Below are 144,179 nucleotides of genomic sequence, written 5' to 3' on the forward strand. Positions count from 1 at the left end.
ACTAGTCAAGCTTAAACTATTTGACTATTCATGAATTGTGGCATAGGTGACAAGCTGCACACAATTTTTTATTATACAAAAGTAAAAAAGTAGTGGCATTTACGCTTACACACTTTCTTGGTCTTTTCTTCTTGTTGGGGTTCATTTTCTTTCATTTTTTTTGACCTCTTTTTATTCTTTTCACCCTTTTATTCTTTTTTTAGGGTATACCATCTTTACATCTTTTAATTTTTATATATATATATATATATATATATATATATAGATAGATATAGATATATATATATTTATATAGATATATATATATTTACAAATATGGAAAACCTTTGGAACAAGTAAAGGTATGAACATATGTCAAAGTTAAACCAAGTCAATCATGATATAGATGCGTATTGGTATAGGGGCATAACAGAATGCAATCAAGACTATTGACCCATCCTTAGCTTATAAAACCTCATCCCTCATGCATTGAAAACAAATTTCTAACTCTAATATTCTCAAGAGAAGAGGTGAAGAATATTCCATACATGTACCTACCCGATGGTTGTTAGAGAGAGATGCATGTTGTTGCTGAGTTGATGATCGATCTATCATCCTCTAGAGGTGATAATTTCCTTTTTTTTCTTTTGCACAGGTCTTCATAACTTTCTGATTCTAAACCTTTGTCTTCTAGTTACCAGGAACAAGCTATCTTAGTCAAATCTGGCCTTCTTGGACTATTGGGCTTGTCCATGGGTGATTTTCAAATTCCCTATACCTTATTCCACCATTAGAAATCATTCCCACACTTTATTTCAACTTTCGTACCTTCCTATATTTTTGAGCCTGTTTCCTATAGTAAACTAAGATATCCTGTAGTACTACAGGAAACCCTATGGCAGTTTGTTTAAACCCATATCTCCCAAATGATATACAAGATTGACCTAAAATCATCTGAGCATGTTTCCATCATCCTGATGCACCTTCCCATAAAAAAAATTGGGCAATGGATGCATGAATGTCAAGAAAAATAAAAAATGGTTGAAGTGGATGGAGGTTGATTTATTGGAAACCATGCACTAGAATTTGCTGAAATTGCTTGGGATTGTTACCATCCTCCATATTCATCTCCCCATAAAATAACTTTGTAAATGGATGCATGAATATCAAGCATACTAAAAAATGGTTGTACGTGATGGAGGTCAATTTCTCGAAAATTGTGCACTGGAATTTGCTGAAATTGCTTGGGCGTGTTACTATCATCCATATGCATCTCCACCTGGAATAACTTGGAAAATTGATGCAAGGTTTTAAAGATATGAAAAAAATAAATTTATGTTTTGTGTATTTTTGTTTCTTGTAGTACAAGAGAGCCTTCTTGTAGTATTTTAGGACAACAAAGAAAATGAATGGGAAAAGCTTGAGAATGATGGGTGGATGGTGGAAATAGATGAGGGTGATGGTGTTACCGGGAAAAGTGTCTATTTAGAACTGCTCCATCCCACTAAGGTGTGACAGCTGCCTTAGAAAAAAACAGAGAAAACTACTTTTGTATTTCCTTTATGAACTATAGATAGAAGGGGATAGAAAGAACCGACCTGTGTCTTGAGCTAGTCCTTTGATGCAATCCCTCTCTTCTTTGACAGCTTCCTGCTACTTGCTCCCTTACTTTCCCAGCTTCACCAAGTACCTGTAAGATCACAGAATAAGAAAACTATACAAAGACATGGATCTATATTCATAAACAGCTTAGGATCAGATTTAAGCTAACCATACAAATGTAACAAGCATCAATGATACAAAAACATGGAGGAAAAACTCAAATAGTTTTTATTGATATACAAGAAGATCCAGGAGGAGTTACAACCAATGATTCCTGACCCAACATCAACCTCCCAGCAAAGAAGCCCCTCTTCACCTCCAACAAAGCATAAATCACCCAATACTCTGATCTCTGTCTCAAAACCAACAGCAATTCCTTACAATGTGCAAAATTCCAGCCTCTGGATCTCTGGGATGAGGGATCCATATATAGATGTATGCAAGGAGGATGAATCAGCTTATGATTTGATTAGTGCCTTCTCTCTGTTAGTTCTTGCTTCCACTTGGAGACTGAAGGCCTCTTACTCATCCTTGGTCAAATTCAGTGAGGCAAGTGTCATAGGAGAAGATTCTGGAAGCTTCCATTGTCTCTCCACCTCGCGGAATGGCACTTCCATTTGTCATTTCCCGCTCAACGCACCCTGATAGTGCATTTAGGTGTGTTGCAACGCACCTAGCCAGTGGATTTAGGTGCTATGCAACGCACTTAGCTAGTGGAGCAGCTGAAATGATCCTGTTTTGACTTATTCTGAGCAGTTTCTGGTGGAGAACTTTCTGGGAGAAGCTGTAATTTGTTGACCTTGTTCCTTTAGGGGTTAGAACAACACTTTTAGGGACTTAGGAGCCCTTGGTTTATGGACATTTCATTCTTGGAGCTGCAAGGCACAAAAATGTCTATAACAGTTGCCCCCCTAAAGTATGAGGTCGTTAATCGGGTGAAATGCTTTACTATGAGGATTCGAAGTTCTTTCAATGTTGGGAGGAGACCTGTAATAAGATACAATACAATACATTATCTTCATACTATTTTCATGATCTAGCTGAGGCGGGCATTCCCATGCTCAGCTTTATAAATTCATTTTCATGTACATAGGACAGACAATCGTCTGATGGTAGACTGATGATTCTGATAGAGCCATCATCCTTTTGGTAGGATGATTATCTGTGCTGCAATGCTGTACATTTGAATGTCTTTATTTCCCTGAATATATATCACAGCCCGGATGGATGAAACTAGATCCGGGGTCTTCAATCTCATCCGATCTTCACTCGAAGTAGAAGTCGATCCATGTGAGAAATGTTTTGAAGTCGAACATAGAAAGACATCGCTTGATTACCAGTCAATGATGTAAACTGTTAACAAGCGCGAGAGGAATCACCGATAATGATAATGATCCTCAAGGTACTGCAGTACAATTCACGTGGTGTGAATAAAGGACTTGGCGTTGAACACCACGCAAAATCTTTCGGTCGAAGGTCATTGATGTGAACCTGTCGCCGGAAGTGAGAAACTTGCCATTGAGGCATGCAAGCTTCAAAGTACTGAATGGGGTGTTCCTAGACCAACTTCTTGGATAATGAGCTGATGTCGACAAGAAGTGATCCGTCATAGGAGGGCCTTAATGAATCCCACATCAATGACATGGAACGGAGCAAATGATTTTGATGGAGGTGAAAACGATCTGATGATATACGGTTTAGGGTGGCGGTCATGAAAGAATGGAGTATAATGTATGGTAGTGGGTGGGACACAAGTGGCCTTTCTGGATGACTTCTCTTGAACATGTCGGCGACACTGATGTGATAGATTGGTAGCATTAACCCCAAATGTGGATGGTATGGTGTGACCATGGCGATGTGACCGGTCAATGAAACAACCCAACCAGACTCGGGCACGGAGTGGAAGTGTCATGTTCAAGAGCGACTTGCTACCAATAAAGATTCTTTGAGTTTTCTTCCCAAATTTTCCCCAGTCATTGCTGACCAGTACCTCTTTATTTTTGTCAAGCTTGAGGAGGATAACATATGCTTGTTCTATAATTTGCCCTTCGGGGAAACCCATCGCTATGTTTTAACGAGCCTAGCGATAGTGAAACTCGTTCTCGTCTAAAGACAAGTTTGTCGCTATTAATCTTTTTAACGAGTTTAACGACAAAGATAACTCGGTCCTTTTCATTTTTAGAGAGTCTGAAAAGGTACTTAAAGGTAACTCCAAAATTCCTTTTTCGTCATCTAATCCCTTAAGTCTGAAAAAGTATAAAACAATACAGAAGGGATGAATTTTCGATAGTTTTAACGAGCCGAACAAAACAAGCGCTCGATCTTTTTGTGCAATAATCCCTCAGGTCCAAAAAGATTAAAATCTAGATGAAGGATAGCACTTCCTGTCCCTTTAACGAGCTGGAAGGCCAAGGACTCGGCAATCTTTTCATATTTTACGAGTCAGTTGAAAAGAGCTTAAAGAAGACTCGTCTTTTGAGGAACGAGTGATAAAAAGGGTAGCAGCTGATTCCAGGTAAGGTTTGGAATTGTTAAACACACATGGACAGCACAAGGGATATGAAAGATAAATCATGCAGTACAATTTTATTAACAAGAGATTTACATTTATAGTACATTATGTGACTCTTGGGTTTCAGATCCCAAGGTCTCTTGGACTGCTTTGGTCTATTCGGCTTCCACACTAACCCATTTAGGATTAGGTGTCCAACATTCCCCCCCTTAATCCGAAGGGTTATGTATGAGTCCAAGAAGAGAGTTGTAATACAAAATGTGCAAAAAATGCATGGCAGCACTAGGCTGAATGTGCTCTATGAAATGTTGGTATAAAGGGCAGTGGTTTAAGGATGACCACCAACACTGGAACGCTTAGTGCAGTTCCCGGAACTCTTCCAAAACTGGCAAGAAACTGAAGTTTTCTGCTAGAGGAAGTGATCCTATTGTTTTAAAGAGGGAAACCTTCAACCATAAAAGGGAGGTCTCACCCCACATAAAAGGTAAAACTTCAACCTAAAAAGGGAAGTCTCAACCTGTGATGGTTTAAGGATGACCAACAACTCTGGAATGCGTAATGCAATTCCTGAACTCTTCCAAAACTAGCAAGAAGCTGGTGTCTTCTGCTAGAGGAAGTGTTCTCAATTTTGTTCCAGGAATGCTTCCAAAACTGGCAAGAAGTTGAAGTCTTCTGCTAGAGGAAGTGTCCCAGATTGCCAACTTAAGGCATGTTCACGGGCATCTTTGTCTTTGGCTACAACTCTGAAACTGGTGTGGCAGGTTGTGGCTCAGGCTCGCTTGATGTGGCTTTGAAGCTTGTAGATGACCATCATTTCCCCCCCTGTTAGGTACAAGGTGAGAAGATGGAGAGAACTCAACTGCAAGACTGTTCAATATTCTGGAACAAGTTCTGACATGTGTTTGGAATATCTTCTTGGCTGTTGATGCCCATTGCCAAGAAGCGATCCATCCAAGATGAATCTTTGTTCTTGCAGGACGTTTGTTTCTGAAGCATCTGTGTGAAGAATGGCTGGTTTTATGACAGTGCTTACATGGATGAAGATCAAAACAGTGATCTTTCAAATGGCCAACTCGGTCACGGTGTTGGCATTTCACGATCTGTTGTTTTTGTTGTTGTTGTTGCTGTGGAAGAGGGGCAGAATCTGGAACAGCTGAAGCTAAACTGTCATGAGGAGTAGGTGAACTATCATGAATGAATCCGGCACTCTGAAATTGAATGGGCTTGGCATAGTCTGGAATATGAAAGGACAAGTCCTTGTCATATCCAAGACCAGTTCTGTGCTTGTTGTGGACAAGCTGTTCCCAAGGTCTGATGATGGGCTTGGGAAGTGCAGACTGAGTTTCTGCGTCTGCATGTACAATTGCTGCTTTATTGGATTCTGGATCTGATTCAACCTCAGTCTTACTAATTTCACCACTTGCTGGTTTAACCTTGAACAACATATTGTTTTGAGCAGAAAACAATTTGGAATGACAAATCTGTTGAAGCTCATCTTGCTGGAACTGAGATTCTAGTTGCAAAAAATCAATCTTTTCTTATGCATCATGCAGGCAGGTCTAAATGTCACAAAGAGTGTCTTTACTAACATTTACCTTCCCACCAATAGTGGAGTGTATTAGTGTATTCAGTAACTCTAATACATCATCAAATCTAGCCATTATCTCAACAAAGAAATGAACACTCAACAATCCTAGTGGAGACTATAGCAAGTCTAGACAAACCCCAGCTATTGAGGATTTCAAAAATTAAGAATATCAGTTTGAAAATTACATTGTCCAATACCAGACTTTCAGAGATTCTGTTCTTTAAATTCTGTAGAAATTTCACATCTGACTAGACTTTTTTTTTTTTTTTTAAATTAAGTTACGTAGCTGATTTCTTCAAACTTTATAGAACTTGCCTCTATATCCATTCTAGAAGCTCAGGAATGCAAAAGAATAAAAAAATCCACGAATACCAGCAATGGAGACACGACTCAAACTCCATGAATATACACAAGGGTAGCTCGACCTCTTCCTTCAATAATAAACCCAAGAATCTCAACCTCTTTTTTTATTGGAAATGACCCCAATGATGTAAAAAACTTCACCGAAGGTATTCAAAAGGCACTCAACTAATACCATATGCATCCGTTGCATTCCACTAAGAGGAATATCAGCTTGGGAAGTATACTGCCTAGGCACGAAATCTCAGTCCAGACTTCCAGATTGTAGCAGCTTGTTCAACCAGCAATTGATAGAGGGTGCAATCAGCTTAAGGCAACTCAAATAAGGATCGTGGCTCTTCCAACATTACCAGCAACAACTCGAAACTTTATGCAGTCAACAGTAAACCCCAAATCAAGCCTCTTTGTGATGACAAGCAGCCCCAATGCACAGTTAACTACAGCAACTTGGCCCAGATTTTATTAGTGGCTCATTCAGCTATAAAAGACAGTGACCACGGTTCTGGAATGGTGTAAATGCTTCCCTCTTCACACACAGAAGAATAACTTGACCATTATAAGCTTCCAGCAATTTATTAACAGGTGTTTCAACCTCCTACTAAAGTAGCTCAATCCCACTGTAAAGGAGAACTCGTCCAGTCACAGGATAAGAAACTCGTCCCTTCTATTCTCCATGGAACTCGTACTAATGGTGGTTGGTTTTCGTTACTGCGTTTGCTTCTTCAACCCAACTTCTACTTCAGAGATTTCGACCAACAGAGTGAGGGAGAATGGTTCCTATTTTATTGGCAGTGCCTTGGCTCTTGATATGACTGGAAAAATCGACTCCCAACTCTGTCTTCAACCTTTACGGTGAAATCTGAGTGATTTCACTTTCGAATACCATATGCAATGTGTTAAAAACTTCAGCAGGGCTTTATTATGTATTCTGCCCTCAAAATACAGAGATTCCAGCTAGGAATTTAGCCAATCACTAAAAGATTTGTGTCCAGCAAGAATGAGAGGCTCATAGTCCTTCCAACACAGATACAATAGATATGTTTCACCCTTAAAATGCTCAGGTATACCAAGATACGCTTTGTATGGATGCACAACTAAATGACTTCTTCCTTCTTTGAAATTCTAACTTCAACTACAGGAATGGATTACATATACCTCTGATATATCAACTCTAATAATAACATAGATTGATGCGCAAATCAAGCTACAGCGCAAGCTGGATGTCTTTGACACTTGGTTTCTCTCCCAGGAATTATGAATCCCAGCAAATGCTCGACTCCAGTGCGTAATCCAATGGGGTATTTACCTTTCTTCTCTGACGTTATAATCACTCTTAGATTGGAAGACAATGCAATGGTAATGTCGATTCAATTGCTGTTGTAGTGGTCTCACATCCACTATCCACCAGAGTGGTTGGGACTACAATACAATCCAACAAGCCATATGCAAGGCCATCCCTGCAGTGACTTATGTTTAAACAAGAAGCGTATCTACAATATAGTTCAACAAATAATGAGTGCATAAACAATAAAAGAACGCTTCCTCTTCATCGTTTCAAAAACAAAGGTGCTCATGTTGATCTCTAGTCATTTCTCTTGAAACAATAACTACAAAGTATCTACAAGATTATTCCCACAGATGACAAGTAAATCTGCTTGAGAGCACGAGACAAAAGAAACAATAACTAAGAGTATCTGCAATTGAACCCTTTAACAGTTATTCTACAGACTTTCAGTACGCACTTAATCTCCATTAACGATTCCAGCACTTTGCTTCACGAAAAACATATGCAATAACCCAAGCGCACAAGCTCAGAGCCGCCGGTACCAACACCCGCCGAGCGAATGTCGGTCGACTGGACTCAACACTATCCTCGCCCTCGCCCTCGCTGGCTTCCTTCCTGTGCTCTGTTTCTTTTTCTTCTTGAGGAGGTAATGGATGTAGTGCTATCGGCTCCTCATTTACCGGAGGAGGAGAAGGAGGACGAGCGGGGGTTAGTTGCACTGGACCCGGCTCCTCAGGCTTGTCAATTTCTTCAATAGGCGGGGCTTCCACTGTTTCTTCAACAGGAGGTTCAGGCGTGCTTGGGGTCGGCTCCTCAGGCTTTTCAATTTCTTCAACAGTCGGGCTTTTCACTGATTCTTCAACAGGAGGTTCAGGCGTGATTGGAGACGGATCCTCGGACTTTTCAACATCTTCAACAGTCGGAGCTTCCACTGTTTTTTTTTGACAGGAGGTTCAGGCGTTCTTGGAGCCGGTTCCTTGGGCTTTTCAATTTCTTCAACAGTCGGGGATTCGACTATCACTATGCGCAGGAATTCAAAAGAAAGCACAGAAAAGACATCAGCGGGAATGCCAGAGCTCTTCGCAGGCTGAGAACAACATGTGAGAGGGCAAAAAGAACGTTGTCTTCTACTACACAGACAACGATTGAGATTGATTCTCTATATGAAGGAATTGATTTTTACGCCATAATTACTCGAACTCGCTTCGAGGAACTCAACATGGATCTTTTCAGGAGAAGTATGGAGCCTGTGGAGAAATGTATGTGATCGATGCACATTCGATTGTTGGCTGGAATTCTAACAGTCTTTATGGAAATAACACAGGCGCAGGTAGGATAGTGCGTTACATAGAATATTGCAGAGTATGGGAGCCAAAAGCAGTGCAGGTCACACATTCATTACACTGCAACCAACGCTCCAATTTCTGGCAGAGGGACAGGGAATAATGAGGACAATGACAGAAAACTTGCGGGAGTTACAACACAAAAAACTAATTTGGGAACCTGGACCTGTGGCAGCATCAACGCATAGTAACATGAGCGTTGTAATGAGCAGCATCAACGCATACTAATCTAAGACCATGTCAGACCAGTGTATAGCACACAGTAAAACTGGCAATTCTGATAAACTCTGATTAGGAGAAAGACAGAACTGACATGTATACAAAACAAGTGGCTCAAAATGAAGCAGGGCCAGAATTCGCCTGCTCTGATACCATGTTAAACACACATGGACAACACAAGGGATATGAAAGATAAATCATGCAGTACAATTTTATTAACAAGATATTTACATTTATAGTACATTATGTGACTCTTGGGTTTCAGATCCCAGGGTCTCTTGGACTGCTTTGGTCTATTCGGCATCCACACTAACCCATTTAGGATTAGGTGTCCAACAGGAATTTTCCAATCACGGCAGTGTCACAAGGATGGCTAGTGAAATCACTCTTCGCAGCTGTTCCTCAAAGTGGGTAAACAATCAAATGGAGGTGAATGATCGGCCAATGAAAAAGTGGAGGTGACGGTGCAAACAAGACCAAGGCTTTAATGGCTGAAGTACTTCATTCACGGTGGTTATTTACCGGGGAATAGTTCATTTTTTAACGAGCTTAAACGTGGGTGGAAACATTTGCTCGGTCCGAGTTTATTTTTTAATGAGCTTGAACCTCGCGATAACACTGCTCGATTAATCCAGTCATATGATAAGAATGTCCCATATAAAAACGGCAATTTTTAGAGTTTTGCCCCACATCCTTTCTTTATGCAAGTTAGGTAACGACCAATCCAAAAAACAGATAAATGATCGCTCTTTGCTTGCACTCCAAAAGGTTTGCATGCCCCCAGGTATAAAACAGAGTTTCAAGGTTACCTCTACTTCTATCCGCCAAAACATTTGTTTTACCGAGAGAGGCGTACCTCTTACAGGTCACCCAATGATTGTTCTATTCGCGGCGCAAACAAAACACTTCTTCGGCGATGTCTACCGAGATAAACAAAGGTGAGTGGCGATGCCCGCCAACTCACATAACTTTGACAAGAGAATCCTGTACTAGAATAACCCCCTCTTCCAATCACGAATGGGGGTACAGACTAGGCATATTCTCCCGCGGAAACCTACCCTATACCCGAAGTTTTCCTGCCGAAGCAGACCAGGATGCATGCCCCCTGGGTTTCAGTCATATCCCTCCGAATTACTCGCGCTCTTCGGGAGGACGGACTGGAGATTGAGACATTTCTTGCGTGAAAAGACCATTTAGGGATGGTATATGACTATTTGCTATGCGTGATCCGGGAAATGAAAGCTGGTCCACGAGCTTGACCACTCTTCCTTTGTGCGGAAAACACATTACTCTAAAGAGTGAGGAGACAATTGCTCCCATGCAATAAATATAGTCTCGTCCAAGGAGTAGATTGTAATCTAGGGGCCCTTGAACTACCATTACGTTCATGCGAACTATTTTCCTTCTCAATGTTATGGGCACATCGGGAAGGATCCCTAAAGGTCAACTGGTTCCTTTATCAAAGCCCGTCAGATTTCTCATCTCAGGCAAAAGCGATGGCGAACCAAGCACTTTCCAAGCAGTTGAGGAAAGGATACTCACAGAAGCCCCCTCATCTATGATGGTACTAGCCATAACCATTCTATATATTTGAACGATAATTCAGAATGGTATGCTAGCTGGTAAACAGGGTCTGCCTAGTTGATTCCAGTCGAAGGAGACAACTAGGTTGCTTGGAGGTGGGACCGAATAGACGGCCAGGTATGGCTCTGACGAACTTCCTTCCTGCGGTAAAGGAATGGGTAAATTGCCCCCATGTTCGTCGGAGTCTGTGTTTATGAAGAGAAGTTGGACGGTGTCATCCTCGTTCTCTTCAGTGACTGTATCATCTGAAGATGAAACCTCTGAAGGCAAGACCGGGTCAACTGCCGCCTCGACCTTTTGAATTTCATCTGGTACGGATCCAGATGGTTTATCTTCAATGATAGGTGCTTCGGCCTACCATCTGAGTGGGCCAGCTGGATTTTCAACTAGTGACGGACTTGGCAAGAGTTTTTTATATCCAGGAGGAAGTCGTACCGGTGAAACCGGACGATCATCCAAAACTCTTTTAGCTTCGTCTAAGAAGGGACAATGGTGAACGGCATGATCGCCTTCACACAGTTTACAAGGAAATCTATATTTTCCTTTTTGTCCTAGGGCTTCACTTTCACTAGTCGACGGTGTGTTTTCAACATGATCATCAGAGGTTGAGGACACCGGGTTGTGCAAAGGAGGAGACTAGTCCCTTAATATCCGAGGGATGCAAGGACAATCTCTGTGAAAGTGGTCTCCTTTGCAAATGACACATGGCGATTTAGGCCTGGTCGGTGCAGTGTGTGGATTTTCGTTAGACGACACTTGTTTTCCCCCATTCGCCTTTGGCTCCTTCTTCTTCTTCTTCTCTTTCTTCTTCTTTTCCTTCTCTTCCTTAGGAACTTGACTTTTGGCTTTACCAGCCGCATCAAGCAAAGAGGAAGGAGGAGAGGAAGAATTAGAGGAAGTAGAAGGCTGGTGGGCAACTCTGGACTCGTCTAATTGCTGATTCGATTGTTCAGGAATAGTGGTGTTCTGAACGACAGAGGTTGAGAAGAGCCATACTGGCAAACCAATTGTCAGCCCTCGAAGCGACAATGTGGCCATATGGGGTGCACCAACATCTCCCCAAGAGGAGAAGGGACTAGGATTTCCACCAAGGGGAATTCCTTGGTTGGTAGACTCCATTTTCTCAACCCAAGATCAACATAGGAAAGGGGTATGAATATTCCGTTTAAAATAAATTTTTATACACTTTGACACAACTTGTGTTTTCAGTTTTTAAGAGTTGAGAAAAAACAAAAGATGACTCTAGTCTCCTTCGATTTTTAATGAGCCTAAAGCGACAAGTGCTCAGATGGACCTTTTCTGTTAAAGAGTCTGAAAAGGAACAAAAGGGACTGCTCTGGAGGTCTAGGTAGAGGGAGTACCAAACCAATCGCAAAACTGCATAATACTTTTTACGGTACGACAGTCAATCTTCCCGAATGCTGTGTTCAGTGCATTGCGATCAGTAGGGTGGCCAACACGGCTTCCTATGGATAAAGGATTCAAGCCTACAGGGGTCTCCCAAAATATACTCAACGGTATGTGGGAGCACAAGTCCGTACTGGCACTTATCATCTCAAAGTGGAGGAATCACCCAACCATCAGTGAGGACAACAGTTACCAGGCTTTACGACGCTGGAATACGTCTCTAGCCTAGACCTCTAAATGTTGTGCGTTAAGTTCCAAAGCGTTGTTAGATTCATTGAATTTATTTTAAGTTGATCTTTCTTACGAATTTTTCCTTTTGGGTTCACCACGAGATGTAGATGTAATTCCTAAAATGCAATCTAAATATGATAAAAAAACTTTTATCTGTTTTCAGCAATGAAAATCCTAGCTACTAGGGGAAAAGAAAGACACAATATTTTCACAAAGAGCACACTGTAAATGCACTTTCCTAAATCAAGCCAAACAGACTGTCTATATGCAAATGCACATGCATGTATTTTTTTTTCACTTTCTTAGTATTGATGCTAAAAAGAAAGTTGATGTACAAATCTGAATTTGCTTTCAAGCGACAAACACAAACAAGCTTCTTTTCGAAATCAAAAGGTAGAGATGATTACGACACTTTATGATTTTGAAATAAATACTCGTTTTGACACTAGAAAGTCACAAATTCAAACCAAAGGCAATAGTAAAAGCATAATCGACCATCAACAACAAATAAACTTTCTCCTATGATCGAAATCGACACTTGCGACAGCTCTAAATCAAAGGACGACAGTACGATTATTATACTTTTGCAATGGAAAACTGTAAACGACTCGACAAACACACAAAAACATCTATAGTTCTTTTGTACAAATGAGGTGGAATATCAGTAAGGAAAAGGGGTTTGAAACAGTCATATACTGATCACATGCTGCAAAATTCAGAGACAAAACTGGAAAGAGTGAAGCACAAGAACCTCAGCTGCACAGGGCTAGGCTGATCAGCGCACCTGTAACACAGAGAAACTGCATTGCAGTGTAGGTTTCCCTTTCGGGAAGTGCGTTGAAATGCAGGATCTCTTCACAGTACCTGCGCTGGGGTAGAAACGAGAATTCTATCTGGGTTCTGGGTCACGGTTTGCAGTTTAATCTTTGGTTTTTGGCCGAGTAAAAGAAATCAGTAATGCACAATCAGGGGTAGATCTAAGGAGGGTCTAAGAGTTATCAGAAGGGCAATCAGATAGTCTATGAATCAGCTGTTCAAATCATAAACAAATCCAGTGAATGGATTGAAGCAGCAAATGTCTACTTTGCATTTGTTATGGCAAATGCAGTTCGAATGCTACTTATAAGTTTATGAAACAAACAACAAGAGATACACAAACAAACTAATTAGACAATCATCCCCAGTGGAGTCGCCATTTTGTTACTGGGAAAAGTGTCTATTTAGAACTGCTCTATCCCACTAAGGTGTGACAGCTGCCTTAGAAACAAACAGAGAAAACTACTTTTGTATTTCCTTTATGAACTATAGATAGAAGGGGATAGAAAGAACCGACCTGTGTCTTGAGCTAGTCCTTTGATCCAATCACCAAGTACCTGTAAGATCACAGAAGAAGAAAACTATACAAAGACATGGATCTATATTCATAAACAGCTTAGGATCAGATTTAAGCTAACCATACAAATGTAACAAGCATCAATGATACAAAAACATGGAGGAAAAACTCAAATAGTTCTTATTGATATACAAGAAGATCTAGGAGGAGTTACAATCGATGATTCCTGACCCAGCATCAACCTCCCAGCAAAGAAGCCCCTCTTCACCTCCAACAAAGCATAAATCACCCAATACTCTGATCTCTATCTCAAAACCAACAGCAATTCCTTACAATGTGCAAAATTCCAGCCTCTGGATCTTTGGGATGAGGGATCCATATATAGATGTATGCAAGGAGGATGAATCAGCTTATGATTTGATTAGTGGCTTCTCTCTGTCAGTTCTTGCTTCCACTTGGAGACTGAAGGCCTCTTACTCATCCTTGGTCGAATTCAGTGAGGCAAATGTCATAGGAGAAGATTCTGGAAGCTTCCATTGTCTCTCCACCTCGCGGAATGGCACTACCATTTGTCATTTCCCGCTCAATGCACCCTGATAGTGAATTTAGGTTCGTTGCAATGCACCTAGCCAGTGGATTTAGGTGCTATGCAATGCACTTAGCTAGTGGAGCAGCTGAAAAGATCATGTTTTGACTTATTCTGAGCAGTTTCTGGTGGAGAACTTTCTGGGAGAAGCTGTAATTTGTTGACCTTGTTCCTTTAGGGGTTAGAACAACACTTTTAGGGACTTAGGAGCCCTTGGTTTATGGACATTTCATGCTTGGAGCTGCAAGGCACAAAAATGTCTATAACAGATGGATTTCAGTGGCCTTGGTCCTTCTGGAGAATCTGAGAAAAGGAGGAGGAAGTCCTAGTTTAACTTCCTTTGACTAGAATTTTGACGATTTTTTCTCTTTTTTATTGCCAACATGTTTTTGTTGCTTGCAGATGTTGGAGAGAACCTGCATTCATCAGAGAGATATATGGAGCAAATATTTTTTAATTTTTCTTACTTTTTTTCTTCTAGGCCTACTAGCCGCCTCAATGAGGTTTTCTACTAGTAGGTTTGCCTAGGTGCCTCAAAGGATGTTTTCACCTAGGATCTTTTCTTTTTCTCTTTTTTCTCTTTTTTCCATCCCATTGAATTCCTCATAGAGGTTTTCAATCAATGATCCAATCTCAGGTGCCTCAAAGGAGGTTTTCACCTGAGATTTTATTTTTTTCTCTTATTTTTCATTTTTTATTTCTTTTCCTATCCTACTCCACCTGAAAATATAAAATCATTTTCAAGTGTAGGAATACTTTCAATGAAGCCAAGTGCACATCAATATGACATATAAAATGATGTGTACGCTTGAAATATATGCTTTGACAGGTACTTGAACATGAAAGACGAACTTCTTTGATTGAGATGAAATCAGAAATTGTTGAAGAAGAGTGGGTTGTTGCAACTTGACAATTTCCTGGAACCATATGTCAAAATAGTTGTGATGCTCCTAGTCCACTTGATGATTTGGATCATCTTTGATGTATTCTTCTTCCATGAAATTCAAATTTTCTTCTTTTTGCTGATTATTCTCTTGAACACTTAGAGGATTTGATGGTAAACATGAGGGCACTTTCCCAATCTCTTATTCTGATGTCTACTCTTCGTCAAGTGAAGCCCATAATTCTTTGGTCTCCTCATTTGATTCTTCTTTTTCTTCATGTTGTCCTTCAATGATATAAATAGATTCTCTTTTTTTTTATACTCTTCCTGAGCTAAGATGAATACCATTTAGATCAAGAAGAGATATTTGGAAGGGTTGTACCTTAGCATTGTAAGTGGGCTGAGCTATTTCATTGTGTGGGTTTGGAAACAGTGATATATTTAGTTGAGTGGGAGTGGATATTTGAGATGGATGTGGTTGGGGTTGTGGTTGTGGCGGAGGTGGATGGTAGGGATAACATGGAGTTGGGTATGAAGGATATTGAGGAAAATGTTGAGGATATTGTGGATGGCTCCCATAAATTCCTTGGCAACCTTGTTTCCAAGATTGGTTTTGGTGTTGAAATGACCAAGGTTTCCAAGGAAACGGTGTGTTCCAATTACTTTGAGATGGATGTGCATAAGCTTGAAATTGAGAATTATGTTGTTTCCTTATATTAGGTTGAACAGGCTACCATGGTCCTCTTGGAGCCACGTAACATAGTTGCATTGGCAATTGACTTGCTCCATTGTCCTCTTGGTAAACTTCCTTCAACCTTCGTAAGGAGGGGAAATATTTAACATAATGTGATTCTGCATGGACAACACAAATATCAATATATCATTTTTTATCATTTTGTTTTCTTAACATTTCTATTTGTTCACTTAGATTTCTAAGAATTTTTGTTTTAGTCATCAAGCAAATTTCCAATTTTAACTTGACTTACCAAACTTTATGCTAATTGATTTACTCTTGCGCTTCCTATTGATATGTGTTTCATGTTTCACAAATTTCTTCAAATGATAATTGATATACATCACCTTTACTCATGAGATCAAGAATATCAATCCACTCATCCCTAATTGTTCTAAGTAAGAGGGTTTTTAGTGTGTTAGATCCTAAATGATGTAATTTTTCCCTCTTAACATTTTATATGAACCTCTCTATTAAATCCTCAAGGCTCTCATTTCCTTTTTGATTCATTATAAATATTTCTTCTTTAAGATCATGATCTTCATATTTTTCTAGAAATATCTTTTTCCTATCATTTAGTGATCTTATTGAATTATTCCCTAAACTCATGATCCATTTAAGAGCTCTATCCTTCAATGTTTCCGAACAATCTCAATTTTTGAGTGTTTAACAAGTAACCATAAGATATACAAATAATATAAAATTCAAAGAGAAAGGTTTATGAACCCTCTCACCTTAGACCATGAAAGTTTGGAAGAAAATATGGAGGGATGTTCTTCATATGCACACTGACATTGGTATCTTGAATGGGAAATCCAAGAGGATGTTCTTCATTGTCATCATCTCCATTAATTTATTCTAAATTTTCTATCACCTCTTCTTCTTCTACCTTCAAAAGTGGATGGTGGTGTGGCTTTTACTGCACCACGTGATCAACAGGGGGGGGTTGGTGTTGGAGAAGTATTTTTAATTATTTATTTTTTTGGATAAGAATGCTAATGCAACGAATTTTTCTTTTTTTTAAATGAAATATTCCTAATGCAAATTTTCTGTTTATGAAGAAAGTAAAAGAAATGAATCAACTAGGGAAGAAAACAATGCATAATTTGACACATCCCCGACAATGACGCCAAAAAGTGATAAGCTTCAATATTGCAACAAGAATGTTGCAACTCCAAAGGCTACCAAATTTAATTATCGACTCGAGGTTCATACAAAATTAAGAGGCATCGATACTATATGTGCAACATACAATGTGTCCTTCGTTCATTGTCATGATGTAATGGAGTACATGTAATGAAATCAAATCCTAAACTAATTGCAAAAAATGAAATGCTCGAAATGGAAACCTTAACCTCTTGCAAGAAAGAAAATACAAGGAAAGAAATCTATTCTAATTGAATAAATTAAAGATCATGAAATAAATTTCAACCATTACATTTCAAAGAGTTTAAATCCATTAACAATGTTCGTTGAATGTCGCAATCATCATTGTATTATCTATTTCATAAATCTCTCTATTCACCCAAATCACTAAAATGTTTTGCATGGGTAAAGAGGGAAGCCCTATGTGGTCTTTAGTCTTCCCTAATCATTGATTTAGAGCATATGGGTCTTGATTCAACCATAAGGAACAATAAACCAGCTTCTTGAGCAAATCTAGGAAAGTATATACATGTTGGAAGGTTGTTATAGGAAATCCTATAGTAACTATAAGAAACTGCAGATTTACTACAAGAGACTATAATTCACTGAATGACCAAGAAAATCAATTCCAAATTGGATGGAACAAATTTTTTTATTGACTAGTATGTCTTAGGTCTCAATTCCAAGTGGAATCACTCAAAAACATTTTTGTTAACACATGTTAAAAAATAGTGAGAATTACTAGTCTAAAATCTAGAAATTGAAGGAGTAGTGAGCTAGTAAATCTATCAAATGCCTAACCTAATCAAGTGCAAATGAAATGGGGTACTTTTTGTTATTAACTAGATTTTTTTTTATATCTAACTTATGTGGAATAAACTTGATTGAAGCTCGTTAGGATGATCTAAAAATAACATAAATTTATTGTTATTTGCCACAAAGGACTTCGAGAAATCTAGATTTTGGAATAAGAAAAATAATCCAAGTAACTCGATGATTACCTTGACTTTCCAAAGCTATTCCAAGGATGAAATGATACTTTTGATCCTATAAAAGAACTGGATTAAGCCATTTAACACAATCCTACAACAAGAAATCATCATTAGTAAATGCAGAAATAGGCAAAAGGCATAACAAGAGATACATGTGAATAAGAAGTGAAAGGAAGAAAAGTAAATAGTACAAAAGGGCTCTAAGGTTCCTAGGATGGCCAAGCCCAAGGAAACTCAGAGTCCTATGGAGGAGCCCAATATTTAGAAGTTGAAGATGGCACCAATGTTCACTAGTTCCATTAAAACAATTACATCTCTAGAGAAAATGAAAGTGGAGCTACAAAAATATGAGTTACTCATAACAAGACTAAGAAAAATCAACCCTTAGAGGAAAATTCGACTTGGTACTTATAAAAAAATGATTAGGAAGCATTTCCCATGAAAGGAGGAAGCTTTCCCCACAAAAATCCCTTGATTAGTGGATGTAGTTCCCAATACTAGCAATCTACATTAAATGGCAGGGAACACATTCCTAGATTTTCTCAATCATTGGAGCTCCAAAATCTATGGCATAATTCCATAATATCTTGTTGATTTATTATTTAATATTTATCTTCCTATAGTAGGGAGAAGGTCCCTAGATTATCTCCTCCAAATCTCCATAATCTGCCCAATATTCTCATAATATTCCACAAAAATAAATAATATTAGGCACAAATATATATAATTATCCATAAAATAAATTATCTATTGAAAAAGAAAAGGTTTAATGTGTTGAAGGATGGTGATATGGGCCTTAATTTATGTCTAATTTAGATGCCCATCAACTCCCACTAGTGCGAGAGCCAAGATCTACCAGTTACATGTGACATCTAGCGGACATATGTGATCTTTGTTTGAGTGTGACCAAGTGTTGTTAATCCCCTATGACTCCTCCAGCTTACCGATAGGACCTCGATGGTGAAGGTTTTGAATCCAAAACAAATATGAAAGTGTATGAGATAATCATGACAATGACATCTGATGAGGATGATGGTGGTGGTGATGATCCTAATTGTAGACTTCCTAGAAGAAAATTTATTTTGAAAATAAAAGAAGTTATAGATTAACAATATATTTCTCTTCAAAATAGAATCATTACAGATTACCTAATCAAGTTAAAGAATATGCATTTACAACATGTTACATTGTAATATGAATAATTCATGGAAGGTGCCCTCAATTATAAAATTTGAGGATCAACCAATTTTTTTTGGGTGGGGGGACTATGTTAAGGTCTCAACCCATATTCATCATTATTATATTAGTTATAATTAGGTTACTCTAATGTGTATAGTACATCATGTCCCCTTTATCTCCTCTTTATAAATCAAGGAGATACATTTGAATAATCATTTCATATTATGGATTTGAATGTCTTGTAATTGCTTGTTACATCATGAAAGTGGTTAATTATTCACTCATTGATTTGTCATAAGTGTGGCATCATAAAAAAAAAAATCTAATTGATGTTCATAGGATTACATGGTATATGAAGAGACAATGACACCATAAAAAATCAGAGACACTATCCTATACCGAATATAACAAAATTACAAAGAAGCATAGCCTTTCTTGCTATATGATAAAAAACAACTCGCACTTCCTCATTACATAGTTAACAAACTACCTCCACTAGCTATCTTGAAACTTACAACTTGAACCATTACAACAACATATAACCATCACCTATAAATATACCGAACAAGAACGAAGACCATCACAATCCCTAGCAGAAATAGATCAAGAACCACAACTACGAGAACATAAGAATAAATAATATCTTCCATCCATAAATGCTTGCTTCAACATAACATATGAGATAGGACAGGAGTGTGAGTGATTAAGACAATTATAAGTAGACTACTAATTGAGCACCCTTAAAGCACCATAACATAGGACAACGTAAAAAATTTTTGCAATCTTCATAATTAATATTTTTGAGAGGGAGAAAATCCCTTCTCTTGTAAGGAATCTCATGCCAACTCAACTCATGAACAATTCGAATCACACTATTGTCCAAAGAAGATTGTCTTTTTTTTTTGTGTGCCATTCCAAATAAGACTTCACATAAATTTCCTTCTATTCTTTTGGTAATTCTGTCATGTATTGCAAAACCCATTCATTTAAAAGCCCCACCAAGGATTGTTCTTCAATGAAAATGAAAAAGGACTCAGAATTCAACTTTTTTAATTGAAAAACATTTGCAACTCAAGTTAAATCAAAGCAAATTTAAAGCAAATTTAGTATTATTGCCATCTCCAACTATGCCTTCTGGGATCTTCGTGTTTTGGGGTTGTTCTCCATGGTAGAAGGAGGGGGTTTTCAACCATAAGAGTGTCATTTGGCACATTTTGCTCAAAATCTTCCTTCACTTATTCAAACACAACAAAAGAGTTTTTTTCCTCAAGTTTGCGCATGGGATGTACATTCGTGTATGTGGAAGTCCTTTGAGACAAAAATTTGGTAAACCCTCATTATATGGAAAACCATTTTTAATTGAACAAGCACAAAATAGCTCGTCATGTTCAAGGAAATTTCTAAAAAGAAACAAAACATGTTCATAGTTTAGGGTTTGAGTCTAGATTTGGCCCTCGTAACCAAGGTCAATCAATTATGACAGTGGTTGGGATACATTCATATATACACATAATATAGCATAAGAGATATTACGACGCTTCTTAGTTACTTCTGAAACCTTAACAAAGAACCCATAACATTTCCAATACCTTCCAAAATCTCACCAATCTAAAAATCAAGAGGAAGGGCATAAAGTCTCACCCAAACAAGAGCTCCTAGAAACTATTCCTTATCTGAATTGAAACACTCCTCTCAATGACACATATACAAATCCGTATTGTTAAGCAAAAGGCTAGGACCCTCTAAAAAATACTTTTCTTATCTCGGAAATCAACAAAAATTACAATAAAAAACCCTTAGGGCCAAGTTTAAGGTTGACCTCACCTCGTGGCTAGGAGTGTTTCTAGATCCACCTTTCTATCTCTTTTTCCATAGGTCAACTACCCATAAATTTATAGATGAATTCATGGTGGTCCTTGAGTTGTCATAGATGTTCATCCAAACATTCAAGAGGAATAACGAATTTGGGATTTTGAGGAGCCTTTGGAATGCATTTACCTTTTAACCAAGTTTCCCACTATGCACAAATGATCGACATGTCATGTTTAAAACCACTCCCACTCGCTTGGGTGATTTAAACTTCCTAGAGACCACAACATTCTAAAAAGAGGGGGGTCTACCCCCCAATTGGGACGCTCATCCCAGAACTCTCACCACATAGAATGCACCAACAACGAACACAATAGTTGAAGAAAAGAATGTTGATCGAAACCCTAACTACTCCAAAAGGAGTCAAGCAAATTCGGTCATCAATGTTCTATGAGTTTCTATTACTAATCAAAATAACAAATATTAATGATAAGTTGAATGTTATTGATAAGATTAACAATAATAATAATATTGTAGTTATTAATAACATTAACAAGAAAAATAAAAAGATATTTAAAACGGATCTAGACTGGTGGTAATATAATCAAGGTTAAGATAAGACTTCCTTAGGAGACTGGTGTAGCTCCGGATTTTTTGGGCATCCTCCGTTCGAGACTTCGTAGAATGGCGTTGAGGGTTTTGGTGACCGGAGGAGCAGCATGTGCCGCTCCTGGAGCCCCTTCGTCCTCTTCTAACCCTCTTGGGGCTCTCGCAGACTCTATCTTCGGATCCTCCTCGAAAACTCAGACTCTTTTCTTCGGTCGATTAACAGCAGGTAGCCTGTGGGATCCAAGGGACCGCAGCATCGTTCCCGTGTCTCGAATCTGGGACGCTTGTGATTTTGGCAGAGCGCTGAACACACCGGCCTTTATTTTTTCACGGGATGCGCAGGCCATCGCCAACACGAGGCCTAACTGGAAGGAAACCCTCGAAGCTCATTCTTTCACCGCAGATGTGCCCGGAATCCATCTGGATCATAACCAGAGCGCGCAGAGCAATGGCATGGGGAGAAGAAGAGAAGAAATCTGGGACGCGGCAGGGTTGAGATCTGCAGGTCCTCACACTGTTTTGGTGGTCGCAATCAAAGAAGGGGGACTGCATGTTGCAGATCTGCTCCCGCTCTCATTGGATTGGCCCAAACAATGCAGATCCAGCCTGGATCTAACCGATCTGGCCAATATTCGAGAACAGCCAGAACCCAGGCAGCAGACCGGCGGCAAAGAGCATAAATCGAGTAGAGGGTTTGAAGAACTAGACATGCAAATGGAAGAACGAACCAATACGAGGTCAGATCTGGAAGATTGCCTACAGCCAGAGCACACGAAAATTAGCTGCGACACTGGTTTAGGCGGGTCAGGAACTCAGTCAAAACTCAGGCTACAGGTAACAATATTTCGTTTTCAGATTTTTATTAAAACCCCTGAGGGGAGATCCTGTTTAGTGTGGGTACATGCAGAAAGCACCATCATGCAGCTGAAACAACAAATTTGGGCTTTGACGGGCTATCCTGTTCAGATCCAACATTTGATCAGTGGTAGGCGGTCCCTCCAGGATAGTAGAACCCTGAAAAGCTACGAGATTAGTCCAGATACAACCATTGTGTTAAACCTTAGGCTGAGAGGAGGGGCTCTGCCTCAGGGACAGCCAAGCTCCTCAGGAGGAGACAAGGGGAAAAAGACAGCACCTCAGCATCAACCCAAGGGAGGCTCCTCCTACAAAAACATATTACAGGGCAACAGAGATTCAGGGTCCTCTCCAGATCAAGGCGGATATACACCGAGGCCATACATAGTAGATCAGCTAGGGCAAACTCCAGCCCTCAATTTTGATTCTACAGGGCTTGATGATTTCGTTAAGTCCTATGAAACGCAGGCCCTAATTTGCCGCTTTAACAGTTTTTGGCCAAAACCAATGGATCTATTTCACTGGATTTTCACCACTTGGACCATGGAATGTGATATACATTTATGCTCCAAGGGGTTTTTTATAGTTAGATTTGCATCCACGGAAGTCAGAGATACAATCATCAGTGCTGGGCCGTGGTTTTGGGGAACATCGGGGCTGTTTATGACCCCATGGTTTCCAGATTTCGATCCAAACAAAATGACTGTATCCAAAGTGCCGGTCTGGGTCCGCCTATATAACCTTCCCCTTCACTTTTGGAGTGAAAGAGTATTGGAAGGAATTGGGAACAACATTGGGAAATATATCAAAACAGATCTGGAAAGGATTGATGAAAGGGTCTACACTTTTGCACGCATTTGTGTGGAAGTAGATCTAAGTAAAGGGCTCCCGGACAACATAAGGCTGATCTACAAACAACAAAACTGGCTACAAGCACTAGACTATGAAAATACTGCTTTCAGATGTAGGCTCTGCAGAATGACAGGACACTTGCAAAGCACATGTCCAGAAGCCAAGAAAGCAAACAGTAAAAAGAAACAGAAAGGGAAGCAGAGGAAAGGATGGCAATTCCCCCCCCCTAACTCAGAGGACGAAGAATCAGAAGCAGAAGAGGAAGATATTCCAGCAGAGAATACTGAGGTATCCCAAGGAATGGAGACTCAGAAGGAAACCACATCAAACAACAAGGCTACACAGCTCCACTCAAATCAGGCAGAGAAGGCAAGCGAGGATCTGAGTATGGGAGGGACCAAACGGCAGCACCACTCAGATACCTCAGACTCAGACAAGGAAACAGCCTCACAGAAAGCAGAAAAACAGTTAGTCATAGCTTCGATCGAGCCCACTCAAGGAGAGTGGCGCAAGGTCGAAAAGAAAAAGGGGAGAAAAACTTGAAGAGTGAGTTTTTTACTCACTTCTCCTTCCGACTCTTTCTCCCTTCTTCTCTCTTTTCTTTATTTTTCTTCCTTGGGGTGCGAAAGCACTCGAGCCCAATGGGCAGCTTATGGAAATGCTTCAGTGCATCTGCTTGTGTAACTTTTCATTTTTTAAATAAAAGGTTACCGATTTTTCCTTTGGAAAAAAACATTAATAAGAAAAATATTATAGTATAATAACATCATAAGATGAATTGGATTGTTATATGTAATAATATTATTATATTTAAATATTACACTAATACAATTAATGCCATTAATGCTATGCAGCTATAAAATGTATCAATTTATGTAATATTATTAATATTATGAACAATTTCATTAATAATATTGTTTTTAATACTAATATTATGTTTTCTATATTACTATTATTATTAAACTATAATTTCATATTGAAATTTACTAATAAAATATTAATTTAATATAAGCATTAAATATAATTTACTACTAATACAATAATTTTAATATATTGTTTAATATTATTCATTAAATAAATTTATAATTTCCATCACAAGAAAAATGGAGGAGCACACATATTCACAGATTGTTCAAAAAACAATTAGTATTCTTGAATTACAATACCTAGATAGGTGCTACATAAATAGTGTTCATGAGATCTATCTAATTCCAATCAAAGAGAATATTGTTGAGAAAATATCTCAACAAAGCTCCAGCAATCCACAACCCAATCCTTCCTATTTACCAATGTAAGAATTATTTCCAAATTCCCCTTTAATTCTTACATTTACATCATTATAAAGATTAATACAAAACATAACAAATTAGAATTCACATGTTTCTTACTAGTCTTCCTCGACACTAGTCTCTTAGACAATGCTCTTTTCACCACCACAATATTTCAGCTTCTCATTCAACTCATTTAAGACATAACTATCTTTAATTAACTTCTCAATCTACCAAAAACACATCAGAATCCATGAAATTAACACAATTAACTTATTGATACATTCTCTCCCCAAAAACAAAAAAACACTAATTTAAATTTTGCTAATCTTTTAATAATTAGTTCTACACTTTTTATTACGAATATCATGAAAAGCTACACAAATCTGATGAAAATAAAATTCATGAAATATTCTTCATATACAAAGCAACAACAAACCAAAAAAACACTAATTTAAATTTTGCTAATCTTTTAATAATTAGTTCTACACTTTTTATTACGAATATCATGAAAAGCTACACAAATCTGATGAAAATAAAATTCATGAAATATTCTTCATATACAAAGCAACAACAAACCTATAGCTAAAATTCTAGTACCCAGTATAAATTCTCACATAATATCCTCCATAGGCAGGCAACACAGTTGCATGATACAACATTAATTGGATTTTTTTTTCTGCAGCGTTAATCTTGGGGGCGAATATTTGCCTTTCATGTGGCCGTTTTTTAAAGCCTGTTATATGAGTGCCCCTCCACTAGATTATTAAAAAAAAATAAAAACTCTTTTTTAATTGTCTTGATGCCCACAACAGGTATCGTTCCGTGCTTACGAATGAGAGAAAGAGGTGGACCTGGCAATACGATATATATGCTTGACCACCACCAACGAATTCATTAGAGAAAATAGTGCAACATTTCTCTCCGAGTTCATCATTAAATTTACTTTTGTCTGCAGCACCATGTACATTAACGTTCGTTAAATGGTGGATTGATGAGCATGTATTCTGTAAATAGTGGAGGGTGCCTGTACGATGAATCGCTGCAATGCCACATTTAAATCACTGCAACATTTTTCTCGGCTACCTCTGCGCACACAGCCACTTGGCTAGTTTTCTTCTCTTTCCGTGGCCTGTCTTCCTCAAACACAATCGAATTTTCATATAAAGAATGCGCCAAAATCACTATCTATCACAGGAATTGAGTTGCCATGTTGGAAGCATAATTTTCACCTTCCAAGTCCAATGCTGCGGTCGCTCGAGAAATAAAAATGAATTACCTCCATTAGTTGAGTGAGAACTAAGACTTAAACCGCTATGAGAGTTCCCCATTGTTTCGCATCGCTGAGATTCCCTGCCCGACTAATTGGATCCCGACAACTATATATTCACGCCAACATACTCCACACTCAATCAAACAAATCTCACTACAGGGATCTCTGGTGGGTATTACAATAAAATTCACAGGAAAACAAAATTCAGTGAAAAACAAATCTGATCTCACACATTTACATATTTATAAGGAATCAACTATCACTCCACTCACATTTTTCTGGGCTCTCTTTTGACGGAGTCAATCCCAAATAGGCTCTCATACTAACGATAAAAATAGATGAGCAGACATAGTGCACACATGGTTCAAAAAACAACTTGTATTTTTCAATTATAACATTAGATATATGTGGCATAAATAGTATTAATTAGATCTAATATATTTTAAACATAAAGAATGTTGTTAAGAAAATATCTCAACAAAATTCTAACCACCAATAATCTAATTTTACTTATTTACTAATACATAAGTTTGTATTAACATTTTTTTGAATTTAATACTAATACTATAATTTTATTAAACTTACTTATGTATTAACGTTTTTTTGAATTTAATACTAATACTATAATTTTATTAAACTTAGTCTACCAGATTTTAGATAGAATTTATCTAGTGTTCTAAAACACTCTTTAATATGAATTCACAAGTTCAATGCCGCGCAGCAATGAGAGTAATTTATTAAACACCATAAAAATATAATGCTACCAAACTTACAATTTATTTTATTTTTACTAAATTACTTATTTTTATTCAATAATATGACTATTATTATCAAATTTGAATGGTCACCTCCAACTCATGTGATGCATAATTTCGCTTCCTTTTTGTTTCATTTTTGTGAAAATGAACTGCAGGTTTAATAGTGTCTCACCTGTAAAACATAGACACTGGCGTCACACCAATAGCGAAAAAACTTTCAATCGGTAACATTATAGAGAAAACATCGAGATAATAAAGACCAACCATTCATCAGTGCACCCTAAAGGCAGAATATTTGAACAAACAAACACCTTAACGAGTTAGCTTGATAGGTACGTAAAGCATTTCACAATTACTACCAAAAACTAGATTCCATGGCCTCAACGTACTCATGCCCTCTCCCATTTTTTTTTAATGCTCTCTCCCATTTTTCTTCTTTAAACATAGAAAGCCACGTGGAAAATAGAAAACCATTCGAATCAGATGAATAAAAGAAAATGTTTTCAGTACAACATTGCTAGGTCGCTTGTACATTACAATTAACATATATTAGTGTGGCAAGTCCCCAAACAGAATTCTCAGTGAGGAAAACGCCACCCGTTGTGACGGCTATAGAGATACTTTTTGCCATTTCAATTTGGAGTTTGTTCGTTATTTTTCTGCCATCATAGCTACCATCCAAGATAAAAATAACCATCATAAAATACAATAATCTCTTTGGCGAAATATAATAGCTGGCAAATCATACTAAACCATTAACAAGGTAAATGATTACCCTTGATAACGAGTGACGTGACATTTACTTACAGAGTGCCTTAACAGAAAGCTTAACGAGTGACGTGACATTTACTTACAGAGTGCCTTAACAGAAAGCTGAACAAGGTAAGCCATTACCAAGCTGAACAAGGTAAATCATTACTCTTTAGTAGGTCACTCACAGAGTTGAGCTGAACAAGGTAAATCATTATTTTTTAGTAGTAGGTCACTTGGTTTGAACTAATGACTTTTATTTTAAAAAGTGTTTTAATAGAGAGTAAAGCTTAATCACTAATAGATCTTTGTGTGTAGTGTGTAGAATTTGGAGTTCTTTGTGTTGGGAATTAGATAATCCAATGCTTTTGTTAATGGCAGTGTAGAAGGATAACGCTCCAAGTGTGTTTAGTGGCATATGCTTAACACTAGCTATGTGTCTGTTTACTAACACTTGTGGGTTTTGGTGTAAGGGCAATGGTGACTCCAACAAGTGGATGGGAGCTAAAGGTCTAGAGTTAGAAACACACCTAGCTCACTTTGGGGGGTAGATTGTTGAGAATTAGGTAATCCACATGGACCCAACAAATACATTTGTGATGTAGAGAAAACCAAAATGTGCAAGGGGTAAATTGTTAAGAATTGGATAATCCACATGGACCCAAGAAACACATTTGTGATGTAGAGAAAACTAAAATGTGCAAAGTTCTTCAATTGAAATTGCCAACATTTTGAAGATCAATATACACTGAATTACAGTTTTCGTTTTCTTAAAGGCCATCCAATTTGGATAGCACAACATAGATTCACCACAGATATAATTAAAATGTGCAAAGTTCTTCAATTGAAATTGCCAACATTTTGAAGATCAAGATACACTGAATTACAGTTTTCCTTTTCTTAAAAGCCATCCAATTTGGATGGCACAACATAGATTCACCACAGATATAATTATTTCAGAGTTCCAATTAGGCCCAACATTGATTCACCACGCAGATAATTATTTCAGAATTCCAATTGAAATTCACTCCAGCAAATAAACGTGTCTATATTGAAAGGATGCCTCCAGGTTTTCAAGGTAATATTGGTGATCTTGCATAATGCAAGCCTCACCTAGCTGTCAGAACTTAATTTCCTTTTCTTCGCCATCCAGACTACTGGTTTTTTTGTTCCTCAATCATCTAATTAGACAACGAAATAGTGGGTTCCGCCCCATATTGGTTAGAATACTAGAAAAAGCCTTCCAGTTCGCAGATCATGAAATTTTTTAATGTGTATAACTTATACATGGCTAATTCGAGCAAACAATCTACTACTTTCTATCATTACTAGTTTTCCTTGGGTTATAAGCTCCTTTATCGTAACATATTTTAACATGAGAAGGAAATATTATGACTGCAATATGTTGCACAAGGCAGTTTTAATTGAACAGCAAAAGCATAATATTGGCAGTTAGGCAGGACAATGTAGAGCCAAATCACTACAAACTCTAAAAATTACAATAACATTGAAATTTTTTTATAGAAAGCTTTGGAATCAAATGGTGGATTAAATCATATTTTGTTGGCTAGACTACCCATTGACAAAGAAAGTTTAACCAACCAACAAAAGAACAATAATGAACGCATAATTTATTTGGATTGCACCTAGACCATATATAGCACAATTATTATAAACCCTAGAGGAGCACAATAAAGCCCATGTTTTCTCTAATGTCACTAAACCACTTACAAAAATTGAAAATCATTGGAATTGGATGGATTAAATTATCAAATATTGTTGTCAATTTATTGCTCTCAAATGTTACATTTATTGATATAAAAATAAATATAACATGGATGGCTACCAAAGAAAGTGAGATGAAATATTTGCTTAAAATTCTAATATTAGAGTATTTAAGATGATTCCACCACATTTTTTGAAATTCATAGAATGTTTCATTACCTTATTTTCCTTGAGACAACCTAAACAATAAAAAATAATTGATTGAGTGAAGAAAAGGAAGGGTAAATCAAGTTCCAGTGCTTGTTTGTTTGGTTTGGATGATAAACACATAAAAATTTGGAGAGCAAGCATAGGGGACATGTTTCACACACAAAAATATTGGTATATTATATTCAAAACCAAATTACATGCCACATATATAGTGTTTATGAGATCCAACATATTTCAAACAAGGAGATTGGCTGTTGAGAAAATATCTCAACGACTCAACCAATCAACAAAACAAATCTCCCTACGTACTATTGTAAACATTATTTCCACCTCCCTCCCATAAAAGTTTTTCTTCACCACAATTTTCAAGCTTCCCACTTGACTCATTTAAGGTACAGTTGTGTGCGATTATAGTTGAACAACTTGTAGGATCAATAATATTGAAAGGCTCATCTCTTGGGGTTTTGGTGATAAGAGTTGTCAAGTAATGAACCACTCTATGGACTTACCACCATCTATGAGATATTTAACTTTGGAATATCTCTCAATTGCTATGAAGGTGGTTTGGATAATGAATGTGTTAAAAATTTGATCATACAACTTGATGAGTCTCACACAATGATGTTGAAGGGTTTCTAAAGGCCAATAACATCAAGCCCTAACAGTATATAAGCACAATCAAACTAGTAACGTGTTTAATGGTTTCCAAGCCCTAAGAACCATTAATTTGAATTAGACAACACTATTCAATAATTAGTTCTGCACCTTTTACCTAACAAAAATATACATAACTGAAACCTACATGACTGAAAATATACATAACTGAAACCTACATGACTGATAGTTATTTTAGAAGAGCATGAGAGTCCTTGTATTCAACTCATCATCCTTGTAACACGCTATCGTTGGAGCAAATTCAATAGAAAACTAATCACGCACATTTTCAATAGAGACCTGTACATCTCAATAGAGCATAATGAGACTCTCTTTCAGCTTACAATATCTGTCAGAAAATTTGAAATCATTTTCATATAATCGCGTGTGAGAATTATGAAGAATTAGAATTAGCAACGTTAGAACGCAATACATAGAAAGCATAACGCTCACAACAAGAAGTCCTATTAATCGAGAATAATGCCACATTGCTGCAGGCTGCCATTCCTAGTAGGTAGCTAGTCACTTCTAAGTGCTATTCCAACAGTTTATGACTTCCCTATAATCACCAAGGCTAAGGCCAAAGCTACCAGAAATATATTCGAACCAATTGCGCTTTTTAGCAATAAACGCCTTCGTCCTACCTTGTCTATTAGAATCACTGCACCCCACAAAACCAGCTTGCACACACTACTACCATCATTACACCTACAATCCCTGCTCTAAGCAATAGCGTTTATAGATTTGTGAACAGGTAGGATTTATGGTCAAGGAATTTGCGGAAGATGGTCAGTCACACCAAATAGGTTGATTACACCAAACTCCCTCTCATGGCTCTCAAGCTACAACTCTCAAGAAATGTCTTTCTCCTCCCGGTCAGCGGCTAGCAATTCTTGTTCCAGAAACACTCACCAAAGACAAGCTCTCCCATAGTCCATACGATCAGGTTGTCAGAGATAAGTCTGTGTACAATGAATCAAAGGGCTTGAACAATAGTAGACAACACAGATCTCGATGCGGGGTGAATGGATCTCTCCTCCAGTGTGCTGCTCTCAGCAACTGCTAAAGAATGCGAGCCAATGATAAGGACAGACCGCCCTCAATTCCAGAGTAGTGGCCACATACAACAACCACCTCCAAGCGGCCTATCCACCAGCAGAACTCACTGCAATAGCTCCTTCACCTTAAATATGTAGACTCACTCGAACGAATTCTTCACCTCGCGAGTCTGTGGCTCTCCAACGGTAATGGTGTCATGAAAATACACGCTCTCCTCCTGCTATACGCATGTTATACACTCATAGGTCATAATTCTGTGAAAGAAAGTTATACACTCATATGTCATAATTCTCTGAAAGAAAATGTAATTTCAGAAATCAATCAGAAACTAATCTCTCTCACACACCCACTAAAACGTATAGAATAGATATTTAATCTTCAAATTTCTTCCATATGGTCATTCAAATCCATACAATCCATACAGGCTCTCAAACCAACATAAAAAGTTGAAGAATATAAGAGACAAATTTCACACATAAAAATATTTCTATATTACATTCAAATCCAAATTACATGTCATAGTGGTTACGAAATTCAACAAATTCTAAACAAAAAAAATTATTAGTTAAAAAAATAACCCAACCATTGGACAAACCAAGTGTTTGTACATACTATTGTAAGTGTTATTTTCAAGTGAAATGTACGGTGAACCAAGTGTTTCTGCATACTATCGTATGTGTTATTTTCAAGTGAAATGTTGGGTAGCTAGATGCACGAGAGGTGTTTCCGATAATGCTATTTCACCTTCGCAGAGAACATGGGGCAGTGAGGATGCATGGGAGATGTTCCATAATGCTGTTTTACAACATTTTCCAAGGTAAACATGGGCAGTTTGGGACATGTTTCATAATGTCGTTAGTAGCCAAGAGGACGCGATGCTTGGGAGATGTTTCACAATGTAGTATACATTTCACAACACATTTCAAGGTAGGTTTTACTTTCATTAATCCTTATATGTGGTGATTTTCAAGTGGAACAACAAATTTATAATTATTTTTAATTATATATGGTAAATATTTAATTTTAAACATAGTTTAAATATATATTTAGATATGAAAGGAAGTTATTATTTAAAATTCTATTTCTTGATTTAGAGTAGACCATGAGAGTAAGCACGCATTCTTGATTCTCAACCAATCAATATGAATTTATATTTAGAAAAAAGATTAATGTGCCAACTTCCAATAAGGGGACTCCCTATGCCCAAGATAAAAAAGTTGATCACTTGTGGTTGTGGATTGTAAGAGGCTTTAGTGTCATGTTAATTTGTTATAGACATCTAATAATATAAAAATGGTGTATTTTCAAGAGTTTCATTGATCTGATTTGGATGATTATATTGTTTATTATCCATCTCCATGTATTTGGAGTGGAAAAAGTGGAGGAAAAAAGTTACATGATCATTTTTACCATTTGGTGAAACAAGGTCTATCTCTTTTGCATCACACCTTTTTATGCTATTCTACAAACATAGATCTTCCCAACAACTCAATAAGTGCATGAATCAGAGTCTTTATGCAAACCTTGTGCCACTGAGAAGTTGATCTTCATGTTTTCACACCTATAGTTTGGGAGGATGCCACCTCAACCCCATTATTCATGGAAAAGGGGCTAGCCACGTGTTTGTGATGTAAAAGACTCTATAAGAGTCTATTTTCTAACTCTAGTTAAGAGTTGATATAGTCAAACTTAACTGCTAGTAGGCTATGAGGCTGTGTTTTAATCGAGCCACTAGGAAGAAGAGACATTCCATTCTTTCGAGATAATTTTTTTCCATAGGTGAGCAAAGATAGCTAGGAGAGATAGGAGGTAGAGTACACAGATAGGATTTGTGCATTGTAGCACCCCACATGCCACAAGAATTACTTCCTTGTAGGTGGAGTCATATTTCTAGAAAGAGAGTGAAGGAGCCTCACCTTCCCTTCCAGCTCATTTTTCTCCCAAAAGGGTTTCTGAGAACATATATTTTGTCTTGTGTGTGCTTATTTTATCATTCTCTATTTTTCTTCATTAATTTCCATTCGCATGCATGCACTAATTACAATTAAATGTACAAATCTTAAAGTTTAGTAAAGTGTAACAGTGTAGAATTTTTAGAGGTTTAATATAATGATATTAGATCTCTTGTGACGAACTTTCCTTTCCACTGGAATATCCACTACACTTTATGGATCATTCATGAAATTGAAAGCACAAATATGTCATTTTCAAGGTTAAGATTATGTTGAAGCTTTTACAATAATTTTTTTCTTAATCTTATAATGCTCTTACAAAATATTGGGATTTCTACATTTTCAAAATAGGGTTATGTTAATGGTTTTACAATATTATCTAGTACTTTTGTATTTGTATTATTTGATGTGACTTTTATTTTAGGTTTTTGTTTTTTAATGAATTTTTGTGCTTGATATGCTATTTTCCTTTTTTTGTAAAGCTTGGTAGGGCCTTTTGTTTTCTATTTATAAAAGACAAGTTTACACCACATAGATGAGATAGGTGGCCTCGACTTGCGTAGTGGGAAACCAAGTCTCTCGGCCACCTATCCTTGTTATATGCCATCCAAAACTAATATAGTTTAAGCCGATTTACCCAAGCTATATATACATCTATATCATGATAAGAGTCTCAGTTTTTGTCTATCATAAACATACATTAATAAAAGTAAATTTTATCCACTAAAAACCAAAAAACATTCGGGAACCTCACTATTCCTTTTGATCCTCTGAGGTTGAGTCAACCGGGGCCGGGTCTTCAGCTAAGTCTCCTAGTGCTTTTTCCAACTCGATAATACAAGGGATATGCCTTTGGATACAATCTACGCAAATGTCCTATTTGCACAACTGGAACTAGATGGCCTACAGGTATTTCTTGTAGTTTGGCATGTCCTTGAGGGTCATTGCCATCCCCATTGATAGTTGCTCCATTTCCTTCCCCTTGAGGCTCTTCATGAGCTAATACAAGTATAGAGTCTGCTTGAATTGTGTGAGTCTCCCCGTAGTGTTCCCTGGGTCCGAGATTACCTCACGCGAGGCCTCCATTTCCACTTCCGAATCCGCCTCCTATTTTATCTGTGCCTCCCAATCTTCTAAGATCTTCTTGATGCCTGCATCCATCCCTATCCTCTACGCTATTGCCACTTCATTGATAAGCCTTTCTGTTGGCTTTCTTCCACATCTCGGATCCGAGGTTCCTAGGTTAGCTGGACAAGGCAGCTCCCTTCCCCTTCTGCCTCGTCCTCTTCCATGGTCTTGTCTTCCCATTTCTCCTGTTCCACGAACCTAGTCACATACATTTCGGATTAGGTCACACACATTAAGTTCCAAACTTTCCACAATGCTGCTACTTCGTCTCTCCTCTCCTTTCGTGCGACACTCCTCTCTGCCCCAGTGCCCCTTTGCTCACAACTACAATGCCTCTCCTTTTCCAGGATTATCAACGCCTCTCCCTTGCCAAGCAATAACCTCTCTGCCTTTTTAGTGTTTTCCTCTCTATGCTCTGCGCCCGGGGGTAGTGGCCTCGTGCCTACTTCGAGTGAAACTTTTGGCACTCACTGCCCTCCCCTTGAACCAGATAGGCACTACAACCATCCCCTCCTCTCTATCACTCCCAATTACCCTCCCTCGCACCTTCTTATCTACCTGCTCACCTTCCTCATTGGTTATCAAGTAGGCCAACTTAATTGCAGGTGATTCCTCATGGTCTCGTCCCTGATGGTCTCTCTTTTTGCCACTTACAGGTTTGACCCCTATCCCCTTCCTTTCAAGCATGCCCAAGTCTCTCCCACCTATTTCCCGACACCCATCTCTCGTCATATCCCTCATTCTCCCTCCATGGAAACTCACAGATAACATTGCAAAAGACTAGTGGAGCCAGATAACATACAGGGTGTCACTTCGAAGGTGTCATTGCAGGTCTCTAGGTTGATATTCCTCATCGTTTCTATGTCTCTCCTCCACATGTAGTCTCTCCTCATCACCCTTCATTCCTTCATAACCCCCTTCCTTCCCTCTCTATCCCATCCATCCTCCTGTCTTTTCCTTGCCACCTCCGTCACTACCCTAGCACTAGTTGCCACTTCTCCATGCCCTTCAGGAGGCCATCGCACCCATCGCCATGAACATGTGGGCTGCAATGGGTTGTATCCAACATTCAGTTATCCTGACAACCATATATGTCTTGCCTCCTCAGGCACTCACCCCGATCAAGGGTGTGCTTGATATGTTACTTTTGAGTATGTGTTTGTATATCTATATATATATATATATATATATATATATATATATATATATATTAAAATTCATGATTCATTTTATAGTCCATTTATCCATGATCCACAAACAATTTATTTAAATATCATTATTTATCTATACTGCCGATTCTAGTCAATTAGATATGGGAAAATATTTTATAAGTACTTCACGAGAATCCTAGATATCCAAATTCCAAATCTCAAGATCATTCTTCATTACTACATAATCATTTGGACATAAAATTTCCATATTTTTATTTTATATTAAAAAGATGGTGTATAATTGGAATTCAAAGGTTGATTTTATGTCATTTAACAAAAATAATTCTATCAAAGATTGGGTTTTCATATAGTATTTTTATGTAAACACATTTATAAGTTTTGTAAACATAACAAAAATCTCAATTGTATTACCATGTTACCTTAAATATTATTAATTTGTAATGGAATATTAATGGGTGAATCCCTAAAGATGAGCTACACTTTTGAGCCAAATGTGGTGATGAAATTTCAAAATTTTACTCTACCGAATTGAAGCCCTCAAAATTCATATAAGATTTGTGAATTTTAATTTGGAGTAAAAATACGATTTGTGCATAATTATGTTTTTGTCCTATTGATATTTTTTTTTCAAAAAATATGAGTGTCATATAATCTATCAAATTTCCATTAAATTAAAAGGTTATGCTTGCAATTTTTTGCACATATTAAAAATTATGAATGTGTTTGTGTGACATAACATAACTTAGTTTAGAATGTGTGTGTGTGTGTATATATATATATATATATATATATATATATATATAACATGATTTACACAAAAAGCACTAATCAATGCATATTGAAACTTTATTTTTTTTATGTAAAATTATATTTTTTATTATTTTTTGAATTTGGAAAATTAATATTTGAATTGCACTTTTCACACACGTGTTTGTGCATGATTTTTTTCTACTATTTAAAGTAATTAAAAAACAAAATGTACCCATTTTAAGAGGAGTTGTAAATAAAGTGAATACAATTTTTTGAATTTTTTTCATTTTGTATATTTTTATGTTATTGATTTTTCATTTAACCCCTTCCAAAGTGTCCAAAATAATTTCAAACATAAGGTTTAAAAGAAATTAGATGAAAGATATCATATAAATTTGAAAACGTCAAACTCATATGCCATTGGATAAATAATTCCTTCACGAATGGAAAAGTGGTCAACTATTCCATCTAAGGGAAAATATTGCCTTAAGTTTGTCATGCTACAAGGTGGTGTTGTAGATAAATCTATAGAAGGGGAGCTAAACTCTATTTTGATGCCCCTTAACAACTTGATTGAGCACTTACAAAGATCGATCGAGAGATTTATGTAAAATTATAAATAACTAGGTAAGGGTTTAGTGAACCCTTGATCGAACTACTAGCGAGTTAATAAAAACAATATCTTAGTCCAGGAATGTAGCTCGATTAAGAAAATGTCACAATCGAGTTATTGTTTTACACTGTACTCCTGCCAAAAGCGATTAAACGTGACGTCAATTAAGAAGGCTCTCGATCGAGCCCCATTTTCTCTTGAGCACCACTTCGAGTACAATTTCACGAAACATATGGCACATAGGAGCTAGATTGAGGTATACCTCAAGGAAGCTTATGCATAAGTAGGAGATTGATCGAGCTTGTTTAATCATGAATTCCCACTAACCACACATTAATTGACATTGTTACTGTACCACCATGATAGAGTTTTTGTCGGCATAGCTAGGAGCTTAATTGAGCATTGTTACTCATAAATTTCCACCAACCAAGTATTCAATGATGTTGTTACCATAACATGGTGCCAAACTTTTTGTCTATATAACTATGAGCTCGATCACTATCCGTTTACAACATGATTAATTAATATGGTTAGTTTGGAATTAATGTATTAAATATCTTGATTGGTCTATAGGTCGATGAGCTCCTTCTTCCACCCAACCAAAAATAAATCAAAAATAACAAGACGTAACATATATATATATATATACATAAAAAAATTACAAAGGTAATGATGAATATTGAAGGAAATAACAACAAAATTTGCAACATTTTCCTCAATTTTTATAAGGTGAATTAAAATGCATGTGGTTGACAACACAATTGAGCTATATGTAATTGAAATTGAATTATAATTGTGAATAATTGAACTTCTATTTCATATTAGCTCTATTACAATTCAAATATTGACAACAAACAACATGTGAAATTGGAGGATTCATTCTCGAAAAGGGGTTCAAGAGCAAAACTAAGAGGAAGCCTGAAAAATTAGTAGAGAAAGGATGTTGCATGGGTAAGAAAGATTGAAAGAACAACAAAAATAAAAATACAATCTAATTCAACCAATTGATGCAAATATAGGTAATTCTTGTTCATTTTTCATAGGATTGTATAATTTACAATTACTTCTTATGATTTCTTAAGTTAATCTCTTCTTGCATTCACATTCAACACAAAGAAACTACAGAGAATATCTCATCAATAGAAACAAAATTATAGTAGGATCATAAAGAGACAACAATACAAAAAACACAAGAATTTTACCTTGGAAAAACCCACTTGGGGGGAAATCCCAACAACCTTTTCCTTAGAGAAATTATGCAATTCAACAAGAGATACAATTTGAATGTTGTAGTCAACAATCAAACTTACCAATAAAAAATCCCATGTCAAACTTAGTCAAACTTCTATTGAGAGATAGGTCTACTTAAATTTTGATTTGATCCAAAGTTTGGCTTCCTAACCAAAATTCAATCTCCTGCTAAGAATTCAACCTTCTTCCTAGAATGTATCTTCCTTAGATAATTCATCCTTCTACCCAAAATGGATTTACCATAGATAATTTGACTCTCTACTTAGAATGGATGTGCCTTAGAGGAACTCAACCTCCCTTCTTCTCCTTTCGTTGTATATATAGAATATCTGAGTTGGTTTTTCAAAAGAAGTACAAAATGACCTTTATATAGTTATATAGTGAACCAAATAAATGTAACTATAGGGGTAATCCCTGGTGTACTCTTGGAAGGATGACTTTACTATTTTGTACCAAGAAAATCAAATTTAGAAAATTAAAAATTTCTCTTTTGAAATAGACATGAGGAACATGTTTTATATCTATTATTACATATACATCAAGGGCTAACATATTATTATGAAGAGTGACCATAGCTATAAAAATTCAACACTCCCTCTTATCTAAGGAGGTATTCATAATGACTATATAGATATTCTATTTTTGAAAAAATTCTCTAGGAAATGGATATAACAATTCGTCATCAACATCAACATCATTCAATTACCATAATCTTGGTCAACATATTTGACCTATGGTAAAAATCTACAACATCAACTAGGTAACATAATTTTGATAACCATATTTGACCCATTGTATATCATTAATATCAACTAGTCACCATGATTATGGTCAGTGCCTCTGACCCATGTTTATAGAGTAGTCCTGGTTCACCATCATCCTCTCCAATCTCTTTCACTTGTTGTGAAATCCTAGGGACACATTCGGTCACAAATACAAAGGCCTCACTCTATGCCATAATGCTAAATGGGCTCACTCAACCTATCTAGAGAGTAATCTTAAGCTTGATGCTGAAAGGAACCTACTTAAATCTATTGTTGAGTAATTTTGGGTCTTTAGGAACATTTTTCCTGATCCTTGTCAACATACTTGACTCAAGAAGAATGTTTGTCCTCTGTCGTACCATTCTCCCTAATCATAGTCAACATAATTAACCTAGAGACAATGACTTTCCCTGATGCTATGACATCAATACTCCCTCTTTCTAAGAGAGGAACTCCACACTTCTCCTCAAAGTATACAAACTTCATCATGGGATAAAGGATTTACCAACAAATTTCTTCTTTATAGAATAGTAATGGGGTGACATTGCTCTATTTTATACCATGTCTTGGTACTAGATATCATTGTGATTTAGCTTGTCATCATGGTCATTTCCTATACTTGATTAAGAAAAATTTCAACTAAAGCCATACGACTTCACAATTCACCAATCAAGATACAATATGCTCAGCCTCTACAGTACTGAGTGAGATAGATGTCTTCTTTCTCACGATCCAAGAAATCATAATGAATCCCAAACTAAAGAATTATCCATATGAAATCTTTTTATATTCAACACTCTCTATCCAATCTAAATTAGTATCCCTGTAACTATTCGTCATTATTTAAGTCATATCTCAAACCATAACTAGTTATTTATTACATAACTATTTGTACCATGTTGGTACTTCTACACATGTTGAGCCATATGCCTTCTCTCAACCATAATGTGATGGGTTACTTTTCAATTACCTTCACTCAGTGATCTTTCTAAAACATATTATGATGTGGAAATCCTGGCTACTCCCTTTGCCACTGCTTCTTTTAGTTACTATAGCATATCATATATTTAGCCTAAAAATTCTTATGACAATCCATCATCCCAAATATATCTAAAGGATCTCAATAGTAATATTTAAAGAGGCAATGTAAAGTCTTAATAGTGAGTATTGCATGGAGGGAATCGAGAGCGCTCTGCAACTCAAACCCTAATGGCGGTAAAGCGATGAAAACCTAAGGAGGTCGAGATGAAAGTGTGGACAACCAACGCAGTCCACTCCAGTAAAACGGTCAGTGGCCAAAGCAGAAAAGGAATGATAGAAAATGTTAGGAGGGGAGAGATCCCCTCCTACCAAGAAGTGGCGGCAGGAGACAGACAAAGCAACCAGGAGTCAGAGGAACAGAAGAGCACGGGGCCGGTGCTAGGAGCGGCCTGGCAATCAGGCCGCAGAGGAAAGTGCCTGCCATGTACAACAGAGAAACCCAGATATGTGATCCCAGCAAACAAGCTGGAAAAGTACCGAAGTTACATGAGGGACCATGCCCTTATCTGCAAGTTTGTCGGAGTCTGGCCGTCGGAAAGGGACCTCACCAAGTGGATACAGCAGAAATGGCAGCCTCAAGGCCACATCGAGCTCAAGCTGGGAGCGAAAGGCTTCTTTACGGTAATCTTCTTTAACCTGAAAGATAGAGAACAGGTTTTTGATAATGGCCCGTATTTTTATAATAATGCCGGTCTGTTCTTGCGTTTCTGGGAAGACTGCTATAACCCTGACAAAGAAACCTTTCTGGCTGCTCCTGTCTGGGTCCATCTATTTGGGCTCCCCACAGACTTCTGGGACCCGGATATCCTGGAAGGAATAGGCAACTCAATAGGAAGCTTCATGAAAATAGCAGATACTACAAAGAAAGGCAGATACACCTCGTATGCCAAGATTTGTGTCTACATGAACCTAGAAAACCCCATCCCCGACACTATAGAGCTTGAATACCATGAAGAGATCTGGCAGCAGAGCATAGACTATGAACATATCCCGTTTAGGTGTCGTAGATGCCATACCCATGGCCATCTAGCAAAGGAATGCCCAATAACCCGGGAGGAAGAAGAAAACAGAGGGCCCCAAAGAAACAAGAGAGAGTCGGATCAGGAGGAATTCCAAGAGGTGAGAAACAAAAAGAAAGCCAACAAGGAACCCCCCCAAAGAGATAGGAAAGGCAAACAACCTGACACAACGAAACCAAACAGTTTCACTATACTACAGGTAGAAGAGGATGAGGAAGATCAGCACATGGAAAATCAGGAGGATAAAGGCTCAGACTGCAGTGAAACTAGTGAAAGGATCCTAGCTAAAAGAAAAGCCCCGAGTGAGACACAAGAATAGGAGAAGGAAACAGAGGAACAAACGGATTAGATGGAGATAGACCCGGAGTCCAGTCGGGAGGACCTAACCCAGGAAGAGGAAGTGTTGGAAAATCTGCTGCATGAATGGAAGAACCTGGATGAGAGGTTTATCCCCGAAGATCAAAAGAAGTTGTATACTGAAACCTTCCAACAATACAAAACCAAATTAGAAAAAGGCAAAGCCCCAACAGCAGAAAACCAAGAGACTCAAAAAGAAACCAGATCAGACCAGACTGGTCAAAATAAAGGGGGAAAAAAGAGGAAGAAGAAACATCAAGGACACCATACAACTCATGGGAGAAACCCTAGTCAACACTGGAAAAGTAGTCCCGCTATCAACGGTGTTCCAAACCCTCTCTCAAGTTAATCAATGATTTTGACCTCATGGAATATCAGAGGCTTAAATAGTAAAGGAAAACAGAGACATCTGGTAGCATGACTCAAACAAGACAAACCTCAAATCATGCTTCTCCAAGAAACCAAAATCCCAGGACAGAAAATGGAGGAAATCCTCAATAAAATAAAACCAAGATACGAACATGTCACTATAGATCCCAAAGGCAGTGCAGGAGGGATAGCTATTCTCTGGAACCCAGCTGAAGTCCTCGCTGACTGGTGGATAGGAATGCCAAGAATCCTCACTGGGCGATTCAGACTAATAGGACAAAGTGAATGGGTTGTAATCTCAGCTGTCTATGGGCCCCACACCCGAGCAGACAGAGACCTGTTCCTCACTCAGCTGACTAAGCTCTGAAGTTTACACCAGGAACAGAGATGGATCCTGGCTAGAGACTTCAACTTAATTGCTTCTTGAGAAGAGAAAAAAGGTGGAATAAGCAGGGAAGACACAGAAATGGTAAGATTCAAAGAAGTGTAGACAGAATTAAGAGTAGTGGATATCCCAACCATCAACGAGAAATTCACATGGAATAATAGAAGAGGCGGTTCCAAACAGATTGCTTCAAGACTGGACAGATTCCTCATCTCAGAACACATAATCGAGCTGGATATCTTCTATACTCTCAGAAGGGTCGGATCACTGGCCAATAAAGTTGGAAATAGCCTTAAATAATCAGAGCAAAAGGAGACCCTTCCGGTTCGAGTCCTTTTGGCTCCGAGCCCCTGACTTCCTAGACAAAGTAAGAGGCTGGTGGCAGGACAACAAAAGTGGAAAGGAGGGCCTCAGCAAAATGCACTCATTTCAGCAAAGGCTCAAAGAAATTAAAAGCAAAATTAAAAAGTGGAACAAGGAAGAATTTGGCAATATCCAGCAGGAGCAGGGCAAACTCCAATCCAGAATGGAAAGAATCCAGCAGCAAATCATCTTGGAAGGCCGAAGTCAGGCTCTGGCAGAGGAGGAAGGTAGAGTAATCACCCAATTAGAGGAAAGGCGAAAACAGGAGGAAATCCTATGGAAACAAAAATCCTGAATCCAATGGCTCAAAGAAGGTGACAAAAACTCCAAATTCTTCCACAAAGCCATGATAAATCATCGCCAACACAACAGAATTTTCTCCTTGAAAGACAAGGAAGGAAACAGAGTGACTCAGCAAGATGAAATTGAACATCTATTGGTGGAGCATTTCAAAGGTATTCTCTCTGAACCAAATATCAACAGAGCCGAGGACATAGACAAAATCAGCCACCATATTCCTATGAAAGTCCCTAGAGATCAAAACCTGGCCCTTCTTTGGATAATCTCCAAGGATGAACTCGAGGAAGTAATAAACAAAATGGCTAAAAATAAGGCCCCACGACTTGATGGCTTCACCATAGAATTTTATCAGGCGACTTGGAGCTTCATGGGAAATGATCTACTTGATCTAGTGGAGGAATCCAGGTGCTCCAAACGCATGCACCAAGGTTTGAACGCCACCTTCCTGGCGTTAATTCCAAAGTCTGGCTGCTCAGATGAACCGCAGGGTTTCAGGCCCATCTCCCTATGTAATGTTGTTTACAAAATCCTTGCAACTATCATAGTCAACAGGCTTAAGCCGATCCTGCCGGATCTCATTGCCCCGGAGCAAACTGGCTTTGTCAAAGGAAGGCAGATCACAGATGGCATCATAGTAGCCCAGGAAGTGATCCATTCCCTAAAAAGCTCCCGAGCCCCAGGCATGCTTATCAAACTGGACCTGGCCAAGGCGTTTGACAGGCTTAGCTGGATCTATCTGGAAGGTATCCTAAAAGCCTATGGATTTGATCAACGATGGATAAAATGGATCCTGTCTATGGTTAGCTCCCCCATCCTGTCAATTCTCCTAAACGGCTCCCCCTCTGAAGCTTTCACTCCTTCCCGTGGGCTAAGGCAGGGTGACCCCCTGTCTCCTTTCCTCTTCATCCTGGCTGCAGATGGCCTAGGAAGATTGGTTAAGGCTCAGGTTTCCAAGGAACAGATAAAAGGCCTCCGCATCTGCGGAGAAGATATTCTGGTCTCCCACCAAAAATTTGTGGATGACGTAATGCTTTACGGTTAGGCCACCCTAAAGGAGGCCCAAAGAATTATCAAATCCCTATCTCAATTTAGCAGAGCCTCTGGGATGGAAATCAATAAAGATAAGTCGGAAGTGTTCTTCTTTAACACCTCCTTGGCAGTCCAAAGGTTCCTGGCTCGTACTCTAGGCTTCAACAGAGGATCCTTCCCTTCCAAATACCTGGGTATCATGTTACATGAGCACCAATTCCGGTCGGCCAACTGGAATCTGCTTATCAAGAAAATCTGAAATAAAATGGAGAACTGGACCCACCGCTCGCTAAATGCCCCAAGTCGGGTAACCTTATTGAAATCTATTCTGCAGGCCATCCCAAATTACCAGCTCTCATGCCAAGCAATTCCTAAGGCTGCGAGCCAAAAGCTGGTCTCCCTGTTCAAAAATTTCCTCTGGCAAGGGACTAGAAAAACTAGAAAGTGGGCCCTTATCTCATGGGAGTGGCTCTGCCGGCACCCTAAAGATGGCGGTCTTGGACTTCGCGACCCCTTCATCCTCAATCAAGTAATGGGCGCGAAGCTCTGGTGGTGGTGGCTTCAGGGGGGCCCTGACCTGTGGAAGATACTTTGGGAAAGAAAATACAACGAGACAGGGGAAATTGAAGACAAACTGAGAAGCACGACAGAGACCAGAGGTTCTGCAATATGGAACCTGGCTAGAGGCAACAAGGATCTGATAAGGGAGCACAGTTTCTGGGAAATCCGGGAAGGAGACAAAGCCAAATTCTGGGAGGAATCCTGGCAGCAAAGAGACCGTCTCATTCAAAAAGACAACCTCCATGTCATCCTTACCTTTTCGTCCCAGGCAGGGGCTTCAACTGTCGGCAACTTCTGGAAGCCCGACGAGGCAGGATACTGGCGAAATTGGAAATTTAAAGAAGACTGGGTAGGAGCACCAGAAACCGACAGATGGCAGGATTACTATACAGAGATGGCTTCTCGAAAAATAGCAAAGAAAATAGGGTCTGACATTCTCAGGTGGGGCAAACGCATACAAGGAAATTTCACTATAGCAGAAGCCTACCACCTTCATAGCAACATCAACCATCATCCGGAAAATAATCAATGGAAAAATCTCTGGGAAATTAAGCATTGGCCTAAAATTTCTTTTTTCATTTGGACCATTCTACACGGTAGAGTGCTCACCTGGGACCAAATTCTGCGGAAAGGAAGCCAAGGCCCGTCCCGCTGCGCCCTATGCCTCTCCCAAGAGGAAACCATGGAGCATTTGATGAACCGCTGCTCCGTCAGCTCCTCCCTGTGGAACAACCACTGCAATTTGTTTGAGCGGCAGCACCGAAACCAGCAAAATATCGTAAGCACAATCATCAATTGGCCAAAAAAACCTTACCTGAACCCGGTCGTTAACCGTGCCTGGCTCCTCTCCGCCAGATTCCTCCTCTGGAATATCTGGAAAGCCCGGAATGGGGCCATCTTCAAAGCAGAAACCAGAACTACCGCAGCAATCTGGGAGCAAGTCATCAGAAACCTTCGGGAAACAATCCTTTCGGAATGCTGGAAGGATGAGGACTGGAAAGTCTCGACTACGGAAGAAACTATCCTGAAAAAACTAGAGGTCAGACAGAGTATGGTAAACCGCGGGGATTCTCGAGCAGATATGGCCAAAGAGGTGGCTGAAAGCAACCAGTACAGATGCCCTCCACATGGATTCACAAAATTAAACTTCGACAGAGCTGCAAAGCACAACCCAGGCGAGGCCGGCATTGGCGGAGTCTTTAGAGATGCAGAGGGAAACACTCTCAGAACTTTCGCGATGGACTGTGGGGAAGCTTCGAACAATGAAGCAGAGCTGCACGCCCTGAAAAGAGGCCTGGAAATAGCTCTCTGGGAAAACTTTAAATGACTCCAAATCGAGGGGGACTCAAAGTTAGTAATTGACATGGTCAGGAAGCTCCAGCAGCAAATTCCAGTGGAAAGAATCAGCAAAAGCTGGAGAACCGCTTGGCTGGTAAGCGAAATTGGAAAGCTCATTCCAAAAATTGACTATCTCCTCCCGACTCACACCAGGCACGCAGGTAACAAGCCGGCAGATTGGCTTGCGCATTGAGGCTGCCAGAACTGGGGTAAGTAAATCAATAGCGTGGGTCTGCCTCATCTGCATCAGGAGGAGAAAAACCAACTCCAGCAACTGCTAAACGTTGATGCAGGAAGGAAAAGCATGGGAAAAACGAACAGCCAAGATCAGGCGGCACGCAGTGGAGGCGGAGATAATCTACATCAGCAAGGCTCGGACAGCTCCTACGTGGGAAAAGGCAGAGGGGTAAGGCAGGCACATGATGGGCAGGTGACGGGGCATGGCCAGAATGGCCGAACAAATAGAGGGGACGTGCGAGCTGAGGCATCATTAAAGAAAGATCTAGAACCAGCTCCGGAACTCGAGATAATGGGCAGGGGAAGGACGACAGGTGGCAACAGGAGTCAAGTTAGGCTACGGCAAGAGCAGCCGGATGGAGAAAGGAATGATGAAGCATGAAGTGGAAAGGACAATCCACGCCACTTTCCGAGATGGAAAAACCGGTTTGTGTGACGGAAAAATAAATGGACAAGCGGAGGCCGGAATTTCTATAAGCCAAGTGGCGGCATGCTCGACACGACATCGAGTTAATAAACCCGAGAAAACAGATGGCAGGCTCATTCCACTCGGCAAGAAGAATGACAAAGAACGGAAAGACGCCTGCTCACCTCTGCGACTAGCCCTCCTCATCGGCCTCAGCAAGAAAAGGTGGTATGTTTCCTTCTGTCCTCGTCCCTCAAACATGTATGCTTGTTTCTCTGGTCTCTTGGTCTAGCTGGATATGCTTTGGCCCTGTATGCAGACCCCCTGTCGCTGCGATGATAAGGGTCCCTCGGGCTCCTTTTGGTTTCTCCTTTCCCAGTCCCAGGATGGGGAAGATTTGATTTATGGTAGTGCTACGTCCTGCTCTAAGAGTCAGGCAGTTTGGGGGGCTTCGCCGGGCTACGCCATGCTTCTGGAGGGTCCTAGCACCCCTGTTATTCTCTTCTCTCTGGATTTCTACCGTGGTTGGCTCCAATTCTGTTCCTCCCCTCCGCTGACCAAGGCCATCTGGTCTCTTCGCTCTGTTGGTTGGGGGGTTCTCCGGACTCCTGTAAGAAGGTGGCGGGTCTTTAACCACCGTGCCCATAATGGCACTGTTCTAATGTCACGTGAGACTACTCATGCTAAGCTCATCGCCAAAATGGAACAGACCCCGACCAGGCTCTATATCTCTTACACTGACTCTCGGCTTTCTGCTGTGACAGGTAGGCCCAGAGGAAAAATGGCTCCAAGAAAGACCACTTCTAAACAGAAGAAGGAAGCCGGCACCAGTAGTCATTCTAATAAAAGAGGCAGGAAGCCCGACTTCGACAAACTCCTTCACCTGATTGATGGTTACATGACTGGTATTTCTCCTGAGGTCCGCGCTCTCATCCATGAATGGGAACGCGAGCTGAGGGAAATAAGCGCGAACCAAGAGATTCCCCGTGAGGACTGGGCTATAATCTCCGACCCGGGCACTTCCAGAGGCAGAAACTCATTATTCAATAGAACGTTACAATTCTACTAGATCATGAAGCATGTGGTTGGCAGGGCCATGGAGGTTAACCAAGCGGTGCGCGAAGAGGAGGATGAAGAGTGCAAGCAAGCGGAAGAACTCCTCAAATGCCAACTGACGGAAGAATCAGCCTCCATAAAGAACATTCTCTTAAAAGAACTTGCGGCTGTCCAAGTGCAAGTTTCCAGAAACCATCTGCTGCTAAAAAACATGGAGAAAATGACGTTGGAGCTCAAATGGGCCATTGAGCAGAAGATCCTGAAGCCGGGTGCTAACGACTCTAAGCCTGCCCCGGTGAATTTGTCGGATGAAGATTAGTGGTGTGTTTATTTTCTATACTGTTTTGTGATGAATCTGAACTATATCTGGGTACCTTTCTCTGTTACAGTAGTTAGCCTCGCTTTGAATAAGCAGAACAATGGTTATGATAGGAAGAAGGAGTTAAACATTTTTAAATTTTGGTCCGGCTTTCAGGCCAAAAGGTGGCGGTCTGGTTTCCCTCGGGCAAGCCAGCCACCCGAACTCTAGTTTAATTGTATTTTGATGTTTTATGGAATGAAGAATGCCTAACCTTACAAAAAAAAATATTTAAAGAGGTAATGCATAAAATCTAGGTCCTTTATCTTATACTTAGAGGTAAAATACCTCTAAAGATAAGACAAGGCTCCCTTTGTTACATAAGAAAATATTTCTTCCATAACTACTTTCTCTCACACGTGATTCCTTATGCTTCTTTTAGATACAAATCATATAGGGCCGGTCTTTATCCATCAATCCATGTATTATGTGTAATATTCTATTTCCAAGTAGGTGAATCCTTCATGGCCCTCAAAACCTTGAGGTAGTCCCATGTACACTTCCTCAAATTATTCATGGAGAAAAAAAACCTCTACATCCATTTGATGTAATTACATAGTAGAAGCAACAATAATTATAATATAAGTGTACCTATCAACTAGAGAAAAATTATTTTATTATCCTATCCCTATTTCTCAAAGAACTCTCTAGTCTCAAATCTTTCTCTATGTTGTCATTTATTGCATGCTAGTTCTTGTAGATCTATTTAGAAGTCACCGTTGACTTCTCTTTGACACAATCAAGGTATACTTCAAACTTACTAGTATGATTTCTTCATGTCAACTCATATTTCATAGAGTACAATATCTCTCAACACAAATCATGGATTCTAGGAGATTCCTCTTGTCACAAGCTTTGCTTCATCATTCCACTACTTCTATCTACTACTAGACCATTAACAGCATTCACTAAGTACTTGCAATCCTCACTAGGAGGTTGTGGAAGAAAATATATAACCAAGAAAAATAAATAAAGACAAGAGGTTAGCTAATAGTAAAACAACATGAATAATAATCAAAGAACATAGATATAAAGTAATTATACTTTTGAGGATCAAAGTGATTTTTTTATCTCCTTCTATATCCTTGCCATCTTCCAAAAATCATGTGTAATATTATAATCATTGTCTCCATCATTAGTTACTTTTTATTATGAGGGTTTCTTCTTTTAATAAAAACACCCTCTTTCAATACTTTAGGTCTAGATTTTTTTCCACAAAACCTATGGATTTTTTATTTATATATTTCATGATTACCTAGGGTTTACAAACCCTAGGACTATAAGATGTTCCAAGAATATCTTATAACACAAGTGTTATGACTCTTTTTTTCAACTCTTTCTTTCTTGAAGAAAATCACATTGATCAAAACTTTGTCATATATTGTGAGGTCATCAAATTAGTCATGTGTTGATGTAGATGGGACATATCATCTAAACCATTAGAATGTGATATGTGGTCCCATGCTTCTGTATACGTGATTTAGTTATTATAAGTGAATCAAGGAATCCTTCATCTACTTCTTTATTAACAATTGAAAACTCCTTGTCTTCTATGGATGTTGACAAAATTATAATGAACAATATTTCAAGCTTTTACAAGCATGCTTGAATGAGAACCATTGTCCAGACAGTGAGTCCTGAATCAATACTACATATTCCTTACCAAGATCTAAATCATGCAATATATTTTTACTAATATTTTTATTATTAATCTCTTGAAGACTCATATAATACAAGAGTGTGACTTCATGTCTTCATAAGGTTCATTTGTTTAATCATAGGATTTAGACAAGCTTTATTTAAAAATCATATCTTGTGATCTCATGAAAAAGAAATATACCACACTTTGATTCACATTATATGATATCAAACCTAGGACTTGATACTTAGAAGAATTAGGTATGCTCTTTTCTGTGTAGTGCATTAGAGACTTGCAACTTCAAGGAAACACTCTTTTCAATACATCTCTTGCACTATAATGTAAGCAAGGAAAATATCCTTACTCATGTTCATACACAAATTCAATCTAGGACAACAAATGTTCTCAATACAAGGGTATGGAAGATACTTGGTTCATCCCCGTTAGTAGGTCATAATACAAAAATTATTTCTTCATGCTACAGAACATCGAGAGTATAAGAGACCTCACAACATCTAGGTTTCTTAAGACAAATGAAAATTTGTCTATTCTCATTATCTTTTGTATCTCCAATGTTCGACATATTCCCGATACATGGTCAAGTCATTCTTGTGTAGTGACTTGCATCATTGAAATTATCACAAACAAAACATCCTTCAACAACATACAATAATATTAAAGAATGATCAGTAACAACGATTTATAGAGCAACAAATATCATTTCAAGTTCCAAATGTACCTTGTCTCTAAAACCCTTATCCAACATATTCCTATAGGCTTATTTGGATCAACATCATAATTTTGGGATTAATGATTTGGTATCCATACAAATAATTTGATCTCCAAATTTGATTAATTTAACCTCTTTAAGAATTCCCTTTTTAATTATTATTTTAAAACAATGAACTCAACCTCTCACACTAAATATGCACCATGAGACATCAATGTATAAGGCCAATAATTCAAGTTTCATCTCTTTTAAACAATGGTGATAATTAGTTGCAACCTCTATTCATCTTCCTGGTTCAACATTTTCAATATTTTTAGGCTTCTCAGGACCTTTTAGGTTTGTGGCCTATATTTCCAGCTCCTGAAACTTTTCAACCTTGTGAAATTATCGTATAATGCATTGAAATTATAACCTTGAGGCCTCTGATCCCTTTACAATAACCCTAAGGTTTTTATGATAGAGGGCTTTCAACCTTCTTCTAAGAATGCATCCTAATTTTAAGGCCTTTCAACCTTATGATTAGAGGACTCACTACAACTCTCATTGACGCTTTTCTTCAACATATGTGAACTTCTTCCTTCCTTCAATAGTTAGGTAGAAACCCAACCTTCTAAACTAGTAGGTTTATTTCTAGGGAATGATCCTTCACATTGATCTTTAAGGATAAGAAGGGCTAATGCTATTTGAAAGAGAACACGCCATAGAAGAGTAATTTAAAACATGCTAAGGTACATTGTTGAAGGCTACTCTTTCACCCAAGCTTTGTTACAATGTTGACTTTTCATAATATATTCTAACTGATAATTACTTCTTATGATTTGTTAAGTTAATCTTTTCTTGCATTCACAAATTCATCACAAATAAATTACACAAAAGATCTCAATAGTAGAAACAAATTGCTAGTAGGATCTTAAAGAGACAACCAAAGAAGAAACGCAAGAATTTTACCATGGTAAAACCCTTTTGGAGGAAAAACCCAACAACCTTTTCCTTAGAGAAATTACGCAATTCAAGAAGAGATACAATCTAACTCTTTTAGTCAACAATCAAATTGACTAATAACAAAGCCCAAGTCAAATATGGTAAAAATTTTGTCCATATATAGGTCTGCTCAAAATTTCAGTATGGTCAAGGGTTAGTCCTCCTACCTAGAATTCGTCCTTCTACCCATAATGTATCTGGTTTGGTTAATTTGGCTTTTTACTCATAATGGATCCGCCTTAGAGGAACTTAACCTTCCTTCTTCTTCTTTCCTTGTATATAGAATATATAAGTTTTTTTTTCAAGAGGAGGATGAACCTTTATATAGTGATATAGTGAACTGAATAGGTGTGACTACAGGGACAAGCCGACTTGTAATATTGGGGGGGCCAACATTATTTTGTAGCCAAAATTTTCAAATTTAAAAGCTTCAAAATTTTTATTTTGAAATTGAAATGAGAACATGTCTTATATTTGTTATTATCTATACATCGAGGGCTAAAATATTGATTATGAAAACCAACCATAGCTACAAAAATTCAACAATTCTTTGTGTCATTTTTTCTATTAAAATTCTAAGCTGTATACACTAATTAGTCTAGACTAAAAAAATATATGATATAAGGATTCCAAAGATGTTATGTACAACTAAATTTGTAAGGAAATAAAAAAAATAAACAAAAAAATTCATTTTTCCACCTTATTTGTAGATACTTGTAATATCTTTTAAATTTATATTTTCAATGGTTCAAGGGCTAATACTACAATGTCAATTAAGTCTATTGGTAATAGATACTAGAAAGTTGAAATATTTTAACGATATTTTTAATAATAATAATCCCAATTATGACGGTTTATTCTTTGAACAATCATTAAAAAAAATTCACAAAGGAAATTCTATTATATACCAACAAATATATATAGGAAAAGAAAAACAAAAAAACATTGAATTCAATATTACTTTATGAAAAAATAAGGTAAAAACATGTTTATAGTATTTATTTATTCCATATGAATGTTTGGAATTCACTTTAATATTAATCATGCATGTGGAATAGATAAATGAAATTTTCTCTCCATATATTTATAAGAAGGAAAGAATTAAATTTATTAAACAATTATTATTCACAATATATTATTGAAATATAACCTAAGAACTCTCATAATTTAGGTCTTACAAAGTTTCAAAAGCACGTTGTTGCATGACTTAAGTTATTATTTTGTTACACGAGTAATATAATTATAATCTAACTAGAATAATATCACACTTTGATGTGTTCCTTATAGCACAATGATTTATATAATTATACTATAATATGGTAATGGAATTCAAGGTGCTCACTGATGTTTACATGATAACCATCAAAATTTTCCTTAAGGGAATGTTTTATATGTTTCCCTTAAGCTTGATATTATGGATATAGGAGCTTGGTTATGGACATCAACAAGAAATTGTAACGCGCAAGTTATTATACAATAATTTAAATATGCTAATGGAACATATGAAACTTGAGGAAGTGAAGAATACATTGGTATTCAAGTAAGATACGAAAGGAATTTTGGAGCAAATGGGGTGAAATGTCTCATGATACACCTTAAATTTTCTCAAAATTTGAGACAATGTGTATTTAATTTAAAGATAACATTCAATCAAACATGTAAGAAGACTTAACCTATGGTTATTATGTAAAAGTGAAAATATAATTACGCAAAAATGGTTTTTTAAAGGAATATTTCTAAATCATTGAACTTCTAGTTATACGAAATTTTACCTCTATGAAACGTTTCCATCGGGTTGTAGTGCCATTTTTTGCTTAACATCATTAAGTTGATATGATGTTATTATTTGAGGGAATTTTGGTTACAAGAATCACTTAATTGGTTGAAAAGTATATTTATGTATATGTAATCTAGGCTTTTGATTCAATTTGATGTGATTATTGCTTGTGTCAGACATATATTTGTTATGGTTTCTGTTCTCATATTAATATTATGTTAGTGAGTATATTGAAAACGAGAATGCAATTACCTGATGAATCTATAATGTCATATGTTATTTTGATGATTTATATGATTCATGTTATGTATGATGAACATATATATGAAATTTGTTATTGTTTATTCATGATTTTTGGATAGTGTTATTTGATATAGTATCTCTAAATGTATGCAGAGATAGGAAAATATTTTTCAAATAAGATTACACATGGGTAAAGGGTTATAAGATGAGATGTGATATGAATATCATGAGGGATAGGAGGTCTAGTTTGCTATTCCTAACTTACTCCCTTCAATGTAATGGGTTGAGAAACATATTTTTTTTATGTTTTCCCTAAAATTTAGACATTGCTGTAAGAGAAGGAAATATAGAAATTTTAAAAAATGACCTCCTAAGGAAAATAATAAAAAAGGAGATGAATTTTCAAAGCTAAAGTAGGAAACTATTTTTTTCATGTGTCTTAGTAGGAATGAGTTTATAAGTGAATGGATACATGGAATTAGAGAAAATTTGAAGTAAAAATTATCCCTCAAAACAAAAACACGCTCTCAACATGAACTTTAAAAGAACCAACATGATTCAAGATGGTGATTTCAACGATAAGGGTAAATTGTTTTGAAGGAAAAAAAAGAAAAAAAATTTATATCATATTTTTTTATGTATATTCTTATCAACATGCCCGATTTTGAATTTTGATATCAAGATTGTGTATGCACTTGTAGGTTGGGTGACTCAAATGATTTATAGGATCCACAAATTATAAATGATAGTTTGTACTCTTTCCATACAACCCATTGCATTTTAGAGAAATGATTATTTACGGGTTGGTAAGGTACCAAATTTATAAGTTATTCATCTACCTAAAAAAGAGAAATTACATATAAGACATGGATAAATATCAGAACTATAGAATAATTGAGATATGATATTCTATGGTATTTTAGAAATAGGTATTTCAATCTAAATTTTATACCAATATTTGCATGTCTTTGGAAAATTTCGAATTGGAATTTGAATTTTGAAATTTCTAAATTTTCCAAGGTAACTTTTAGTTTGGGTTTTAAGAGTTGAATCTATCAATTAGAACCCTTGGAATAAGCTTAATTACCATGTTAACCCCTATATAAAACTCCATAGGGAATGATTTATTAAGAAAAATTATAAAAAGGAAATTGTGAATTAATTTTCCATACATATGGAGGTGGCTATGCACTATAAAAGACACATATGTTTCAAAACGTTGTAATAGAAACTCCAATCTAATTGCAACAAATATTGTTTTTTGGAACCATTCTAACTCACTTATATATTTTTGTATTATGCTATGCGAGGATGGAATTTGATCAACCACGTGAGGAACAATATGTTCCCTATTAAGCTAATCAACCACTAAAGGAACATGATATTCCCTATCACACTCATCAACCACTAGAAGAATGGGTTTGGCCCTCTCAAGTTGATAGGATAATAAGGAGATAGACTTGTTTGGAAAGGGGTGGAATTTTTGCATAAAATTTGGATGCAAGCACAAGAGAGGATCTTAGGGAGCATATGCCTCCTCACAATGTTAGAGAGAATGTCAGTAACATCATTCAAGTATATTCTGAGAAAAATCCAATCGTTACACAAGCTCAGATACTGCATGGGTTGATCAAACATAAGAAACTAAAACATGCCACAAAGCTTTTGGGAATCCAAGATAAAAGTAGGAAGACACATGTGAATTTCATTGAAAATATATCAAATGAATTATCTATTTTTGGAAAAGCAGTAAAACCCAATTTTAGAGTTTCTCATAGGGAAATTACAACTGCTATTGTTGCACCAAGTACACTAAGACAACAAATGTTGGAAGAAAAGTTGAAATTTCTCCACGTCTTAAGAAAAAAAGTGCAAAAACATATCAAATTAATGGTTTGAGTAAATTAAAATGATGAAGGTTTTTGTTGGGCTCTTATCATTGAGGAATCCTACTGAGACAAGCTTACAACAGGAATCAAACCATGTGTGGTAGAGTTATGAGAGAACCATTATTGTGCTATACTAGATAGATAGAACATCATGTGATATCCCCTATCTAAATGTAAGTATGTAGATCATGCTAAGAACATTGTATAAATGGAATAAGTTGTGCTACTAAGGGAATTCCAGGAAAGAAATCCCCATATCAAGATATCCATTAGCATGTTCTATAAATTTAAACAATAGTATATTAGGCTTAATACAGTATCTGACACAAGTTATTGTTGATATCACATTTAATTCTAACTTCATTATGACACATTCTAAGAATTTTACATGAAGAACTAACATGGTGACCCTTCTCCTCCCACAATGTGCGATTTTGTTTCATCAATATTATGCAGAAGGGATCTAGAAGAGTTGCTTCAGAAGAAGATATGTATCGGTGGGGGAGGTGCATTGAATGTGGTGATTTAGCATTATTTCTTAGGAACTTTCCTATTAATCCCAACTAGTCTCGAATGTTAGATGTCATGGTCACTAAGAAAGATATGAGTATGTCATGCTAAATAAACCATATTCTTCAACTCTAGAACCTAGGAGGATAAAATATGCTAAGGATGAGATTCCTATTTTAGAATCAAATATATAGATATGTAAAAAGCTCACACAAATCTAGGTGGAAAGCTTCTAAATTTAAGCATTCTTGTGAGGTATTCCTGTTAAGAAAAATCTTATCAGTGGTATACTTTGCTAACAATTACATATTTTTTCCTTAAACAAAGATACAAAGTGAGTATTATCACTCAAACTAAGTGTCCATATTCATATATGTTCTGTAAAGGCATGCACAATTGAATGATGATGGTAGGCATAGCAGTAACAAGTCACGTGATGTGATTAAGGAGTATTACTTCTACATTAGTGATGATCATTGACATGACACATTGTTGGTGCAACAATGCTTTGGCCTGATTTATGAATCATTTAAAAATAATTGGCATATCATACAAAAAGAATTGGATTTTGTGAGATGGTTGTGAAGGGTGGTTCAAGTCAGCACACAATTTTATTGGTTATGTTGACTACATAAGGAGACAAATATTTAGCATACTCATAGCTTTTTTGGAGTGATACATGGAAAGGGTACGAATTATGGTGAATGTGCTTGTGTGAAACATACAATTAGGAGGTTTTAGATGATCCCTAGTGAAGATTGACTCAAATCATCATCAGTGTTGGTCAATTGGTGCAGATGCCATTTAGGAAATGAAGTTCATGAACAAATTAGGCTTGTGTGTAGGTTCTTTAGGAATATTGAGCTTGGATATGTGAATAAATCTATTCCTTTGTATTGTAATAATATATAAAACAAAAGGGAATTATGCTCAATGTAGAGTAAAGACATGGGGGAAATAGTTTCCATCGAGAGAAGAAAATTCACATGTTTTTTTGAGTTTTGCATTGGTGCATATGGATATAGACTTGATCAATGTGAAAAAAACAAGTACATGAAAGGATGGAAATATGCCCCACTTAATCCATAGGGACCTCATCTAATTATGATGTTGCAAGAGATTCACACTGAAGAGGCCACTATTTCACTTGATCATGAGCGAGTCTCTGATGTTGTAAGGGAAGGTATGTGGCATCCATCATTATCGGTTTCATCTATAAATTGAAATATGTAGCATATGACCAATAAATATTTTCTATTTTGGATGCCAGCGACGTATTTGTTATCATTGCCCCCATATGAAATGAAGAGAATGTGATTTACTATTTGATGCAATGCACACATGTAAAAATTAGGGTTTTTGATTGTGTGAAGATGGACAATTCACATACCAAATTGGCCACATGGTTTTGATGGGTCATTTTTTTTGAAAAGCTAAAGAAATAAGGCAGACACATTATTTATAGAGATTTTATGCTTGAATATAGATCTTGCCAATATAATCATATAGTCATAGCATTTGGGCCAGTCTCATAGGAATCAAAGTGGAGGGATGTGAAGTGAGTAAAGGGAAGATGAAATAATGTCAGACTGGGAGGTAACTCCTCAAATGTGATTGATTTATTCATTCAGATTGTTCATTATTATATACAAGGGGGAGTGACTATTCAGTTCATCTCCCGATGACTCTCCATTTCCTCTATTATTTATTTACACTAATTACAGTTGTTCACCCAATCCGTGTGATTAGGTGTCAACATTCCCCCCCTTAATCCGAAGGGATGTTGGTGAGTCCAAGCATCATTCTGAATATTTCAATCTTTTCTCTTCCAAGCACTTTGGTGAAGATGTCTGCAATATGTTCATTAGTGGAACAATGGTGGAGATGGACTATTTTGGCCTCAACATGATGTCGAATCAGATGATATTTTGTATTGATGTGCTTTGTTTGATCATGGAACTTTGGGTTCTTGGCCAGCTTTATTGCTGAGGTATTTTCAATCATGAGTGGATTCAATTGTACTTGTTTTACCTACAAATCTTCAAGAATTTTCCTGAGCCACACAATTTCTTTTGTTGCCTCAGCTGCTGCCACATATTCCGCCTCTATTGTGGAATCTGCTAGAACTGATTGTTTGCGTGATCTCTAGGAGACAAGTCATGATCCAAGTCTCATAGCATAACCTGAGGTAGACACCCCAGTTTCTTTGTATCCATTGAAGTCTGAATCAGAGTATCCAATCAAGCTGAAGTCATACACCTGTGTATACTTGACTCCAAAGTCTTGAGTTCCCTTCAAGTACTTTATAACTCTTTTTGCAGCAAACCAATGTCCCTCACAAGGCTTTTGTATAAATGCAGAGAGGATTCCAATAGCAAACAAAATGTATGGTCTGGTAGTAGTTAGGTAATTGAGACTTCTTACATGTCGTCTATACTTTGTTGCATCCTCAAATTCTTTTCCCTCAATGGATGTGAACTTTAAGTTTTGTTCCATTGGATTAGTCAGAGGATTGCATTTAGTCATGCCAAATCTATTCAATAGATCTCCAATGTACTTCTTTTGAGAAAGGAATATGGACTTTGGATGTTGAGTTACTTCAATACCAAGATAGTAATGAACATAGCCCAAATTAGTCATTTCGAAACCTTTCCTCAATTCCTTCCTCCTGGATGCAATGTAGCTCTCATTGTTCCCTGTCATCAAAAGATCATCTACATATACCACAAGATATACAATTGTTTTTCCAACCTTCTCAACGAACAAAGTTGCATCATCAAGATCATAATGTTCGAAATTAAGTTCTAGAAGATGGTTAGTTATTTTTTCATATTAGGCTCGCGGTGCTTGTTTGAGGCCATACAAGGATTTCACAAGTTTGCATACTTTATGTTCATGTCCTTTTACAACAAATCCTTCAGGCTGGGACATAAAAGCATTCTATTTTAGATATCCATTCAAGAAATCAGTTTTTACATCCATTTGATGGACTTTCCAACCGTTCTGAGCTGCTAGGGAAAAGAGTGTCTAGATGGTAACCCTTTTTGTTGTGGGGGAAAAAGTCTCCTCATAATCGACCCCTTTCTTCTATGCAAAATCTTTTGCCATAAGCTTGGCTTTGTGCTTTTCAAGTGAGCCATCAGCTTTATACTTATTCTTGTAGACCCACTTGCAGCTAATTAGTTTGGTTCCCAATGGAGGATCAACCAGCTTCCAAGTTCCATTATTTATTAAGGCATCATACTCCTTTTTCATTTCTTCTTTCCATTCATCATGAGAAGCAGTTGCTTTGAAGGAATTTGGTTCAAAATCTGTAGACAAATTCAATTCACAATCATAAGAAACATCCATATCAACAGGTGAATACAAGTCATCTACATCACCTCCATTTTGCTGGTTTGAATTTCTAGTTCAAGACTATCTTTCCAACCTCATCAGGATGAACAATTTCAAGTGTCTTTATCAGCCACTTTGGGGGACCTTTCTCAGATTGTCCAGGCTACTCCGTTGATTGAGTTGGGACTAAGTCAAGATTGAGTCTCCCAATTCTGTCAATCACATCACTCAAAGTATCATCCATTGTTGGAGTTTCATGCGGGGGAGAGAGTGATTCAGAAGAAGATTCCACGAGTTGATCTAGTATAGGAATCCCTCCTTCAAGATGTGGAATTTGATTATCAAATTCATGAAATGATTTTTCATTTGCGAATATGTCCAAGTGATCAAGTTGCTAGTCAACAACATTGTCAGTTTTGGATGATTCAAGAAAGATTACATCTCTAGATACAAAAAACTTTTTATTGACTTCATCATAGAGACGATATGCTTTGGAGGTGTTTGAATATCCCAGGAAGATACACTTACGACTTCTTGCACCAATTTTGTTCCTATGTACCTTTGGTATCAAGGCATAACGTGTGGAACCAAAGACCCTAAGATCCTTTACCGAAGGAATATGCCCATACCATATTTCAAAAGGATTCTTGCTTCTAATAGCATTAGATGGACATCTGTTCTTTACAGATATAGCACATTGATCCGGATTTAAACAGGAACGCAACAAATTACAGAGATAACCATATACACAAAGATGCAGCGGAAATAATACTTCATTTCATTAATGGAAAATACTGAAATAAGCTTACAACCAGAAATGGAAATAAACCAGCTAGGGCAATGGTAGCTTATCTCTGAGAAGAGATGTGGTGGCTACATGCCTCTGAACTGTTCTGAGCTGTGTTACAATGAGGCTCGAAGGCCTATTTATTGTTGAGAAACAATGGAAAACCCTTCACATTCCAAAACCTAACCCTAGAAGATGAAACGCCAAATTGTGGGCCCCGTTTGCGTAAATTTGTACATCAATTTCCCGGGGTTGTAACTTTGGCATACGATCTCCGTTGGACGCGTACGATAGCTCGTTAGAAAGATATATCTGAGTACTACCACTTTGGGAGGCAACATCGGTCCATGGACCCATGTTGCCCCAGATTCCCAAAAAAATGTCGTTTAGGGCCTCAAAATGGCTCCGGAAGTTCAGGACCCGAAAAACTACTAAAAATAGTAAACTGTGCTGCAATTTAGGAAACTGAAAAGACTAAAAGAGACAGTTGTGGGGGTCCAAATGGGATAGGTGCGTGGCCACCAACATCCACCTGGATCATTCCTCCCCCCTTAGGAAGCAATGGTCCCCATTGCGTTGAGTTCCTCCATCTGCTGAACTTGTCCTGCAATCTCTGATGTGTCCAGTGATGGTGGGAAGCATGGTTGACGATGGTCCACATTGAACATTTGGTGTCGGCGAAGGAATGGAGGAATGATGTGCTCCAAAGCATTGTTCCCCATAGCCTTGGTACTGCTGTAAGGACCATGTCGGAGTGATCTGAGCTTCTGATGGGTTCTGGTAACGCGTTCTTTCTGTCGATGCAACTAGACTTTGTTGCCCACCTGAAACTTGTGTGGTACCCATGTGGGTGAGGAGAAGTTATTCCTGTGTTTTGTCATGACCGTATCCCTTTGTTGCTGCTGCGTGGAGGAATCCTTCGCGGGGGCCATGGATGTAGCAATGATCTTCCCCATACAGATGAATTTCCTGGTCTGGGAGATGAGCTTGCTGCCTTTCTTAGCAGTGATCAAAGATGTGGCAGTAGGTGGGGCTACCTCCGGTATCCTCTATAATGAATTATTTAAAGAAATAATGACAGCACGAGGCCTTGACTCATACACGTCATGTCGCCTCCACAAGTATGGTTGGCCTAATAATACATCACAAACATCCAGAGGTGTAACATCACATAATACCACGTCTATGAAGGGCTTGATGCTATAGGGAAAGCGGCACTGCTGGCAAACTTTCAGATCTCGTCCTTCGTGAAGCCACCCGATACTGTATGGCTGCGGGTGCGGTGTAGTCGATAGGCCCAACCACTTCACGAACTCTGCTGAAATGAGGTTCTTTTGGCTGCCATTGTCGACAATGAATTGCAACGGCAAACCCTTCACCCACATCTGTGAGTGGAAAAGAAGCTCCCCCTCTTCTGGATTTTCGGGCTCATCTTTCTGGATCTTGGCGATGGCAACAGTGGCGCTGGGATCTGCATCAATGATTTGCTTCCCTTTACCATTCCCCTTGTCAAGTTCTGGCTCAGGGTCAGAACATGCATCTGATTCAGAAGCCTTCAACTCAGCCACTAGCGACTGCTTGGTCCGACACTCACTTGTGTTATGAGTGGGACTCTTGTGGAACTCACACCACTTTCCTGTGTCCTTCTTCGGCTTCATGGTGTTGTTCTTTTCTTGCGGCTTCGATGGGTTGTTTTGGGTCACCCCACCTCGGCTATGTCCTTTGGGCTTCAAATTTGTAGATCCAAAGTCTCGCTTCTTCTGTTTGAACTTTTGCTTGATTTTGACAGCGTATCGGTATGTTGTGCCTAGTGAGGAGATGTTCAAGAACCCCATCTCTTCCTGGATGTATCTGTGTAGGCAGCCGCGGTATTTGAGTACCAAATGCAGCTCAGAATCTTTGATACCCAACTGTGTGTGAAGGGTATGAAAAATGTTTGTGAACTCTGGCACATCTTGGTCTCGTCCCTGCTGCAGTGTTGTCCATTTGATGTATTTGTCCTCATAGGTTCCGACAGGGTAGTACTGCTCCTTGATGGCATCCCAGAAGTCATTCCAAGTGGGTGCGGCTGAAAATAGTGAGCCTGTACTTTCATCCTTCTGCTCGCAGTAGGTTTCCCACCAGTCCTTGACGTGGGGGGCTGCTTTGAGAAGAGCAAAAACAATCTTTTCCCGATTTGAAAATTCATGAACAGAAAAATACCCATCTAGCAAATTTAACCATTTATCTACGGCATCTGCGTCTATTTGACCCTCAAAGATGGGGATTTAAAAATTAACTTGTACCTTGAAGGGTGTGGCATTTCCAGAGTCGCTGTTGGAAGCCGATGCGTCGCCTCTTGGTAGCCGCTGAAGGATCTGCGCAAAGCTATCCATCATCGTGTTCCTTTGCGCTCGAGCGCTTCTTCGAGCAAGATTTTGATAGGATCTCCTACCGCCTCGTCTTTCTTCTCATCCGCCATGGGAGGTCGTCGGGATTTGCGAGGCTGGTCTTGCAAAGGTTCGACCAGTTCAAGCCCTAACTCCTTATATCCCGACCTCGTTGGGGACATGCAAAGAAAAACAGAGAAAAAGTAGACCGCTCTGATACCACTGATCCGAATTTAGACACGAACGCAATAAAATACAGAGATAACCATAAACACAAAGATGTAGTGGAAATAATACTTCATTTCATTAATGGAAAATACTGAAATATGCTTACAACCAGAAATGGAAATAAACCAGCTAGGGCGATGGTAGCTTATCTCTGAGAAGAGATGTGGTGGCTACATGCCTCTGAACTGTTTTAAAACTGTGTTACAATGAGGCTCGAAGGCCTATTTATTGTTGAGAAACAATGGAAAACCCTTCACATTCCAAAACCTAACCCTAGAAGATGAAACGCCAAATTGTGGGCCCCGTTTGGGTAAATTGGTACATCAATTTCCCAGGGTTGTAACTTTGGCATACGATCTCCGTTTGATGCGTACGATAGCTCGTTAGAAAGATCTATTCGAGTACTACCACTTTGGGAGGCAACATCGGCCCATGGACCCATGTTGCCCCAGATTCCCAAAAAAACGTCGTTTAGGGCCTCAAAACGGCTCCGGAAGTTCAAGACCCGAAAAACTACTAAAAATAGTAAACTGTGCTGCAATTTAGGAAACTGAAAAGAATAAAAGAGATAGTTGTGGGGGTCCAAATGGGATAGGTGGGTGGCCACCAACATCCACCTGGATCACACATAGAATTGCATCAGCCCAAAACATCAATTTTACATTTTTCAAAAACATCTTGGAGCACACCATATTTAAGATTGTCCTATTCATTCCTTCAGCCACTCTGTTCTATTGGGGATTATAAGGCACAGTTGTTTGATCTTTGATCCCATGTTGGCGAAGATAGTTTTCAAATTCAGTTGAAGTGTATTCTTTTCCATTATCAGTGCGAATAGAGCCAATATGAGATTGTGCATCATTTTCAATCCATGTATGAAAGTTCTTGAATGTTTGAAAAGCATCAAATTTGTTCTTCAATAGATAAACCCAACACATTCTGGTGTAGTCATCAATAAATGTCATCATATATTTATTTCCATTTGCAGAAGGAATAGGTATTGGACCACATAAATCTAAATGAATGAGTTCAAGTTTTCTATGTGCTCTAGAATGTGAATCATGAGAAGATTGTTTTCTATTCTTTCATAGAATGCAAACATCACATTGCTTAAGTTTCCCAGGAATTGTAGGCAAACTAGTAACACCATTTTTCTTCAACAAGTGGAGGTTATCATAGTTCAAGTGTTCAAATATAGCATTCCATAATAAACTTGTTGGAAATGTACCTTCTTCATAATGATAATTGTATGAGAAATTTTGTGCATGAGCAGAGGTACCTTGCAGCTTGAGAAGCCTTTCTTCTTCTATCCCCATCATGACAAGTGAGTGTTCTAATGCTTTTCTCACCTCAATCTTGCCATAAAACATATGAATGGAGTGTCCTTGTTGGCGGATGTGGACCAAGGACAACAAGTTGCTCCTCAGTTGTGGGAGATATAGAACATGATGCAAAATAAAGTGTGGAAGACCAGGGAATTTAAGCCTGATTGTGCCAAGCCCTGATGGCTTGAGTTTTGATTTGTCCGCAAAGTATACTACTCCATAAACAATGTCAATAAATTCTTCAAAAAAAATCTCTTCTAAAACTCATGTGGAAAGTTGCTCCTTAATCAAGCAACCAATCATTTTTCCAAGAAGCAAGTGAAGCATTAAATAAGTCTTCATTTACTCCAATATTACAGTGTGCCACAACATAATTAGCAGATTCATTTTCTTTACCTTTCTCTTTGTCATTAGTTTTACCTTTGGGTTGGTTTCTTTCCTGCTCAATTCTGTCCCAACGCAACTTGCATGTGGATGCATCATGTGATCCATCTCTTTTGCAGTGTATGCAGTGCAAATCAGACTTTTCTCCTTGAGAGTGTCTTCCCCCACTGCTTCTGAAATTTCTTCCTCTTCCTCATTGACCACCTCTTCCTCTGGAATAATCTTGAGCAAGATTCTTTTCACTATGTGAAAGGCACACAAACTCTTCAGAAGACTAAGGAGCTGTCTTTTTCCCAAAAGCTTTCTCTCTTTCAGCAAATTTTTTCACAAGGGAGTCAAAGGTAATATCTTTGAGGTTTCCATTTTCTTGCAATGACTCAAGATAATTTGAGTAAGTGGGATAAAGTGCCTTGAGAAAAGCTATAAGAGGAATATCCAGTTCAACATTAGTGACTTTGATATCATGCATAATAGATTTTACTTCTGATGCAAGAGCAAGAGGATCATCATATGGTAATTCAAGGGTGAACAATTTAATCATGAGTTGAACAACTTCAAGTGTAGAGTGTGAGTCATAGAGTTCCTTTAGTTTTTGTAAGGCTTCGAAATCATTTTAAAATGGCGAAATATGGTGGCTCACCTCTTCATTTACTGATGCTGCAATCAATGCATAAGCCTTGTTGTTCTTATTTTCCCAAATGGTGAATTCCATGTTTGAGGTAGGTTTTTCTAGCTCTTTGTCTCCGTTTCCAACACACACTCCTTTCCACAGCTCATTAAAAATGAGAGTGTGTTTGATTTTCTGCAATCATTCTGGATAGTTCTCCTTCTCGGTGAGAACCACTCCCACAATAGATATCAATGAATGAATTTTAAAAATAAAAATAAAAATTATCCTGTTGCCAATATATAAAAAATGCACTTCTCGTGGTTAAAAATTGCACTCTGATACATTAAAAAATGGGAAATAGCATTGTATATGAAAACAATGCTTATATATTATTGTCCATACAACACTGGACTCCCCACTATACAACGCTCTTACCATACTCTCTTATCCCTGGTCCATTAAGTTGATAGCATCAATACAACGTTGTTGACCACCATATACCACGTTGCTCCATATATATATAAAATGCTTGCTTGGAAACTGATGTGATTTGCTATGAAGCTAGAGAATAGGACAACATACACAGAGCCACTGTGATCCCATGCAGGGATCTTTGAGATTGTATCAGGCTGAACTATCAACAAGCTTCGTGAAAAAAAGGGTGGATTGATAGCTCGTTGTGTGGTGAAATCAGGCTGAGAATCATGAAGCCCTGGATAGAAATTGTTGGGAAGAAATTTAGATATCATGTTGATGGTTCCAAGATAATGAAGATCTATCTGGATCCTAAGGAGCGCAATAACAAAGAGTACAAGTTGGAGACCTTTGGGGGAGTTTACAGAAAAATTTGTGGAAAATATGTCAGTTATCTGAGTGGGCCAATGGGTTTAGAAGGCCTACGGACCTAGTAGGATTGATGGTTATGGAGGGTGCCATAATCAGCAGAATGATGGAGAGTCATAAGGTGCTTGGTTAGGTTACTCAACAGCCAGGAAAAGTGGCTTGATGGCCCTCCTTTACACAGTTGAACTCTATGTATTCAATGATGCATGAAATTTCGCAGGAGATATGAGAGAGACGTCAATTTGCAAAGGATACAGAACATAGGAAGAATAGGCAGAATGGGAGTTACAAATTAGAGAGGGAAGCCAAAAGTGTTCATGGCTCTGATACCATGTCAGACCAGGATGTAACTAATCAAATGTGATTGATTTATTAATTCAGGTTGTTCATTATTATATACAAGAGGGAGTGACTATTCATTTCATCTCCCGATGACTCTCCATTTCCTCTATTATTTATTTACACTAATTACAGTTGTTCACCCAATCCCTATGACCATGAATGTATTATGGAGACTTACATTCCTATCACCCATAAACCAGATGAGTAGATGACGAAAATGGAAAACCCTGAAGCCGATTCTATAGCAGAAAAGTGTAATCTAATGTACAATAAGAGATCCACATATAAATTTTGTAATTTAGAAATGTGAAAATTCAAATAAGAATAAATTAAATTTGTTGTTTGCAGCTAGATATAACTTGCAAACTATTCTCTTCATTGATGCACATTTGTTTTTTTAGTTTGCTCCCATTTTCTCAATATATTTGACAAATAATTTTAAAGAAATATAAATATATGATAAGGGTGTAGAGCAAATTATAAATAAATTGAAGATATTATCCAAGAAACTAATTTGTTTCTTTTCTTAACCCTACAAAAATAATTTAGAAATAAAGATTAATTAAAGGCATTCAAATATTGGTTCAATCATTTGGATTTTTAAGGAAAACACTTTATACATTTTTTAGTGAACGTTATATCATTGATGTGCTTAAATTATATGTTCCCTTTTACTATAGTTTGGTTAAATTTATCTACACAGAGGTCTTAGACAAATATAGATTGTCTATTCATATAATAAATTTATGAATTTAAATTATTTTTTCTATTTATAAAAAAAAATTAACATTTCTGATAAATAAAAAATTATGAATTACTTGCATTAAAGATAGAAAGGATTATAGTTGGTTTTTATTTTTTTGTTAAGCTTGGTAGTACCTCATTTTTATATTAATTTAACAACATGTTACAACTAGTTTTAAAGATAGTTAGGTGGCCTCAACTCGCCCAATGGGAATACAAGTGTCTTGGCCACCTAATGACATGGTATGCCACCAAAAAATGATAAGTCTGAAGTCTTTCTAATGACACAATATATGACTCTACATCTATGCTTATCCTAATGTATACTTTCCTACTGGAATAACTGTCTATGCATTGAAAAGTAAAACTATTTGCATAAAAAACCTACAGAAAGAGACATCATAACAACTAATTTACTTCCTCAGCTGAAGCAGATTCTAATGGTGTCGAGTCTTTTGCATTAGACCCCAGGATTTCTGTCGGAGAGAGGATGCAAGCTAGGTGGTTTTGTATGTGTTGGAGGCACTCATCTAGCTTCTTCATTTGGAAATGTATTTGTTGGAAGTCTTTCTTGTAGTTTGGGAAAGCTTGTGCAGCAGTGGCCATGTTCAAAGATATTTGTTCTAGGGCCTTGCTCAGATCCCTTTCATAGATAAATAAGGAAACAGATTGTGTTTAAAATAGGTTAATTGACCTCATGTATGCCTAGGATCAGACACCAAGATACGCGAGTCCTCAGCATCAATTTCCATTGAACCTGCCTGGGCGTTGAGGTCTGCCTCCCATTCCTCAATCAACTACAAAATTTCCTCAACTATGCCTTCATGGTAGGATTCTACAACATCATTTATGATTATCACAGTAGGCTTTCTACCTCTTAATCTAAATCCAGGTGCACTGGATTCACCCTCTTCTTGTTTGCCTTTGTTCTTCTGCCATGACCTTGTGGGGCAGGGCTTCGAGTTCCAACCACCACATGAGCCATGTTTTCCATCTTGTAGCATCAAGAAATGTGTTTTTGAGTACTCACAGGTGGTATAAACCCATAAGGGCCTAGCTTACAGGTCCTATTACCAACCTACTTACCTATATAGAGACCAAAAAACACCCGTAAAACTAGAACATGGGTCTTATCAGACTTCCTTCCTTCACAACAAATTTTAATAATGTTCCCTAAAATAGGCAGGGATTCCATCCCCTTCAACCAAGACCAATAATCAGACAACAACCTTTAAATGAACACCCTAAGGTCCTGATGTCCATTATTACCTTCATCTTTTAGGGGCAGATTCGACACAGACCAACTCACATGGAAATGGCCAAAGGTTTTTCTCCCACTAGGCAGCTAGGGAGTCTTAGTAGCAACATCCCCCCCCCCCCCCCCAAACTAGTTTAGCTAGCACCCACCTGTCTCGAATCCACTCAGAATTACGATGTCCATAGGCTTGAGACTTCACTATACTACCCTAGAGCCCAATCAGGTCAACCCTATATAGATACATAGCCATGGGTTCTATTACCATGACGAGACCAAACATAATAGACACAGGAGAATGCACAATCTAATTACCATAATTTAACCATTGAATCGACAAATGCATTATCAAGATAGGATGGATGCCCTCTAATCCCCATAATTTCAGACCCGACTGACCCAATTTCTCTCTCCAAAGGACTCTCTTTATAGAGAAAAAGGAAAGGTAATAGACTACAATTAATCCCATCAGGACAACTAGATGCCAAACATAACAAACGTAGAAGCATGCCCAGTCCAATTACCATAATTTAACCACCAAACTGACGCATGCATTATCAAGATGTTATCACACTAAAACTTCCCTAGGGTTGTCATGTTGTGTTTAAAGAAATAATAGAGGTAACCACAAACCTACTTTTGAGATCAGGATCTAGCCTTTCTAATTTTCAGAGAGGGATCTCTCTTAATCATTTAACTTTGTTGGATTAATTGATTTTAGGATAGTTATTTAAGCTTGGTTGGGTTTTGATTTTATTTGGTGGTGGAATCACTAATTTAGATGGATAGATAAATGTATTTTTACCATTGGGCCATGGAGTCCAAATGTCAAGAAAACAGGACTGAATCAAGTTCTAAAGATAATGTTCACAGGGCAAGGTAGCCGAGTAAATTCAGATCTTTTAGGATGGATAGTGAAGTGGCTTTTCAATCGGGGTCAAGAAGCAGCTAAGGATTCCTCAAACTGGATAATGAGGAAAATGAAAGAGGTGAATCGAAGCTAGGGAGAAATGAAGAATTTCCTACTCTGGATATCATAAGAAGGCATCAAAATGAATAATTGTTCAAGAGAGAGTGTACTTAAAAGAATTCTGTAGTAATATTCCAGTTATTTCATTCAAATTGGAAAACATGTAAGTATGTGAAATACCTAAGAAAATAACAATTTAACAAATGAAAGATACTTTACTGACGTGGCCCAACACATGAATCTTGTAACGCAATGCCTTTATTTCTCAGTCTAGTCTGCTCACTTGAAAATGTTACAATAAACCCTTAGGTTTTAGATCAATATAACTATAGAAATTTTCAGCAATCCACCACTCAATACGTCGAGTTGTGAAGTATTTATACAAAAACTATTACAAAATATCCTAAAACTGATATAGGAATTATTCAAGGAAAATGAAATATCTTCTTGCAAGAAGATAGAGACAGATATGTAACTGGTGCAAGCTATCCCTCTTTTATTGTTTGTTGTTGGCTTTTCTTTGATATTATGTTGCTTTTTCTCTATTTTTGTTTCCTTTCTCTGTGAATGTCTCTTATATTGCTTTTCACTGATACTCTTTCATCTTTAAATTATGTTACTGCTATGTTTTTATTTTAACCTTGATTGCTCTTTTACCTATTTTACTTTTAATCATCATAGTAAATCATTCAACTTTTCCCAAGACTCTGCATCTGGTAATTTAATATTTACCATTCTTCTATAGATTTCATCAGTTTCTGTGTATTTTGGAAAAGTAGGATTGTTTATAAAGAGATGTTTTACTTCATGCTAGAGGTAAAAGAGGTTCTCAAAAGTCTGATAAAGCACTTTTCCTATAAGAATCCCTTTAATGGAGGAAGTGTTGGCTTGTTATTTTTCCACTTCTCTGATTTTCTTATCACAGTCTTCATGTGGCATCAACCTGTCATTAATCACCAATGGATTAGGTAGACCTTTGTGCCTCAAAGCATCAAATTTCACCATAAAACTTGCTATTGCTAGCTCCATTGTTTGGAATTTCTCCTCAAGTTGTATCATCAGGTTCCTCTTGGTGATTACCTTCTTTACCTCTAGTACGGTATCAGTTTTGTCAGCTATTCCAAGCTCCTACCATTCATACTTCTTCTTTCAATTATCCTCGAGGCTTCTTCTAGCTTATTCCCATGTTTGGCTCTTACCCTTTGAATTGATTCACCAGCTTCTCTAACCAAATCATTCTGCTCAAATATCACCTATATAGATGGCCAAATATCATTGACTGAGTTAATGATATTGGCCCATAAAATTTGTTTTGCTTCCAGGGCTAGTGGCTCTTTCATTGTTAATTATTTCTCTAACTTATGTATCCTTTCATTCAATCTATTTTACTTCTATGTTTCATTCTTATGCATGAGTTGATCCAGTTTACTTTCATCCTCTAGACTTTTTATTTGTACTTTAAGTCTACTTATTTCATTTGTTTGGATGGACATATCTTCCATGGCTTTGATCAGTTTACTTTCTTCATCACTAGGATGAGTTGATGTTGTTGTTGAACCCATTGATGATGTAGTTGTTGATGCAGTGGGAAGTGTTATAGCTACTGGAGCTACTGTCGCCACTGAAGCTGCCAAAGTAAATGGAACTATTGTAGTAACTATAGGAGTGCTATAGCTGCTTCCATGCCGATATGTTTCTCCTATACTAACTTATCCATCTCATTTTCCATTTCTTTTAATTGAGCATTTAACTGAAGAATGAGTTCCATCATCTCATATTTTTTGCTTTGATTCTCTAGAACTTCCTTGGTTTATGGATGTTTACAAGGAGGCAATTTTAGCTGCTTCTTCAATGCAACAATGTCTTCATTCTTCTTTTTTATGAGCTTTTCTGCTGCCTTGATGTCATTTGGATTATATCCAATCTCAATAACCGATTATTCTGGTGATTTAATTATGTTATCCTTTGCTCGTGAGGATGCCTTTTCTAATTTAAACTATGTTATGATATTCTCTAGAGAATTTCAAAGTTCTTGTACACTCATAACTTTGTTGGTCATTGTTGAGTATATCATTTCTTGCTCTTGCTTATGAAACTCAATTTGATCTATAGGATGAACATTCTTGGCCAAAACTTCAAATGTTGTCTTTTTGTAATCTGTTGGTGACTTAGGATGCTATATTGTGGGCTACAAAAATGTCATCTACATTTTCATTGTTTTAAGGTCAAAAGATGAAAGTAACCTATTCTGATCACTAGCAGTCTATTTGAAATATTGGGCATAGGTTTCAGCTTTCAATGCTTCATTTCTCAACTCGATTTAATTATATTTACCCTTTATGCCTTTTTCTTTATCCACTAGTTTGATGGATGAAGATACTTCAATACTAAGTTGCTTCTGAATAATCTGAGTATTAGAGGTTGAAGGTTGATAAGTTTCCTCTGAAACTATTGGAGCTATATTCTCTTTGACCACTATATATGTACCAATAATTTCAATTGTCTCAACTGTCTCTTCTTGCTCATCTACATGATTTGGCTTGGGCTTCTTCTTATACATAATTTCAAATTTGTCATCTTTTGTATGGTTTTTTAAGAAAGGACCTTCTTCTCTAGTCCTTTTTTCATTTCTATCCTATAAGGCTGGAGTATGTAGAATGGAACTAGTATCCATCTATTTCTACATATCCATTAAGATGTTTTCCAACCACTCTGACTGGCTGGCATATTTTTCAATCTCTGTCTTGGACTCATGCATAAAAGGGATCAATTTAAACTTGAGTCTCGGTTTGTTTATGACACCTAAAGGATCATAATACCATTTGAAACTATTATTGAACTTCATTTCATGTAAACATTTTTATGCTTCTTCTCCAACTTTCCTATTATTGCAGATAAAATGACCAAGCTGGTTTCTTATTTTAAACTGTGTTTTCTTCCTGGCTGATAGAAAATTCACATCATCTGAATTTATGATCTTCCTAATATACTCCAAAGAAAATGTCCTCATGGGGAGATATTTGGGAAGCTTTTATGGAGTGAGCTTGCATCCATATACCCTAATTTCACTGTGGTTCTCGTATAAATACGAATCTCCTATTCTACTGTATTTGGAAAATTGTAAAACTTTCTTTATCTCATCATTGATCCTGGGTTGATTACTACTGCTTAGCATATTTATAGTTGGGTGAACAAAGGAACCAATGAACTCCTTGTAGCTGAAAACAGTTGAATATTTTTGGATTAAGGGTGTCCAAAAGTTAAAATATCTAGGATGGCCCTTAGTGTCCAGGTTTTGGATGTTAACTGTAAACCTCCCTGACTAGAAGTATAGAAACATATGGAACAATACTGAAGAGTATTTGAATACTCCTTCATCTGGCAATCTTATCAATTGATCATGGATTTTGTCTGCTAAGAACTGGGCAAAATTGAAAACTGTAGCTGGAGGCTTACCTGGGAAAAAAATAGAAAGGAAACCAAGTATAGGCTCATCTACATGTTCATCAGTGGTATATCGTAGAATACAAGAAATCATGGTTACAATTTGTTTGGACCTCTACTTACAATCTATTTGGCCCTCTCGGAGAAAATGGTGGTAGAGTGTGGAGCACTGTCTGTAGGAATATGAGCCTCTTCTAAGATGAAAGTTTGAAAATTTTGAGATCTCTTGGGAAGATCAAGATTTAAGTACAGTTCAAGTAGGTTTTCAATAGAAAATGGGGTTTCATTTGGCTTTGGCTGGATTTGCAACATTTCATTTATTGACTCTATAGTGATTATTAATAAAATCTATTGGTTAAGAGAGACTATGGCTCTTTGACTTGGGATATAGAAGAGTTGGCATAGGTGGATGATTTAAGGGAACTGGTATACCCGTAGGAATAAGTATTTAGGTAAATTAGACTCCCATAACTAAATATCATCATTCTGGTTGAGGAATTTATCTTTACTCTAGCAGTGGAGTTTCAACAAATGGCTAGGGGAGGTTGTGTCTTTGATCTGGAAATCTCTATCGGCCAATGGGAGGTAGTCAATATCCAGGTGAGGAATTTACAGGGAATGAGCATTCAAACTGCTTTGGGAAGCCATAGTTTTGTTTAATTTATTGAATTAATCACTATCTAGCTTAAGGAGTATAGTTTAGACCTCTGGAATAGTGTGAAAGGTGAATACAGTCTGCAACAAAGGGTTTGGGATGCCAAAGTGGCTTTCTTTAGGTTAGTAAGGCTTTTAATTGGTTTAATTGATTAACCCATTAAAAATTATGTGTAAATCTTGATTATAGGCCTTCTAGTACTTCAAGAATACCTAGAAAACGAAGTTTTGGTATGCAGAAGGGTTCTCTGGGGGCAGCGGAAGCTTCCTGAGGCTTTAATGTTCTTTGTGTGACTTCAAATTTGAGTTTGATGTGTCTTCTGGTTGTAAATTGGTTAACATAGTTGAGCAGAGCTTCTGGGCTTTAGAATTGGTTGATAGACGTTCTTTGCAATAGAATAATAGTGAAAAGAATAGAAAGGGTGACTTTTTGGTTTTTAACCAATCAGGTGGTTAACCTTTGGGCGTGGGGTTATGTTTGAATAATAGGTGGTTTCATCTTACGTGAGTAGGCAGTAATATGGTTCATCACACCACTTTTGAGTGGTAGGTGGTATTTTTTCCGAGGACGGGATATAATCTGGGGCTGCCACGTAGAAAAAAGGTGGGTGGGGAAACCCCGAATATCGTGTGCTTTTGAGATATTAAAGATCATATTTCAGAGCACACGGTATGGGACATGGACTGTTGGATCTGGAGGTGGGTGATAGGAGGATTATCGTGTGGTGGAGTTTCAAGGGATGAATCGGGGTGTTGATTGGCGGGGCATGAGGATAAGTGATGCGGTGGGTATTAAAATAGAAGTAGGGACCACAGGTTATATGATGGAGTGTTATAACCCATATGATAAGGTTTTTAGGGATCATGGATATAATATAGTGCGAAGGTGAAATATATAAAGCGAGACTATAGGTTAGAATAATATAAAGGGTTTGTGGAATACGAGAGCAAGGGTTTAGAAAAACATTTCGGGTGACTTAAAAGGGTATCGGGGAGAGTTTTTCAATAGGACCAATACATTTTAACTTTTTAAAATTAGGATAAGGGGGTTTTAGTGGGTTTGTAAGGGAAAATGAGATGAAATTAGGGAGAAGATAAAATGGAGGGGAAGGGATATTTTTACAAGGGGAAATGAAGAGGGAAGGGTCCTTTGGAATCAAGAAGGGGAAAAATATTAGGGAATGAAAAATGATGAAGGGGAATGAAGGGAAATTAATAAATTTGAACATAGGGGTTTAGTGAAATGAGAGGAAATTAGTGAGTGAGCTTTAGTTATTCAAGCCTAGAATTATATAGAAATTTTTAGGGTAAATACCCAATGTAATATACAAATTTTTTGAATGTCCTCTTTCTTTGATAATTCCTCCCGCACATGAAACATAGGATTAAGCATGATGAAAGTGCATTTGAGCTAGCAACCTTATGCATTCCAAAAGCTCTCTTACCTACTCTTTATTTACCCTAGCATTTTCTCTTCATTTATTGGGTGCATTTGAGCTTGTTGACCCTTTATTTCTTTTTCTTTGATAAGAAAACTATCTAATTCTAATCTTATAACTTCCAGTGGCTCAGATTAAACTGATGAGCTCATTATTTTCTCTACCTAACTACTGATTTGCCAACACTAAACATTTTGGCTAGTTCTTTCTTCTCTATCTATCAACACAAAATCTTAAGCATGAATGAATCAAGATTAAACTATTTGACCATCATGGATTGTGGCACTTTTTACAAGCTGCACACAATCTTATTTTTTCGAGGCAAAGTAAAAAGTAGTGGCATTTGAATTTTCATCACTTTCAGAGTCTATTTTTTATCTCTTTTTGGCAAGGTTCATATTTTATTTTCTTTTTTGATCCTTTTCTTTTAGTCCTTTGATTTTTCTTTTAGGACTTACCCTCTTTACATTTTTAATTTTTAATATGGGAAAACATTTTTAGAAAGAAAAAGTATGTACAATGTTATAGGACTAATCATAACCAATTCAAAATTATGAATCCTATTATTATGGGACCCTAACAGTGGCTCCACATGGGGATGTCATTTCCTTGTGAAATGTCAAGAACTTTAAGATCAGTATCCTTTGAAACTTTGACTATGCTTGCCTTGTAACTGCTTCTCTATGATATGCTTTATCCATACATATGATGCTACACCTTTCAAAGCTTAGGGGCCTTCTCTTAGGGCTTCAACCTCAAAATATAATCATCCATTCCAATCTAAACTTTGAAATGTTATGTACAATGAGGAAAGTAAACAAATTAACTAATGTTAATCTCGGGACAAGTAATGTTTCAACATTCTACCATTGACTGGTCCACCTGGTAGATTTTTTCCATCTAACTGCTTCAAGAAAAATGCATTGTTACCTTTGTAACCATAAATGATATAAGGGCCTTGCCATAAGAAATCAAATTTACCATGTTTACCCTTTTCTTCTCTTCCGGAATCCCATTTGACTACTTTGTCACCTATGTGAAAAACATGAAATTTGGTTTTCTTGTCAAAAATCTTTTCGATTTTTTCTTGGATCACTTGGGATTTGACATAGACTTCTTCCCTGGTTTGCTACAAATGTATTATCTGATTTATACTTCTTTGGATATCATTGGACTCTACCTATAGTTCTTGAATCATTTTCATCACTAGTACTCCTAAAGATGATGGAAAAACAACATCCATTCCATATACTAGCTGATAAGGAGACGTACCAATGGAATTTTTTGTAGTGAGTCTATCTGCCCATAAGGCATTAACTAACTTTTTGTTCTAGGTCTTCTTATTGTCTTCTAACATTTTCTTGATGATATTAACAAGGCTTTTGTTTGAGGATTCTTCAAGTCCATTACCTTGGGGGTAATAGGTCATGGAATGGCCAAGGGTAATGTGATATATGTTACAAAAGTCCACCGTCTTCGTAGATTTGAAAGCATCTGCATTATTAGTAATGAGCTTTTGTCGGCATCCAAATATTGAAAGGATATTGTTTTCAAGGAATGAGATGATGACAGAATCAGTGGCTTGTCTAGAAGGGATGGTTTCTATCCATTTAGTAATGTAATCAGTGGCTGTCAAAATCCATTTATGTTGGGTTGAGGAGGATGGGTGAATTTCACCAATGAAGTCTAGACCGCATTGTTGAAATGGAATTTCTGTGGAGATGGGTTTGTGGGGTAATGGTAAGAGTTTCTTCTCGCCTTCAAATATTTGGCATTTGTGATAAGAGGTCACATATTTTTTGACATATGCAAAATGAGTGGGCCAGTAAAAACCAATCCTTAAAATTTTATCAGCAGTTGTTTTCTAGTATATGTGTCCTCCACAATCTCCTGCATGAAATTCCTGCATGACTTTGTGAGCTTCATCTTTTAATAAATAATTTAACAAAAATGCCACCATTACATTTCCAAAATAAATGATTGTCTATGATACAATATTTCATTGATTTCATTTTCAATAATCTACCTTTAGTTCCAGATAAACCAAGAGGAGCTTGTAAATTTAGTAAAACAAATATGATATATGTATACCAAGGTCAAAAAAGCTTCGTTGATCTATGGAGTCGCAATCTCTTCTTGATCATCTAGAGCACCAATGAAATTTATATCTAAGGCCTAGCAGTTTGATTCAGCCATGAGTTTAGCTAAACCTTGCCCTTTGATTAGTTTTGTAGGGTTTATTTCAATACCATATTCCAAAATAGTGGCAATCCATTTGCCTCTCTTCCCATCAGGCCCATGCTGTGTTAGAATGTCCTTTACTACTAAATTTGGAACATATGCAATAATGTGTGAGTATAAAACGTACACACTGAAATATTTAATAGCTTTCACTAAAGCAAGTGCTTTTTTTTCCATTATGTTGTACTTTAGTGCTGCATATCTTAAGGATTTGCTAAAAAATTCAATAGGTTGCTCATAACCCTGATAATTCCTTTGCAACAAGACTACTGCAATAGTGTGTTCTGAAGCAAAAGAAAAAATTATAAAATCTTTTTTGAGATCAGGACTTATGAGGACAAGTGTTTTAGTAAGGGCTTCTTTGATTTCCTCAAAAGACTACTTAGCCTCTACTTTGCACTTAAGTGTTGAATCTTTCTTTAACATGTTATTCAATTCTATGATTAGTTCTACTAAGTTAGAAATGAATCTTCTAAGAAAATTTATTTTACCTACGAATGATTGCAATAATTTAATGTTCCTAGGATGATTGATGTTTAGGATTGCTTCTATTCTAGCTGGATAAATTCTAATGCCCTCTTTTGAAATTATGTGTCCTGAGATTTTACCTTCTTCTAATCCAAAGAATGTCTTTTTGGGATTCAAAGAAATGCAAAATTTTGTACATCTAATAAAAACTCTTCTCAAATGATCTAGATGTTCATTATATGATTTGGAAAAAACTATGATATCATCTTGGAAAAAACTAATAAAAAGTCATGTATTTCTTTTGCAAAAGGTATGTCCATTGCTCTTTCGAATGTTGCTCCAGCATTTATCAATCCAAAGGGAATTTTCAAATACATGAAAGTACCCCAGGGAGTGGTCAATGCAGTCTTTGCTTGATCCTCTGGTTGAACTGAGATTTGGTTGTATCCAGAAAATCCATCAACTAATGAAATTCTAGATGATCCTACCACCCTCTGGAGAATGTGGTCCATTTTAGGGAGGGGATAGTTATCCTTCGGTGATACTTTGTTCAAGTTTCTAAAATCAACACAGACTCTGATTTCTCTTGTTTTTTTCTAGTGGTGACTAAATTAGAGACCCAATATAAATATCTAATTGGTTCTATGATTTGTGCCTCATACATCATTTTTACTTCATTTTAAATCAATGGCATAAGAACCAGATTAATTCTCTTAAGCTTTTGTTTGAAGGGCTTCTGATCTTGTTTGATGGGTATTTTATGTTGAATAATGATGGTGTCATAATACTTGAGGTCTTCATAACTCCAAGCAAAGACATCTTGGAATTCTTTAAACAAAGTTATGTATTTCAGCTTTTCATCTGGAGGTAATTCTTTGGATAATTTAATAAGCTTAGGTTTTTCTTCTGTTCCTATGTTACATTCTTCTATGTATGATCTTAAAGGCTCCATTTTTGGTTTTCTAGCTACATCATTTGAATCAAACAAATCTTCTAATGGGACTAATCCCTTAGGAAAAAACTTATTTTTTAAGGTTTAAAATCTCAGAATCATCATTAACTATTTCTTCTATTTCTACTTTAGTGAATTTAGTGGGTTTATTTACATCTACATCATTTATATCTATCTCACTATTTATGATTTTATCTATTGTACAATCAATATCTATGTTACAATTTTGGAACTGTCCCTCAGCATTCATAAAATCATAGATTTGAGAATCTTTTGAAAACATCTGCCAATATTTCAGATTATTAGGTATAAGAGGCCCTTGTCTTACCTCTGCAGTGTATTGGTGATTGGGCTGAAAAGGTAGTCTGCAAGTGCTAGAAAAAGTAGCCAGACTATGAGCTTGCATGTTCTGTTTCCTAGGAATAGTAGCAAAATAAATTTCAAGAAGTTCTTTAATCATATCTAGAACAGTTTCTCTGTATTGGCTAAGTCTAGGATTATTCACATAATGCTCTCCTTTAATTTATTTTATGATCAATTCCAAGTCTCCCATGATAGAAACTCTCTTGGCTACAAGGTTTCTTACAATTTGCAATCCTAAGATTAAAGCTTCATACTCTACCATTTTGTTTGTGCATTTAAAGTTTAATCCAAAGGCACGACCTTCAGAATGATTACTTTCCATGTTATGAATCCAAACTCTTGCACCTACTCCTAATCTGTTCACTAAACCATCAAAGTCTAGGTGCCACCTAGATTCATGAAATGTATTATCACTATCAAGTTCTTTATGTTCTTGTTTTACAATTGTATTATTGTCTTTACTAGTGTCTGAATTACATAAAATGAAAGAATCCATATCGGAATGTACAGAACAAATATGATAGTTCTGTGGTTTATCTATACTACTGACCATGTATTTCATTAAAGTTTCTCTATAAAGCTTTTTGGGTTGACCAAATACTGAAATTATGGCATAAGACATGTCTAACTGTAGAGATCCCTACAATTTTTCTCCCCATGAGCGAGATAATAGCACTCCATACTTTCGAGGGATATCAGCAACTACAATATCTATGAAAATACTCTTACCTGGGTATTGAACTAGAGTGACACACAGATCTTTTATCAAGCCTATGCATTTAACTTTACAAGAATAAAAAGAGAAAATATCTTTGTATGGTCTAGTTATATCTAAATCCAATGTTTCCATGATTGCTTTATGTATTAAATTGTGAGATGCTCTCGAATCTAACATAGCATTGTGGAAGATTTGATCATGAATAGTCAATCTAATGTAGAATGGAGGAACACCACTTTGTTCATGTTTTCCATTTACCTCAGGACCAAATATAAACTATGGTTGCTCATCATTTAGATTCATAGAGTCTTCTCCTTCATATATATTCAATGTTTCAGTGATTTCGGCTTTGTAGGAAACATTTTTTTATCAATTCTGTTAAAGGAACTGATATTTTCAATTTGGCAATTTCAATTTGGATATTAAATGGAGTCTACATTTTTCCTAACTAAATGATTTCTTCCTTGGCAATTGGAGTTTGTGAAGTCTTTTCTTTCTTATCTTCAGTTGGTAATTCAGTTTCTGTTTGGGTGTCTATTATAGACATTTTTGGGCACTGCAACCCCAATCAAACATGTCCATAAACCAAGGGCTCCTAAGTCCCTAAAAGTGTTGTTCCATACCCTAAAAGAACAAGGTCAGCCGATTACATCATCTCCCAGAAGTTCTCCACAGGAATCTGCTTAGAACTGGTCAAAACTGGACCATACAGACTGCCCAATGTAGAGGGTGCGATGCATCTAACCTGCCCAATGAAAAGGGTGTGATGCATACTAAAAAGCCCTTCTGTAGGGTGCGATGGGCGAGAGTGGACAAATGACAGAGACAGTTTACGAGGTGGATGATCATAGAATCTTCCAGAAACTTCTCCTATGACACTTTCTTCTCTAAATTCACCCAGGGATGAGTAGGAGATCATCAACCTCAAAGTGGAATCAAGAACTATCAGAGAGAAGACACTAATCAAAATCCCAGAAGCTGACTCACTCCCCTACAATCATCTATATATGGATCCCTCATCCCAGAGATCTAGAGGCTGGAATTTTGTATCTTGTAAGGAAGTGTTGTTGGTTTCTCGGTGGAATATCATGGAGGAACACCACTTTGTTCATGTTTTCCATTTACCTCAGGACCAAATATTAACTATGGTTGGTCATCATTTAGATTCACAGAGTCTTCTCCTTCATATATATTCAATGTTTCAGCGATTTCAGCTTTGTAGGAATCATTTTTTATCACAATTGTTAAAGGAACTGATATTTTCAATTTGGCAATTTCAATTTGGATATTAAATGGAGTCTACATTTTTCCTAACTAAATGATTTCTTCCTTGGCAATTGGAGTTTGTGAAGTCTTTTCTTTCTTATCTTTAGTTGGTAATTCAGTTTCTGTTTGGGTGTCTGTTATAGACAGTTTTGGGCACTGCAACCCCAATCAAACATGTCCATAAACCAAGGGCTCCTAAGTCCCTAAAAGTGTTGTTCCATACCCCAAAAGAATAAGTTCAGTTGATTACATCATCTCCCAGAAGTTCTCCACATGAATCTTCTCATAACTTGTCAAAACTGGACCATACAGACTACCCATTGCAGTGGGTGCGATGCATCTCACCTGCCCAGTGAAAAGGGTGCGATGCATACTGAAAAGACCTTCTGTAGGGTGCGATGGGTGAGAGTGGACAAATGGCAGAGATATTTTGTGAGGTGGATGATCATAGAATCTTCCAGAAACTTCTCCTATGACACTTGCCTCTCTGAATTCGCCCAGGGATGAGTAGGGGATCATCAACCTCCAAGTGGAATCAAGAACTATTAGAGAGAAGACACTAATCAAAATCCCAGAAGCTGATTCACCCCCCTGCAATCATCTATATATGGATCCCTCATCCCAGAGATCCAGAGGCTGGAATTTTATATCTTGTAAGGAAGTGCTCTTGGTTTCTCGATGGAATATCATAGTGTTTGGTGATCTAAGCTTTTCATGAGGTGAAAGAAGGGCTTTCATACTGGAGGATGATGCTGGGTCAGAAAAATTGGTTGTAATCCTCTTTGCTATTCTTGATATTAATAAAGCTATTCAAGTTTTCTTCCACATTCTTGTATGTTTGATCATATATGCATTTGTGTGGTCAATATATATCTGGTCCTATATTGTTTATAATTGTAGATCTCAGTTATTCGATAGTATTATGCTGCTTTGATTCCACAAGTGCTCTTTGAAGCTGGGTAAACGAAGGATAAGTGGCAAGGATCTATCAGAAGGGAGAGGAATCGAGCAAGGAACCAAGCACAAGACTGAGGTTGGTGTCCTTCATTCCCCTCTTATCTACTTCTCATAAAGGAAAATGAAAGTAGTTTTAGTTTGTTTATTTCTAAGATAGCTACCAGTCTTAGTGGGACTAGCAGCTCCGAGTGGACACTAGATTTCCTGATAACAAAATGGTGACTCTAGTGAGGAGTGAATAGATTGTTTGTTTGTCTGTGTTTGTTTGTTTTATAAACTTACAGACAGAGCCTGAAGTCAAGCCAGCTAGCCTTCGAACTACATTTTCTATGCAAGTGCAAAGTAGATCAATGCTGCTTCAGTCTATCTCTGGGTTTTGTTTATAAACTGAACAATCGATTTGTAAACCTTCTAATTGATCTAGTGGTGGCTCTAGTAACCTCATTAGATCAACCACTGTGATTTCTATTTACTGTACATCACTTGCTTACCCTAAATCCCTCAACTGAGCTGCAAATTGTGACCCGGAACCTAGTTGAAGTCTCGTCCCTGGACCATCGCACCTTCTCCTCTTGGGAATCTGGATGCATCGCACCTCCTGTGTGTAGTAGGTGCACTGCATCATACTTTCCCTGTGTTACAGGTGCGCTGATTAGACATGACCTCTTCTGAGCTCAGATTTTGGTTTCTGTGTTCACTCTCTTCAACTTTATTCAGGAGTTTTGCTGTCTGTGATTAGTATACCACTGTGGAAACTCCCTTCCTTTCATCATTCCACCTCCATTGTGCAAAGAACTGTGAATGTTTTTATGTATTGTGTGCCATTTTCAATTTTTCTTTACAAAAACATAGCATAATCGAACTGTCGTCTTCAGATTTGAAAGTGTCGCAAGTGTCATTTTCAGTCAAAGAAAAGAATTCTATTGTTCTTGATGATCAATTATACGGTTACTCTTGTATTTGATTTGAATTAGTAATTTTTTAAGTTTCGAAAGCAGTTTTCATTTCAAAATAGCAAAGGGTTGTCATTATCTTCCTTTCGTTTTTGAAAAGAAATTTGTTAGTACTGTTGCTTTGAAAAGATAATTCAGATTTGTACTTAGCATTCTTCTTGTCATTCACACATTAAGGAAGCTGAAAATGAATACATGCATGTGCATTTGCATTTAGACTGCTTGTTGGTTTGATTTAGGACAGTGCATCTAGTGTGTGCTCTCTGCTCTATGTTGAAAGAATATCATCTCTCTTTCTTTAGTAGTTAGGATTTTCATTGCAAAAAGAAGATTAAATGATTGTTTATCATCTTAGATTGCATTTTACGAATTATATCTACATCACGTGGTGAACTTGAAAGGAAAATTTCTTAAGAAAGATCAACTATAAAATAAATTCAATGAACATAAAAATGCTTTGGAACCTAACGCACAACATCTAGAAGTCTAGGCTAGACACGTATTTCGGTGTCGTAAAGCCTGGTAACTGTCGCTTTCACTGTTGGTTGGGTGATTCCTCCTCTTTGAGATGACAAGTGCCAGTACGGACTTGTGCTCCCACGTACCGTTGAGTATATTTTGGGAGACCACAATAGGCTATATCATTTATCCATAGGAAGCCGTGTCTGCCGCCCTATCGATCGTAATGCACTGAACATAGCATTCGAGAAGATTGACTGCCGTAACATAAAAATTATTCTGCAGTTTTGCGATTGGTTTGGTAATCCCTCTGTCTAGATTTCCAGAGTAGTCTCTTTCATTCCTTTTCAGACTCCTTAAAGGAAAAGGTCCATTTGAGGACTTGTCACTTCAGGCTCATTAAAAATCGAAGGCGACTAGAATCATATTTTGTTTTTTCTCAACTCTTAAAAATTGAAAAAACAAGTTGTGTCAAAGCGTCTAAAATTCATTTAATTCGGAAACATTTTCCCCTTTATTTTTAGTTGATCGAGTAATCCGCAATCATGGAAGAAAGTCAATTGAAACCCCATCGTTCGCGGAGACTTACGAGTCAACCGTCATTGTCCCCAGAATCAAAACTATTCTGGACAAAGTGAACTCATTTAACCGGCTCAAAATCCCCTGGTCTGGTTGGGACAAGTGTCGTGACACCCTCGGAGACTCCAGTTACTCCAAACATTTCTGGTACCCCTTCCTTTACAGAAGAAGTTCCGTAGCCACCAGAGGATAGTATAACTGATCCTAATATACTTGAACTGGCTCCATCTATAGCTGATTCGGAAGGTGTTGTTCCCCAAACATCAGTCGCTGCAGAATCTATACCTTCTTCGGCACTGGAGATATTTTACAGACCTGACGGTCTACCTCTTCCACCTGGTTTGATTGCTATAGAAGAGATTGTGGAGGATCCACCATCTAGTACTCCATCGCATTTTGGAGTTGGGATCACTCTATATCCTTCTTCATCAGAAATTAGTCTACCATTATCGAAAGTTCTTGTAGAATCACTAGGAAACCTTTTGGATAGACTAGGTATGTATGAACAACCGTTCACATCTAGGACTGTGTCATCTGACACAACAGTGGTAGAACTGCTTGCTGCCACTTCGACAATGTTCACTGGCATACCATCTGTCACAACTAGCTCTCAATCGCTGGATGGAATCCATCCAGAGGCTGTTTCGACAGTATGGTCTGTTCTCGTTTGTTCGTCTGGAATAATATCTGGAATCTCTTATGTTGAGACTCAACAAATTGATCCTTCGCAGTGTCAATTTGGGCAGTCCGGTCTTCAAAGGAAAATCATTCCATTAAGCACCGGACTACCACCGTATGGGGGGCAATATGCCCTTTCATTGTCTCCTCCACGAGGTCAAACATATGAGGGTTCGCAACAGAATTCAGGTTATGCTGGAATTACATCTAGTGGTTGGATACCAATACTACCTCAACAACCAAGAATTGTATACTCAATGCAACAAAGTATGCCTGTGTCAAATATCCCCACTACACCGACTATTGTGACAGTGTCGCAAGTACAAGTGTTACATGTTGTATGCCAACCTCAAGTCTCTCAGGTCGCAATCCTACATCCCCTTGTCCCTGTGACGCCACCACAATCATCAGTCAATGGCTCCTTAACTACAGTGACCCAAGCTCAAACAGGTACCATTACCCCTCATCTCAGTCAAACAGCCAGTATTGGACAATAGCACATGGTCTCACAACCATGGCTGGTGTAATATCAACAACCACAATTCCAACAAGTTTACCAAGGAACTTAGCACCAAGTCTTTGCAAGTAATGGGCAGCCGTATATTCAAAACGGACAAAATCAACCATTTCATAATGGTTATGCCCATCAACCTTATCAAAGATATCAGCATCAAATGCACTATTCTGGTATGCAAAGACCCACTGCTCAGGCAATCCCATCTTATCTTGGGTATGCTTCGCCGAACCTGAATCAACAATTTCCCTTCATGGAAACTTTAGAGTTACCAGATCTAAACCGGCTAACAAACGATCCAACCGCTTATGCCCCTTGGTGGCCAGCGATTCCTCATAAACTTCCATTAGATATTCCTAAATTTAATGGAAATCCGAATCAAGATCCATTGAATCATGTGATGACCTTTCATCTATGGTGTTCATCTAACACTCTAAATGATGATTTCATCAGGCTTCGCCTTTTTTTGCGAACGTTAACTGGTCCGACAGCAAAATGGTATATCGAATTTCCTAGAGCTTCATTTGATAACTTTAGTACCCTAGCCACAACCTTTTTAACCCATTTTTAGTTACCCATAAGGTACGAAATGGGAGAGCTTCTTACCAATTTCAAGCAAATGACGGCCACTCACATATCCAATCATATTCATGAGTGGCTACATCATTGTAGAATGGTAAAAACATATGTCCCTGATCAGCTGTTGTCTGAATGGTTTATTAATTCGTTGTTACCTTTTATTACGAAAGATGTGGCAAAGGGAGGAGTTGTCACTGAAGAGCAAGTAATTGCTTGTGCGCAATATTTAGACTTGATCTATACTCAGTCTAGCACGCTCTACGATAAAATCCCTGATGCTCCTAGACCAGAATTTTTTGTTCCTCCCTCTCCTAAATCGAACAAAGACTCTCATGACGGGGACGACGTGATAGGAATCACCAGCACAAAAACCGTAAAGGCTAAGTCGAAGAAGGCCCGTACGGTTTCAGGTCAAAATGCAAATGAATAACTTCTCACCTCGGAAGTAAATGTCGTATCAACTGACAAAGGCAAAGAAACCAAGAAACCATGAGGTAAGAAGAAAAAGAAAGGGAGGAAGAAGAAACAGGAAGAGTCATCCCCTGAAAAACCTTCTACAAACCCTTCTGGAGATAGGAAACGAAATCCTCCATGCGTTATATGTGATGAGGATCATTGGACAAGAGAGTGTCCGTATAAAGCTGAGCTTAGAAAATTCTTCAAGAATTCAAAAACCTCGGCAGTATTGACTGATCTATTTCCAAATCCAAGAACAAATCTGGTTGCTAGTGACAATGCTCCCCGTCCCAAGTGCTAATGTTGTCGGTTTCGAAGCAGCAAAACGATGCCTTGATATCGACAAGGAATAAAGATTACGGGAATCCACAGCTATCGAACAACAAGGCCAATGATCAACCCAGTAGTTTGACAACAAATTTGACCTAAGTTGTGCCAACCATCATTCCTGAACTAACGATAAAGCCGCCAATGTGAGTAGTACACAAATCGACATTTAATCCTCGTGCCAGAGCAGCACAACATTATAATATAGTGGAGGATCTGGCCCAGTCGCCATTCACTATCTCGACACTTGAGGTATTGCAAAATTGCAACTCTCAAAAGCAGGCTTTATTATCAGCAATAGGTGGGATTGACCCAACGGATTCCAATCTTGTGTCCTTTAACCACAAAGGATATAACCCTCAGTTACCAGCTCAACTAGCTTTCCTTATTCAAGTGAAATCCCTCAACAAAATTGTTCATCGAACAATTATTGATGAGGGGGCATCTACATGTATTATGTCGATGAGTTGCTGGAAGACTTTAGGATCTCCACCCTTGTCGCGATCTTCGACAACATTAAAAGCATTTGATGGACGAACATACACCCCATATGGGATTTTAAGTAACTTGCAAGTCGAACTGGGGGGGAAAAACAGTAGAAATAGATGTTGAATTAATTGACAGAAACCTCGATTACAACATCCTACTCGGAAGGCCCTAGATATATGCTATGGCAGCCGTTGTGTCGACCTACTTCAGGGAGATTGCATTTCCCTTTCAAGGAGGAATTACAATCATTGACCAATAGACATTTCTCCCCAACAGTTCACAAGTTACGGGAAGCATTCCGATGATCCACTGAAGCCCTCATTCGCTTAAAAATATCGGAGTAGGCCTACTAAAAGACCCTATATTAATGGGGACTTTTACCCTACCGCCTCCAATCAATCTGGCGAAAGTGGCAACGATGACCTGCAATATGATATCTTCTATTCAAAATATCTCTGAAAATGATATTAACATGGATCATCTGTAGGTATTGCCTCCAAGCCCAATGGAAATCTTGTAGCAATCAATGTTTTTGGCATGGGAGGCAAACCCAAATCAACGCTCATCAAGCGTTTGGATAGATAGGTCTGAAGAATATGGTACCCCTTCAGATCCTTGGTCGCAAGTACATTATACAGATGAAGGAATTGTTCAGTTAATGATTATTGATAGGGCACCATGGGAAGATTACCACCATCATTCCCATCTTCTGGATTACAAAGAAGATAATCCTAGTGACCTTCATCATCCCTCAGTTTTTGATTTTCTATCAAATACTGTAAACACAGTGGATTTCGAGGGAAACTTGTCCAATATTGAAGAGACTATCGCCATAAATATCTTGACCAAAACAGATGTTGTAGAGAATATTCATGTCGGCAATCTTGTTCTCCTTCAGAAATGCAAATATATCACACTCTTTTTCGCGAATTCAGAGATGTCTTTGCTTGGTCGCATGATAAAATGCCAGGCATTGACTCAAGCATAGTTGTACACGAAATTAAGATGTATCCAGATGTCAAACTGGTACGACAACGGCTATGGGAGGTGCACCCCAAAAAAGCCACTGCCATCAAGGCAGAAGTTGAAAAACTTCTCCATGTTGGTTTTATTTACGTGGTTCCTCTAACCAATTGGGTATCGAATATTGTTCCTGTAATGAAAAAACAAGGAACGATTAGAGTGTGCGTCAATTATAGGGATGTAAATCAAGCTTGTCCGAAAGACAACTACCCTACACCCTTCATTGGCCAGATAATTGATGAATGTACCAGATGTGAAATATTTTCATTTATGGATGGATTTTTTGGGTATAATCAAATAAATATCTGCCCACAGGACCAGTCAAAGACTGTATTTATTTGTCCGTGGGGCACATTGTCATATCATAAGCTACCCTTTGGTTTAAAGAACGCAAGGGCAACATTTCAGAGGGCAATGAATTATGCCTTCCATGACATCAAAAACATCATTCAACCATATCTCGACAATCTTCCAGCTCATTCGAGAAAGCAGATCAATCACCCGCAGCATTTGAGAGCAATATTTCTACGTTGCCGACACTACAAGATACGACTCAATACACACAAATGTGTGTTATGTGTTAGTTTTGGTTGTTTACTTGGCATTGTGGTCTCAAAGGACGGGATTCATCTTGACCCATGTAAGGTTCAGGCAATCATTAATTTTCCTCCACCTTCAAATTTGCTTCAAATTTAGAAACTCCAAGGGAAAGCAAACTTTCTGAGGAGGTTCATTCCAAATTATGCCGAACTTGCTAAAGGTTATACTCGTCTATTGAAAAAAGAAGTACCCTTCATTTGGGATTAGGTTGCGAAAGCTTCCTTTGATGCTTTAAGGGAATCCCTAATAAAAGCATCATTAATGTATGCTCCTGATTATCAAAAAGACTTTAACCTGTATCTGGCTGCAGCGGATACGACCATCGCAATGGTTTTAGTTCAAGAATACAATGGAATTGAACATCCTATATATTATTTGAGTATAAACTTAAACGATATAGAAAGCAAGTATTCCTACGTTGCAAAGCTAGCTCTCGTAGCTGTTCAAGCGATACAGAGATTTTGACACTGTGTCCTCTTTCGAAAAACTACCATTCTATCAGATTGCAACCCCATGACTTATATATTGTTGCGACAGTTGCTGGGGGGGGGGATATTCAAAATGGATAACAATTCTACAAGAGTTTGATCCAGAATTTATAAAATCCAAATCGAAGAAATCCCTGGCTTTCATGGAGTTACTATGCGATGTCCCATCGTCGTTCAACGATGCAACATCAGAAGAAGCAATCATGGACGAATCTTTGTTTTTGATATCTTCAAGCAATCCGTGGTATGGAGACATAATAACCTATCTCCAAACCCAAACATATAGGTCTAATACCTGCCGCTCAGAACAACGATGCATTCGATACCAAGCAAAAGACTACATGATCTTTGGTGATACACTTTACCGTCGTGGTGTCAATATAGTTCTTAGGAGGTGCCTCACCCACGAAGAGGCCGAAAAATTCTTGAATGATTGCCATTCAGGCATGTGTGGGGGGCATAAATATGGTTACGCTACGCTGCAAAAGATTTTACGAGCAGGATACTTCTGCCCAACAATGTTCAAAGATTGCATAACCATGGTCAGAAGTTGCCATGCATGTCAAATATTTGATCGAAAAACTAAAATACCACTCGCACCTCTGCAACCAGTAGTTGCTGTTGGGCCATTTGCCAAATGGGGCTTAGATTTCATGACATGTAACCCTACCTCGGTGGGGGGGCATGGGTATATCATAGTCGCAGTAGACTATTTTACCAAATGGGCCAAGGTAATGCCTACATTAAACAACAGTGGCGAAACAACTGCCCTCTTATTTTTCAATCATGTAGTCTCCATATTCAGCGTTCCACAGGCCATAGTCACAGATCATGGATCGCATTTTTGCAATCACATGATGGCTGAATTGGCTGCCAAATTAGGGCTATCCCATGACAGCTCTACTCCATATTATCTGCAGGCCAAAGGACAAGTTGAGGCAATCAACAAGGTCCTGAAGCAGATGCTACAAAGGATGATTGGAGTCCATAAAAGGAGTTGGCACCTGATCCTGTACTCAGCCTTGTGTGCATACCAGACATCAGTAAGGAATGTGACTGGGTTTACACCCTTTCAACTAGTGTATGGCCTAGAAGCAATCTTACTGGTTCAGTGTGAAATCTCGTCCCTCAAACTCGCGGTCGACCTTCTCCCCGGAACTTCAGAAGAGGAGGCTCGTTTCTTGGAACTAAACCAATTGGATGAAACCCGTCGTGATGCTGTTTGGCTAACGAAGCCCATAAGAAACGAGTCAAGGCGCAGTTCGACAAGAATGTCAAACCCTGTGTCTTATCAGAAGGTGACCTGGTCCTACTTTATGACTAGGAATCCGATAAATTGGGAGCAGGTAAGTTCAAGTCCTTATGGATGGGCTCCTACATTGTTAAATGTGTATTAGCAAAATGATCCTATGAGTTAGTAGATTATGATGGGATTCCACTAGCGCAACCTCGTAATGGGTTGTACCTTAAGCATTACTATGCTTGACTCAAGATAGTGACCCCTATGCTTTTGTTACATTTTTGTTTTCGATAAGGGTAATTGTTTTGGTTAAATGATCCACTTTTACGTTTGTTGTAGATGTCAGACCTATTGTAATCATTTGTTGGATATGCTGATCGAGCGAGTCATAGTTTGCGGAACCTATCTTCTGTGGCCTGGGTCATCTTCGATCCAAGCGGTGGGTTAGTGAGTTTCAGAGGGGTATGTATTGGTCGTTCAATGAACAATATTACTGAATACAGTTCGTTGATAGAGCTCCTCTCTGATGCCATTACGCGTGGCATACGCAAACTCTTCGTCAGGTTAGACTCACAACTTGTCATCCTACAACTCACTGGTATCTACTCCGTATGGAATCCAGCTATCTATCGCATGTTCCTAAGGGTCAAGATTTTGGAAAGGTAGTTTGATTCTATTCAATATCAGCATATTTCTAGAAACTTAAACACATTAACAGACTCATTGGAAAATTATGTGTTAGATAGACATTTGCAACATTTATAAAAGAAGCATTTCATCAAATATCTGCATCAAGATCATGTAACTCAACCAAAATAAAGCTCCGAAAATCAAAAATATATATATAATTGTTTATGGTTCATACATAATGTTCTGTAACCAGGAAAAAATCGGTCAAATGACCCAAAACTCAAAATGCTAGGGGGCACCCTAGTCTAATGATGCTAGTGATAACAAGTCACCGCCTATGCAATCATGCGTAAAATCCTAGTCCATCGACTCGGCACACCAGTAGTATGTCGCTACAACCTCAGAGGCAGCTCGACGATCCTCACCTCTGGAATACCTAGAGTGAGGCCTTCGATCTAATCCTGCAATGCTGAAAGAGTCTTGGCCACATCAAGGTCACGGAGGATAGCCCTCCCCACAGCCTCTCCTACTAGAGCGGTAGCTGGTACTCTCAGACGTACTGCTGGCCGAACTGGTCCAATATCTGCATGAGCACATGAGTTTTGATTAGTCCTGATAGAAGAAAGCACAAGAAAATTATAAAAAATACGATAAGTGGAGATATGGTCAGAGAATTTACCGATAGCACTCCACTGCTCACCGACCGGCAACACCAAATCCGGGTCACCCCAGAAATCCATACCAGCATATGGATACTCAGAAAAAACCATCTCCTGGCAGTTGAACCACTTGAAGAAGGTATCATAAAAGGAAACCTGGGACTGACCAGCATGTCGAACCATAATGTCGACCCATCTCTACATCTATGGCTCAGTCGATGGAGGTAAGCCAAGTGAAATGTACTGCAGCTGCATCAGTGGGATCTTTTCCAAGGCGAAAGCGGTCAAAATAGAACCATAGTCTAATTTCTCAGATTTTCCTCTTTTTACCTTGGTCAGTTGTTCTTTCATCATAGGGAGTACTGCATCACACCAGTTGAACACCTTTGGTTCAAGGCATTCCAAGGCGTACTGCATATAAGACTTGTTAGCCACGTGAAGAGCCGCACTACCAGCCAGTCTAGAAAAAGTGAACAGAATGGTCCTCAAGGACCGATCATTGACATCTCAGATGTTGATCTTGCCATCCCTACTTGGTTGAGATCCCTCTCTACAATACCGGTGAATATACTCTCTCACGGATTCGCCCCCACAGGTGGAACCTGATAATGAAAGAAGAAAGCACAAGAACATTATAAAAAATACGATAAGTGGAGATATGGTCAGAGAATTTACCGATAGCACTCCACTGCTCACCGGCTGGCAACACCAAATCCGGGTCACCCCAGAAATCCATACCAGCATATGGATAGTCGGAAAAAACCATCTCCTGGCAGTTGAACCACTTGAAGAAGGTATCAAAAAAGGAAACCTGGGACTGACCAGCATGTCGAACCATAATGTCGACCCATCTCTGCATCTATGGCTCAGTCGATGGAGGTAAGCCAAGTGAAATGGACTGCAGCTGCATCAGTGGGATCTTTTCCAAGGCGCAAGCGGTCAAAATAGAACCATAGTCTAATTTCTCAGATTTTCCTCTTTTTACCTTGGTCAGTTGTTCTTTCATCACAGGGAGTACTGCATCACACCAGTTGAACACCTTTGGTTCAAGGCATTCAAAGGCGTACTGCATATAAGACTTCTTAGCCACGTGAAGAGCTGCATTACCAGCCAGTCTAGAAAAAGTGAACAGAATGGTCCTCAAGGACCGATCATTAACATCTCAGATGTTGATCTTGCCATCCCTACTTGGTTGAGATCCCTCTCTGCAATACCAGTGAATATACTCTCTCACGGATTCGCCCCCACGGGTGGAACCTGATAATGAAAGAGGGGCACCATGTTAGGATATTCCGACACATAGGAAATAGTTAAGTTCAACTTGGTCTAGTATAGAGTTAGGTATAGAGTTAGGTAAAGTGTGTTTCTTTACCGTTGTACATTTTTGTAACTTACAATCCGACGGTCACGATATGTAGTGATCCGACGGTTCACTCTCTCCTCGGTATTACCGACACTTGATCCGTGGCTTGACACCCGATTGGTCCATGAGTTCTATTTAAAGCGCATGGAGGGTCATTATTCAGGTAATCCGTGCATGAGAGAAGCTTATGTAAATTTTCATTCTTTGATTAATAAATTTCCTGTACTAGCCACGTTGGCACAGGCCGTGGACTGTTTCCCTCTTTGAGGGTTTTAACCACGTCAAAAATACTGGTGTATTGATCTGTGATCTGGTTGTGAGCGGTGTCCTTTTGGTGTTCAGATGTTGATCTTGCCATCCCTACTTGGTTGAGATCCCTCTCTACAATACCGGCGAATATACTCTCTCACGGATTCGCCCCCATGGGTGGAACCTGATAATGAAAGAGGGGCACCACGCCTCGATAAACCTGTCCAAAAATAGATGTCCACGACAATCAAGGGGATAGATTTGCCTTTGATCTGAAACACCTGGTTGGTAGGATCCCATGCATCGAGAAGATATTGCAACAAGTTGATTTGTTACCTCATGCTAGAGATGCGGAAAAAATTTGAACAGGCCACAGTTCCGCAGCGCAGTTACCGTAACTAGATCATGTAAAGCAAGCATGTCCTCTTCTTCATGCCTACGTTCTCGCCATGTAACAACCATTTTTCTTCGATAAATCTCTGCAAAACAAGCAAGAGAAGAGTCAAGGTCCTAATTTGGCAAAAAAAAGGCAAAAATTCCATGAGAAAATAGTGCAAAAATTTCCCTTCTCGCACCCATCGCACCCCCAGCAGTGTACTGGGTGAGATGCATAATGACTGGCCCATAACCAAGCCAGTATGCATTGCACCTTTCGATATAGGAAGGGTGCGATGGAGCCAGGGCAAATTTTTCAAACCCCAGAGGCTCAGAAAAATAGAGAAACATGCACAGAATTCAAAAAGGAAGGAATGCAACTGAAGAGCTCACGTTTAGCTCCTACCTGTTCCAAACAGCACCAAGAATTGTCCACAAAATCTCCCAGAATTAGCTAGTGAAAATCAAGGGGGAAAAGCACCTCTAGAGCTCCAACAAACCAAAGTTCAAACGAAATGGTAAAATGAGGGGTAAAAACCACTTTTAAATTACTTTTCACGTAATTCGAGTAAAATATTAGTGTTTTAGATCCATTTTTAAAACATATATTGTTCATTTCTAATCAGTTTGATGAAGCAATTGAATAGGCAGTACAACCTTTGAAGGAACAAAGTGGTTAGCGGTGAAATTAAATCGATGACCATTATCACGAGCAATTTTTATGCGAAGTTCAAGCTCGTTAAAAATTAAACCTTAGCAATGAGCAAATGTTCCCCCAGAGTTTAAGCTCATTAAAAAATGAACCAATTTCTGGTAAATAACCATTGTGAATGCATTATCATCAGCTTTTGAGCCATGGTCGTGTTCTTACCATCACCTCCACTCTGTTTTAGCCGATCATTCACCTCCATTTGATTGTTTCCCCCTTTTTGAGGAACAACTGTGAAGAGTGATCCTGTTAGCCATCCTTGTGACACTTCCATGATTGGAAAATTCCAAACCTTACCTGGAATCAGCTGCTACCTGAAATTATCACTCGTTCCTCAAAAAACAGGTCTCCTTTAAGCTCTTTTCATCTGACTCATAAAATATGAGAATATTGCTGAGAAATTGGCCTCTCCCGCTCGTTAAAGCTACCAGAAGTGCTATCCCTCCTCTATATTTTAATCTTTTTGGACCTGAGGGATTATTACACAAAAAGATCGAGCGCTTGTTTTGTTCGGCTCGTTAAAATTACTGAAAATTCATCCCTTTCGTATAATTTTATACTTTTTTGGACTTAAGGGATTATATGATGAAAAAGGATTATTGGAGTTTCCTTTACGTCCCTTTTAGACTCTCTAAATTCGAAAAGGACCGAGTTATCTTTGTCGTTAAACTTGTTAAAACCAAATAGCGACAAACTTCTCCATACAGACAAGAACAAGTTTCACCATCGCTAGGCTCGTTAAAACATAGCGACGGGTTTGCCCGAAGGGAAAATTATAGAACAAGCACATGTTATCCTCCTCAAGCTTGACAAAAATAAAGAGGTACTGGTTAGCAATGACTGGGGAAAATTGGGAAGAAAACTTGAAGAAACTTTATTGGTAGCAAGTCGCTCTTGAACATGACACTTTCACTCTGCATTCGAGTCGGGTTGGGTTGTTCTGTTCACTGGTCATATCACCATTGGTCCATCACACCATCCATATTTGGGGTTAATGCTACCAATCCATGTCAGTGTCGCCGGTATGTTCCAGAGAAGTCACTCAGAGAATTCATCTGTGTCTCATCCGCTGCAATACATTCATGCTCCATTCTTTCATGACCGCCATCCTGAACCCTGTATCAACAAATCGTTTTCACCTCGAAAATCATTTACTCCATTCCGTGTCGTAGATGTGGGATTCATTTAGGCCCTCCTACGATGGGTCTCTTCTTATCGACATCAGCTCATTATCCAAGAAGTTGACTTAGGAACAACCCTTTCATTACTTTGAAGCTTGCATGCCTCAATGGCAAGTTTCTCACTTCTGGTGATAACTTTACATCAATGGCCTTCGACTAAAATATTTTGCGTGGTGTTCAACGCCAAGTCCCTTTTCAAACCACGTGAATTGTACTGTAGTATCTTGAGGGTCATCATATTTATCGGTGATTCCTCTCGCGACTGTTAATAGCTTACATCATTGGCTGGTAATCAGGCGATGTCTTTCCATGTTCGACTCTAGAACATCTTTCACATGGATCGACTTGTACTCTAAGTGAAGATTGAACGAGTTTGAAGACCCCAAATCTAGTTTCATCCATCCAGGCTGTGGTATATTCAGGAAAATAAAAACATCAAATGTACATTGCTGCTGCACAGATGATCATCTGAACCGAAGGATGATGACTCTATCAGAATCATCAGTCAGCCTCATAGACGGTTGTCTATCTTATGTACATCAAAATGAATTTATAAAGTTGAGCATGGGAATGCCCACATTAGCTAGATCATGAAAAATATTATGAAGATAATTTGTTGTATTTTATCTTATTACAGGTTGCCTTCCAACTCGAAAAAACTTCGGATCCTCATGATAAAGCATTTCACCTAACATCAAAAGATTAATGACCTCATGCTTTAGGGGGCAATTGTTATAAACATTTTTGGGCACTGCAACCCTAATCAAACATGTCCATAAACCAAGGGCTCCTAATTCCCTAAAAGTGTTGTTCCATACCCTAAAAGAACAAGGTCAGCTGATTACATCATCTCCCAGAAGTTCTCCACAGGAATCTGCTCAGAACTGGTCAAAACTAGACCATACAGACTACCCAGTGCAGAGGGTGCGATGCATCTCACCTGCCCAGTGAAAAGGGTGCGATGCATACTGAAAAGCCCTTCTGTAGGGTGTGATGGGCGAGAGTGGACAAATGGCAGAGACAGTTTGCAAGGTGGATGATCATAGAATCTTCCAGAAACTTCTCCTATGACACTTGCCTCTCTGAATTCGCCCAGGGATGAGTAGGAGATCATCAACCTCCAAGTGGAATCAAGAACTATCAGAGAGAGGACACTAATCAAAATCCCAGAAGCTGACTCACCCCCATGCAATCATCTATATATGGATCCCTCATCCCAGAGATCCAGAGGCTGGAATTTTGTATCTTGTAAGGAAATGTTGTTGGTTTCTCGGTGGAATATCATAGTGTTTGGTGATCTAAGCTTTTCATGAGGTGAAAGAAGGGCTTTCATGCTGGAGGATGACGCTGGGTCAGAACAATTGGTTGTAATCCTCTTTGCTATTCTTGATATTAATAAAGCTATTCAAGTTTTCTTCCACATTCTTGTATGTTTGATGATATATGCTTTGTGTGGTCAATATATATCTGGTCCTATATTGTTTATAATTGTAGATCTCAGTTCTTCGATAGTATTATGCTGCTTTGATTCCACAGGTGCTCTTTGAAGCTGGGTAGACGAAGGAGAAGCGGCAAGGATCTGTCAGAAGGGAGAGGAATCGAGCAAGGAACCAAGTGCAAGAGTAAGGTTGGTGTCCTTCATTCCCCTCTTATCTACTTCTCATAAAGGAAAATGAAAGTAGTTTTAGTTTGTTTGTTTCTAAGATAGCTACCAGTCTTAGTGGGACTAGCAGCTCCGAGTGGACACTAGATTTCCCGATAACAGTGTCCACTATTTTACTATTTTCAATTTTTTGATTTGGAATAGTTTGGGAAGCAGTTGAAATCTGAATAGCATTTGAAGCTTCACTATCAGTTGATTTTTGGACATATTTTGAAGTTTTAAGAGCAACTGATTTTTGAATATCCACTGAAGTTTTAACAATAATATCTGTAATGTCTACAATTTTTGGACTGGTTGCAATCTTTGGAGTGAATGTTTTTTGGGTTTCCCTAAAGAGAATTTGTAGCACATTGGTTGCAGGAGCTCCCACTGTTTTCTTGGTCTAAGTTTGGACAGTTTTATTAGTAGGGGCTTCTATATTTTTCTTACTCCAAAGGTTATATTGCTTATGAACTTCATTAATGGAAAATACATAACCTTGTTTATAATCAAAGGACTCTCCACATTGTAACTGTAATTTTTGTAACATGCATAATTCATGTTTTTCTTGGGTAAGAAAAATATATTACCATCATTTATTCCCATTAAGTTAATCTCAATTTCTTCATATTCTTCATTTTGGTGAGAACTTTCAGCATAGTTTTCATGGAAAGGTGGTCTCATCTATTGATCAGGTGGCCCTTCTCAAGATTTATCAATGTTGGGATTCTTCCTAAATTTTGGTTTTCTTATTTGAGGACCTTGTTGTTGACTATCCCACTATGGTTTTCCTTTCATAATTTCTGATCTATCCACTAACGTTTCTAAACTTTTAGCCAAAGTATCTATCTTAACATCTGAAGTGGATGGTTCTTCCTTAATGGTAACTCTCCTCTCATTCCTCGTTGTAGCTCTTTTAGCCAACAATTTAGCTTCTACACTAACTGCATCACTTTGCATTTGTTCTAAAGTTGGGGGGTTTATTTCTCTCAATTGGTAAGACATGTCAGTGTCAAAACCATCAAGAAATTTAATTAGTGCCAAGTCTGGTGGAGGTTTGATATTTGCAGGGATTTCATTATAAATATTGTTAAACCTAGTACTATAGTCCTAAATAGATTCATATTCAAACAATATTTGTAATGGATTTTTCTTTCTTTCCCAATTATTGATAAACAATCTATGGAAAACAGTTAAATCAGCAATATGACGAGCAAGTAAAGATTTAAACCATTTCTTGACATCTCCTTCTAGTGATTGTGCAAATAGACTCATATGTACATCTTCTTCGTCAATTTCATGTAATTCAAAATAATCATTAATTTTATTTAAATGTTTTTGTGCAGTATATTGACTAGTACCATCAAACGGAATGATTTTACTCTGGTAGTCTTGGGGCATGGCATGTACTTGAGCTGGTAAGGCCAAAGGAGCATATGTGGTAGCCATGGCTAATATTCTAGCTTGGCTAGGAGGTAAAGTGGTAGTGCATGAACATGAACTTGAAGGACTTATAGATGAGCTTGAAGTGCTAGAAAATGTAGCAGAAGTGCTAAAAGATGAACTTGAAGTATTTGGAGATGGAAACAAAATTCTGGGCTGAAGAGGAAACTTGGGGATGAATGATTTTGTGGAATGAAGTGTAGTGGAAACAATAGATTAGGTGGTACTAAATAAAGATGAATTTACAGACTCTAAAAGAATGGTAGAAGGCTTAGGAGTAGTAGCAATTAGGGCATCTAATTCAACTGATTGTTGAAAATAGGCTTCATATATGTGTCTTATCAAATTTGAGGTTAAAACATCAAGTTTGTCAAAAGTGTGTAGAACATGCTGATCTAAATCAGGATGTATAGTATTCTTATTTGGTTCAATAAATTGAATAAAAGTAGGGCCTATTACAATATCATGGATTGAAGTTTCATATTTGGTACGAAATAATGAATGCTCAAATGATAAATCAAATTGAAGATCCTCTACATATGATAACTCTTTAGGAACTGAATTTGCTTTGGTTAGCTGACTAATGCTTTCTTGACTTTCTACTTTATTGTTTTTTCTTAATATTTTGTCTGGATTATCAAAAATTATAGTAGGTTTTGGATCTGGATGTGCCTCGTATAGTATGTTCTTTTGGAAGCTAGAATTTTAATTTTTTAATTTTTTAATGAAACCTTTAACAACCCTAAAATGGCCTTAAGGTGCAAAGATGAGATTTAAGATTTACTTTTAAGGTTTATTAAAATTAGGACAGAGTTCCCAAGTATGGTCACCACTAAGTTATCACTCTAAAATTTTTGTAGGGTTATCATGTTGTGTTTAAATATATAATAGAGGTAACCACAAACATACTTTTGAGGTCAAGATCTAGCCTTCCTAATGCTCAGAGAGGGCTCTCTCTTAATGATTTAAATTTGTTGGATTAATTGATTTTAGGCTAGTTATTTAAGCTTGGTTGGGTTTTGATTTGATTTGGTGGTGGAATCACTGATTTAGATGGATAGATAAATGTCTTTTTACCATTGGGCCATGGAGTCCAAATGTCAAGAAAACAGGACTGAATCAAGTTCTAAAGATAGTGTTCACAGGGCAAGGTAGCTGAGTAAATTCAGATCTTTTAGGTTGGATGGTGAAGTGGTTTTTCAATCAAGGTCAAGGATCAGTTAAGGATTCCTCAAACTGGATAATGAGGGAAATGAAAGAGGTCAATCGAAACTAGGGAGCGATGAAGAATTCCCTAGTCTAGATACCACAAGAAAACATCAAAATGAATAATTGTTCAATACAAAGTGTACTTAAACAAATTCTGTAGTAAAATTCTAGTTATTTCATTCAAATAGGAAAATATGTAAGTATGTGAAATACCTAGGAAAATAATAATTTAACAAATGAAAGATACTTCACTGAAATGGCCCAACACATGAATCCTATAATGCAATGCCTTTATTTCTCAGTCCAGTCTTCTGACTTCAAATGTTACAATAAACCATTAGGTTTTTAGATCAATATAACTATAGAAATGTTTATCAATCGACCACTCAATACTTCAAGTTGTGAAGTATTTATACAAAAACAATTGCAAAATGTCCTAAAACTGATTTAGGAATTATTCATGGAAAATGAAATATCTTCATGCAAGAATACAAAGATAGATATGTAACTGATGCAAGTTGTCCCTCTTTTATTGTTTGTTGCTGGCTTTTCTTTGATATTATGCTACTTTTACTCTCTTTCTATCTGATTTCTCGCTAACTATCTCTTATATTGCCTTTCACTGATACTCTTTCATATTTAAACTCTATTACTGCTCTGTTTCTATTTTAACCTTGATTTCTCTTTTACCTATTTTACTTTTAATATTCATAGTAAATCATTCAAATTTTCCAAAGACTCTTCATATGGTAATTTAATATTTAACATTCTTCTGTAGATTTCATCAGTTTCTGTATATTTTGCAAAAGTGGGCTTGTTTATAAAGAGATGTTTTACCTCATGCTGGAGGTAAAAGAGTTTCTCAAAAGTATGATAAAGCACTTTTCCTATAGGAATCCCTTTCATGGAGGAATTGTTGGCTTGTTCTTTTTACACCTCTCTGATTTTCTTCTCATAGTTTTTATGTGGCATCAACCTATCATTAATCACTAATGGATTAGGAAAACCTTTTTGCCTCAAAGCAACAAATTTCACCATAAACCTTGGTATTGCTAGCTCCATTGTTTGGCATTTCTCCTCATATTGTATCACTAGGTTCCTCTTTTTGATTACCTTCTTTACCTCTAGTATGGTCTTAGTTCTGTTAGCTATTCCAAGCTCCTGCAATTCATACTTTTTCTTTTAGTTAAGGAACTCAATTATCGTCGAGGCTTCTTCTAGCTTATTCCCAAGTTCGACTCTTACCCTTTGAATTGCTTCACCATATTCTTTGAGAAAATCATTCTGCTCAAATATCACCTATATAGATGGCCAAATATCATTGACTGAGTCAATGATATTGGCCCATAAAAGTTGTTTTGCTTAGGCTAGTCGCTCTTTCAGTCTTAATTCTTTATCTAACTTTTGTATCCTTTCATTCAATCTGCTTGACTTCTGTGTTTCATTCTTATGCATGATTTGAGCCAATTTCTTTTCATCCTCTAGAATTTTTATTTGTTCTTTAAGTCCATTTATTTCATTTGTTTGGATGGACATATATTCCATGGCTTTCATCAGTTTACTTTCTTCATCACTAGGATGAGTTGCTGCTATTGTTGAACCTGTTGTTGATGTAGTTGTTGATGCAGTGGGAAGTGTTATAGCTACTAGAGCTATTGTGGCCACTGAAGTTGCCAAAGTAGAAGGAACTGTTGTAGTAATTGTAGGAATAACAGTGAAAATAACTATTTCCATGGCAGTCTATTTATCTTGTACTAACTTATCTATCTCATTTTCCATTTCTTTTAATTGAGAATTTCACTAAGGAATGAGGTCCATCATCTCATCCTTTTTGCTTTGATTCTCTAGAACTTGTTTGGTCTATGGATGTCCAGAAGGAGGCAATTTTAGCTGCTTCTTCAATGTAACAATGTCCTCATTCTTCTTTTTTATGAGATCTTCTGCTGCCTTGATGTCATTTGGATTATATCAAATCTCAATAACCAGTTCTTCTAGTGTTTTAATTTTGTTATCCTTTGCTTGTGAGGATGCCTTCTCCAGTTTAAACTGTGTTGTGATATTCCCTAGAGAATTTTGAAGTTTTTTTTATACTCATAGCCTTGTTGGTCATTGTTGAGCATATAATTTCTCTTGCTTGCTTATGAAACTCAATTTGATATATAGGATGAAAATTCTTGGCCAAAACTTCAAATTCTATCTTTTTGTAATTTGCTGATGACTTAGGATGTTGTACCGTGTGCTGCAAAAAGGCCATCTACATTTTCCCTATTTTAAGGTCAAAACCTGAAAGTAACCTATTCTGATCACTAGCAATCTATTTGAAATATAGGGCATAGGTTTCATCTTTCAATTCTTCATTTCTCAACTTGATTTCTTTATATTTCCCCTTTATGTCTTTTTCTTTATCCACTGGTTTGCTAGATGAAGAGACTTCAGTACTAAGCTTCTTCTAAATAATCTGAGTATTAGAGGTTGAAGGCTGATGAGTTTCCTTTGAAACTGCTAGAGATGTATTCTCTTTTAGCACTGTATCTGTACCAATAATTTCAATTGTCTCAACTATCTCTTCTTGCTCATTTACAGGATTTAGCTTGGGCTTCTTCCTCTACATAATTTTAAATTTGTTATCTATTGTATCCTTGATGAAGCAAGAACCTTCTTCTCTAGTCCTTTTTGCATTTTTGTCCTGTAAGGCTGGAGTATGTAGAATGGAACTAATATCCATATGCTTCTCCATATCCATTAAGGTGTTTTCCAACCACTCTGACTGGTTGACATTTTTTTTCAATCGCTGGTTTGGACTCATGCATAAAAGGGCTCAATTTAAACCTGAGTCTTAGTTTCTTTATGAAACTTAAAGGATCATACTTCCATTTGAAACTATTATTGAACTTCATTTCTTGTAAACATTTTTCTAGTTCTTCTCCAGCTTCCCTATTATTGCAGATAAAAGGAGAAAGCAAGTTTTTTATTTTAAACTGTGTTTTCTTCCTGGCTGATAGAAAATTCACATAATCTGAATTTATGATCTCCCTGATATACTCTAATGAAAATATCCTGATGGGGAGATATTTGGGTAGCTTATATGGAGTGAGTTGGCAGCCATATACCCTAATTCCAGTGCGGTTATCGTATAAATACTAGTCTCCTATTCTACTGTGTTTGGATAACTGTAAAAATTTCTTTATCTCATCACTGATCTTGGGTTGATTGCTACTACTTAGCATATTAAAAACTCAGTGAAAAAATGAACCAATGAACTCCTTATAGCTGAAAATAGTGGAATATTTTTGGATTAAGTGTGTCCAAAAGATAACAGATCTAGGATGGACCTTAGTGTCTAGTTTTTGGATGTTAACTGTAACCTCTCCAACTGGAAGTATAGGAACATATGGAAAAATACTGAAGAGTACTTGAATACTCTTTCATTTGGCAATCTGATCAATTGATCATGGATTCTATCTACTAAGAACTGGGCAAAATTGAAAACCGTAATTGGAGGCTTGCTTGGGAAAAAATAGAAAGGAAACCAAGTATAGGCTCATCTACATGTTCATCAGTGTTATATCCTAAAATACAGGAAAACATGGTTACAATCTATTTGGCACTCTTAGAGAAAATGGTGGCAGAGTGAGGAGGATTGTCTATATGAATATGAGCCTCTTCTAGGATGAAAGCTTGAAAAGTTTTAGATCTCTTGGGAAGGTCTAGCTTTAAGTACAGCTCAAGTAGGTTTTCAATAGAAAATGGGGTTTCATTTGGCTTGGGTTGGATCTGCAACATTTCATTTATTGACTCTGCAGTGATTGTGAATAAAATATGTTGGTTAGGAAAGACTATGACTCTTTGACTTGGGATATAGTAGAGGTGGCATAGGTGGATGATTTCAGGGAATTGGTATACCTGTGGGAACAAGTACTTGGGTATATTAGACTCCCATAACTAAATATCATCATTCTGGTTGAGGAATTCATCTTTACTCCAGCTGTGGAGTTTCAATATATGGCTAGGGGAGGTTGTGTCTTTGATCTGGAAATCTTTGTCGACCAGTGGGAGGTGGTCAATATCCAGGTGAGGAGTTTGCAAGGGTTTTTCATTCAAAATGCTTTGGAAAACCATAGTTTTGTTTATTCTATTGAATTAATCACTATATGGCTTAAGGGGTAGGGTTAGGACCCCTGGAATAGTGTGAAAGGTGAATACATTCTGCAACAAAGTGTTTGGGATGCCACAATGGCTTTCTTTAGGTCGGTAAGGTTTTTAATTGGTTTAATTGATTAACCCATTAAAAATGATGTGCAAATCTTAATTATAGGCCTTCTCGTACTTCAGGAATACTTGCACAATGAAGTTTTGGTATGCGGAGGGTTCTCTGAGGGCAGCGGAGGCTTCCTGAGGCTTCAATGGTCTTTATGCGGCTTCAAATTGGAGTTTTTTGTGTCTTCTCGTCGTAAATGGGTTAAAATAGTTGAGTAGAGTTGCTGGCCTTTAGAACTGGTCGATAGAGGTTCTTTTCAATAGAATAACAATGAAAAGAATAGAAATGGTGGCTTTTTTGTTTTTATCCAATCAGGTGGTTAACCTTTGGGTGTGGGTTTAAGTTTAAATAGTAGGCGGTATTATGGTTCATCACACCACTTTTAAGTGGTAGGTGGTATTTTTTCCAAGGACATGATATAATGTGGGGCTACCACGTAGCAAAAAGGTGGGTGGGGAAAACCGTGAATCTCATGTGCTTTTGAGATATTAAAGATCAGATTTCAAAGTGCACAATATGGAACACATGCCATTGGATCTGGAGGTGGGTGATGAGGAGTCGGTGTGTTCATTGGCAGGGCTCGAGGATAAGTGATGTGGCGGGAATTAAAATAGAAGTGGGGACCATGGGTTATAAGGCAGAGGGTTATAACCCATATGCTAAGGTTTTTAGGGATCGTGGATATAATATAGTGGGAAGATGAAATATAAAAAGCAGGACTATAGGTTAGAATAATATAAAGGGTTTGGTGAATACGAGAGCGAGTGTTTAGAAAAACATTTGGGGTGAGTTAAAAGCATATCAGGGAGAGTTTTTCAATTGGGCCCGATACATTTTAACTTTTTAAACTTAGGATTAGGGGGTTTTAGTGGGTTTATAAGGGAAAACGAGATGAAATCAGGGAAAAGGTAAAATGAAGGGCGAAGGGATATTTTTATAAGGGGAAATGAAGAGGGAAGGATCCTTTGGAATCAACAAGGGGAAAATATTAGGGAATGAAAAGTAATAAAGAGGTAATGAAGGGAAATTAATAAATTTGACTATAGGGGTTTAGTGAAATGAGACGAAATTAGTGAATGATCTTTAGTTATTCGGGCCAAGAATTATATAGAAAATTTTAGGGTAAATACCCAAAGTAATATACAACTTTTTTGAATGTCCTCTTTCTTTGATAATTCCTCCTACACTAGAAACACGGGATTAAGCATGATGAAGGTGAATTTGAGCTAGCAACCTTATGCATTCCAAAACCTCTTTTACCTACCTTTTATTTACCCTAGCATTTTCTCTTCATTTATTGGGTGCATTCGAGCTTGTCGACCCTTTATTTATTTTTCTTTGATAAGAAAACTATCTAATTCTAATCTTATAACTTCCAATGACTCAGATTAAACTGATGAGCTCATTATTATTCTCTACCTTACTACTGATTTTTCAATATTAAATAGTTTGGCTAGATCTTTCTTCTCTATCTATCAACATGAAATTTAAAGCATGAATGGATCAAGATTAAACTATTTGACCATCATGGATTGTGGCATTTTTGGCAAGCTACACACAATATTATTTTTCTGAAGCAAAGTAAAAAGTAGTGGCATTTGAATTTGCATCACTTTCAGAATCTATTTTTTATCTCTTTTTGGTGGGGTTCATATTTTATTTTCTTTTTTGATCCTTTTCTTTTAGTCCTTTGATTTTTATTTTAGGACTTACCCTCTATCCCTTTTTTATTTTTAATATGGGAAAAAAATTTTAGAAAGAAAAAGTATGTACAATATTACAAGACTAATCATATCCAAATCAAAATTATGAATCCTATTATTATAGGACCCTAACATAAGACATGACACAGACCCTCTAATCCCCACAACTTCAGACTAGGCCAACCGAATTATTTTATCTAGAATACTCTCTTGATGGAGAAAAAGGAAAGGAAACAGACTACATACCAAATATCTAGTGCTAAGGAAGCATGAAGGCACATCAATATCGATCTTTCTCCACAACAGCCAACACCGCCCGCCAACTTCCTTTGAGCCAAGACCAACAACTCATCTCCAAGCCACTACATGCAATCAACCAGATCCGTATGCCTTCAATGGATCCCCCTACCACCACCCATGTTGTTATTACCTCCCCTCCTGCATGAGGTTACCCTGCCCACCTTGCCACGCATGTGGAAGGTGGTGGGTTTGTCCTTCGAGGTACCCATCATTTAAATAAGGTGGTTGCGCCGAGGATCCAGTACACACCCCGATCGAGAGATTATAGTTGGTTTTCAAGTAAAATAATATATTTCCTTTGTCTATGGTATGGGAGGAGGGAAGTAAATTACTAATTCATTTTGTTTTCATAATTGAGGGTTATTGATGAAAGGTTATATATATTATTGAGGGTTATAAATTTATAATTAGAATTTTGAAACAAGTTTATGGGAAAAATTAAAGAACCATTTCAAAAATCATTCTTTAAATTAGTAAAGGGGTGGAGAGTTTATAGAGTTTTAATATTCTTCTCCTTTTGGCTCATTGTTCCAAGTCCCTAATCATTATGTACATCTTAAGATATAGTTTTTATCGTAAAAATCATGCACTTAATTTTGTATTAGTTTGACCATTATATAATGGTTTTGATCAATATAATATTTATTGTACATCATTAACTAAATATGTTTTATTATTAAAAGGGAAACTTACATAATAATTAGATTTTGGAAGAAATTATCCCAATAGATGATACATATATGTTTAAAATTAAGTTGTGATATTGAAATTTTAACACTTTGATTTGGAATAATTAATTATAATTACCATTAATCAAGTTTGTGTTCCTATGAAACTGTTATAAACTTTGTAAAAATACCCATCTAGTTGCTATGTCTTTTTAACTAGAAACTTGAAAATGTAATATTTATTCCTTTTCTACCTTATAACTTTCCATCTAGAGAAATCAATTAATAGGCAATATATTTTAATATATTTTTTGGACGATGTTATTTCCCTCTTTCAATAAAATTTTCATATTTCATGATAAATCTTCAATGCATTAAAAGGGTTCCAAATTTGGCTAGTTACATTCAAGGAGAGACAATTGAGCCCATACCCATATCACTACCATCAAATCAAAGGTTAAGTACATGCGCTAATGTTATTGGTTTATTATAGGGTTCCTTAACTAACGTTATTAGTCTTAATTATTTCACATATATTTGATAACCTCAACCAAAACTTAAGTCATCAAAATAATTATGATAGTTAGAATATAATTATAATAACAAATTAAGTGGGTGATGAATATTGATAAGAATTTATAGTGAGAGTATCCACAAGCATGTAAATATGATCGTCATGATCCATGCCATTTAAGAGTTTAATAATTTAATAATTTTATTAATTTAATATTGAAAAATAAACTGGTTTAATAAGGGTAAATATATGAATTTAGAAATGTAAATTAACAATATTGTCTCATTTTATGTAGTATTTTCAAATATTATCATGATTAAAATCATAATCAAAATCCATTATCACTCACAAGAATCAATGTGTTATAATTACTTTTATATTAAAAATGTTTTAAATTAATTTTTTTATAACATTTAATCAATAAAAATTAGCAAATTTATTAAAAATTATTATAAATATCATAAAATAAAGTACAACTTATTATAATAATCGTGATTTATTATTATGATCTTAGAGTTAATGAAATTGAGAAATTTATTGAAAGTATTTTTCAAGTACACCGTTGTATGCTAAATTTACTATAAGTTATGGAAATTCTATGTCTACTAATTACATTTAAGACATTTCTTTTTGTTAATTTTATTATCATTGTTACCTTTTTTAATAAAAGTTACACTATAGAAATTGATTTAAATTAGCAAAATAATTAACATCCATAAACTTCTATAAACTTCCATAAAATGAACTTCAATGAAAAACCATAAACAAAAATTAATAAACATCTGTAAATTGTCCATATCAAGATATATACAAAGTACATTACATGAACATCCATAAACTAAAATAATAGACATCCATAAACTGAAATAATATTCATGTATCCATAAACTATTCATGTGAAAATATAAAATCCATAGTACATGAATTTGCACTATGAAATGGGCCTGAAAATATAAAAAGAATATAGTTTAAGTACTACTACCCCTATGTGACTGTTGGTTAAAAATGGTGTCCAGATGCTGGTACTACAATATAAAAGGTTCAAATTCAAATTAAATATCATTATTTACAAGACAAATATTTTTTTTATAAATGATTTAAGTTTATTTACATGTGAATCTACTAACCTAACTTGAGTCCAAATGAAAGGTCTATGGGGTGGGGGTCATATCGATATGAGTCTAATGCTCCTAGGCTTGTGGCTTAACGGCTTGGGCCCATGTCATTGGGACCACATAGGGATCACCTCCATTACATGCCTCGCGCTCATGCACCCAACATCATTGCAACCTAGACATAACCCTATATTTGGGCCTCTATACACAATGTCAAAGACATAAGTATAATTGCTCCATGAATTAATTAGCATGAATGTAACTTAAAAAATAATAATGTTGAAATATTAGGAATAAAAAATTTCACTTGAAGTGCTTCTCTAGGTGGAGAGACACTATGGATTTCCTCATTGAGAGTGTGATAACGTGGAGGTGGAGGTGGCATAGACTCCATGACCAATGCATTGTTCAAACCTTCTTTAGATGATCAAATGTTATGTCATATGACATCGTAAATTGATCCTCCCTGTTTCTGCATGTTATCATGAACTTATTAATATGCATGCATTCTGATATGAACTTACTAATATAAATAATGTATGATTTGATGATAAGACTCAAAAGTTCTATATATATGTACCTCGCCTAAGTCATGTTCATTGTACATCCTCCATAACTCCTTGATGGTAGCACAACATCTATGTGAATATGCTAAAACATCCCCATGAGGTAGAATCTCATGTACACTATCATCAACAAAGTTAACTATCGGGGAATGACAAAATGGTGGTGGTCTGCTCCTCTCTCCATGCAATATGATAGTCACATCGAACAATGTGGTTCACATGGTCTCTGGAATGTTACCCTTCATCTCCATGTTGATTTGTGATGGGTCCTCTAGCTCAATACGAAGCTCTGAGATGAAAGTGACACTAATCTCAGAGGCAGTGGTACATGGATAGGGTCCCTATTAGCATTAGGATGATTATAAATATGTCCCATGTTGGATACATAAAACTTTCATGGTGTGCTAGTGTCATCTGACCTTATATGGAGCAAAAAATTCACATATATCAGTTGAGAAAAGTATAGGGAAACATGCCGCAAGATCTAATGAATCAATCATAAACATAAGGAGCACCATCAAAATTCCTAAAATGTTGGAGTTTAAGCAGATCATTTCTAGCATAGCCTGCAAGGATCTTAAACAACTCCCCACATGCATCAATGTCATTACTAGTGGCTTTTACTTCCTACCAAGGATATATGCCTAGAACCTCCCACCTCTTATGAATTTGTATGGCATGTAGGATGTCATTCAGTGGGCCCAACCTCTGGTAAATCTCGATCAATTGATTGATTATGTCCAACATTAAAGTCAATAGACATCTAGTCAATAAGATAGTAGGGAGTGTAAGCATTGCTCATGTGATCCAATCATGTTGTTTCGTAATATCTTATAGCATGATACTGGTTGTGGAATCATCCCATTGAGGGATCAAAGCTTCATTGTCACGCTCAACTTTTCCTTACTCATAATTTGCAAGTCATAAACATAATTTTACATATAACACACTAAGCGTAATAACATACAAATTAAATTCAAACACATAAATTGAACAAATATAAATTAAAGGAAATTTAAAAATGCAAGAGATGTACCTAGAATATATTGGACGAGTGAGGTTGGACCATGATCAACATTAGGGATAGAGACAAATATATTCCCTCTCTCACTCGATTTTGGCTTGAGGGGGCCTGACCCAAGCTCAAATTTAATTAGCCAAAAAAATCCCTACACTACTGGCCCTTTCGGCAACAGCCTGTGGAGTGCAGACTAAGGTCTCACCTGAAGCAGTATGGGTGGATGTTGGAACCATGTTTTCACACCCTTGAGATGTATGAGGGGTCGATTTAGTCCAATTGTGAATACCTTTGTGCAAGTTAGTTCGTGCACTACCTTGACCTGCAAGGCCTTCGTGATTTGTTATAATTTCCTTTGCGCAGCCCTAACCAGGGGATGAGGTGCTTTCATGCTGCTAAGGTAGTGATTTGCGCTATTTCCCCATGTTACACCACAAATCTTACTTATCTCCTTATAACTATTATTTAACTTTGCGTAAACGCTTCTACTGTCTTATTAGCTTGTGGGTGATATGGTGTGCTTTTCTAGTGATACACCTGAAACTCTTCTATCAGTGTGTTGATCATTCATTCATGAAATTTGTACCACGATCGCTCATCAAGATCTTTGGACATATAAATCATGTCAGTAGATGTTATAACAGAAACATTGTGGCCTTCACAGCTGTGCAATCTTTTACCGGCTATGCTTCTGCCCAACGAGTCAGGTACTCTGTCGAAGTGATAATATCTCTCACACCATTTTTCCTTGAGGTTTGATAGGTCCTACAAAGTCGATCACCCACTTTTCAAAGGGCTACAACATCACTTGCGTATTCAAAGGAATCTTGTCCCTCCACGATGGTTTACATATTCTTTAACATACATCACATGCCTTGCAATGTGATCTTGAATCCTAATGAAGGGTCAGCCACCACAACCCTGCGTGGAGAATATTTTGCATGGTCGCTCTCCTTACATAATGTCATCCCGTAACACAGCCATGAGCATTAGAGAGGATATTTCTTTGCTCAAATTCAGGTACATACCTTCGAAGTATCTCATCATCCCCATCTTATATAGGTGCCCCGCAATGATAGAGAAATCTGATGCACGCACCACTAGTTCCTTCTTTTGTTGGACAGAGTGCTCTTTCAGCGTAGTTCCAGCCGTATGAAAGTGGATTATATCTTCAAAATTTCCATCTGCTATGTGTACAGAAAAAAGATGTGCATCAGGTAATCCTTCCTCCAGACAAGTAGGTACCTCTCCTGTCTCAATGCGCGACAAGTGATCTGGCCCTATGTTCAACCGTCCAGGTTTCACAACAACTTCAAAATCATATTCTTGGAATAATAAAATCCCCCTGCATATGCACTTCCCCAACAAAGGCTTATTGACCAAGTATTTTAGGGTGGAATGATCTGTATACATTTTGAAGTGTTCCCCTAGCAAGTAGTGCCGACATTTCTAGAGTGCATAGACCATAGCCAGTCCCTCGTGTTCAGTGGTGGAATAATTGTTTTCTGCTTTAGATAATCTGCAACTTGTGAATGCTATAGGTTGATCCAATCCTTCTCCACCCTCTTATATTAATATTGCCCCCAGCGTGATACTCGATGCATCAACATGGAAATGAAACTCTTCCTCCCAGTTCGGGAAGACCAGAATCGGTGCGGTGAGCATCTTTTCTTTCAATACATCTAAGCTTTTCTTATGGTCATTGTTCTAGCAGAGCATGACATCGTTTTTCAATAGCTTTTCCATCACCACGTTGATTTAGGCATAACTTTTGATGAACTTCTTGTAGTACCCCATATCTCCCATGTTCGCATTATGTTTCTGGTATGGCTATATGTTACAGATGTTGTACTTGATGGCAACACCCGTGGCAAGGTTCTCAATTTGTTGAAAATTAAGAAGTACGTAGGAGAACAGTTCAGAAGATGCGTACCCGCAGGTACACCGTGAAGGGACCGCGGCCAGACACACAGGTCAGCCGTTCAGGAGGTGCGTACTCCCAGTGCACTCACTTCAAGGTAGAGAAAAGCACACGTGGGGTTTCTTATGTTTAACCCTTGGTATTTAGCTGACGGTATTTGTGTTATTATGGTTTTCGCTCATGGTATTGATCCATGATTTTAGGAGGAGCTTGCCTATATAAAGCAAAGGAGATCACTTGGCTCAGTATCTTTTGCAATTGATTATCTTAAGATCTGAAATATTGGGTTATGGTCTTAAAAGCTTGATCTATATGAGAAGTTGAAAGCGAATCTGTGAAGGGTGATCTCTCGAGTGCATGATCAGATCTGAGCATCTGACTAACTGTGCCACACTGGTGGACTGCCAATTCGGCCCTAATCAGAAGTACGCAGGTGTTTAACGGTACAGGTGTGTGGGTACGTAGAGCAGAAACAGGAGATCTGCGTGGGTACGCAGAGCAAAAACAGGAGGCCTACGTGGGTACGCAGAGCAAAAGAAGAAGAACTGCGTGGGTACGCAGAGCGACAAAGGTTCAGCTACGTACGCACAGCGAAAGTACGCGGCGCGATAGGATCCTTGAGTGCGTGGTTTCAGTAATGGTACACGGCGCGATAGTGCCTCTGGGTGCGTACCTACAGTAACAATACGCAGAGCGATTGAAGAAGCAGAGCGTGGGTACGCGGTGCAGCAGAAAGCTCTCTGCGGGTATACGCAGGGAAGCAGAAGGTGAAGTGCGTAGCGACGCAGGCCACAGAAAGAAAAGCTATGTACCTGTCTTAAGATTTTCTGTTGATTGAATTTTTCTTGTTGATAAGGTGTTCTGGCTTAGTTCTGTTATTTCTGATCTAGTTACTGCAGTTGACTATATAACTTACATGTACTTGATGATCATTTGATGCTTTATGAAAAGAAGAAGGGGGTTGTAGCTCCCTTCCAGGAAAGACTGGAAAACGAGAGAGAGTTGTAGCTCTCTGCAGGTTGCAGCCTACGTACTGGTAAAGGACTGCACCAGTACAAAACTATTGTAAAAGGAGTTTCTAATTTGAAAGAAGATAGAGACATATTGCAGCAGGTGGTTTTCACCCACATTGGGTTTCCACCTTACATCTAGTGTTCCTTGGTGTTTTTCTTGTTCATGCTCATTATTTTATGGTACTGATATGCAAAAATAATTCAAAGTATAAATAAGGAAGATTTGCTAAAAAGAATTTGATAATACTGATTCAGCCCCCCTCTCAGTATTGTTTTCAACAATTGGTATCAGAGCAGGTCCTTCGGAGAAGCTTGATCGCTTGAAGGAAGATCACTCATCATGAGCAACTACGAGAGGGAAGCATCAATCAGGCCACCAATTTTTGATGGGACAAACTTCAATTATTGGAAGGTAAGAGTTACTGCCTATCTTCAATCTCTTGGTACAGAAGTTTGGGATATCATAGATACAGGCTACGCTTTTCCTTCAGCTACTCCTACAGATGCGGCCGAAAAGAAGAAATATGAAACAAATGCTAAAGCAGTCAATAGTTTGTTGGGATGCTTATCTCAAACAGAATTCGTAAATGTTATGCAATATAAATCCGCAAAAGAAATATGGGACAAGATTGTCTTGAGCTACGAAGGAGATGAACAGGTAAAGCGTGCTAAACTTCAAACTCTCAGGATTCAGTATGAGAATCTCAGGATGTATAATGATGAAAGTGTGGCTAACTATTTTCTTCAGGTAGATGAGATTGTTAATTGCATGAAAAATTTGGGTGAAGAAATAAAAGAGGCTATTGTGGTTGAAAAGGTTCTAAGATCATTGTCCCCCAAGTTTGAATCTAAAGTATCTGCAATAGAAGAAAAGGAAAATCTATGAATTCTTACTATGTCTCAGCTACATGGAATTCTAACTGCTTATGAAATGAGAAAGGGAGGTCCATCAGACAGAAGAGAAGCTGCTTTCAAGGCGTCATGCAAAGGAGATTATTATGAAGCAAGTCACGTACCAGAAGAAGAAGAAGAAGAATCAAATTTTGTCAGAAATCTTCAAAGGGGTTCTGGAAGGTTCAGAGGTAAGTTACCTTTTAAATGCTTTGCTTGTGGAAGAGTAGGTCATTATGCTGCAAAATGTCCTTATAAGGATAAAGGAAAGGAACCTGCTAGATGGAACAAGAAACAGGGTGCAAATAAGAAAAGCTACTACACTCATAAAGATAGTGATGGTCTATCAAATAGTGATGAAGATGAACAAGGTAATGAATATAAACTGTTAATGGCATTTGAAGATGATGATTATATGGATGCTATAGATGTGGATAACCTTTTTGAAGAAATTACTAGACTCAAGAAATGTACAGAAGAAAAGAATATGATCATTGATACTCTACAATTTCAAATTGATGAAAAGGAAAAACATCTTGAAAAATTAGAAGGTGAAACTGTTGCTCTTAGAAAAGAGATTGAGAAAACAAAAGCTATTAATCTTAAGTTTGTCAAAGGATCTGAAACTCTGGATGATATTATCAATGTACAACGTTCTCCTCTAAACAAGACAGGTCTGGGCTATAATGGAGAAACCTCTCAAGCATCCACTTCAAAACGTTATCTTGATGCAGCAAAAAGGAATGAGCAAAAGCACAATGGAGACTATCAGGTAAAGCAGGGACGAATTGCAAACAAAGACTATCAGGGGAAATCCGTCGTAAGAGTGAACAAAAGCTACAACCAGCCACAGGTAAAATCTTCTCAATTTGGTTCAAGAATGAATGACAATAGAGATTACAATCACTTGGCCGGTAGATTTGATAATCGCAGAAGTTTCTTCAATGGACAATGTTTCTCTTGTCATAACTTTGGTCACAAAGCAGCTCAATGTGCTGCATATAAAACAATCATGACTAGAGAAGCTCAAAAACAAAGAAGTATGACCGGGATTACAAAAAGGACCTATAACAACTTTTCGGCTCTTGAAACTGAAGTTGAACGTTCTATTTGCAATAACTTTGGTCATGAAGATTCTGAATGCAGGAGCAGGTTTCAGCAGAAAAAGGAACAAGCCTCAAGCACCAAAACATGGAGAATAAAGGAACCACAAACAGAAAGATGTGGGATAGCATTTTATGTAGAGGGACAAGAAAATCTATGGTACATTGACAGTGGATGTTTGAAGCATATGACAGGTAATAAAGAAAAACTTGAGTCATATTCTGCTCTAGAAAAAGGAAATAAAGTTTCTTTTGGAAATGATACTCCTGCAACTATAAAAGGAAAAGGCATTGCTCAGTTAAAAGAAAAGGTCAAGGCTGGAAATGTTTTGTATGTTGATGGATTGAAGCATAATCTTCTAAGTGTCAGCCAGATGTGTGATCAAAGAACCGAGGTGATATTCAGATCAAATGGATGTCTTGTTCGTGATCTTGATACAGGTAAAACAGTGATCAAAGGCAAAAGAACTCCAAATAATCTGTACATATTTGAAGAAGGACAACATCAATGCTATCTGAGCAAGGATGATGAGCACTAGTTATGGCATTGGAGGTTGGGGCATCTAAGCTTTTCACAAATAAGGAAAGCATGCAAATATCAGGCAGTTCGCGATCTTCCAGATATCAAAATTCCTGACAACACCATATGCAAATCATGTCAGTTTGGAAAACAAACCAGAACTAACTTTCCAGAGAAGGAAGGATCAGCTAGCATGCCTCTTGAGCTAGTACATACAGATACATGAGGTCCATTCAGGAAAAGAACACCTCGAGGGGAAGAATACTTGATATTATTCATTGACGATTTCTCCAGGTTTGTCTGGTTAGGACTTATGAAGCACAAAGATGAAGCATTCGAAAAATTCAAATCCTTCAAAGCCTTGGTTGAAAATGAATCAAGTCACAAAATTAAGTGCCTCAGATCCGACGGAGGTGGGGAGTTTACCTCAAATGAATTTTTTGATTTCTGTGAAGAACATGGGATAAGAAGAGAATTCTCTACAGCTAGAACTCCTCAGCAAAATGGAGTTGTGGAAAGAATGAACAGAACAGTCCAACAAATGGCTCATGCTATGCTTGATGAGTCAGGAACTCCCGCAACTTTCTGGGGTGAAGCTCCACATGCTGCGGTCATTATTCTCAACAAAACAAATGTCCGGCTGAACAGCACTCAAACTCCTCATGAGCTCTGGAGTGGTAAGACTCCTTCGGTAAAGCACTTCAAAATCTTTGGGAGAAAATGCTATATTAAGAATACTAATGAGCAGCTTGGCAAACTTGAACCTAGAGCAGATGAAGGCATTCTTCTTGGTTACTCTCCACATAGCAAAGCATACAAGTGCTACAATAAAAGACTTGGCAGAATTGTTGACAGCATTGATGTAGTGGTTGATGAGAAGGGATACATTCCTAGGCAAGTACATCATGAAGACATCGAAGAAGATGAAGGCTACCCTGAATGACAGAATGATGAAGAACCTCAAGAAGAACCAGAGGAGCAGACAAGAATAGAAGAAAAGACTCCATCTAGATATGTTCAGAAGAATCATCCAGAATCTCAGATTATGGGGCAGAAAGAAGCAGGTGTACAAACAAGAAGAACAGTTGCAGAAGCCTCAAGCTATTTGGCATTACTCTCCTCTACTGAACCACAAAATGTGAAAGAGGCATGCAAAGATGAATGTTGGGTGAAAGCAATGGATGAAGAACTTGAGCAGATCAAAAAGAACAACACTTGGGAGCTAGTTCCTAGACCAAAGGATAAGAATGTTATCGGAACAAAATGGGTCTTCAAAAATAAATTGAATGAAAATGGAGAAGTAATTAGAAACAAGGCCAGACTTGTTTGTAAAGGGTATGCGCAGCAAGAAGGAATAGACTTTGAAGAAACCTTTGCTCCTGTTGCAAGACTTGAGGCCATCCGAATGTTCCTTGCTCTCTCAAGTTTTCAAAACTTCAAAGTATTTCAAATGGACGTAAAATCAGCCTTTCTGAATGGAGACTTGGAAGAAGAAGTATACATTGAGCAGCCAGATGGGTTCATTCTTGGAAATGATCCAAATCTTGTATGTAGATTAAAAAAGGCTCTCTATGGTCTCAAACAAGCTCCAAGGGCTTGGTACTATCGTTTGGACAAATATCTTCATCAACAAGGTTTTTCAAAAGGATCAGCAGATAGCAATCTTTATATAAAAGTTGAAAATGAAAAATTGCTAATACTTGTTGTGTATGTAGATGACATTATTTTTGGCAGCAATGAAGAAGCTATGAGTCAAAGCTTTGCCTTGGTCATGTAGAAAGAATTTGAAATGTCCTTGTTGGGAGAACTAACATATTTCCTTGGTTTGCAAATCCAACAAAAAGAAGGAGGAATCTTCTTATCTCAAACCAAGTATCTCAAATAGATTTTGAAGAAATATGGCATGGAAGATGCAAAACCAGTATGTACACCCATGGTCACAGGATGTAGCCTCAGTGCAAATGATGAATCTGCAGCAGTACATCAACCAACCTACAGATCTATGATTGGAAGTCTACTTTATTTGACAGGTACCCGACCGAACATCATGCATGTAGGAGGAATAGTTGGAAGATTTCAGGCAAATCCAAAGGAGACTCATCTTCAGGCAGTGAAGAGAATTTTCAAATATCTTCAAGGGACACAAAATTATGGCTTATGGTATCCTAGAGATACAAATCTCACACTGCATGCTTATACAGATGCAGATTGGGTCGGAAGCGTGGATGACAGGAAGAGCACAAGTGGTGGTGCGTTCTTTATGGGTTCCAGATTAGTATCTTGGTTCAGCAAGAAACAGAGTTCGATTGCCTTGTCTACAGCTGAAGCGGAATATGTTGCTGCTGCATCTTGCTGCGCTCAACTCCTTTGGATGATGCAGACCTTACAGGATTTTCAAATCGCTTGTACACCACCTATCTCCATCTTATGTGATAACACAAGTGCAATCATCATCTCAAAGAATCCTGTCATGCATTCAAAAACCAAGCACATACCAATCAAGTATCATTTTCTCTGGGAACAAGTGCTTGAACAGAAAGTCAAGTTGGAGTATGTTCCTTCTAAGGAACAAGTTGTTGATATTCTCACCAAACCATTGCCCAGGGAGACTTTTGAATACCTCAAGCAAAAGCTGGGGGTTGTTGATACATCATATTATTGTTGAAACTCTTATGATTGATGGTTGTACGCATGGTTCATCTGGGGTATATGCGTACATGTGCTGGGTTGTGGCACAGGTTCAGGGGGAGCATATAATGCATTGTTGGCATTATGGAGAATGTACAAAAGGAGATCATGGAAGCTGGTCTGAATATAGCTGCAATATGTCTCTATCTCTTTCTTGGTCATTGATGGTGTCTGGTGGATTATGGTTCTTCTTTGCAGATCTGGTTCATATTCAGGGGAAGCATGTTCTTAGGGGCAGCATAACCCTTTGCCCTTGATGTCAAAGGGGGAGAATGACGCTGAAGTTTTTGAGGTTGCCATCAAGTCCAAAGGGGGAGATTGTTGGCATTATGTTTCTGGTATGGCTATATGTTACAGATGTTGTACTTGATGGAAACACCTGTGGCAAGGTTCTCAATTTGTTGAAAATTAAGAAGTACGCAGGAGAATAGTTCAGAAGATGCATACCCACAGGTACACCATGAAGGGACCGTAGCCAGACACGCAGGTCAGCCGTTCAGGAGGTGCGTACCCCCAGTGCACTCACTTCAAGGCAGAGAAAAGCACACGTGGGGTTTCTTATGTTTAACCCTTGGTATTTAGCCGATGGTATTTGTGTTATTATGGTTTTGGCTCGTGGTATTGATCCATGATTTTAGGAGGAGCTTGCCTATATAAAGCAAAGGAGATCACTTGGCTCAGTATCTTTTGCAATTGAATATCTTAAGATCTGAAATATTGGGTTATGGTCTTAAAAGCTTGATCTATATGAGAAGTTGAAAGGGAATCTGTGAAGGGTGATCTCTCGAGCGCATGATCAGATCTGAGAATTTGACTAACTGTGACACACTGGTGGACTGCCAATTCGGCCCTAATCAGAAGTACGCAGGTGTTTAACGGTACAGGTGCGTGGGTACGCAGAGCAGAAACAGGAGATCTGCGTGGGTACGCAAAGCAGAAACAGGAGACCTGCGTGGGTACGCAGAGCAAAAGAAGAAGAACTACGTGGGTACGCAGAGCGACAAAGGTTCAGGTGCATACGCACAGCGAAAGTATGCGGCGCGATAGTATCCTTGAGTGCGTGGTTTCAGTAATGGTACATGGCGCGATAGTGTCTCTGGGTGCGTACCTACAGTAACAGTACGTAGAGCGATTGAAGAAGCAGAGCGTGGGTACGCGGTGCAGCAGAAAGCTCTCTGCGGGTATATGCAGGGAAGCAGAAGGTGAAGTGCGTAGCGAGGAGGCCATAGAAAGAAAAGTTATGTACCTGTCTTAAGATTTTCTGTTGATTGAATTTTTCTTGTTGATAAGGTGTTCTGGGTTAGTTCTGTTATTGCTGATCTGGTTACTGCAGTTGACTGTATAACTTACATGTACTTGATGATCATTTGATGCTTTATGAAAAGAAGAAGGGGGTTGTAGCTCCCTTCCAGGAAAGACTGGAAAACGAGAGAGAGTTGTAGCTCTCTGCAGGTTGCAGCCTGCGTACTGGTAAAGGACTGCACCAGTACAAAACTATTATAAAAGGAGTTTCTAATTTGAAAGAAGATAGAGACATATTGCAGCAGGTGGTTTTCACCCACATTGGGTTTCCACCTTACATCTGGTGTTCTTTGGTGTTTTTCTTGTTCATGCTCATTATTTTATGGTACTGATATGCAAAAATAATTCAAAGTATAAATAAGGAAGATTTGCTAAAAAGAATTTGATAATACTGATTCACCCCCCCTCTCAGTATTATTTTCAAAGTAGCACATAGTTGTTTCACACTTTGCGGCGCTTCCAAATTTAGAATTACCGCAATCTTCATGGGATCTACCATCAGTCTGTGTCTGCAAACCACATGTCCCAATAGGTTCCAAAAGGAACGAGGAACATAGACTTCTTGAGCTTAAGCGTGATTTGGTATCTTCGGCAGGTATCTAGCATCAACCGTAAGCTTGATACATGGTGCTTAACTAGGCCAAATATAGTCCAATCATCAAAATAAACCTCCAATAACATGTGAATATATTCCTTGAATGCAGCAACGACCACGCGCAAAAATATGGCTAACACGGTTTTCAACCCAAACGGCATGATAGTGTACTAAAAGCAACCCCACTCAGTCACAAAGGTTTTCTTGCCCCTATCTTCTGGTGCAATTTTAATCTGGTGGTACCCTGAGAACTTGTCAGTGAAAGAATATGCTTCCTGTGCACCGACATTGTCCAACACCTCATTTGTGAACGGAGTTGCAAATGGATCATGTACACATGCGTCATTCAATTTTCGGAGATCCATGCATATTCTTATTTCATCTTTCTGCTTCTTTTCCTACACCAACATTTGACTTACCCAATTGGATTCTTCTACCATCTCAATGATTCTTGCTGCGAGCATTTTGTCTAGTTCTACGTCGAGCTTCTCCTTATATTTCAGATTTAAGTGCTAAGGCCTCTGCTTAATTGGCTTCATGTCGGTTTTTAACATGATGCTCATCATTCCTAAATCTTCAATGATTCCCTTTAACTTCGTAAACTTGGTAGGGAATAACTCCTGGTACTCGTGGAGTAACTTAGCGACCTTATCCACCATCACGTCATCCCAGTGGTCACCGAGCATTGCAAGCTTAGGTTTTCCCTTCGTACCAATGTTCACCTGCTATGTTCTTACCAATGCAACTATGTCATGGTTCTCAATATGTGGTCCTTGAACCTCATGATGGCCTTTTGTTTCTGGAATTTTAATTTTCCGTGGATCTTCGTCTTCTTCTTCCATAGTTACATTATAACATTCCATCGTGCAACTTAACTAAGTAGCCCATTCAGGTTGAATCGATTCTACCAGCTCCTCTGGTATCCTAAAGATAACTTCTTTTACCTCTTGTAGCGCTTCATCAATGCTATCCCACCATCTATCCTGAAAACTGAAGGTCATCATGAACCCTTCGTGCAGGATATCCCATTCCCTTGTCCCATGGTGGAGCTCTATCTCTATATACCAATTCATGGGTATAAAATCTAGGGTATGACAGAACAGGTGCACCCACTTAGGTTGTGGCTTTTCTCTATAAACCTTCATCCACTTGGCCAAGTGTGTGTGCGGATCATCCCGTCCATCATACTTGTCTGTTAGTCACACCTTAGGCTTCCCAAAATGTGTGTGCATCATTCTTCTGCATTCGTACCAGTCTTCAAAGTTCCCTTTTTGCGTACCCCACCACCTCATGGGCGTAGCACACAATACCCAATTCTGGGCCAGGAAATGTTGCTTTTCGAGCACCTCCATTTCAAATCTGTCCAAGAACGCATCTACCTCACTTAACCTATCATAAGTAGGCAGATCTCTCACTTCTGTCGATATGCAGTGCAATGATCTTATCATCATATTGCAATTAAGCGTGGTTACCTTATGTAACGAGTTCTTCCATCGCTCTATTTCCTCATCTAAATTTGAAGTATAAGAGCTTTCGTGCTCCCATGAGATCTGCCTGTCCGTGGTGGGATTTACCCAGTCTTACTCTCGTGCAGTTATTTTATAGATGCAGTCCAAATCATCATCACTTTCATAGTCGTGCATCGGCTCTGTATAGTGCGATCCCTCAGCAGGGTCCAAGTGTATAACTACACATAGAGACTTCTTTTCAAAAATCATCTTATGCTTCTTTAGATTAATCACCCCATTCATGTCACTGGCCCAATCAATTCCTAAGAGCGTGGGGTAGGGATTGCTGTCATCAACGATCTCTATTACTTCAAAGTCTGCTAGCATGCTCGCTCCCTCAATATCCACATTGACTCCCTAAAATCTTCCCATAGGTATTATCTTCTATTGGTTCGCCATTCGTAGCTGAATAGGGACCATTGCATCATAGGCCTCCTCATGTGCTCCCATGTCTGCTTCGGGAGAACGTTCACATCCGATCCTAAATCCAGAATTACTTGGTCCATCTCATATTCTCCAATCTGCGTGGTTAACCTCATTTCTCTTCCTATCCTCATTGTATGCTTTCCAATATTCTGGACTACGTGCAGTTCTCCTAGCACAGTCCCAGTGCATCTGTTAATGAGTTCTTTTAGTCCCTTTACAACCTTACTCTCAAGCAATAGCTTCATGCATGTTTCTAGGAATGTCGTAAGCATAGGTGGGTCCATTTCCGGCTCCAGTCTATCTTTTCTTCCTGAAGTGGAGGCATCAGTGAAGCTCTTCTTTGCTTCCATGAAGGTTTTCTTAGCGTGCTCCAAATCAAACTCTGCTTCTTTTGTTGGAGCCTTGTGAACCCAAGTAATATCTTTGGGCTATTTTGCTTTATCATCTCCCATCGTGATTCCATTTCGGAACACAGTGTTCACATTTGGATCTTCCTTGCACAGCTTAGACCTCATCATCTACAAGTTCTGAGTTGGAGGAGGCGGTAGCTCTCCCTTGTCGTGTATCCTAACTATCAGCGTAGGGCAATCCTCCTTCTCATGATCAAAAAAGGTACAATACACACATGATGGATGCGTTGGATTCATAAAATCATGGGCGTAATGTCCTAGACCTTCATAATTGTAGCATATCAGCTATCCATGACCTCTTCTAGGTCCTCCTCCACCTCGGTCTCGTCTGCGCCCCTGAAATCCTATTTGTGCCACTCATGCATTTGAGTCTAGGGGTCATAATTTGGCCTAAACCGTGTAGTAGGGATTTCTATCCATCATTAACTTATCGATTCTACAAGTGCTCTCGTCGTGTCCCATTGATCTAGAAAAGTTATAGAACAATTGCTACAAATTTTTGTGTATACTTCTGTAACAAATGTTAGTTGTCTATAGCATGTTTCCCTCCTATTTGGAAAATCGTGCACCACAAAGTAGGTGCCACACTAGGTCTTGCTTATGCTTCCAGCCTTAATGGCATCAGTCCTCCTCCCATGAGGTAATTCGCAAACACTGGGGAGTGGTCCTTATCATGACCCTGACCCTTGCATTTTACGAACCACACTTCTTCGCGCACTTCTAGTTGGGCTGTCCAGTCTTGTTTCAGACTCTGCATCTCAAGGCATAAGTTTTTAAACTGCGGGTGGATCTGTTGAACTCCCAAGTTAGGATCATGCATCACGGTCTCATGCAGCCTCATCGCAATCTCTAAGGCCTCTACCTAAGTCGTTAACTTCTGTTGCGATAATGCTCTCCTCAGATGTGGTGTTAGTGATGCTACAAACCATTCGTGGTGTTGTCCATATGTCAGAATCATATTAGCTTTGTGAATTGTACATTTTAGCCTTTGATCCAACTTCAAAGGAGTCTCGCCTAGTAGCATTGTGATCTCTTTGAATCCAATGATCGATTTCACCTCTGACTTCGACCTGCTAAATTCTTTATTTAACGCAATTTGGATATCCGCGATTCCCACATTTAGATTGTCATTAGAATGCTTAATATACCAGGTCAATGCACGGTCCTGTAGGGCACTAACCAGTATCACTTTCTTTATATTGTCATCTGTAACTCCCTTTGTTTCCCATACGGCTCTTATCATGAACCAAAACTAGTACGGATCCTCATTTCCTACTCCCTTGAACACATGCAACTTTATCATGCTTTCCATATTGACTCACGATGGTGGCAGAGGTGGTGTCGGTGAAGATGGAAGTGCTGGTGGTGAAGCTGGTGGCAGTGTGGGTGGTATTGGTATGCATGGAATCCTCTACTTTATCAAATGGATCGCACTTCATGGAGAGACCTTCGTGAGCTCTTCCTCATCCCCTTGTGGAGGTGAAATCAAAGGGCTATACTCTGGTCCCTTACTTCCTTCATTTCTGTAGGGTTTTCCACTTCGTGTAGCTCTGAAAATCAAGGTAATTACATAACCCTCTTTTCACACAATAGAATTTTAATCCAAGTATTCAGAGACTTTACGTACTTACCTCGCAATCCTTTGAAAAAGCGTTACTCTACCTCGGTATAGTTGACTGAAGTATCTACCGCAAACTCAATAATGAATCCTCCTATAATCCGATCGAGCTAGTGATCAATAGTGCACGTGATCTTATCCTCTGATGCTTCCAATCTGCGCACCAACTCTTGGGTCCACACAATACGATTGTCAAGTTTCCACCCTCCTTGGCTATCTGCTTGCTTCACGATCCACTCATACAGCTCATCAGAGAAAGATGCAAAGAATATTTTGTGGATCTCTGTGTATAGGTAGTAGTCTACCCACTCTTCCTTTGTCAGTCATGGATTCATGTTCTCGTCTGCCGCGAACTCACGAATTCTTATGTCCAAACAACCTTCAATTTCCTTCTTAGTTAGATTCCAATGATATGACATCAGACATATCTATGTAGATTCTGGTCCCGGCAACGGAACCACTTGTTGGCTTGAGGGGGCCTAACCCAGGTTTAGAGTTAATTAGCCAAAAAAATCCCTACACTACTGGCCCTTTTGGCAATAGCCTGTGGAGCACACACTGGGGTCGCACCTAAAGCAGTATGGGGGGAATGCTGGAACCAAGTTTCCACACCCTTGAGATCTCTAAGGGGTCAATTTATTCCAACCGTGAATACCTTCATGTAGGTTACTTCATGAACTTCCCTGACCTGTGAGAGCTTTGCTATCTGTTATAATTTCCTTCGTGCAACCCTAACTAGGCGCTAAGGTGTTTTCACACTGCTAAGGCAATGATCTGCTCTATTTCCCCAAGTTACACCACAGATATTACTTATCTCCTTATAATTGTTAGTTAACTTCGCGTAAACAGATACTTTATCTTATATTCACTTAATCGACACAATCAGATATGTTCACACATCATATAAACAACAGAAATGTAATTTATACCCAATACATTCAATGCACAAAATAGGAAAAAGATACATAGAAATGATATGAAACTTCTCTTTATTACTTCTCCAAAGGTTACAGACTCGACTCACCCTGTGCACTCAGTTGTAGGGGTCTGCGCACTAAATTATGGACTACTAGGCCTCTGCGCACTCAGCTACAGAGCCTTCTCCTACTCTATGACTGAGGACTCAACACTTCACAGATAAGACTCAATTATTCATCTTCCATTCCTCAATCCAGTCATTTACAACTTAGAGCCTCGCTCTATTTATACAATCCTGTGGTCCGTGGACCATGGGTAGATCTCTAAAGCCAAAATTAGATTAAACAAATGAGGTTAGACAACCATATGACTCATTTACAAGTTCGTGCTCCATGCCCACTAAACACGGAGTCTTTACATCAGATTTAGTCAAAATCTAAGCTTTAAGCCCCAATGCTTTCCTTGGGAGATCCTGCGACCAACACTTGCACTAGCGTCAGAGCCAAGATCTAGTAGTGAAATTTGAAATTTAGTCAGTCTATGTGATTTTTCTTGTGTCTAACCATGTGTCCCTAATCCTCTCAGACTCTTGCAACCTACTCTGAATTGAAAACAAATACCAATATAGATGACATAATCATGATGACTACATCTGGCGATGATGATGGTGATAGTGATGATCCTAATCGTAGCCTTCTTGAAAGAAAAACTTTTTTTAAAATAGAAGAAATTATAGATCCATAATATCTTTCTCTTCAAAATATAATCATTACAGATCACCTAATTAGGTGGAAGAAGATGCATTTATAAGAAGTTACATTTGAGGATGAATAATTCATAAAATAGTGCCCTCAATTATAAAATTTAAGGATAAATCAAATTTATTTTTTTTGGGGGGGGGGGGGGGGGGGGGGCGCACGGGGGGCGGGGGTGGTGGGTTGGGTGAGTGGACTATGTTAAGGTCTTAGCCCATATTCATCATTATTATATTAGTTATAGTTAAGTTAGTATAATGTCTAGGGTACATCACATCCCCTTTATCTCCTCTTTATAAATAATGGAGATCCATTTGAATAATCATTTCATATTATTCATTTGAATATCTTGTAATTGGAGGTTGCATCATGAAAGTGGTTTATTATTCAATATTTCATTTGTTATAAGTGGCATCATTCAAATTTTTTCTAATTGATGTTCATTGGATTATTTGGTACATGACAAAGAATAAGGATTTATTTTATTTTCTAGTCTATTTATTTCTAACTTCTTCATTAAAAGTAATTTACTGTATGTATTTCCTTATTTAAGTTCAATACACACTCAAACACAATCTGAATTTTTTTTTACAAGGATTTATTGTGATACTCTTGACCACTTCCTCACCTTTGTAGATGGTACCCATTACAAATTTAGCAGCATTGATTATGATTTCCAAATTAGTAAGGACATTGAGTGAAGCACACAATAGAAATAGTCAACAAGGGGGAGTGATCTTAACACATCTTGCAAGAAGTTAAAATTACTTAATCTCTCAAGAAAATTCATTGTTCTTTGTTGTTCTCTATGATTATTAATTGTAATTCCAATCCCATTGCAAGAATTATTTCCTTCTCTAAAATATTAGAGATATAGATTTATGATGATTTGTAGGTATGAACTAAATAATATTTTCTAATTAATGTGGGGGATGCATTCCATAATAATGAAATCAAGTTAACTTATTTTTCTCTTTTTTTGAACTAGATGAATCGAAAAATAGGGTGCATTGGTACTGGCATCACACAAGTTCGATTCCAACCACTACCATTGTTGTCTTAATGGGGCTTGATCCAAGTTCAGAGTGTGTTGTGCACAAACAAAACCCGCAAGCACTAGCCCTTTTGATAATGACCTACAATAAGGTCACAATCTCACTTGAAGTGGTTATGGGAGGTTGCAGAACCAAGTTTCTACAGCTATAGGGATATGCGCATTACAGTGCCTCTATATTCACTTATGTCTTATATCTACCTACAGCTTCACATACATGAATAACTTCACACTAATTATTAACCTTACAGATCGGTACTTACTGCATAGACATAACAAAAGAAAATATAACATGTATTCTTTCACATAATTCAGTAAAATGCATGCATAGCGATATCAATAAGAACAGAGAATGAACACAAAAATATACAAAATACTTCGTGAAATCTTCTTCTTTGTTAATGATGATCTTCAATACATTCTCTTCCCTGACCTACACACCCAGCAGTAGGTGGTCTGGGCACTCAACTACAGACTCTTCAAGACCTTCATGCAAAGCTACAGAGCCTTCCCCCAAAAGTACAAACTCAAGAAAGAGACTACAAACAATCTTTGCTTATTTAGTTATTTCATATTCGACAAAATATTACTTCTTCTTTATATAGACTTCCTTTCTACAAGACCATTGTCCACATACCATGGATCCGACAAAACAATGGACTAATACCCAAAATTCGTTACGAAATAAGGGACTTTTGACCCACCCGAAGCCCCTAAACAGTGCATGATGAATATAAATTTTTCGAATCCACACACTCCCCTCCTCAAAATGTAGAGTCTTTGACCCAAAACTTGGACAAAGTTGGGTTGTGCCCAACAGGTCCCCAACACTCACTCATGACTATATCTGCCATTTGTTTCTCTTGTTTACACACCTCCTCCAGTGATGCCTCTATGGTTGGGCCAACAACATTATACGGTATTTATGCCTCGCCTTTCTTCAAATATTTGAGTCTTTCATCCACTACCTGAGATAGATTGAGGGCATCATCCTATCATGGTTGACTCTTTTCTTATAGAATTTTCTCCTTCCTCTAAATATCATCTATATTCTTTTGGAGGTTCTTCCCTTCAGTATTACTGACGAGTTTCTGTAAGTGTGGTAGGGTATTTATAGCTTCCAATATTTCATTTCACTGCTTCTACTTCACTTCTAATTCCTCCTTGATATTTTGGATGTTTGGATCCTCTTGCAGTGAGGTACAAATCTGCATCGTGTCATCCAATAATTTACCACAGTCTGCCACTATGTCAGAGATGCCTTTTAATGCTTCCTTGAAGTATTTTTTTGTATGCTCCTATACTTATAGTGGCATGGTTGGCTACAGCCTTATTTTCAGCTCTCATATCTACACTTCGTACTTAAATTTTATCTTCGTCGGTGTATTCTTTGATTCCTTGATCGTGAGGGCGAGCTTCTTGACCTTCTTTGCTGGTGGTTCCTCCTCACTGAACATCACATCTGAGATTGTGTTGCAACTATCTTCAATGGATTTTTCCATATTTTGTTGTCACTGACATGCTTCATCTCTTTTCTTAGCCACCTACTCCAACTCCTTCTTCAGTGCAGCCTTCTCTTTTTCCACTTACATCATCAATGCCGAGGTTTGATGTTCTCGCTCTTGCAGCTCGACTGTTAAATTTCAATGGAATTCATGCAACACCTGAATGGGAAGTGTTAGGTTCCTATACCAATAGGAGTCATAATTTTGAATGTCTGAGATTAAACCTCTAATATGTACATACCTTTGCTTTCTGCAAATATTTTCCATATTCAAAAAATTAGAAAATGTAAAGAGGGTATGTCCTAAAAGAATAATCAAAGGAAAAAAAGAATAAAAAGGTCAAAAAAAGGATGAAAAATATGAACCCGAAGAAAAGAAAAAGACCATGAAATTTAGCAAGCCAAAATGCCACTACTATTTACTTGTGTGCATAATAAATGATTGTGTGCAGTTCGTAATATTTGCCACAATCCATGATAGTCAAAATGTTTAAACTTGGCTATTTCATGTTTCAATTTCATGTTTATAGATAGAGAATAAAAATCTGACCAAACTGTTTAATCTTCACAGATAATTAGATAGGTAGAGTAAATAAAAGGATCTCAATTGTTTAATCTGATCCCTTGGATGTAATAAGGTTAGATTTAGTTAGTTTACTATTGTAAAGAAAAAAAAAATGTTTGTTAAGGGTTTGCTAGCTCAAATTCACCCTAATAAAAAGAAGTAAAAATGGTAGGATGAGTAGATGGGTAAGTAGAAGAAAGGTTGCAGAAGTATGATGATTTAGACAAAAGCACATTTATCGTCTTTCAACATGTATTTCATATTTGAATGGGAAATCAAGCATGCAAATGGATATCAAAGTCAATTAATTAACCACCCACATTCATTTCAACTTTACTTAACTAATTTACCACAATAAATTTCAAAGTTCTTAAAAAACCCTAAGTCAATGAGGCTTAGAGCATTTATCTGACTTTTGGAGGGACCGGACCCTCAGCTCAACGACTTATAAGCAACAAGTACTAAAACCCCCTCATAAACATTCATTCCCCCCTTCAATTCATTCGTTTTCCCTAATAATACTCTTTTCCTAAGGTTAAATTACTTTTACCTAGGAAAAGTATTTATTCCCCCACATAAATCATTTTCATATCAAAGCCCACAAAAACAGTATATCCTAAGTTTTTATGTTATTACTGGAAAAGCATTAAAACATGAAATATTATATACTTAGGGTATTGTGCCCCTTTCTGCTCACTTTACTAATTACTAATTTATTTATTAAATTCCAAACAAAATCCCATTTCCCGTATATACCTAACTTCTGCAATATTAATTAACCCTACCCTCGTTTAATTATATAAACTATGATTTTCTACCCAAATCCCCTAACTAATCAATCTGCGATTTAATTAGCCAAAAAACCCAATTAAACCCTCCAATAATCACCCTGACGCCTTAACCTTGTCTTAATCCCTCATTAACTAAAAACTGACATATTTAATCACCTGCCGCAAGCCCCCCCCAAAGCATGGGAAAAATTGGGGTTTCCATGTCCTGCCCCAGTGCCTGAAATTTGGGGCTTCGATGTCACGCCCCGGCACACAAAATTTGGGGTTTCCATGTCACGTTGGGCCCAAATAATTCTTTAAATTACTCAGTTTTTATGTTGTATATGGTAGGAACTCTCCATGCAACTCTACTACCCGATCACCACACGATCACTCCCCTCCACATCTGGCGGCCCTTATTCATTTCGGGTAGGCCCCGATGTCCAAACATTACCTGCTTGAAAAGAGTTGTTTTCCACTGGGCCCTCGAGGCTACATGTCTCTCAATGAATGGAATTGGGCAGCCTCCCCCCAATACCACCAAGCACCCAAAAGTGGTGCGATGGAAACCACTTACCACCCGCCCGCTACACGCCAAAAAAGCCATTGTTCACCCTGCTACATGACAAACGACCATTGTTCACTCGTACCCACTAAAATTGACATTTTTGCATAAAGCCAAAATATCCCCAAGTCATTTGTTTTATTGTTTTTTCAACTTAAAAGCTCCATGCACGCACCTGCGAACATTGAAGTCGTCAACCTACATCCAATTGCACCCTAAATATGCCACAAAGCACCTAGTTTGCTCTCCAACCTACTCAAAACCTTTTCAACCCTTCGCATTTTCTAGTTTCCCTGTTGAGAGCCAGTTCTCCTTAATTACAGGTATTTAAGCCATAATTCAGTAGAAAACCTGTCAATTTCAAAACCAGTTACTAATTTTATTAGTTAAAGTTAAAAATTAATTAAAGAAACTCAGGCAATTTAAGCTTACTCCGACTGAACCACCATTGCCTTAAAAAATTGAAAATCACCTCCCCCATTCTCAAATCCACAAGAACTGAGAATGGCTGCCTCAATTGCCATGGATGTGAGACCTATTTCCACTCGTAATCTAGACTTAGACCATCTCCCCCACGCAGATAAGGATTTCCAAATAAAGGACACCCCTGTCCATGAATCCCCTCTCAAACTCTAGTACCAATACAGAGACCAATACTTGAATCATGTTGATAAAATGGGTTTTTGGGACTCCAATTTGCCCAAGTACCAATTCACTGAAGTTCACATTTTCCAAGAAATTGTTCATTACTGCCATGCAAATTATATCCCTAGCCAAAGAGTAGTGATCTCCCCTAACCAAACTATACTTTTCACCATCACTGCTGAATCAATAAATGAGATGCTGCAACTTCAACCTGGGCAAAACTTGATTGCTCTCTCCATTGGAGACCTGTTGGACTTATTTCCCAAGCTCGGCCCTACAAGATTGGCCCAAATAATCCAAACCTACATTGTGGAAGAAAAGTATACCCCCAAAGAACCTCCTCCATATGTGTATACCATATTTTCCCCATTTGGCCAAGACATTGTAGCAATGATATCCAGTGTCCTAGGTTATACCACTAGTGAGTATATAGATGAGATCATCTTGGCTTTCATGTCCATATATAATCTACGACGGCCTCCTGGTGTTATTTATGATTATGCCAAGTTTATTGCTGATGGGATGCATGGCCAATTCCTTAGGATGAGTAATGAGCTAGTCTTCAAGTACTCCTCTATTTTTTATCACCACTTTCTATACTACCAAGTTGATGAGTTCCGATTTACTCTTCAGAAGCTTGACACAAAATGTCACCCTAGGTCAATAATTCTCTGTTGATCCATAAATATGACTCACCATATTCATATATAGACTTCATAGACCTATTTTTACATCCTATTGTGACAATGTTGATAGGCATCCCTCCTCAAAGAATTAGTTCAAATATAAGGAGGATCTTGCAACTCTCAAAAAAATCCAAAGTGGGGGATTGGTACTTGTACCAAAACCACACTGAGATTAGAATTTATGGATGTGAGTTGGCTCCATATAAGCTACCCAAATACCTCCCAATGAGGTTATTTTCTTTGGAGTACTATAGGCAGATAATCAATTCAGATGAGGTATGCTTTGTCAAAGCCAAAAATAAGGCCCAGCTCAGGATCAAAGACCAGTTAGGTCCCTTTATTTGTAATAGCTGAGAAGCTGGAAAGGAGGTAGACCAAATCTTCAAAGGTTAAATCTAAAATAGAGCTTCATATGGAGGTATGATCCCTTGGATTTCATCTGCAACAGAAGACAAAAAAACAAAATGGCTCTGTACATTCATCACCGTATCCCTGAAATAGAAAAGTATGCCAACCAACTGGAATGGGTGGAAAACACTTTAGAAGACAGGGATAGCATTGAAGTTGCTATGGAAAAAACTTTAATTTATCTAGAGAAATAGCTTGATGAGGGTTCTTTGCTATAGGTTCCAGGAGAATCACAGGTGCTAGGAGAATCACAAGTCTAGGAAGAATCGCAGGTCCAGGAGGAATCATAGGTACAAGAAGGATTAGAAGCACTAGACTAGTCATACATACCAAAGTAATCAGAGAAAACATATAGACCAGAGGCCACCATGAGTACCCCCCCAGCCTTTCATACTCCTCTAAATGAGGAGAAAAAATTCAAGAGAAACAGGGAAGGGGCCACTCCTTCAGAAAGAACAACATCTCAAGGCTATGCAGAGACAAGCTAGGCAAAGAGAAAAAGAATGAATCCTATCTCTGAACAGGAGTATACACAGGAGACAGCTGAGGTTACCAGCACAGAAAGAGATAGGAGCAGGCATGTCACTCCATCTGGAGGCATCCTAGAACCTTCCACATCACACACTCAAAGTCTTGGAAAGGAGGAAAAGTGTTGAGGTATCCTCTTTCAGAATGCCAACAAAGAAAGACCAAGACATCAAAGAGAGATACAAAGAAATAAAAGCTAAGAATGAGAGGCTGAAAGCCCAAACTTATGCATAGTATTTGAAAATGAACCCTACCAATTAAACAAGGCTCATGTCAACCTATGATGTTAAAGATGGGAAAATTCGAATGAACTTCATTAAGTTGACCACTCAGCAGCCAATGACATCAATAGATTTCAAAAGAGTGGATTTTGAAGTACTGGGAAGGGATATTCATCCCATTGACCAGATTGAGCTACATAAACAAACATGTGAGATGATTTATTCTACATTGATAGGGAAATCCATAGCATCCCACCAACTATAGAACTCTTTAAACAATATGTCAGCTCAATTTCAGTTGGAGAAGGCCTCTTCACAGGCCGAAGATACAAGAATCAAGTCCTTAGAGGACTTAGTGATAGGATTAGGACATGATCCCAAGGATGTGAAAGAAACAGACTAGCTGATCAAAAAGAAGAATGATGACATTCTTTTCGTGAAGAAGCAGCTCAAAATTCCGCAACTACTTCACCTTCAAACAATGGAAGTCCTAGAAGCACAAAAAGGACATGAAGAGCTTATGGGCCTAGTCCTAAAGCTAAATGATAAGCTTAAAGAAAAAAGAAGGAGTTGGACATTTTGATTCAATCCAAGCAAAGTGACATGGCAACAACTTCCACAACTACCATTCCCACAATGACAACAATAGTTCCTTCCACATTGGTAGCATCATTGGCACCTACAGCTCCACCTGCCGCAACATTGCCAATTACTACTGAATCCACTACAACAACAAGTACTTCAACTGAAAAAATAGCAGAACTAGTAAAAGATATGTAGGAGATGTCCATCCAAGATACAAAGCTCAAGATATTAAAGGAGAAAGTGGCAAATTTAGAAACTAACTGTAAACATGCCCAAATTCAATAAAGAGAAGAAATACAGAAAGCCCTAAGGATGGGCGAGAAAATCAAAGTCCTAGAGAAAGATTTGACACTGCAAAAGCCACTAGGACAGACTAAAGAGATGCTCTGGGCCAATATCATTGACTCTGTCAATGATATTTTGCCATCAATTCAAGTTATATTTGAGCAAACTGAATTGTTGAAGGTAGCCACTGAGGCTATCAAGAAGGCGAGGGAAGAATTAGGAGACCAATCTGAGGATGCAAATCGACTCATCCACTTCCTAAACAGTAAGAATAGACATGAGCTCCATGAGCTTGGTATAGAGGATAGGACTAAAGCCATCCTAGAGATTAAGAAGGTTCTTTCCAAAAGAAATCTCATGCTCAACATAGAAGAAAAGTGCCACAACAAGCAGGTGGCCATTGACAGGTTTATGGCCGAATTTCAAATTTTCAGGGAAAAAGGCCTTCCCAGTCCTATGGTCTTCAATGATAAACTCATGACCCAATTGGACTATAGTGACAGACTGAGGAGGTTGGCCAAGGAACAAGCCAACCCTTCAGGCATTAAAGCTTTTCCCACTGGCAAAGTATTATATGATTGATTGGAAAATCTGTTTTTCCTAGAACATGAGGTGAAGCATTTGTTTCTCAAGCCTAATTTTGCAAAATACACAGAGGCAGATGAAATTTACAGAATAATGTTAAAGGTGAGATTGCTTCAGGTAGAATGGTGGGAAAAAATGACTGATTTACTATAAAAATTTTACATCAAAGAGTTACCATAGTAAATCTGAAGGTAGCCAGGTGAAACGGGTGAAAGACATATCAATATGGTCAAAGAGTAATAGAGTCAAAGAGTATCAGTGAAAAATCAAGGTAAAGAAGATTCCAACACAGAAAATACCACAACTACCAGCCAACTTAAAGGGCTTAATACTCAATAGAAACAGCCAGCAACAGCACAATAAAAGGGACAACAAGAAATAGTTTTACATCTATCTCTATCTTCACGCATGAAGATATTTTATTCCCTAGATTAAATCTCAAGTTGTTATGAGATATTTTGTAATTATTTTTTGTATAAATACTTCACATTTCTAGGTATGTATGGTGGATTTCAAGACATTTCTATAGACTTTTCTCTCAAATCAAAATTCTATTCTATAAATCACTGGATTGGCTTGCTGGATCAAGGAATAAGGATCAGATATTTTACAGGATTCTTGTGTAACGTGAAATACAAATAAGTATTCTCTCATGTTTATTGTTATTTCTCTTATCTTTCTTCACAATCTTGTTTGTTTCTTTAAAATATAAATGTATAACATGGAATGATATTTCAAAAATTGCTTGAATGTAATCTGTCTTTACTATTTTACATTTTGAATGTTTTCTGCTCAACTATCTTACTTAAGGAATTCTTAATTGTCCTTAGCTTCCGTAGTTTCCCCCCTAGTCTATAGCAAAGGACTCTTAATTTCCCTTTGTTCATGATCACCCCCATTTCTTCATTCTACTCCCAGTCCAAGGATTCTTAGCTACACTTTCACCCTGGTTAGAATCATTTCATCCATTAGACCTAAAGATTTGCCTTTTTCTTTGCTAACCTGCCCTGTGAACATTCCCTTTAACAATTTGGTCTAGTTATGCTATCCATTTATTGACTCCATAGCCCAATGGCTTGAAGACCTAGCTCTATCCATCTGTTCCAAGAATTCCACCACCCAACCTTCAATCCAAAAATAAAAACCCCATGAACACTAAGAACTAGCCTAAAATCTAATAAAAACAAAGCTAAATCATAAAGAGAGAGCCCTCTCTGGACTTAGGTTGGCTAGAACCTAAGCCTAAAATATTGGTTTGTGGTTACTGGGATGATTCCTTCTTTTGATAACTTTTAGGGAAAATTTCTGAGTTATAATAGGAAGCACGACAACATTTATGCTGACAGTATTCCATGCTTTGGATCATTCTTTGTCCTCTGGTGTACCACTGAAGTTCCCCAGTTAGCACTTGTAGAATTGTAACACCGAATTGCATTTCTATTCTATGCTCTACCTGTTGTGTCCAAGTTATTTTTTCTAGGTGTTTTTCTACTTGCGGCAATGCATTTAGCTTCGTGATGCCCTATTATATCTCATCCGAGATAATTCTATATCGATAATCAATTCTATCCCAGGTCTCTACTATGATTTCTTGGACCTTCTCTCTAATCTTGTTGACATCCCCATCTATGAGGACAAGTGCTTTTGTGCCCTTGAACTTATCATCTTTTTTCTTTTTCCTCTTGTCTGACACAATTATTGTGTCACTTCATGTAATAATAAAAGTTGAATCCTCTGATACTCCTGCATCACTAGGTGGTTACTCATGCTCCTACTCTATTTCTTATGTTTCTATCTATGCATCCTTTCCACTTGTACGTGCATCCTATAGGGTACCCTTCTTTGTTCCAACTAGTCCACTGGGTGGAGTCATCCATTCTTCCAGCTATTGTTGTACTATGGTGACAAAATAATCTTTAGCTCCGAAGTATGGAAATGGGTGCCAAGTCCTACTTGGGTACTTCATTTTCTTCACATAGGCTCTGTGGAAGTCTACTTTGAAGTCTGCAATGTGACAATACTGCTTATATAAACTAGGTGAAAGCCTTGGATGTGGATTCACCACCATGTGTAGATCCATTTTCATCACCACAAACAAAATCCTATTCTCTCTTGGCTGTGGCAACTCCTTAGTAAACCAAAGTGAGGCATACCTTGATCCCTCACAAGAATCCACCTCGATAGATGGAAACTGCGAATCCTCTGGTTCTTTCCATGCAATAGTGTGATGAGGATTATCTGCCAGGCATAGTGGAACATCTTCCCCTCTTCTTATGCTTCCTTGCAATTTTTCAAAACTTATTTGTACAGATAGGGAGCCCAGTTAAACTGGACCCTTGCACTACACTATGTAGCAAAATATACTATAGTTGTAGGCACCTCATTGGCCCTCCACTTCCTTATTATCTTACCTACCAAGATGTGTTCAGTTAATTGCACTCCTTGGTCATCAATGGAATTGATGTCATATAGCCACGACTTCTTCACTAATCGGAACATTTCCTTCATGCTTTGTGTCATCTCCTTTTCGTTATTCTTGCCCACAAAATCTTTTGTGGATTCTTTTCGTTATTGAGGCAATGCTGCGATTTTTCTTATTAACATCTCATCGATCAAGATCCTTGTCCCTAGCCAAATGAATCCATCATGTATCATTGGAAGGAGTTGTTTCACACATATTGTACTTGATGTGCTTCAGTTGAAGTGTGGCATATTCAATATATTCAATAGACCCTCTCTCTACAATCATGTAGAGCACTAAAATGGATCCAACCTCATGACTCCACTTTCTAGGTACCGAACCTGCTTCAAATATGTACTTGCTTCAAATTGAGGGTATTTGCTCCAGTAGTCAAAGTCCCAGTCATCCATCTTTAGCTGGCGGATCTTCTCCAACACTTCTCCCTCAAAATATACTTCCTCTAGTAGCAATGGACTATACGTAACAGTCTTACCCTCCTTTGGTTCCTTAACCAGCTTGGCGCTTGGTTTTCTTTGTGGCATGTAAGGTGGGAGCACAAGGGGAATCTCTTTGTCCTCTCTCTCCATGTGGCTAAATTAAACCTCTTCTTCACTATCATTGGTCTACTGAGGTGCCTTTTACTACATCGACTTCTTTCCTTTCTGCACAGGCTTCTTCCCCTTATCCTCTTCGTTCTTCGTCCGTACTTCCTTCTATATTTTCTTCCTTAGGGATGTTCTGAGTTCTACCCTAGAGACCTCAGCTGGTCTCTTCTCCTTCTTCTTTTGTGGTTGTGGTTCTGTGGGTACTTGATTTGTCAGTGACATTTGACATCTTGGGGACATGGGTACCTTTGCTACTTGTGCCTCCATAATACCCACTATTCCTTTCTCTGCAAATATTCCAACAAGTTCCTTAAAAATCCTCTCAGACACATAATAACTTTCTTCCCACATAGATGGAATTTCTCAACTTCTTCAGAAAGAAAAGTGTCAAATGTGGCATGAGATATGGTTTTTATAACAATTTTTAATTTCATCCTTACGATTACTTCAATATTTTCTCATTTAGTGCAGGTATGGGGCTAGATACAACCAGTTATGCTTCATAAATGCTCTTCTCTTGCACCCCTTAATGCCAATTTCCTTTTAACGATAGCTTTTTCCTTCCAACGGTCATATTTTCGACCAAATTTGACAAACCTTTCCTTGTGGTGCAATTATTTTTTATTTGTCACAGTTCCTTCAGTTTTTGACATATTCCTGAGTATTGTACAATAATCTTCATTCGACGAAGTCCCTTTTCTGTAGTGTAGTTTATAGTCTCGTGCCCACTTTCAATTGCGGGTGGTACTAATACATTCTTCCCTTCAATTTTTAGTGCAAATCTCCAGGGAAAAAGATGTTCATGTATAACTTCAATCTGCTACCATTCACTTGTCCTGAAATCAGTTGACCATTCAACTTCATGAGCTCAAATGCACCACCATCAGAGATGTGCTTGATGATATATTGTCCTAGCCAATGTGTTTTAAATTTTCCGTGGAACTTCATGAATTTGTTGTCATATAATAAAACAAGATCTCCTTCTTGTAATGTCTCCTTCTTGATATGACTTCATGCTAGGCTTTCTCCCATGCTTTCTGCACTTGCTAATGGAACCCTGCTATGGACCTATCTTCTTCGAGAGCTGGTATCTGCGACATTCTCTCCTTCATAATGTTAGGATTTGCCATGTTTGTGACAACTACAATCCTTAAACTTGGCATGATGTATTCCATAGGCATAACTACCTCTTGTATATATACCAACCTAAACGGTGTCTACCTTATCAATATCTTGCATTTTTTTCTATATGCCCACAATATTGCTAGAATCCTTAAATCACAGTCATCTTTGTTCACATTGTATACCTTGGTCAATGCATTCTCGAGAATATTATTGAAAGCTTTCATTATTCCATTTTCCTGAGGATGATAGGGGTGCTCTTCTAGTGGTAAACCTGGAATTCCTCAGTTAATGCTTCAATGGTTTTTTTCAAAAAATGTGTGCCTCGGTCACTCATCAAGATCTCCAGACAGCCAAACCTAGATAATATATATTCAAAGATGAAATTTCTAGCAGTTTCTATGCTATAATCCTTCACAAGTTATTCCTAAGCCCATCTTGTCAAATAATTAGTTGCAGTGATTATATACCTCGCACTAGTCTTCTTTCCTAGTAGACTAATAGGTCCAACAAAGTCAATAGCCCATTTGTCAAAAGGTTGCAAAGTTACTTATGTCACTAGTGGCATATCGTCTCTTCTAGATGTCTTTCCTGTTCTTTGACATACATCACATGCTTGACATAATTATTTCGCATCCTTATGTATTGTGGGCCACCATAGCCCAACTCTCAAGATTTTCTACATAGTGGCGTTTCCTGCATAGTGCCCACCTGCGACTCCTCCATGAGCTCCTATGAGAATACTCTTTCACTCATGGTCATGGACATATCTGCACAATACTTCATCCAATCCCATTTTGTACAAATGTATAGAAATCAATGAGAAATCAGTTGCTAGAGCCACTAATTCCTTCTTTTCCTTCATAATGTACTTTGTGGACGCCATTCCTATGGCCATAGACTGAATAATATTCGTGAAGTGATCATCTAGGATTTTAATTACAAACAATTGTACATTGGGTAGGTTATCATTGATATTTGTTGGTTCTTCTCCTATCTCTATTCTTGATAGATGATCAAGTCCAACATTCAATTTCCCTAGCTTCACTATAACTTCAAAGTCATACTCTTGAAATAATAAAAACCATTGAGAGATCTTTCCTTCTAAAACAGGCTTATTCACCAAATATTTCAATGCAGAGTGATTAGTGAAGATTTTGAAATGTGCCCCCAATAAGTAGTTCCTAAACTTTTGTAATTCATACACCATAGCTAATCCCTCTCTTTCTATTGTGCTATAGTTATCTTCCATGTTGGATAGTTTCCTACTTGAAAATGTTATGGGATGATCAATTTCTCTTGCTCCTCGTTGTGCTAACAGTAGACCCAATGCTATGCAATGTGCATTAGCATGTACATGGAACTCCATCTTCCAGTCCAAGAAGACTACAATACGCACAGTTAACATCTTCTCTTCCAGTACATCCAAGCTCTTCTAGCACTCTTCACTCCATTGAAAAGTCACATCTTTCTTCAAAAATTTCTCCATCGGTGGAGTTATCTATGCATACCCATTTATAAACTTTCTATAGTAGCTAGTGTGTCCTAGTGTCGTGCACAATTGTCTCACTGTTTTTGGTGCTCGCGGGTTCACAATAACTGCGATATTTAGTGGATCCACCATTAATACCTATTTAAACACTATATTTCCTAATAGTATACCAAATGGTGCACAAAATATGCACTTCTTCAAGTTCAATGAGATTTGGTACTGCTTACACATATCCAACATCAGCCTTAATCTTTCCACTTGCTTCTTTAATAGACCAAAGACTATCTAATTGTCAAAGTATACTTCCAAAAACTTGTGTATATATTCTACAATGGTTGCAATTACAACTCTGGAAAATATAGCAGGAACATTCTTTAATCCAAAAGGCATCACCATGTATTGATAAGAGCCCCAATCTATCACAAAATTTGTTTTTTGTCTATATTCTGGCACAATTATGATTTGAACGTATCCTAAAAAGCCATCTGTGAAAGAATAGGCCTCTTGTCCTCCTACATTTTCCAATAATTCATCTGTAAATGGTGTAGGGAAGGGCCCATGTAGGCATGCATCATTCAATTTCCTTAAGTCAACACAAATTATGATTTCCACTTTTTCCTTCTTTTCCTAAACCACTGTGGGACTTACCCATTCAGATTCTTCGATAGGTTCAATTATACTAGTTGTTAATATCTTGTCTAATTTTTCATTCACCTTCTCCTTGTATTTTGGATTCAGTATATAAAGTCTCTGCATGATAGGCTTCACATTAGGCCTCAGAGAAATCCCCATAAATCAAACCTTCATATCTGAAAACTTAGTGGGGAACAACTCTTGATATTCATGCAAGAGATATGTTATCTTGTTGACTATGTCTTCATCCCAGTAATCTCCTATTGTTGCATACTTCGGTTCAACCTCTGACCCTATATTCACCTTCTTCATCTTCAATGGATTTTTTATATTAGGCATCTCTATCTTAGATCCATTTACTTCGCGATGGCCTTTCGATTCTTTTATTTCAATATTGCGAGGATCTTCATCCTCATCTGCAATGATATTATAGCATTCCATTACATTGTGTATCTGTGCAGCCCAATCAGGTTGCCAGATAACTAGAAGTTTGTTCTAAAAGATATTCTTCTTAACTATATTCCAAGCTGCATCTATATGTGGGCAGTCATCTTCAAATGTGAATTTCATTATAAATCCATCAACTATTTTTTCCCAGCTAGTTGTACCATGTTGAAGCTTGGTTTCCAAATGCCAATTTTGAGGAATTGTCTCCAAGGTATGGATGAAGCCATGCACCCATTCTTCTCATAGAATTTATCCCCAAGTTTCCATACAGAGTTGTATGTGTTCTTTAGGATCATTTTTCCCATCATGCTTGTCTGCAAGCATTGTTTCTAATTGACCAAAGTTTACCCACATCAGTGTTCTACATTTTTTCCAATCTCCTGTATTTTTCTTATGAGTACCCCACCATCTAGTAGGACTAGCCCTCAATGCTTGATCTAGACCTAACAATCTTGGACATTTAGGTACCCATCTTTCATAATCTCTAAAGAAAGTATTTACATCACCCAAACCGTCATACAAAGGTAAATCACGTACCTTAGTTTTCATACAGTGCACTACATTAGTGATCCTTGTACATCGCCTTGTAGACACTTCATGCAACCTATTATGCCAGTTTTCTATTTCCTCTTCTGAATCTAAAGTGCATGAATTATTTTTTTCCTAAGTCAATTTTCCATCTGTAGTAGGGTTAATCCATTCTTCTTCTTTCATTGTTATTTATTGAATTTTTTCGATGTCAACTCTGTTTTACTCTTCTTTGACAGGTTCAATATATCGCACTCCCTCTGATGGATCTAATGGCACAATAACTCTCATATTATTGCTTTTAATTATCATTTTCTTTTTCTTTAAGTTAATTATGGCCATTTTATCAAATTCCCAATCCAATTCAAGCAAATCAAGTCAAGGATTACTTTCATCCACAATCTCAATCACTTTGGAGTCAATGGTAGTGTGCACTCCATAAATGTCTACTATGACACCTGTAATTTGTCTAGAGGGACAATCTTCTATTGATTCACCATATTCAACTAGATAGTTGACCATTGTAGCTTTAGCAGATCCATCAATTCCCAAGTTTTCTTCCACAAGACATTGGCATCAAATCCTAGATCCAAGATAACCTGATGCATGTCGTATTGCCCAATCTGTGCTGTAAGCCTCATTTCCTTTCTAGTCCACTTCTTGTGTCTATGCAAATTATTCACTGCTTGTATCTCATTTTGCGGTACCTCTTTAGGATCACAAGAGTCTATCAATTCCTTGGATCCCTCTAAGGGCTTTTGATTTCTCAACAACTTGATGCAAGTTTGTAGAAAAAACTTCAAAATATTCGGATCCACATCCTGTGTCACAACTGGTACTATCTTGCAATTATCCTTATGAGTCAGTTGCATGGTATAGGACAAGGCCCCATCATCCATACATATTCACCTCGCCTCCATGAATACTTTCTTTTCCTTTAGGATATCAAATGTAGAAGCATTTTCAGTAGTTTTTCTTACCTATGTAGCTTCAGCTTCCATTTTCCAATTGGTTTTATCATTCGAGTTATAGCTCTGCTTCTTATTACAATGTTGATGCATAGTTGATCCTCCCTTGGCTTAGTGGTCATCATTTGGATATTTTTTGCATTCTCCTCCATATTTGTAATAAGGACATGGAATTCTTCTATCACATGATCCAAAGACTTATAATAACTACAGGTTGTCATAAGGTTTTGACAATCTCTTGCTAAGTGTCCTGCATGTCCACATTTATGGTAGATAATATGGCCACGTCCTTTATCGACTCCTCCTCAACTAGCGTGATGGCCTAGCTCCTTGTGTGTGTGTGCCTCAACTTGTAATCTATAAGCATTACCAGTGCACTCCATCATTAAGTCATAACTTCGACAATTTTTCTCATCATGGCCTGCTGACCTACAATAGTTATAAAACAATTGCTTTGGGGTCTGCACATATTTCTATAATAGGTAGCAATATTCATAGAAATTTTGAACTCTCATTCTACAAATATCGCACCACAGACCTGGGTTTACTAGATTAGGCGCTCCACTTGCCAGATAATACCTGAACACAGTGCATTGATCCTTATAAAGACCCTCTTCTTTGCATTTTTTACACCATACTTCTGATCTTGTCTCTTTACCTTTCTTGAGAACCTGCAATTACAAGGTCAATTGACTAGCTGACTCCGTATCTGTTGTACTCCTGCATGAGTATCTCGAATCGTTGATGCTTCCAGCTTCATCACAATCTCCAATGCTTTAGCTTCAGTCACGATCTTCTGTTGTGTCAAGGGTAACCTAATATGTGGTAGTAGCATGACTATGAACCATTATTTATGTTGTTCTGCACATATATTAAATATTACTTGACCCATCAACATCTTGAATCACTCATCAAAATCCTAGATAGATTCAGCCATTGTCTATTTGATTTCTTTTAGCTCTGTGATGCACTATGATTCTGATTTCATCTTCTTGAATTTTCATACCAATTCTTTCTTAATTTCATCAACCAAAGCAGTCGAGTTAGTCACAGAGTATTCCATATAGCACACTAGTGCTTTTTCTCACAGGCACATGACGATATGTGCCTTCTTTACATCATAATTAGTGATTTATCTTGTTTTCCATACTACATCAATTATCAACTAGAACTGATCAGGATCCTCTGAACCCAGTCCTTTAAAAAAAGGCATCTTAATGTCAGTGACCCTTTTCCTTCTTAGGCGCCCAAGTAGAGGGGGTGGGCGTGGGGGTGTAGGGAAATTATGGTGAGGGGAATAGAGTGTAAGGGGGATTGGTGGATGGGGAATCCCAAAGACGCCATGATTCTTCCCAACTCCTAACTTCAATGTGCCTTCAGGATGGGTAGGGGAATTTTGTGGAGTTATAAGGTTACTTATTTCTTCTTCACCCTTAGATCCTACTAACAAAGGGCTATAGTTAGTCTCAATGGAATTATTTTGATTTGTTTTGTATCATTTTCCACTTCATGTGGACTCTGGCTCAGGCTTATTTCCTCTTCGTCCAAACATTAATCTGACTGCATTCACAAAATCCCCTTTTCACACAATATCATCTTTATCCAAATATTAAAATATCTTAAGAACTTACCTCCTGGTTGTTTGAAAAATATTCATTCAGCCTTGCTATAGGACACAATCTCATCTATCGTGAATTCAGTGATAAATCCTCTCAAAATGCTATCAATCCAAAAATCAAGATCCCTTTAAATATGGTTATTGATGTTCTTGATTCGCCATATCAATTTAGGTGTCCACTCCTTACGTTCGTCATTCTTGAAACAAGTCTTATGCTCGGTCAGGTTAGATACCCACTCCTACAATTCAATCTGTAATGAACCAAATAATATTTTATATTTCTCTTCTAGGATATACTTTTGCAACCAGTCTTCAACTAATAATCGAGGGTTTATGTTCTCCTTTTCAACAAATTCTCTTTCTTTTTGTTCAACCCACTCCTGGATTTCTTTCTTTGACAAACACCAAAACATATCCCTTAAGAAGATCATGGTCCCAAAAATGGAACCATTTGTCAGTTTAAGGGGGCTTGACCCAACTTCAGATTGTGTTGTGCACCAAAAAAACCCTGAACCACTGGCCCTTTTGGCAATGATCTACAAGCATATCGTACTCTCACCTGAAGCAGTTATGGGAGGTTGGAGAACCAATTTTCTATGACCAAAGGGATATGCACGCTATGGCACCCATGTATTAACTTATGTCTTATATATACCTACAACTTCGCGTAAATGAATAACTCTGCACTGATGGTTAACCTTATAGATTGGTACTTAATAGATAGACAGAATAGAAAACAATATAAGATGTATTATTTCGCATAATTCAGTAAAACACATGCATAGCGATATCAATAACAACAGAGAATGAACACACAAAGATCCATAATACTTTTCCAAATCTTCTTCTTTATTAATAAGGATCTTCAATACATGCTCTTCCCTAACCTGCGCACCTAACTGTAGGTGGTTTGTGAACTCAGCTGCAGTCTCTTCAAGGCTTCTACGCACTCAGCTGCGAAGCCTTCCCAAAAAAATACAGAATCGAGATAGAGAATACATACAATCTATGCTTACTTAGTTATTTAATATTCGACAAAATATTACGTCTTCTTTATATAGACTTCCTTTCTACAAGAACACGATCCACATACCATGGATCCGATAAAACAATGGACTAACACCTGAAACTTGTTACAAAATAAGGGACTTTTGACCCACCCCAAAGCCCCTAAACACTGCACGATGAATAGAAATTAGACAACTCCACTCCTCAAAATGCAGAGTCTTTGACCCAAAAATTGGAGCAATTTGTGTTGCGCCCAACAACCATAATAACCTCTAGCTGTATCAAGGTGGCCTCTCATACACAACACCAGACTAGGTATGGGCTTAAACTAGTGATGTCACAATGAGTATCGTAATATTGTAGTGCATCCTTCCACCAATTAATTCACACCTAGAAAACAAATTAGTTATAAATTTACGAAAAAAAAAAATCAATTATAACTTGTGTGAGCCAACACTATATATATATATATATAGATATATCTATATATCTATCTATCTATCTATCTATATATATATATATATATATATATATATATATATAT

The sequence above is a fragment of the Pinus tabuliformis genome, chromosome 3_2 (genome assembly GCF_031772625.1).
Source record: "Pinus tabuliformis cultivar Carrire ecotype Pingquan chromosome 3_2, CPIR1, whole genome shotgun sequence".
NCBI classification, from domain to species: domain Eukaryota; kingdom Viridiplantae; phylum Streptophyta; class Pinopsida; order Pinales; family Pinaceae; genus Pinus; species Pinus tabuliformis.